This window comes from Camelus dromedarius, chromosome Y, assembly GCF_036321535.1.
Source record: "Camelus dromedarius isolate mCamDro1 chromosome Y, mCamDro1.pat, whole genome shotgun sequence".
Classification (NCBI taxonomy): domain Eukaryota; kingdom Metazoa; phylum Chordata; class Mammalia; order Artiodactyla; family Camelidae; genus Camelus; species Camelus dromedarius.
In genome coordinates, this window is record NC_087473.1 from 9,904,778 (window position 1) to 10,030,051 (window position 125,274).

Genomic DNA, 125,274 nt, shown 5'->3' on the forward strand with positions numbered 1-125,274 from the left:
CTACGATAATATATATGAAGTGCTGAAAGAGAAAAATTGCCAAGCAAGAATATTTTTCCCCAGCAAAGTTGTCTCAACTCGTAGAGAGAAGGAACAGATTGGTAGCTGTCAGGGTCTAGTATAAGGAGGAAATTTGATATTGGACAAAGGATAGAAGTGTCCAGTTATAAGATGTAAGAGTAAGTTCTTAGAATCTAATGTACAGCATGATGACTATAATTAACAAAACTATATTGGATACTTGAAAACTGTTAAGAGAGTAAGCCTTAAATGCTCTCACCATAACAACAACTATTATGTGAAGTGATGGATGTATTAATTGATCTTATTCTGCTAATAATTTCAAAATATATATACATTCATGAAATCATCACATTGTACTCTTTACACAATGTTAAATGTCAGTCATATCTCAATAAAGCTGAAAATTTAAAAAATACTGCCAACTTAGACTACTTTACATGTCAAAGTTGTTCTTCATACATAAAGGAGAATTTAGGTCCTTCTTGAGTTTGTTTTTCTACATGGTGTAAGAAAATGCTGTAATTCAAAAAGATACATGTACCCCAATGTTGACAATAGCCAATATACAGAAGCAACCAAATTATCCATCAACAGAGGAATGAAAAAAGAAGCTGTAGTAAGATATACAAATATACATACATATACATATATATGTACACAGACATGTGAGTCTTACTGTCATTAAAAATAATGAAAAGATTCTATTTGCAACAACATGGATGGTGTTCAAGGGTATTATGCTAATTGAAGTAAGTCAAATAGAGTAAGTAATATATGATAACAGTTACATGTGGTATCTAAAAAATAAGACAAATGAATACAACAAAATAGATACAGAGTTAGAGAAAAAACCAGTAGTTACCGGCAAGGAGAGGGAAGGGGAGGGGCAATATAGGCATAAGGGATTAAGAGGTACTAACTACTATGTTTAAAGTGTACTAGTCACAACACATATTGTACACCACAGGAATATAGTCAATACTTGATAATAACTTTAAATGATGTATAACCTATTAAAATATAGAATCATGAACAGTCGAGCGCTGCGTAACTTTATTTAAATTTTAAATAATGCAGAAAAAAGGGAAATCAGAATTTTTTGAGATAACTAAAAATAAAAATACAACACAAACTTATGATGTGAAACAAAAATGCTACTTAAGCAGAAAATAGAGATGTGACATTACCAACATGTCAGACAGTAGGTCTCAGACTCCCCTGACAGACATCAACAATTAGACACCTCTCTATAAACAGAAACAGCTCTGGGAGATCTCTGGGTTCCACTTATGATACTTTAGCAAAACAGTGGAACAAAACCTCTGAGAATAATGGCAAAAAAAGAGAAGACAGAACAGTCTTATTTTATCTGCACTATCCCATCCCCCAGACAGCACCACATGAGAACCACCCAGCTAGAAAGATATCCCCTTGCCAGGCAAGGGAGACTGGGGTGACCAACCAGTTTCCCAGCTTTTGAGACTACTGCTTGAAGGGCCCACTTTGACTTTACCCAACTCGGGATAGGCAAGGCCGAGGTATATCTGTTCATATAGACACAGCTAGGAACAAGGGAGAAGGGCAGAGGTTAACAGAACCAGCCATGAAGTAGGAGCAACTGAGGATCTCAGTGACCTAATCTGCAGAGGACATCAGCAGCTTCCATCATGAAGAAAAAACAATGCCCAGCACAGCAACTGAACACTTTCTTCATATTTCATTATTTTTTGTTCAGCATACCTGCACGTGTACAGGTGCTAGTCAACTGAGTTCCTCACAAAGCCGTCCCCACATATTCATTCTAGGATCCGCACCTGGAGCCAACACTGGCCTTGTGGCTGCAGAAGTACAAAACACAAGTCTAGACTCCTGTGTCTGCTCTTCATTATGCTAGCCAGGTGAGCTTCTTCATAATGCTGGTCTCACACATACCACCTGCCTCATGCTAGGTGTGCACTTATGGCAAGACATTGCAACCATGAAAACAAGGCCTACATGGCTGCTTGTGGGCCTGGATATGGCCTGGCATCCTGCCAGTGGGGACATCGCTGTGCTCAGTTGCACCTAGTACCTCCAGCTACACACCTGCAACCACCAACCCAAGTCCTGACACTGGCCTCCATTCCTGTGGACCCCAGTAGCTTACACAATGAAAAATATACCTTCCAAATCCAGAGATACTAGAAATCTCCACACCAAGCACCCTCATCAGTAGAACTCAGGTCACAGGAAGTTCCAGCACGCTCCCAACCAAAGGTGAAGGTCTTTCCCTAAATAAAAGTTCGTAACATCTGGAAGAAGTTACTGTTTCTTCACATGTGCAGATACCAAAGGAAGGCTACAGGGATCAACAAGAATCAGGAAAATGTAACACCACCAAAATAATATAATAAACTCCCCGTAACCATTTCGAAAAACAGAAATTCACCAATTGCCTGAGAAATAATTCAAAATCCTAAGATACTCAGAGAGCTACAAGTGATTTTAATAAAAATCAGGAAAAACAATGTGCAAAAAAAGTGAGAAGTTCAACAAACACATAAAAAAACATTAAAAATAGAGGTCACATCAGCAAGAAGGACTCCCTGGATGTATCAGTGCTTTTTTCCCCCACAAAAATAAGAAAATAGTAAATCATTACAAACAACAAAAATCTCTATGGGAAAGCTCTGGGCTATAAAGAAGAAATAGTGGATATAATGAGGAGCTCAAAAACAAAGGATGGTCATATAGAGAAGTGTAGGGAACATTTACCCACATTATTTCATTCTCTAGTAGGGAAAGTTCAGTGTCAGTAGGGATCCACTTGGAGGGATTTCACCTCCTAGATAAGAGGAGAGGAAGAAAACCCCAACAAATTTGTGATGAAATGTGTCCACAGGTGCTCCAGTTGCTGCTATGCCTCACATTCCAGGATTCAGGTTCCAGAGCACTTTACCATCTATAGAAACAGAGCTGTTGCTGCACTGCACTGTATCCTCAAGGTCCAGGCCCCAACCCTAAACCTTCATTGCTGGGGCTGTGCTGCCACCTATCTGAGTCTCACCATTCATTCCCAGGTGCATCACTGGCACAGCATTTCTGGGTCTGAACTCCCATTGTTATAAGCCTCCACGCTAGTCCTAGATCATAGCCTGTCTCTATCATTGCCATGGCTGAGCTGCTGCTCTTCTGCCCCCATGTCCTAAGTTACAGCTTTGACCCCCTCATTGCTGCAGCCACACTGCTGCTGCTCTCTAGACTGCACTTCCTAAGCGATGACACAGCTTTAATGGCCTAACCCTCATGACATGCTGCTGCTGTTCTGCAACTGATTCTTGGAGCTAGAGTTGGGGCTTTTACCTCTCATCCCTGGGCCAAGCTGCAATAGCAAGCTTCCCCCCAGGATCTGAGCAACTGTTGCACCCTGTCATCCTAGGGCTTATGTCACTGCTCTGTAACCCCTAATCAGACCCAAATCATTGAAGCTATCCTAAGAAACCCAGAACCCACTTCACAGATTCCTGAACATACCTGTACCACAGTGATTAGTGCCAGAGCAACAGCAGGTGCACATATGCCCCAGTACCTATGCTGTGTGATAGTTCCAAGTGCTTCTGTTCTCAGAACTCCAACTCTGTTGCTTCTCTGAATGCCAGTATGCCAGATCTGTCACCAGAAGAAATCCTCTTGGTTAGAACTTTTCCCCACAGGCAAAAAGTAGGCTGTCATCAATATGTACCTCCATGGGTCTTAAGAGCTAGGACCTCCACAGTTCAGCAGCAAAAGTCCACACAAGTCTTTGTCAATGTTCACCTCAGATGACAGAGATTCATGTAGATTGTACCACCGTGTCCCTCCAGGAATCAGAGATACTGTGCCTTATCCAACAAGTGAGCCTGCAGCCACATTCAGGTGAAAGTTGTCCAGTGAAGCCAAAGAAGATTTTAAAGGTGACTGCTCCCTTAATGTGCAGACATACCACAAAGGCAAAGGCAAGAAGAAGAAGAAAAATAGAAGATTAGAAATCAAAGCAACACAACACCTCTAAAAGAACACAACAGCTTTCCAGTAGCTGGTCTCAAAGAAACAGAGATCTGAAAGTTACCAAACAACAACAAAAAATCAGAATAATTATTTTAAGGAAGCTCAGCAAGCAGCAAGATTCAAAAGACCACAGAGAGAAAATTTAATGAACTTAGGCAATATGTGAATAAAATTAGTGTTCAACACAAAGCCATAAATCATTTTTAAAAATCAAACAAGTTCTGTACCTGAAGAAAATGTCAAATAAAAATAAATTTAAAGGCAACAGAACTTCAACAACAGGGTCAATCAAGTACAAGAAAGAACCTGCAAACTTAAAGACAGATCTCTCGAGATAATTTACCCAGAGGAGAAAAAAGAAATAAAAATGAAAAAGAGTAAAGACAGCCAACATGACTTACATGATATTCCCAAGTAAAACAATATATACACTATAGGAATGTCAGGAGGAGAATAGCAAGAAAAGAAAACAAAAGCTTATTTAAGAAATAATGTTTGTAAAATTCCCCAAACTGGGGAGAGATGTGGCCATCAGGTATATGAAACTCAAATATGCCCAACCAGAATCAACCCTAATACTTCTTTGCCATGACACAATATAATCAGCTCTCAAAATTAAAGGCAAAGAGAGAATTTTGATACCTTAAAAAGAAGACTCATCAAATACAAGAGAACCCTTACAAAGCTATCAAATTTCTCAGTAGAGGCCTTGCTGGCCAGCACACAGTAGAATTATATATTCTAAGTGCTAGTGTCCTTCAGAAATGGAGAAATAAAGAATTTCCTAGAGAAACAAAATCTGGAGTTTTATCACCATGAAAGTTTCCTGACAAGAATATTAAAGAAAGTTATTAAATCTCAAATAAAAGAATACTAATTATCATGAAAACACACAAAAGTACAGTATTAACTGGTAAAGGTAAATGTAAAGAAATATTTTAAATAATACTAGTGGTGGTGTGTGTAAATCATTTTGAACTCAATCATACTGATTAAAAAACAAAAGAGATTAATACAATTATAGGTACAATATTTTGTTAGTGAAACAATATAAAAGACATAAATTAAGATACCAACAATAAGTAAATGTGGGACAAGAAAATATGCAGAAAAATTTTGTACAATGGAGGTTTAAATACAGTACTTTAACTACAAGATGTATTATGAAAGGGTCAAGGTAATCACAGAGAAAAAACCTAATATTGGAGAGAAAAAGAATCAAAGAAATCTATCACTAAAATAATTCACAAAGAAAGAAACAGCTAGGAAGGAAGAAACAAAGGGACTACAAAAAAATCAGAAATCAATTAACAAAGTAACCATAATAAGTCCTAAAAATCAGTAATTATTCTAAATGTAAATGAATTTATTCAATTAAAAGACATAGACTGCCTGAATGGATTAAAAAAATATATATGCTACCCACAAAATTTTTGTTAGAGCTTCAAGGACAATCATAACTTCAGAGAGAAGGGATATAAGTTATATTCCATGCAAATGGAAAATGAAAATAGACTTGGCTTTATTTTTCTCAGCCAAAGTAGACTTTAAAGCCATAACATGGTACAAAGAAGGTCTATATTTAATGATGAGGGAGATATTAAAATGTAAATATATGTGCACCTGATATTGGAGTAAATATATAGTATATTAAACCATCATTTTTAAATGATCTGTGATAAGACAAGTAAACCTGCCAAGAGTGACAAAAAGAGATGAGGTGAAATGGGACTGAAATCCTACCTGCCTGGCTCCAACTAAAGTAAATACTAACAAACATTTAAGGACAAAGTAGCAATAATACAGTAACTAGTAGGGAACTTTAACACCCACTGACATCAATGAACAGATCGTTTAGAAAGAAATTCAACAGGCAAGGGTGGTCTTAGATGATACATTGCTACATTTGGACTTAACAGATATCCACAGAACATTACATCCAAAAACATCAGAATACACATTCTTTCCAAGTGCACTTGGAAAACTATCCATGAGAAATAATACACTAGCCCACAAAATAAGAGAAAATGTATTTTAAAATATAGTGATTTTTATCAAGCATTTTTTCTGAATAAACAGTAGAAAATTAGACATCAGTTACAGAAAGTGGGAGAAGAACATGTGAATGCTAAGTGATATGCTACTAAGAAGGCTACTGTATCAATAAATAAATCAAAAGACGAAATCAAAACATACCTCAAGACAAATGTCAATGGAAACACCACACTTCAAAATCTATGGGGTATAGTATAAGCGTTCTAAGAGGACAGTTGTTTAGTAATGCAGACCTTCCTCAAGAAAAAAGAAAAACCTCAAATAAACAATCTAATCAACCACCTAAAGGAATTAGAAAAAGAAGAACAGAATGAAGAAATTAATAAAGATCAGAGGGAAGTTAATAAAATAGAAATGAATGAACAATAGACAAGATCAATGAAACCAAGAGGTTGTTTTTGAAAAGATAAACAAAATTGATAAGCCTTTCCCACACTCACCAAGAAGAAAGGAGAGAGGACCCAAATTAACAAGATAAGAAAAGAAAGAGGAGAAGTAACAATCTATACGAGACACTAAAAAAAATTCGTAAGAGAATGCTACAAAAAGCTGTATACCAACCAACTGATCAACCTGGAAGAAATAAACAAATCTCTAGGAACATACAACCTGCCAGTTAAGAACAAACAATTCTAACAGACTGATAATTGCAGTGAAATTGAACTTGTAATTACAAACTTCCAGGAAACCAAAACCCAGCTTCAAGAAGAATTCTACCAAACATATAAAGATGAACAAATACCTGTCATCCTCAAACTATTCAAAAAAGTGAAGAGGAAAGAACATTCCCAAATTTATTCTAGAAGGCCATCATAATCCTGATGTCAAACCAGACAGACACTAAAAAAAAAAAAAAAAATTCAAACTACATGAATACAGATGCAAAAATCCTTCACAGATGAGAATCCAACAAAGATCACATTATGATTAAGCTGATTATTCTAAGAATTCAAAGACGATTCAGTATTTAGAGATCAATCAATATGGTACACTGCATTAAAAAAAAAAGGAACGATAAAAACCACATGATGATCTCAATGGAGATAGATAAAGCATTTCACAAAATTCAGGATCCATTATGACTGAAGATTCTTAGCCCAGTGGGTACAATGGGAAAATATCTCAACGTAATAAATGCCATTTATGACAAATACACAGCTAGCACTATACTAAATGCTGAAAAACTGAAAGGCTTTTCTATAAATTCAAGAACAAAGACAGATGCCCACTATAGACACTTTTCTTTAAAATATATGAGAAGTCCTAACCATATAAATAACACACACACACACACAAAAAGACATCCAAATTGGAAGGAAAGAACTAAAACTGTCCTTAACTGCAGATGACATATTTTACATAAATAACCCAAAAGTCTCCACCCAGAAAGATTAGAATTAACAAATGAATTTAGCAGGGGTGCAGTAAACAAGATTAATTTACAGAAATATACGGCTTTTGTAAATAACAATTAACTATCAGAAAGAAAAAGTTTTTAAAAATTCCATTCAAAATCACATCAAAAATAATAAAATATCACGGCAAAAACTTAACCAAGGAAGTGAAAAACCCATATTCTGAAATGTATAACATATTGATAAAGAAATTAAAGATAACAAAAAGAAATGAAAATGTATCTTGTGCTCTTGGATTAGAAAAAAAATTGTTAACATGGCCATACTACCCAGATAATCTACAGATTTAGTGCAACCCCTTCAAAATACCCACTGCATTTTTCACAGAACCAGAACAAATAATACTAAAAGCCAAATGGAATTACAAAAGACCCAAAATTTCCATAGAAATCGTTAGAAAAAAGAACAAAGCTTGAGGCATAACCCTCAAAACTTCAGACTATACTACAATGTATGGAATCAAAGTGACATGATGCTTGCACAAAAACAGTCCCATGGTAAGCCCTCCATATTCTCAACCAACCCTAGATCATGGGATACTGAAAATGTTGAGAAAAATCCTCATAAAAGTGGACTCATGTAGTTCAAACATGTGTTGTTCAAGGGTCAACTGTATTTGGAGAATTAGCTAAAATTTCCCAAATTAGAGAAATTAAGATAGAAGTTTTAAAATATCATAGAATTCCAACTAGGGTAAATCTAAGACACCAACAGAGATAGATATTAATCAAACTTTAGATGAAAAGACAGGATCTTAAAGCTGCAAGAGAAAAGCAGCTCTTCACCTACAAGGGAACTACATACATCACATACAAGGAATTACCTGAGGATTTCTCACCAGAAACCTTGCAGTCTAGGGGAAGTGGAATGATAGAAGCGCTGATAGAAAAATGTTGACAACCAAGAACAGTATATCTATCAAAATGTTCTTCAAAATGAAGGAGAAATTAAGATCTTCCCAGATAAACAAAAGCTGGGAGAATCTGTAGTATTTCACATGACTTACAAAATGCTGATGAAAGTCCTTCAAAATGAAATGAGAGAACAATAAAGGGTGAACAAAACTATTCAAATATATATAACTCTCAGGTAAAGATAAACATATGGATAAGTATAGAACCATGTAGTATTTTAATGTATGTGTAACAAATTTTAGTCTCTATAAATTTTAAAAACGAAAGCATGAATTACTAATTGAGATAATAGATCCATAAATAAAAAGAATAATTTGTGTCACCATTAATATAAAGTATAGCAGTCAGAAATATGAAGAGTTCTTATATGCATTTGAAGTTAAATTATTAACAGTTAAAACAGATTATGTTGTAAATTTAAATGTTTCACTTAATTGCTAAAGACTACAGTGAAAAGAAAACGAGAAGCCAAACAAAACATCTCACTCCAAAAGCCAGTGAAACATAAAGCAGAAAGGGAGAATGGAAGGGACAAGAAAGTTTCAAGACAGAAACTAATTAAGAAAATGGCAATAGTAATTCTTCCTATGTGGTATTAGCTTGAATATATATGGATTAATTGCCCTAAGTGAGAGATACACACTGGATAAACAGTTCTTTTTTTAACTATCCAACTATATACTTTTGACAAGAGACACTTTTTTGACCTAAGCAGAAACATAGGCTCCAAGTAAAAGAAAAGATATTCCAAGCACATGGAAGTATAAGGAGAAGGGGAAGCCATATCTTTAGATAAAATATACTATAAGCCAAAATCCATTATTGTGAAAAAACGTTTAAAGTGATAAATTTCATATTATATTTTACCACAATAAATATACAGTGCAGAATGTATTGCTAAAATAAACTGTCCTTAAGATGTCTGAAGTGATTTTTATCCTATTACAGGTAAATCTGATGACTTGTGTACTATGATATTAAATAGTTGGTATAATTACATGATTAATTTCAGACAAAAATTATGAACAAATAAATTCCTTTAATTTGTAAATTAGAATAGTTTAAACCATTCAGATGTATAAATCAGTTTTCCATTTTAACTTTATAAATATGTTTTGAAATATTATTGCCCTTAGTGAAACTTGTTCTTTATGAAAATAATGTGTACTACATGTAATCCACAGGAACCATACTGGAATGAAAACTGATAGAAAAGAGTATAAAATATTCTAGCAGATTTAGAAAATTAAGTATAGTGTAAATAAGTAACATTAAAAGAGATTTCAATCAGTAAATTGTATTCTTTAAAGTGAAAATGTTGATAGAATTTTAATTTTGCATTAATATTTTTAATACATTGTTTCACTCAAACATCAGTAAAATATTTTAATCAATTGAAAGGACCATGAGGCTTCTGCTAAAAGCGGGAAGAGTAGTGCTCAAATTAAGGCCACAGTTTTATGCAATATACTTGTACTGGTTTGGGTTTTCTTTATCTCTTTCCATGTAGTCTCTGTCAATTAAGGATTCTATTCTCTTCTTCAGATCACTAGGCTAAAAAACAAAGTAAATTATTAGGATTAATAAGAATATGTTACAGTATTGATCCACTTATTCTCCCCATAAATACACAAATTATCATATTTTACCTAGATAGTTTTCAGGGAACAATAAATTTCTTCAGTAAAATAATTACTATCATTTAAAACTAGAACTACACAGGACAATAGGTAAATATGAATAAAATTTAATTAACACATAAACAAAAGAAAAACATATCTGAGCTGTATTTTAGGGAAAAAGTCATATTGGTTATTTAGGATAAATCAAACTATAATTTTTTTAATTAATTTTACAGACAATGTGCTGACAAGTCAACTTGAAGTATCTAACAATTATTACGGAAAAAATCTCTTTTTAAAAGATCTATTTTTCTAAAGTACAATTTTGCCAAAAATATGTTAAATAGTGTGTTATATTCTATTTTAGAGTATTTGGAATATTTTAGATTATTTTAAATATGTCTTTTTTTTCTTCTTACCTTTTAAAATTATATTTATGATTTCTGCTTACAAAATTGATGCAATTTAAAAATTTAAAACACAGCACGGTATATAACACAAAAAAAGGTACAGAAATCATGTATTCAGTCATACTGATATCCACATAAGATATACACATATTTTGATCCATGTAATAGATACTTTATATACTTACTCTTTGATTTTAAAGTACTCAAAGCTACTGGATTTTTGGTAGGTTTGCTTACCTTTACTGTAAATTTTAGCTGGTTGTATAATTCTGACAGAAGTACACTGTGGCTAAGTGTTTTCCTTATTTTCATAATTTGAACAATTGCGGCATCAATCTGATATTGTCGGTCCTGGAAAACTCTCTCTGTGGTGATGGTTTGTTCCTCTATCTAATGAAAATAATTAAGGTAAAATGAAAATACATAAAATTTCAAAAATACATAAGCTATATGCAATTTGGAGTTTTAAAGGATCAAATTCTTGTAGAAATAAAAAGTAGCGCAAGAAATAAAAAGTAACCCACTTCTGCTGTAAGGAAATCTTTTATATATTATCCATTTTGGTAATCAAAGTTTGTATTACATGTTCCTCCATTTTCAGTCACTCTATTTTCAATTGGAAGAACTAACAGGAAAATACGTAGCCATGATTTGAATTTTCCAGTTCTGTTTAGTTAATTATGTACTTTCTTTGGCCCTGACTAGTTTCATGATAGCATCTTTAAATGTGATATCAAAGGTACAAAATAAATCTTGAACACACTACAAGTATTCCATTGCTAATCTATTCTATTTATTCAAACTAAAGCTGTATGATTTTTACTGTACTTCACATACAAGCATTTATTTTCAGAAACTTCTCTCATTTTAACTCTGGTTGTTATAAGAGAATTTGTAGGATAGCTCATTTAAAATTGCATGCCTACATTTTAAAAACCATTCTAAATTCTAACTTTAAACATTTTTCATCCTTTCTTCTATCCTAAACAGTCAAGAGTAAATCTTCCAAGTCACCTGATTTTCCAGTTAGGAAACTATCTTCCTCACTGCCTCCTAGGTTCCAAATTCCAAATAAAGCCCCAACATATTTAGAGTGGCTTAGTTTGGATTTCTCAGTTTATCTGTATTTCTCACTACTTCATGTTTTGTGTGAGCTTTCATCAGTATTATTCCTTAAATGCTCATTACACCCCCTATTTTTCCAGATTATCTCAACCTTTATGTTTCCAGTAAAGCTTTAAATATATTTCTACCCCTAATAATAAAAAAAAAAAACCCTTCACTTAACCTCATCTTAGTCAGGTAAATGTTTTTAATTGAGATGAAAGTCACAAAACAATTAATGTACAAGATGATGGCATCTGACATATTTACAGTGTTGTGCAACCACCATTAATCCCCAGTTTCAAAACATATTCACCATCCCAGAAAACATCCTGTACCTGTTAAGTAGTCACTCTCATTCCCCATTCCCCCACACCAGTAACTTGCTTTATCTATGGATTTGCCTACTGCTCGCATATCGTATGAAAGAAATCATACAATTTGTGATCTTTTATGTCTGGTTTCTTTCATTTATGTGTAATATTTTCATATGAATAATGTTGTCAAGATTCATTTGCACTGAAACATGTATTAGCACTTTATTACTTTTTATAAATGAATAATATTCCTTTATATGTATGTACTACATTTCTTTATACATGAATTGAATAACCTAGAAGAAACAGATACACTTCAGGATATACACAATCTACAAATTACATCATGAATAGAAAATACAAACAAAAAATATGTAAGTAGTATGAATCAGTAATCAAAATCCTCAAAGAAAAGCCCAGGACAAATTGATTTTACTGGCAAATTCCACCAAATAAAGAAAAGTTAACACCAGTCCTTTTCAAAGTCTTTTAAAAACTAAAGAAAACGGAACATGCCCAAATTCACTTTCTGAGTCTACATTATATTGACACTGTAGTCTGATAAGAACACTACAAGAAAAGAAAACTAGAGGACAATATTTTTGATGAATACCTATGCAGAAATTCAAAATAAAATACTAGCAAACCCAATTCAGCAACATGTGAAAAAGGATATTCACTATGGTCCAGTGGGACTCAGCCCTGGGATCAAGGACAGTTAGAGAGACAAATCAATAAATGTGATACATTACATTAATATAATGAAAAAAAAACCTATATCATCATTACAGTAAGATGCAGACAAAAGCTTGTGACAAAATTAAATATCCGTTCATGATAAAAACTCTTAACAAATTAGTTATAAAAGATACTATAACATGACAATGCCATGTATGACAAGCACGCCACTTACATTATACTCAATAGTGAGTCTGATAGCTTTTCCTCTGAGATAAGGAAAATCAAATGCCAGCTCTCACCACCCTTAGTTAACCCAGGAGTGGAAGTTGTAGCTACAGCAATCACACAAGTAAAATAAAATGCATCCGAAGAAAGAAATAAAATTATCTTTACTTGCAGATGATATTATGTAATAGTGACAAAATCCTAAAGACAATCAAAATACTGCTGGAACTAATAAATAAATTAAGCAAAATTTAAGAATATAAAATTAGTGCAGGCATATTTCATTTTATTGGACTTCACTTTACTGCATCTCACAGACATTGCATTTTTTACAATCTCAAGATTCATGTGTGGAGCAAGTCACCTGGTGCCATTTTTTTCCAACAACATTTTCTCACTTCATGTCTGTGTCACATTTTGGTAATTCTCACAATATTTCTAACTTTTTCAGTATAATTTTACTTGTTATGGAGAAAGTGGTCAGTGATTTTTTTAAGAAAATTCCTTATTTTTGCACATTTTAAAGCTTACTTTCCATTTACAACTATTACAAAATATTGGCTATATTCCCTGTGTTATACAGTACATCCTTGAGCCTATTTTACACCCAGTAGTTTTGTACTTCCCTATCCACCTACCCTATAGTGCCCCTTCTGTCTTCCCTCTTCCCACTGGTAATCACTAGTAGTTTGTTCTCTGTGAGTCTTACTTTTGGGTTATATTCATTAGTTTGTTATATTTCTTAGATTCCACATACAAGTGATAAATTTAGTAGTTGTCTTTCCCAGCCTGGTGTATTTCTCTAAGCATAGTGCTTTGCAAATCCAACCATGTCACTGCAAATAGCAAAATTTCATTTTTTACGGGTGGGTAGTACTCTATTGTGTGTGTGTGTGTGTGTGTGTGTGCACGCGCGCACGCATGCACGTGCACCTCTGTGTGTCACAACTTCTTTATACAGCCATCTGTTAATGCACACTCAGGTTGACTCCATGTCTTGCATATTGTAAACAGTGCTGCTATGAACACTGGGGTGTATGTATCTTTTTGAATTAGTGTTTTTGTGGTTTTTTAATATATACCCAGAAGTGAAATTGCTAGGTCATATGGTAGTTCTATTTTTAGTTTATTGAAAAACTTCCATACTGTTTTCCACAGTGGCTGCACCAATCCACATTCCCACCAACACTGTACAAGTGTTCCCTTTTCTCCACATTCTCACCAACATTAGTTGTTTGTGTTCTTTTTGATGATAGCTCTTCGGACAGGAATGAGGTGGTATCTTATTGTAGTTCTGATTTGCATTTCTCTGATGATTAGCGATGTTGAACATCTTTTTCATGCGTTTGCTTGACCCTCTGCATTTCCTCTTTGGAAAAATGTCTACTCAGTTCTTACTCCTTTTTCAAACTGGGTTACTTGTATGTTAAGAATGTGAGTTGTTTATATACATTGAATAGTAACACCTTATCGGTCATGTAATTTGCAAATATTTTCTCCCATTCATTAGGCTGTCTTTTCATTTTTTTCAGTGGTTTCCATTGCTCTGCAAAAGTTTTAAAATTTAACAGGTCCCATTTGCTGATTTTTGCTTTTGATACTTTTACTTTAGATGGACACAAAAACATATTGCCTACTATTGTCTCCAGCTTTATTGTATCCAATCTTACATCTAAGTCATTAATCCATTTTGAGTTCATTTTTGCATACAGTGTTAGAAAATGTTCTAATTTCAGTCTTTTAAAGGTAGCTCTCCGGTTTCTCAAGCACTACTTATTGAAGAGACTGTCTTTCCTGCATTGTATATTGTTGCCTCCTCTGTCGTAGATTAATTGATCATAATTGTCTGGGTTGGCTTCCATGCTTTCTATTCTATTCCATTGCTTTTTGTGTCTGTTTCTGTGCCACTACCACACTGTTTTGGTTACTGTAGCTTTGTAGTATGGTCTGAAGTCTGGGAGCGTGATTCCTCCAGCATTGTTCTTTCTCAGTATTGTTTTGGTTATGGAGGGTCTTTTGTGCATCTATATAAATTTTACCATTTCTTGTTCTAGTTCTTTGAAAAATTCCATTGGTACTTTGATAGAGATTCATTAAATCTGTAGATTGCTTTGGGCAGTATGGTCATTTTAACACTACAGATTCTCCATAAATCAGATACAGTGTATCTCTTTTGCATCATCTTCAATTTCTTTCGGTCTTTTGCCTCCTTAGGCAGGTTTATTCCTAGGTATTTTACTCTTTTTAATGTGATGGTAAATGGGATTTTTTTCTGTAGTTTTTATTTCTGATACTTCTTTATTAGTGTATAGAAATGCAACTAATTTCTGTATATTAATGTTGTGTCCTCCAACTTCACTGAATTCATTATGATGAATCCTAGCAGTTTTCTAGTAGTGTCTTTAGGATTTCCTATGTACAGTATTATGTCATCTACAGTGACAGTCTGACTTCTTCCTTTCCAATTTAGATTTTTTTTTAATTTTTCTTTCTGATCACTGTGGCAAGGACTTCCAAAAATATGTTGAACAAAAGTGGTGAGAGTGTCCAATTTTGTCTTATTCCTGATCTTAGAGAAAATGTTCTTTACCATTGAGTATGATGTTAGCTGTGGTTTTATCATATGTGGCCTTTATTATTTTGAGATATATTCCCTCTATGCCCATGTTCTTTAGAATTTTTACCATAAATGGATGGTAAATTTTATCAAAAGCATTTTCTGCATCCATTGAGACAATCATATGGTATTTATTTCTCAATATGTTAATGTGGTGTATCACACTGATTGATTTGTGGATACTGAAATATCTTCTCATTCCTTAAATAAATCACACTTGATCCTTTTAATATATTGTTGGATTTGCTATATTTGCTAGTATTTTGCTGAGGGTTTTTTGCATGTGAATTCATCAGTGATGTTAGCCTGCAAATTTCTTTGATTTGTGATAACTCTGCCTAGTTTTGATATGTCTATGATCTTTGATGTTACTATTGCAAAAAGATTACTACTCACTGAAGGGTCAGATGATGGTTAGCATTTTTTAGCAATAAAGTATTTTTGAATTAGGGTACATACATTTGATTTTTTTAGACAATCCTATTCCAAACTAAACTACAGTATAATGTAAATATAGCTTTCACACGCACTGGGAAACCAAAAAACATAGTGTGATTTGCTTTATTCTGATATTCACTTTATGATGATGGTCTGGAATTAAAACATCAGTGTCTCTGAGGCACGCCTGTATATAAAAAATAATTTTATCGTTCTACACTAACATTTCATACCTAAAATGAAATATAGGAAACAATCTCCTTTAGTGTTGGCATCAAAGATGAACTATTGGGAGGAACACCAAGATGGAGGAGTAGAAGGATGACCTTAGCTCACCCTCTCCCATAAATATACCAAGAGAGACATCCACAGACCCACTCAGAACACTCACTGAAGTTTGACAGAACACTGCCTATTTCAAAAAAACAAAATTCCTCACAAAATCTGGTAGGAGAAAAAAAAAAGAAAAAGAAATAGGAAATTAGTGCAGGACATTTACCATTGGGAGGGAGTGGCAAAGGAGGAATAGCACTGTTACACTGGGATGCAGCCTTCTCCAACAGAGACATCAGTGGGGAAGGAGAGGGAACCTCTGAGGTTCCAAGGAGTGTATAACATCCTCTTAACTGAGAAACTGGCACAAAAGTTCCCTGCGATCCTCAGCCCTAGACGCTAGCTAATGGGGAGGGGGTCCCCATGAAAAAAAGAGCCACACTGCTGGTGTGCACTGGTGGGATAGGTGCAACATAACTAGGCAATAGCCACTGTCTCCAGAGGCCTGTGACATCACTGGTCCCTTCTCCTGAGAAGAGAAGCATGGCTCAGCCACTAAATTTGGTGGTGCCTGGCTCCCAGGCAGTTGGGGCTGAACCCTGAATCGGTACCCAGGGGCTCTGCAACTTCATAGGTGATACTGAGATTTGTTTACAGCCCCAGGCAGAGGGGAACAATTTGCAACCCAGATGCCTTTGTTGACTCAAGCCTCTAAGACAAATGAGCAAGGAGCAGATTCCTGGAACACAGCAGGGGCCATTGCAGGTGCAGTTTTCAGTGGACCTGCCAACCATATGTAGATATGGTACTGGGGATGGTGCTAATCCAACAGCATGCCACTATCCAGGTGACTAATCCAGATGTCACTGGATCTGTACTGGTAGCTCTTAGGGCAGAGAACCTGGGGGACATGAGAGCAGAGCACTGACAGTCCCATGGCTGAGGTGGGAATGAGGCACTGTCAACAAAGAGTACTTGTACCACTCCCACCCTGTCTACCATGCACCACAGCTCAGAAACCGATCTGGAAGCCTCCATTACAACAAAAGGGAAATAGAACTAGCCCTGGTCAGGGCTGTGACAACCACAGGAAAAAAAAGGAGGCCCTTCTCAACAACCAGCACAGACTCTGATCACAACACTGCAACACTGACAGTCAAAGGGATAACAGCCAACACAGACAGAAGAAAGACGTGGCAACCATCCATACTAAAAACAGACCTTGTGACAAAGTTATTAGGGGTGCAGGGTCTACACAGGAACATATTCTCTTAAAAAAAAAAAACCCTTTCAAAAACACAAGTTGATAACTGATACTCCTAGATAAATTAACCCAGAGAGATATAAGTAAAATGAAGCAACAGAGGAACAACTCTCACTTAAAAGAACAGGAGAAATCACCTGAAAGAATAATCACTGAAATAGACCTCAAGAGCCTACTAGATCATGATTTCAAAAAGGGGATGATAAAAGCACTGAAGGAAATATGAGACACAATGAACAGACAGAGATTACTTTAAAAAGGAAATTAAAAATATAAAGAGGAGCCTATTAAAAACAGAAGACTCAACGGTTGAGATAAAAGTGGAGCTAAAGACAGTCTAAAGCAGACTACATAATACAGAGGAACAAATAAGTGACTTAAACACAGGATAGCAGAAGTCACCCATTTAGTACAGCAGACATAAAAGCAAGTAAAACACAAATGAAAGCAATATAAGGGAACTATGAGATAATATACAACATGCCAAACTATGCATAATAAGGGTCCCAGAGGAGAAGAAAGAGCAAAGGGGATTGAAAATGTACTTGAAGAAATCATGCCTGAAAACTTCCCAAACCTAAAGAAGGTAACAGATATTCAAGTACAGGGAAGTACAGAGGGTCCCAAGCAAGAAGCCAAACAGAACTACTCCCGAGATACATTATAATCAAGATGGCCAAAATTAAAGATAAAGAAATGATTCTAAAGGCAGCAGCAAGAGAAAAACAACGAGTTAGTTATAAGGGAACCCCATAAGGCTTTTGGCTGATTTCTCTAGAAGAACACTTCTGCAGGGCAGGAGGGAATGGCAAGATATATGTACAGTCCTGAAAGAAAAAGCTGCAACCTAGGATACTTTATCTGGCAAGATTACCCTTTAGAGTAGAAGGGTAGATAAAGAATTTCACACACAAGCAAAAACTAAAAGAATTCAGCAATTCTAAACCTATGCTAAAAGAAACATTAAAAGGTCTACTTTAAATAAAAAACTAGGAGGATGCTACAGAAATTGCATAACTGGAAATGCAATAACTACAATGAGTTGCAAGAAAATAAACATGATGATGTTAAAAATAAAGGGGGGGCATCAAAATAATAAAAGGTGGGATAGGAAAGAGAAAGAAAATATAGATTTTTTTCTCTATTGCTTTCTTTTTATGATTCTTCTTTTTTCCTCATTCTTTTTAGAATGTGTGTGAGCCTTTATGACTACCAGTCTACAGCAAACATATGTAGCAAGGGGTTAACATACTTGAAAAACAGGGTAACTACAAATCAAAAGCATACGACAGAGTCACAAAAACCAAAAAAAAAAAAAAAAAAAAGAAACCAAACTAAAAGAAAAGAAAATTATCAAACCAAAAAGGAAAAACAAAAAGGAAAAGGAACAAAGAAGAAATACCAAATCAACTGGAAAGCAAATTTCAAAATGGCAATAAACATATATCTATCAATAATTTCTATAAATGTCAATGGGCTAAAAGCTCCAATCAAAAGACACAGAGTGGCAGTTTGCTTAATAAAACAAAAGGCTACAATATGCTGCATACAAGAGACCCACCTTAGAGTGAAGGACACACAGAGATTGAAAGTGAGTGGATATAAAAAGATATTTCATGCAAATGGAAATGACAAGAAAGTAGGAGTAGCAATACTCGTATTAGACAAAACAAGATTTTAAAACCAAGGCCATAAAGAAAGATAAAAAAGACAGTACATTAATGATCAAAGAAACAATACAAGATTAGGATATTACACTCGTTAACATATATGCACCCAATATAGGACCACCTAAATATATAAAACAAATACTAACAGACATAAAGGGAGACATTGATGGGATACAAAATTAGGAGACTTTAACATCTAATTAACATCACTGCACAGATCTTCCAGACAGAAAATCAATAAGGCAACAGAGACACTAAATGACACAACAGAACAATTGGACTTGGACATTATATTTTTAGGACATTATATCCCCTCAAAACAGAATACACATGCTTTTCAAGTGCACATGGAACATTCTCTAGGCTAGATCATGTACTCAGGCACAAAAGAAGCCTCAACTAATTTAAGAGGATAGAAATTATCATTTCAAGTATCTTCTCTGATCACAATGGCATAAAACTAGAAATCAACCACTGAAAAACAAATGAGAAAAAAAAAAGAACAAAACAGCATGGAGATGAACCAACATGCTACTTAAAATCCAATGGGTCAATGATGAAATCAAGTAAGAAATTAAAAAAGAGCTGGAGACAAATGACAATGAAAAGCACAAGCACACAAAATCTATGAGATGCAGCAAAAGCAGTCCTAAGAGGGAAGATCATAGCTGCACAGGCCTTACTAAAAAAAGGGCAACAATCTCAAATAAACAACTGAACCTACCAGCTAAAAGAGTTAGAAAAAGAAGAGCAAACAGAACAACGTCAGCAGAAAGGAACGAAATAATAAAGATCACGGAGGAAAGAAAACAGAGATTCAAAAAAAAAATGGAAAAAATGAATCAAACCAAGAGCTGGTGTTTTGAAAGTGTAAACAAAATCGACAAATCTTTGGCCAGGCTCACTAAGAAGAGAGAAAACACAAATAAATAAAATAAGAAAGGAAAATGGGAGAAATTACAACCAGTACCACAGAAATAAAAATTAATTACAAGAGAATATAGGAACAACTATTTGGAAGCAAACTGGGCAACCTAGGAGAAATGGACAAGCTTCTGGAAACAGAGAGTCCAGCAAGACGGAATCAAGAAGAAACAGACCACGTAAACAGATAACCTGAAATGAAACAGAATCAGGAATAAAAAGTCTCCCTGCAGACAAAAGTGCAGGACCAGATGGCTTCACTGGGGAAGAATACACCAAACATACAAAGAACTCACACCATTTCTTCTCAAACTCTTCCAAAACACTGAAAAGGAGGGAGCACTCCCAAACTCATTCTGTGAGGCCACCGTCACCCTGATACCACAACCAGGCAAAGACACTACCAAAAAGACCATTGCAGGCCAATATCACTGATGAATACAGAAGCAGAAATCCTCAACAAAATATCAGCAAACAGAATGCAACAGCACATAAAAAAAGATCATATAATATCATCAAATTGGATTCAACCCAGGGACACAGGGTGGTTCAAAATATGCAAATCAATCAGCGTGATACACCACATCAACAACAGAAAGAGCAAAGAGCACATGATCATCTCAATAGATGCAGAAAAAGCATTTGATAAAATTAAACACCCATTTTTGAGAAAAACTCTCACCAAAGTGAGAGTAGAGCATATGAGGGAGCATATCTCAACATAATAGAAGCTATTTATGAGAAACCTACAGCCAGCATAGTACTCAATGGTGAAAAACTGAAAGCCTTCCCACTAAAATCTGGAATAAGACAAGGCTGCCACTCTCCACTTCTATTCAGCACTGTCTTGGAAGTCCTAGCCACAGAAGTTAGGCAAGAAAAAAGAATAAAATTTATCTAGATTGGAAACAAAGAGGTAAAATTTGTCAATATATGCAGATGACATGAGACCATACATAGAAAACCCTAAGAGCTCCACACAAAAACTGCTAGAGCTGATAAAAGAATTCTGCAAGGTAGGAGGACACAATATTAACATACATAAAAATAAGTTGCATTTCTTTGTACCAATGATGAAATATCAGGAAAAGAAAGTAAACAAATAACCCCTTTTAAAATTGCATCCAAAACAATAAAATACTTAGGAACAAATCTGACCAAAGAGGTGAAAGACTTACACATGGAGAACTACAAAACACTGATTAAGGCAATTAAAGAAGAGTTAAAGAAATGGAAAGATATCCCATGTTTTTGATCGGCAAAATCAATATTTTTTAAATGGAAATACCATCCAAGACAGTCTACAGATTTAATATGTTCCCTACCAAATTAATCAGGACATTTCACACAGAACTAAATAAAGAATCTTAAAATTTATATGGAATCACCAAAGACCCAGAATTGCCAAAACAAAACTGAAGAAAATGAACAAAGCTGGAAGAATAACCCTCCCAAACTTCAGACAACACTAATCAAAACAGGATGGTATTGGCATGATCCAATGACATATGCAACAATATGGAAAAGAACAGACAGCCCAAAAATAAACCCACAGGCCAATGGTGAATTAGTATTAGACAAAGTAGGCAAGAATATACAATGGAGAAAAGACAGTCTCTTCAGCATGTAGTGTTGGGAAAACTGGACAGCAGCAAGTAAATCAGTGAAATTAGAACACTTCATCACTTCACGCACAAATATAAACTCAAAATGACTTAAAGAGTTAAATATAAGACAAGACACTGTAAACCTCCTAGAAGAAAATGCAAGCAAAACATTCTCTGACATAAATGTTCTCCTAGGGCAGTCTACCCAAGCAAAAGAAATAAAAGCAAAAATAAAAAAATGAGACCTAATTAAAATTCTAAGCTTTTGAACAGTAAAGGAAACCATAAATGAAACAAAAAGACAGCCTAAAGAATGGGAGAAAATATTTGAAAATGATGAAACTGACAAAGGATTGATCTCCAGAATACATAAATAGCTCATGAAACATAATAACAAAAAAGCAAACAACCCAATCCAAAAATGGTCAGATTTAAACAAGCATTTCTCCAATAATGACACATGAATAATTAATTGACACATGAATAATTAATTGGCACATGAAAAGATGCTCAATATCACTAATTATTGGAGAAGTGCAAATCAAACTACAATGAGATTATCAACTCATGTCAGAGTGGCCATCACTTAAAAGTCCATGAACGATACGGCAGCATTATTTACAACAGCCAAGATGTGGAAACAACCCAAATGTCCATCAATAGATGAATGGCTAAAGAAGATGTGGTACATATGTATGATGGAATACTACTCAGCCATAAAAACGAATAAAATATCACCATTTGTAGCAATATGGATGTACCTGAAGATTGTCATTCTAAGTGAAGTGTGCTGGAAGAGAGAGAAAAATGCCATATGACATCATATATATGAGGAATCTAAAAAATAGTAACAATAATAATAAGGACACAAATGAACTAATTATTTATAACTAAGATGACTGATTTCTTGAATATGTGCAAGCATATTTGACTGTCCTTTATGATTGGATTACTGCATTCTGTTGATTCTTATTTTGTAGCTGGCTTTATTTCTTTGATAACCATGTAAGTTTAAAAAGCTTAAGCTCTAAACTGTTTTTGAAACAATGATCAGAACACATATGTAAACAAAAAAAACATGTGCAGTGTACAGTATATATGTATTTACATGCAATATAATACGTATGTACAGTTGAACCTAAAAATTCTACCTAATAAAAGAGAAAAAGAAAAAAAAAAGAAAAAAATTTTTAAAAAGTCCATGAATGATAAATGCTGGAGAGGGTGTGGAGAAAAGGGAACCCTCTTACACTGCTGGTGGGAATGTAGTTTGGTGTAGACACTACAGAAAACAGTATGGAGATGCCTTCAAAAAACTAAAACTAGACTTACAATATGATCCAGCAATCCCATCTGTATATCCAGAGAAAACCCTAATGTGAAAAGATACATGCACCCCAATGTTCATAGCAGCAGTATTTACAATAGCCAAGATATGGAAGCAACCAAAATGTCCATCAATAGATGACTGGATAAAGAATGTGGTTTATTTATACAATGGAATACCACTCTGCTGTAAAAATTAATAAAATAATGCCATTTGCAGCAACATGGATGGACCTAGAGATCATTATTCTAAGTGAAGTGAGCCAGAAGGAGAGAGAAAAATACCATATGATATCACTCATATGTGGAATAAAAAAGAGGACACTAATGAACTCATCTACAAAACAGAAACAGACTCACAGACAGAGTAAACAATGTGATGGTTACTAGGGGAAAGGGAGTGGGAAGCAATAAATTTGGGAGTTTCAGATGTGCAAATGTTAGCCATTGTATATAAAAATAGATTTTAAAAAGCAAATTTCCTCTGTATAGCATAGGGAAGTATATTTAATATCTTGTAATAATCTTTAGTAAAAAAGAATGTGAAAGTGAATATTTGTATGTATATCCATGACTGGGACACTGTGCTATATACCAGAAACTGATGCATTATAACTCACTATACTTCAAAAAAAAGACAAAGTATTACAAATAGATTTAATCAAGTAAAACATGTGTACAAAAGTATAAGATTTTAAACAAATAAACTGAAAAGGAGACAAATGGAAAATGTCTCATGTTCACGAATCAGAAAAATTGCTAAAATGTCCACCACAACCAAACCATCTACATAGTCAAAGCAGCCCTACCAAAATTCTAGTGGAGTACTTCAGAGAAATAGAAAAAACAATCCATAAAACTGCATAGATCCTGAAAAGACCCCAAATAACCAAAGAAAATAAAGAGAATAAAGAACAAAGCAACAGCCATCACACATCCTATTTCAAAGAATACCACAAAACTATGGTAATAAAAGCACTGTGGTACTGGCCTAAAAAGAGAAGCAGACAGAGAAAGCAGAATTAAGAACCTAGATAAACACTGACATGTATGGCCAACTAATATTTCACAAGGGATCCAACAACACACAATGGGGAAAAAAAGTGTCTTTCATAAATAATGTAGGGAAAATTAAATAATCACATAAGCTAAATGAAACAGGACCTCTATCTCACAACACTCAAAAAAATTAGCTTGAAATGGATTAAAGACTTAAATTTAAGATCTAAAACTGTAAGATTCCTAGATAAAAATACTGGGAAGACACTCCTTGGTATTGGTCTTGGTGATATTTTTTTTGGATATGAAGGCAAAAGATCAAGAAACAGAAAGTATGGCCAAGATGGCAGAGCAGAAAACCCTGAGCTCACCTGCTCCCACAGGAGCCCCCAAATTACAACTATTTCAAAGAAAATATCTCTGAAAATGACCTGAAGACCAGGTCATTGATGATCTTCTGCCCTAAAAGTTATAAAGAAGAAATCACAATGGGAGAGCAGGAGGGAAGGAAATACAGTATGGTCAAGACCCATATCCCCAGGTAGGCAACCCATAAAGTGGAGGATAAAAACAATTGTAAAGGTTCTCTCCAAAAAGCAGGGGGTCAGAGCCACACATTGTGCTCCCCAACGCAGCAGTCCTGTACCAGGATGGTGAGTGTCCCAGAATGTCTGGCATTGAAGGCCAGCAGGGCTTGCCTGTGGGTGCTGGAAGGCCATAGGAAACAGAAACTCTGTTCTTAAAAGGCATGTGCAAAAGTACACATGCTCAAAGTCCCAGAATAAAGGCAGTAATCTGAAAGAAGCCTGATTCAGACCCATTTGCTGACCTTGGAGAAACTCCTGAAGAGGTAGAAGGCAACTGGGGCACCCCCTAAGCACACAGGGATGAGAATATTGGTGTTGGCAAACACAACTTTGGAGTCCTCCCTTTAGCCTATTAGCACTGTGGGTTAGCACCAGCCTCAAACTACCCCAGATACTGCATCAAGCCAGATGAACTCCAAAAGGTCCAAAACAAGGCACATTTATAATTAAAATGGCAAAAATTAAAGACAAAGAGAAAACATTAACAATAGTGAAAATAAAAGGGCACCCTTGTAAACTATCAGCTGACTTTTAGGAGTAACTTTACAGGCCAGAAGGGTGTGCCATGATATTCAAAGCATTGAAAGAAAAAAGCCTACAACCAAGAATACTCTATATGGTAAGGCTATCATTCAGATTTGAGGAACAAAGATGAAAAAACACAAACCAAAGCAGGTAGGAGAGGCTGCATCATTCTCTCCAAAAATCTCACCCCCAGGATAGCTGACCCAACAACTGGAAGAGAACTCAAAATCCAGAGTTTTTCCCTTAAAAGTGAAGGGCTTGAATCCCACATTACATACAATAAGGCCTGCATCTGACATGAGCCCTCAAAAATCTAGCTTTGAAAACCAACAGGGCTTCAATCTAGGAGACCTTATGAAAGCTATTCAGAGTTCAGAAAACAGGTCTTTAAAGGCTCTATGTTCAATTCATTTGCCCCAGAAGCCAGCACAGAGGCAACCAATTACAAGGCACCCAGACTTTATGTGAAATAGGCTTATCTATTATCTTAAAGGGGCAACCTGAGGGCAGGCATCTAATTTAACACATATCTAGGGAACAGAGGTAAGTAGGCACCACCTCTACTCTCCTTCTGCTTCACTCCACTTTGCTGGTTATCTCCCAGGAAATTGTACCCTCCTCTGATGGCCTAGTTTTTGAAGCTGCTAGCAGATTATACATCTAGATCACTTGGGCTGCCGGCCAGCAAAGTTACACTTGTGGGTTCCACAGGCCTATAACCCAAGGAGAAAGAGTTCTTAAATGACTATTACCCCAGACCACAATAGACAACAGACTCAGGAGTCTAATCTTTTATGACAGCATCAGCTTATCATAAAAGCTACAGCCTAAGGGGCAATGTTTTAGTTAGAAACACATCTAAGGGCTGAGAATAACACCTAGACCTCAGAGGGTGGGCACTACCTTTTATACACTCTCCCTCTGCTGTGCTCCTGTGATCAAGTATCTCTGATAGGATAGCTTACACACACACATACTTGGTACCACATTTTCTTCACTTCCTGTGCCCAGTTGTTATGGTTACCCCTTGATTATCTGACTCTGGTAGCCAAGGGGCTTGTGTTCCTGGGTCCCACTGACTGTAATGATCAGAGAGATAATTTAGGGCGAGCTACCACTCACAGAGCACTGCACAAATAGCAGACTAAAACAAACTCCCTTCTTCTATTAAGGAGAACTATGTCTGGAGTTTTGATTAAAGAAAAGGCATTTAGCAGACTACAGATATGAACTCTGGGAACAGAAGCTAGTGGACACCATTTCTGCACTCTCCCTCTGCCTTGTTTCAAATCACCAGTATCTCATGCAACGATTTGTTCACTTGTCTGGAAACTGGATTTTTGCACCTGCTGACCACAGTACACCTCTAGATTGCCTAGCTCTACTGGCTGGGGGGATTTAAATTTATAGTCTTAGAGAACTTTTTACATGCATTAAAAACTGCTGCCTGAAAGTCTGCTTCCTATCCACCTGCACCCTTTTGGAAACTGAGAGGTCTTGGTTCCCTCTCAACTACTGGAAGCCATTAAAAATTAAAACAGGCTTCTGGAACAACTGCAAATATGTGACAGACAACCAAGATCTGAGGCAGGACTGAAAGATAAGTTTCATTTCCTATGAGAGAACTGAAATATAGGCCTAAACTAAGAAATAGAGAGTGATACAATAATAGTGGGGAACTTTTAATACTCCGATTTCATCAATTTTCCTGACAGAAAATCAATAAAGGAACATCTACCTGACATATTATGCTAAACCAGATGGCCTTAACAGACATATACAAAACATTCTATCCAAAACCATTAGAATATATACCCTTCTTAAGTACATGTGGGACATTCCACAAGGTATGTCATATATTAGGCCACAGAACAAATTCTCAATGAAGTTAAGAGTCTGAAGTTAATCAATCATCTTCTCCAGGCAAAATGGTTTGAAATAACGTATCAATTCCAGTAGAAAGCTACAAAAATCATAAATATGTGGATATTTATTAAAAACATGCTAGGAACAACTAATAGGTCAACTAATAAAACAAAACAAATAAAAAATACATTATGACAAATAATAATAGAAATAGAACATGCCAAAACTAGAGCATACAGTAAAAGAAGTAATAAGAATAAAGATATAGCAATAAATGACTACATGAAGAAACAAAAATTCTCAAATAAACAACCTAATAATAGCAACGGAACTACAAATAGTAGAACAATAGAAGCCTAAAGTTTATAGAGAAAATGGCAAAAATCAGGGCTCCACTTAATGAAACAGAATAATAGGACAACACAAAGATCAATGAAAATAAGAGCTGGTACTTAGGAAAAAAACAAATAATTAGTCAAAATTTTACTAAACGCAACAAACAATACAGAAATAAAATAAAATCAAATGAAAGAGGGAAGCATCTGTTACATCTGGTAACACAAACACACAAAAATTAAGTTTCACAAGAGACTATAATAAACACAGAAATACCAACAAATTTGACAGCCTAGAAGAAATGGATAAATAGAAACATACAAGTTACAAACACTGAATCAGGAAGAAAGAGAAAACAAAAACAGACTGATTACTATGGACATTGTTAAAAAAAACAAAACACAACAAAACCCAAAACTCCCCCAAATCAAAAGTCCAGGACAGGAAGACTTCACGGGTGAATTCTAACCAAATACTTAAAGAAGATTTAATAGCAATTCTCAAACTCACCCAAACAGAAAGGGAAGTAGTACTTCAGTCTCATTTTATGAGGCCAGTATTAGCTGTATGCTTAAACCAAATGACATCACAAGAAATAAAAATTACAGGCTTATATTCCTGATGAACGTAGGTGCAAAATCTTGAATACTAGCAAACCAAATCTAATACATTAAAACGCTCATATGCCATGATCAAGTGGGATTTATACCAGGGAGGCAAGCCAAGACTGGTTCAATAACAAGCTATCAATTACCGTGGTACAACATGTTAACAGTAATGAAGAATGAAACAGTATGATCATCTCATAGATGTCACAGATGCAGAAAAAACACTGGACAAAATCCAAAATACATTTATGATAACAACTCTCAACCAAGGGAGTATAAAGGAAATGTACCTCACCATAGTAAAGGCAGTATATGAGTAGCCCACACTTAATTTAACATCATATTCAATGGTGAAAACCTCAAAGCTTTTCTTCTAAAATCAGGAATGAGACAGGGATGCCCACTGGCAGAATTTTATTCAACGCAGTATTAAAAATCCTAGTGAAAGAGTTATTTCACAAGTAATGGAAATAAATAGCATTCAAATCAAAAAGGAAGAAGCAAATCTGTCACTATTGGCAACTGACAAAATATCATATAGATAAAAAACCTAAGGATTCCATAAGAAATTATCAGTACTATAAAATAAATTCATTAAAAAATCTAAAAGACACAAAATCAATGCATCAAATCTTCTGCAGTTCTATACTCTATAAACACTCAGAAAAAGAAATTAAGAAAATCTCATTTACAATTTCATCAAAAAGAGTAAAATGTCCATGAGTACATATAACGGAGATAAAAGACATTTACACTGAAAACATTAATTAAAGAAATCACAGATACAAAACAAATGGAACGATATTCCATGTTCACGGCTTACAAGAATATTACTAAAGTGTCCATGCTACCTAAAACAGTCTATAGATTCAATGGCATCACTATATATTCCAATGGCATTTTTCACAAAAATAGAGAATCCTAAAATTTGTATGGAATCACAAAGATCCCAAATAGCCAAAACAATATTAAGAAAGAACAAAGTGAGATGAACCATGCTTCCTAATTTCAAATTTTATTACAAGCTATAATAATACAAGCAGTACAGCACTGACATAAAAACAAACACATAGATCAATGGAACAGAATATCAAGGCCAGGAAAAAAAAAACCCATGCATACATGTTTAACTAACGTAGGATAAAGAACTCAAAAATATACAGTTGGGGAAAGAAACTCTTTTCAATAAATGGTGCTTGGAAAATCTTTTCAATAAATAGTGCTTGGAAGACTGGAATGTCAACTGCACAAAATAAAACTGAACCACTATTTCACACTCTACAAAAATATAAATTCCAAATGGATAAAAGTCTACATATAAGATCTGATAACTTAATACTCTTAGGATAAATGCATAGGTGATCAACACCAAGACACAGACCTTGGTGATGATTTTTTGGATTTCATAGCAAAAGTAACAGTAACAAAAGAAAAATGAATACATCAAACTAAAAATTCTGCCCTGCAGAGGAAACCATCAACAAAAAGAAAAGGCAGCCTACAAAATGGTAGAACACATATGCATATCATACATCTTATAAGAGATTAATGTTTAAAATAGAAAGAACTCATACAACTCAAATTTTTAAAATCTTATCTAACAATGGACAGAGGATCAGAATAGACATTTTTCCAAAGAGGACATATGACCACCAGGTTCATTAAAAGATGCTAAACATCACTAATTATCAGGAAAATGCAAATCAAAACTGTAAGATATACCCTCACACCAGTTAGAACAATATTATCAAAAAGAAAAAATACAATTATTTTGGTGAGGATGTGGAGAAAAGTGAACCCTTCTGCACCACTGGTGGGAATATAAATTCACGCAGTCACCGAGGAAAACAATATGAAAAGTTCTCAAAACCATATAATACAGCAATTCTACTTCCAAGTATTTATCCACAGATACACGCACCCTATGTTCATTCCAGAACTATCTGCAATAGCCAAAACATGGAAACAACCTGTCAATGAATAATAAATAAAGAAGATGTGGAACTACCTACAATGAAATATTCAGACAAAAAAACAAAAGAATGAAATCTTGCCATTTGCAACAGCATGGATAAAAGTTGAGGGCATTTTGCTAAATGAAGTAAGTCAGGCAGAGAGAAAGAAGTATCACATGATTTCACCAGTGAATTTTTTAATTAAAAAAAAAAAGAAAGAAACTGAGTTCATGAGTTTTGAAAATAAAATGGTGGTTGCCAGAGGGGGAAGATGGATAGTGGGCAAAATGGCTAAAGAGGATTAAAAAGTACACACTTCCAGTTACAGATTCAGTAAGTCATGGGGACGGAATGTATAGCACAGTGACTATAATTAATATATAGTGTATTGCATATTTGAAAGCTTCTAAGAGAGTAAATCTTTAAAGTTCTTATCCAAAGAAACAAATTTGCAATTATGTGTAATGGCAAATGTTCACTAGACTTAGACAATGGTGATTTCACAACAAATACAACTATCAAATCATATACAGTATACGTGAAACTAATATAATGTTTATATGTTATTATGTCTCAAAAATTAGTCTTTTAAAATGTAATGAAGAATACAAAATTGAAGGCTTTAAAAAGAAAAACAGAGCTAAATTTATATGAAAAGAGACTTTTAAATCAAACACCGTAAGAGACATAAATGCCATTATATAATGAAAAAGAAATCAGTATATCAAGAGGATATAACAAATGTAAATATATGTGTACCCAACCTTGGGGAAGCTAAGTATATTAAACAAACACTAACAAATCTAAAGGCAGAAACACACAACACAGTAACAGCAAGTAGGAGACTTCATTCAATAGCCTACTTTTAGCAATAGATCACTTGGGAAGAAAACAAAGTAAAAATGAACTTAAACCATTCTTTAACAAATGGACCTAACAGACATATAGAACATTGCAACAAAATGTCCACTGAACAGCAGCAGAATACACCTTCTTCACAATTCTACATGGAATATTCAATAGGATACATCATACATTTGTTCATAGTAAAAATGTAATTAAAATAATGAAATGATGCCAAATAGTTTTTTCAAACACATTGCTTCCTGATTTCAAATTATATTACAAATCTGTAACAATCAAAACACTATGAAAATAAAGTCAATAACAGGATATAAAGCTGCAAAATTCACATATGTAGAGAAATTAATAAACAATACAGTCATGAAAAATCAAGGAGCCAAATCAGAAAAAAGGAAAATAAAAATAGCATGAAACAAAAATAGAAACATAAAGTGCCAAAATGTCAAGATGCAGCAAAAGCAGTATTAAGATAGTTTAGCGACAGATGCTTATACCGAAAAAAGGGAAATATCTCAAATAAGCAATCTAACTTGGCACTCCAATGAACTAGAAAAGCAAGAACATATTAAGACCAAAGTTAACAGAGTACGGAGATAAAGATTTTAGAAGAAATAAATAAAACAGAAAATAATACAAACAAAGAGAAGATCAAGAATCTAAGGGCTCAATTTTTTAAAACATAAAATGAACAACCCTTTAAAGCTAAACATACCAAGAAAAAAACAGAGGGTTCAAATAAATAATACTATATATTAAATAAGATATTACAATGGACACCAAAAAACACAAATGACTGTAAGAGACTACGATGAACAATTATGCACCAACAAATTGGAAAACTAGAAGATACTAAACATTCCTAGAAACATACAATCAACCTCAATGAACCAGAAAACCTGAACAAATTAGTAGTAAGGATACCAAGTTAGCAACAGAAAACCTCTCAACACAGAAAGACCAAGATCACAGGGCTTCACTGGTGAAAATTACTGATCATTGAAAGAACTAAGGTCAATTTTCTCACTCTTCCAAAAACTGAAGTGGAGGGAATACGCCCCTATTTTATTTTTAAAAGCCTGTGTTACCATTATATTAAAGGCAGAAGAGGCACCACAAGAAAAGAAAACTACAGGAAAATATCCTTGATGAATGTGCAAAAATTCTCAACCAAATGTTAGCAAAATGTCATACAGTATGCTCTGGCTGTATTAGTCTTGGAACACAAGAATAGGTCAAAATACAGAAATCAATAATTGCCATAGAAAACATTAATAGAATAAAAAATAAAAATTATATAATAATTGCAATAGATTCTGAAAAAGCATCTGATAATATTCAATATCCTTTCATATTTAAAACTCTCAATACTGTGTATACCTGAATGTATAAGGAACAGTTATAACAATCCCACAACATCACAGCTTTCAAGTTTGAAATCTTTTACTCTATGATCAGAACAAGACAAGGATGCCCACGTTTACCATCCTTGTCAACATAATGTTGGAAGTCACAGAGAAATCAGGTAAGAAAAAACTAACAAATGTAATCCAAAGCAGAAATAGGAATAAAACTGTCTTCTTTGCCAATGACCTTCCTTACATGTAGAAAATCCTGAAATCTCCATGAAAACAATTACTAGAACTAGTCAACAAATTCAGTAAAGTTGCAGGATGTAAAATCAAAAACAAAAATTATTACACTCCCATTCACTAAAAAGAATTATTAGAAAAAGAAATAAAAGAAATCACACACTATCAGACCAACCAGAAAAATTAAATGCAAAAATAACTGAAATAGCTGAAGGAAAAGAGAGAAATAGTCTATTTTAAGAAACAATAGTTGAGAACATCCCAAATCTTGGGTAGGGAATGAATGTACAAGTTCATGAAATTAACAGAACATCCTTTTATCTCAATGCACAGAAACTACAGACCAAGAGATAATGGAATAATACACTCAAAGTTTTAAAAGATGAAAATTGCCAGCCAAGAATATTTAATTGGGCAGAGTTATCCTCCAGATAGGAAGGAGAAATAAAGACATCCTCAGAGAAACAAAGCTGAGGGGAGGAGGGCTCAACACCCTCAAGGATGCTGAAAGGAATTCTTTAGGCTGACATGAAAATGCTAGTTACACAAAAACATATGAAAGTTCTTAAAACTCAAGTAAGGTGAAATTAGAATAAAAAAAAACTGTAGTTCTATACTAGAATACTGTGTTAACCACTTAATGACAGCCTAAATGTCAAAGGAAACAGCATTAAAAATACCATAGCTACTATAATTTATTAATGAATTCACAGCATAAAAGAAGTAAATCGTGACATTAATAATATAAAAGCATAAGTGAAAAGGGTAGAACCTTCACAGGCAAATAAAGATAAGCTGCTACAAGCATAAAAAGAACTAGTTTAACTGTAAGATATTTTACATAAGACATGATAACCACAAAAGCAAATATCCGTAATATAGTCATGTAACATAAAAGAGGCAAATGGAACATATCACCAGAAAAAAAAAAAAAAAAAACTCCAATTATAAAGTTAGAGACAGAGGGAAAAGAAATAATCAATTAACAACAACCAAAAGACAAACAATAATACGGCAGAAATAAGTATTTACATATCAATAATAACTCTATAAGTAAATGGATTGAATTCACCAACCAGATGGCTCAGAATGGCTAGGTATTAAAAAAAAAACAAACAACCCAGCTATACGTTGCCTACAGGAGACAAATTTCAGCTCTAAAAACACACATGGACCCAAAGTGAAGGGATGGAAGAAAATATTCCATGCAAGTGGAAACTTAAAGCTATATATTTATATTAGACAAAAGAAATTTCAAGCAAAAAACTGTAACAAAAGACAAAGTTCATTATATAATGAAAAAGGTCAGTGCATAAAGAAAATACAACAATCATAAAAATATATGCACTCAACACTGGAGCACTGAAATACATTGAGGACAATAAAACGAGCATAGGAGACTTCAACCTCCTACTTACAGCAATGAACAGGAAATCTAGACAGAACACCAATAAGAAAACATTGGAATTTAACTATAGTTTAGAAGAAATGGATTTAACAGACACACATAGGGTATTCATCCCACAGCAGCGGAATATATGTTCTTTTACAGTGAACAGGAGAGATCCCCAGGAAAGACTGTATGACAGAAAACAAAACAAATGTTTGCAAATTAAGAAAAATTTAAATAATATCAGCTATCTTTTATAATCATCATTGTATAAAATTAGGAATCAAAAATGAGAGAAAAGCTGGAAAACCTACAGATGCGCAGAAAGTAAAAATAAGCTTCTCAACAACCAATGTGTCAAAAGAAATCAAAAGGGAAATTTAAAAATTTTCTCAAAACAAATGTCGTAATTTCTAGGATGCAGCAAAAGCAGTTCTGAGGGGAAAGTTTATAGTGATAGATGCATATATTAAGAAATTAGAAAGATACACAGGCTCATAAAAGAGTACCATGGACAATGACATGCCAACAAATGAAATACTACGGAAGAAAGAAATAAGTCGCTAGAAATACACAGCCTACCCAGACTGAATCAGGAAAGAATAAGGAATCTGAGGAGAACAGTAATGAGTAAAGACACTGAATCAGTAATCAAAAGCTTCTCAACACAGAAAATCCCTGGACCAGACAGCCTGTCCAATACAGTCAAAGAAAATTTAACACCAAACCTTCTCAACACTTGCAGAAAAACTGAGGATGAAGAAACTCTTCGAAACACAGTGTATGAGGCCAGCATTGCACTTACTTTAAAAAAAGCCAGGTAAGAAAACAACAAGACAAACTATAGAGTGATAACCGTGATGAGTACAGATGCAAACGTTCTCAAGAAAATATTAGGAAGCCATGTTCAAAACCACACTAAAGGGATTTTACACCTTGACCAAGTTGGATTTAACTCGAATATGCAAAGACGGTTGACCAGATGATACTCAATGAATGTATTAATAAAATGAAACATAAGAGAGAGATAAAGATGGCGGAGTAAGAGGACATTAACTCCCCTACAACATACCAAATACATATCACATGTGGAACAATTCTGCATGAAAACTGGAAACTGGCAGAAGGACTCCTGCATAACTCAGATTGTAAGAAAAGATATACATGTATTAGTGTATGACAAGAAAAAAATCAGTTTAATCATATGCCCCTAGAGGCAGACTAAGAGAACAAGAGAGTTTGCATGCGTGGACACCTGCCTTGGTGAGTGAGCACGCCAAGCCAATCAATGACTGGAAACATCAGTCCTGGAGCCCTACATGTAAGACACAAGTACCCCTGGCTAGTTGGAAGACCACTGAAACAGACAAAAAGGGAACAGAAGCCTGAACTCTGTGAGGATCATGTGGGTACTAACTTACCTATAGACGGGTAGACAGAGGTCTGACCTGGTGGCTGCCAGATTCCCATAACCACTTTACCTCGCTTATCAGCTCAAGTCAAGTGAATGTCCAAGGCCTGTTTAATCCATGCCACAGTTTGGCAGCAGATCTAGCAGTGTTAGGTCCTGGGAATAGATTTTACCTGGGGATGTTGAGGCAACCCACCTACAGGTGGAGCCTAGACGTGATGGTGGAAGCCATTGTTGGCACTTACTCAAGCAGGACCCCAGAAGCAGCCCAGATCTCTGATGGCAGTGTGGCAACAGGGTTTCCTGTGGCCACCTCACTGTGCACCCACTCACAAGCCTAGTAAACACTTAGCCAAGTTCACTCCATGGTGGAGCACAGCACTAGATCTAGGGCAGACAAGACAAAAGAAATGATGCATTCCATGGTCTTTATCTGAACAGAGCCACAGACACCTACACTGGCAGAACATCATACTCTGCAAGTTCACAAGCTCCATTTGTTTCAGCACTTCCCTTCTTTGGGGCAAAGATCCTGGTGTGAGAGGAAGGAAAAATACACACTTAAAGGAAACAGAGCCAGATCAAGCCTGATCATCAGGGCTTCTGGTCTAGCAACTCGGGGTCAGACCCCAACACTGACAGGGTGGTGATGGCCACTGAACAGGGAGGAAGCCCTGCCCTTACACCCTACACAGGCTTTATGTCTTCCGTCTCCAGCTCCAGCCCCTACAAAGGTGCTAGATGCTAGCATACTTTGAGGAAAGAAGTGACTGGCATTGACATGAAGCCAGCCTTCCCAACAAAGGTATTGGTCACACACAGTCTACATGGTTGCTCCCATATAAGAACACCCCTTTCAAGACCATAACATATAAATGTTTTACCTAAATTCATTAACATGGAGAAAATTAAGTAAACTGAGAAGGCAGAGTAACTAACTGAAAGAGCAAGGAAAAAACCTTGAAAAAATAAACAGAAATTAAAAAAATATGACAATGAATACATGTATCTTCATGTATAACTGAAAAATTGTGCTCTACACTAGAATTTGACACAACATTGCAGATTATTTCTCAAACACTTAAAGAATGCATCAACATTAAATCCACCATACAAGAAATGTTGAAGAGTCTTCTCTAAATGTGAAGGAAGTAAGAATCTCTAGGAAAAGGAAAACCCCAATAGCAAAGGCAGACATACAGTAGGAATTGAAGATCACTAAAATATGCCATTATGTAAATTAAAAGACAAAATATTGTAAAAGCAACTATAACTACAATAAATTAAGGTATAAGCCTGAAGATGTAAAATAGTACATCAAAAACAAAATATTGGGGAGGGAACTAAATACTGTAAATCATTTTAGACTATATCTGAACTTAAATGACTACAGTTATTTAGATATAATTATAGGTAAATGTATACAAACTCCAAGGTAATCACAAATCAAAAATGTACGGTATACAGGAAAGAAAAGTGATAGCCTAAATAGCTATCAACAAAAAGAATACAAATAACACATGTTGGTGAGGATGCGAAGAACTGAGAACTCTTGTACACTATTGATGGGAATGTCAACTGGTGCAGCCTCTATGGAATATAATACAGAGAGTTACCCCCAAAACTAAAAATAGAACTACCATATGATCTATCAATTACACTCCTGGGTATATATCTGGAACAAACAAAAACACTACTTTGAAAAGATACATGCACCTCAATGTTCATACCATAGCTGAGAAAATAGAAGCAACCCAAGTGCCCATTTACAGATAAATGGATAAAGAAAATGTGGAGCTAAGACAGATGAAATGTGGATGAATAGACAAAAAGATGAACAGATGAAGAGACAGATGGACAGACAGACAGGTAGATCTTAGATCTAAATCTGGATGTTTAATGGATTATTACTCAGTCACAAAAAAGAATGAAATTTGAAGCACTGCGGATGGGCCTAGAGAATTTTATGGTAAGGTAAACAAGTCAAAGACCAATATTTTTTATCACTTATTTATGGTTTCTAAAAACAGCAAAAGTGAATGTATACACAAAACTGAAACAGATTTACAGATATAGAAAACAAACTTATGGTTACCAGAGTGTCTGGAGAAAGAAGGAGGTAGGGACAAAGTAGGGTTATGGGATTAAGAGATATAAACCACTATGTATAAAACAGATAAGCAACAAGGATATATTATATAACAGGGGATTAGAGCCATTACATTGTAATAATACATAATGGAGTGTATTCTGCAAAATAATTAAATAGTACCTCTACTCCTCAAATATATTGTACATACACCACCTCAATAAAAAATAAAATTAAATAAAATTAAACTTTACTTGTTTTCTTAGAGGAAAGTAAAACAAAATAAAAATCTCATGATCATCTGAATATATACATGAATATATAGAAATATATTTAGAATATATAGAATATATAGGAAAAGCATTTGACAAAACACAACGTTCATTCATGATAAAAACTCTCAATGGAATAGATGTGGAAGGGACACAACTCAAGTTAATTAGGGCAGTATCCAACAAAACCACAGGTAACATAACCCACAATGGAGAAAAACTGAAAACTTTTTCTACGATATCAGAGATAAAACATTGTACATGTACATGAAAACATGCTCCACATCACTAATCATCAGGGGAATATAAATCAAAACCACAATGAGATATCACCTCTTATTGTTAGAAAGGCTATCAACAAAACGCTAACAAATAACAAGTGGTGGTGAAGATGTGCAGAAAAGAACCCTGTGCACTATTTGTGCGTTGCAAACTGGTTCAACCACTATTGAAAACAGTAGAAAGGTTCCCCAAATAATTAAAACTAGAACTACCATATGACCTAGCAATTCTACCTCTGTGTATCTGAAGATGATGAAATCAATAACTTAAAGAGATAACTATACTGCATATTTATTATGACATTATTCTCAATCACCAAGTATTAGACAACCTAGTTGGCCACTGACAGATAAACATATAAAGAAAATGAAAAGTATATAAATAAAATGGAATCGTATTCAGCCAAAAAATAAGAGAGGAAATTCTACAATACACAACACGAACCTTGAAGGTGTTATGCTAAGCCATAAGCATAAGTCAGACAGAGAAGGGCAAATAGCATATCATCTCTCTGATATTTAAAATCTGCAAACATCAAACTGATAGAGAAACATGGTGGCCAACAGGGGGTAAAGTAGGCAGGAATGGGTCAATTGTACAAATTTTGTTACTAGATGAGTATAAGATGAAGTATATAGCATAGTGATTATAGTTAGCAGTATTGTACTGTGTACTTGCACACTGCTATGGGAGTGGAGATATATGTTCTAACCACAGCAACAATAATACAATGAATTATGAGGCACTAGTTGTGTTAACTAACCTCACTGTCCTACTGTGGTAAATATTTTACAATATATACACGTATCCAGTTATCACATTGTACCCCTTAAACTGGCAAACTTACATGCCAATTATATCTCAAGCTGGAAAAAATATTTTTAAGTGAAGTATAAAACCCACCTGATCATTTCAACGGTAGAAGAAAAAGCATCTGATGTGAATCAACACACTTTTTTGATTAAAACACACACACACACAAAACAAACTAAGGGGTAGGAGCATACTACTTCAACATAATGGGAGGTCTCATTTTAAAAGCCTAGTAATATTATACTCAATGGCAAAAGACTCAGAAGGTTTTGCTGTAAGATCAGAGAAAGCTACAATTGCACCCCTCACACCACTTCTATTAACACAGTACTGGAAGTCCTAGCCAAAGCAATTAGGGAGAAAATAAATAAAAGGCACCCAAATAAGAAAGGAATAAGGAAAAAGATCTCTGTTCACAATGACATTATATTTCACATAGGAAATCCTGAAAAATACATACAAGAAAACCTGTTAACATTCATCAACTGAATGAAGAAAAATTTCTGCATACAATCAACACACAAAAATCAGCTGCACTGATACATACTAACAATGAACAATTAAGAAGGAAATTAAGAAAATAATCATACCTTCAAAAATACTAGAAAAACAAATTCAACAACACATTAAAAGAAACAAATACCATGACCGGGTAGAATTTATTCATGGGATGAAGGACTTTTCACCACAAACAATCAATGTGATATGCCACATTAACATAATGAAGGATTTAAAAAACATGATTATCCCATGAAATGCACAAAAAAAGCACTGAAAAAAATTAATAACTTTTTGTAGTAAAAACAAAATACTCTAAAAAGATGAAGTCTACGAAGAATATAACCCCACACAATAAAATCCTACAGCTAGCATCTGAAACTTTGCGAGCTTTTCCTCTAATATCTGGATGAAGGCAAGTATGTTCATTCTTACCTCTCCTTTGCAACAAACTAGAAGTCCTAGTTAGAACAATTAGAGGGAGAAAAAATAATAATTAAACATATCTGAATCAGGTAAGAAGAAGCCTATGTCTGTTTGGAGATGGTATCCTATACAAAGAAAATACTAAAAATTTCACACAGAAAAAAATTATTAATGTGAATTCTGTAAAGTTGCAGGTACAAAATCCACCTACAAAGAGTAGTTTCATTTCTAAACATTGTAACAGTAACCTAAACAAGAAGGAAATGAAGAAAACAATTCTATTAAGACATCAAAAAGAATAAAATAGTGACGACTGAACAACTCCCATTTAAAAAAGACTTGTGTACTGAAAACTACAAAATATTGACAAATATATCTGAAAAAAAAAAAAAACCTAAAAACACCCACAAATGGAAAGACATGCCCTGCCCATGGACTGTAAGGTATAATATTAAGAAGTCCATATTATCCAAAATGATCTTCAGATTCAGATTTTAAAATCTCTAGCAAAATCAAAATGGAATTTTTAAAAGAAACATTTAAAAATTCTTTTAAAAATTTTGGAACCTGGAAAAACACTGAATAGTCAAAACAATAAAGAATAAGATACAAGTATGACTCTCCGTGTCTTCAGAATATATGACAAAATTGTAGTAATCAAAATTGCATGCTACTAGAGTGAAAAAGACATACAGACCAGCAAAACAAGAAGAGACCCCAGATAAGCCAAAGCACCTATGGTCAACTAACCTACAGCAAAGATGTCAAGAATACACAATAAGGAAGAGATAACCTTTTCAATATATGGGTATTGGGCGAGTTAAGTATTCACATACAAAAGAATGAAACTAGACCCTTATCTCATACCATATATAAAATCAACACAAAATAGATTAAAGATTTAAAACCATAAACACTTAAACACTGAAATAAAAATGGGGGATATTCCTCTAGACTTTGATTCTTTGGATATGACAATAAAAGCACAGACAAAAATGGAAAACATAGACACACTGTAAAGGTTATATCAAAGTAAAAAGCTTTTGCACAGAAAAGAAACAGTAAGACAAAAAGGCAGTCTATGAAGTAAGATATCTGCAGATAATATATCTAATTGGAGATTAATATCTTAAATATATAAGGAACTTCCACAACTCACACTAAACAAAAATTAAGCCAATTAAATCACAGGCAGAGAATCTATATGGACATTTCCCAAAGAAGACATTCAAATATCCAAAAGATTTATACAGTTGTTCAACATCACTAATTACCAGGAAAATGCAAACAAAAACATACCTATTAGGATGGCTATTATCAAAAGACAAAAAACAAACCAGAAAACCTACAAAGAACAGTTATGCTTGGGATGTGGATCAAAGGCAATCCTTATACCCTGTTCTTGGGAATGTAAATTGGTGCAGCCACCATGGAAAACTGAAATTTGGATCAAAGAGATGTCTGGATTCTGATGTTTATTACAGCACTATTCATGATAGCTAATACACAGAAAAACCTAAATGTCCACTGGTGAGTGAATGGAAAACAAAATGTGGTATATACACAGTGATATATCGTGTAGGCTTAATAAAAAGGAAGAAATCCTGTCACTTGTGGAAACATGGATGGGCCTGAAGGACAGCAGGCTAAGTAATATAAGCCAGACACAAAAAGAATTTATACTGAATGAGCTTAATTATATTTGGAATCAAACACACAGAAGCTAGGAATGGAATGGTGGTTGTCAAGGGGCGGGGGAGGAGGATGGAAGGGGTTGGCCAACGGATGAAAAGTTTCAAACATGCAAGATGAATAAACTCCAGATACTGAATATAGAGCAAGGTGAATACATTTAACAGTATGGTGCTGTAAGTTTGAAATCTACTAAGAGTGTAATCTTAAGTGTTCTCAGTAACACCTTCAAAAATGCTAACTATATAAGATGGGATATATCAACTTGCTTTATTATAGCAATTATTTCACAATGCATATTTATAGCAAATCATCAAGCTGTACCTCTTAAATTATAGAATTTTAATTGACAATTATACCTAAGAAAAATGGAGGAAGAAAGAAAAAACTAAACCTTCTCACAGTAGCATCAAGTTTAAAAAACATACTTTGAAGTTAAACTAATAAAGCAGATGAAGGATCTACACTAAAAAAAAAATACTGAAAAACATTTAAAAGACATGAATAAATGGGAAGCCATCCATGCACTAGAAAACATAATATTGTTAAGACACTAATAATACCCAAAGTGATCTACAGATATTATAAAACCCCCAACAAAATCCTAAAATAATTTTTTTACAGAAATACAAAACCATTTTCAAACTAATATGAACCTCAAAATACTTTGAAAACTCATTTTAATATTATATTTAAAAAGGACAGTTAGATGACTCATACTGTAACTTCAAAACATATCATAAAGCTATGGTAAAACAGTGTGGTACTAGTATAAATGCAGAGAAATACAGACCATACATAGAAACAGAGGGTCAGGAAAACACCTTGCATATGAGGTCAAATGATTTTCAATAAGGGCTCAAGGACTGCTCAATCTAAAAAAACAGTTGCTTCAAAAGTGGCTGGGAAAGTAGACATTACTTGCAAGATAATAAAGGTGGACTTTATCTTAACCTATATATAAAAATTAACTCAACTGGATTAAAAACAAAACTCCAAAACTATGAAACTCTTAGAAGAAAACATAAGGTAAAAGCTTCATGACACTGCATTTAGCAATAAATATTTCTTGACAATGATATCAAAAGCACACGTAAAACAAAATAGACACAAGAGACTACATTAAACTTAAACCTTTTGTGCAACAAAGGATACATAAACAGAGTGAAAAGAAACCCTACTGAGTGGGAAAACATATTTGCAAATCATGTACAAATAAGAGGTTAATGTCCCAGAATTTATAAAAATTCCTAGAATCCAACAAACTATAAGCCAAATAACCCAGATTTTAAATGAGTAAAATACCTGAATAAAAGTTTTTGCAAAGATGATATGCAAATGGTCAGTAGCTTTTAAGAGATGCTCAGCATCACTAATCATCACAGAAATGCCTATCAAAATGCCAGTGAGAGAACACTTCACACTAGTTAAATGGCTACTATCCAAAAAAAAAAAAAAAAAAAGCAGGAAAGAACAAATCTTGCCAAGAGTATATAGAACAATAGGAATATTTGTGCAATAGTGAAGAAACTATAAAGAAGTAAAACTGCTGTGGAAAAAAGTACGGTACCTTCTTCAAAAAAATAAAAGTTTCCATATGATGTGGCACACCCACTCTAGGCCAAAAGAGCTAAAGCCAGGGTCTCAAAGAAGTACTTGCATACTCAATAATCAAAAGGTGGAAGCAACCCAAATGCTCATTGATGGATGAACTGGTAAACAAAATACATTTTCATATAATGAAATACTTATTCAGCTACAAATGGAAGGGAATCCTGTTACATGCTAAATCCCATATATGAAATTTGAGTTAAGCTAATTTGGAAATAGATCAGTCACAAAAAGACAAACCCATTACAGGTCCGCATATATGAGGTATCTAAATTAATCAAATTTATAGAAACAGAAAGTAGAAATTCTGTTTACCAAGGGTGGGACCAAGAGGAAAAAGAGAAGCTGTTGTTAAAGAAAATAGATATGCTCTTTTTTAAGATGAAAAAGTTCTGATCATCTGTTGCACTACAATGTGGATATATTTAACAGAACTGAACTATACACTTCAAAATAGGATGATAAATTTTACGTCTTCTTACTACAACAACAACAAAAAACACCATTCCAATTACTGCCAATTTCCCCCCAAATAACTTGGTAACAGATGTCAGAAAAGTATAATAGAAATAATAGGATGAAGAAAAAACAAATACCGTTTCTTTCATTTGTATCTGATTGATCTTTATCTTGAAGCATTTGTGTTTGAATTCCTCATTACACAAAAATTTGTCACCATCTTCCACATCTCTGCCCTTTGGATTTTTGATGAGAACTTTAGCTCTGCCACAAGCTAATGACTGTAAGGTTCTTCTCAGTTCTCTATCCTCTGAATGAGAAAAAATATTTAGCATGTTGTTCTATAGCAGATATAAACAATTACAAACAATACTCACCTAGTGCAGTAGTCATCTTAATTTCTTCTAAGCTGAAATGATCTCCTTCATTAAACATCAACAGCACCAACGTTTGGAGAAGAGATACCTGAAGTTCTTTTCTGCCCTGCTAAAAACAATATTGCATTAATTTCTTATAGAAAAAATAATAATCTACTGATGACTCAAGTATGATTTTAGCTACATATAAATACACTTTGTATTTAAGAAATTATTATAATTTGAAACATTAAGTTCAATGGGGATCAAAACGGAGCTAAAAGTGTCAGCTTATCAACATAAAATAGAATTTACTGTTTGCATAGATAAAGAAGTGCACTTTCTACTTTAAACCTGACAACACATTAGATACAAAAGCAAATACAACTTAAGTTTTGTGTAACCATCTACTTATCATCAAGATACTCCCAATAGCAGCTCAAGGTAAACAACTCTCCCAACTGCTTTTCCAGCTACCATTCACAGATAGTAACTTTGAAGAAATAAATACTCCAAACGTTAACCCTACTTTACAATACAGTGGCAGAAATTTACTTGAATTGACTAGACACATTTAAATGTTAGACTTGAGAGAGTAAAGCATGGTCTTGTTGGTCTTGGCAGAACATTTTTGGATATGACATCAAAAAGACAAGAGCAAAAACAAGCAAGTGAGACTATAGCAAACTAAAAAATTCTGCACAACAAAAGAAATTCAACAAAATGAACGGTAATCTTACAAAATGAAAATATTTACAAATTACCTAAATAATAAGGGGTTAATACTCAAAATATATAAAGAACTTAACATCAAACCCCCCCAAAATTCAATTAAAATATCAGCAAAAGACCTGAATATAATATTTTTGCAAAGAAGTTACATAATGGCCAACATTGCCTAAAAAGTTTCTCAATATCACTAATCATTAGGGAAATGGAAATCAGAACCATGACGGAGGCTCATAAAATTAGAACTATAACCATGTGATTGCGTAATTCCACTTTCGGGTATACATCCAAAAGAAACAGACTTATTATGTTGAAGAAATATCCGTATCTCATGTTCACTACAGCATTCACTTAAAGCAAGCAAGACATGGAAACAACTAAGTGTCTATCAGTAGATAAATTGATAAGTAAAATATGATATTAGAAAGATATACACACAATGCTATATATATATATATAAAATATAAATATATACACATATAAAGATGAAAACACAAATGTATACAATGGAATACTCATTAAAAAGAAAGAAATTCTTTCATTTCTGACAACACTGATGGATACTGAGGGTATTATGCTATGTGAAATAAATTAGACAGAGAAAGACAAATGCTGTATGATCTCATAGTGTTTTCCATAGTACTATAAAACAATTTATATTCCCATCAATCTCAGAGCACAATCAGTGATCTTGTACAAATGCACACACCAAGACCAATTTTACCTGCCTATAGATGCTAACAGCATATACAATCAGTAGCCTAAGCTGAGATGACTGGTGAAGGTCTTGCCCTGCCAATCAAATCCCTAAAGTCTGAGAGAATAAACTCCTTAATCAAATGTACAGATGACTCAAGGAATGAAGGAAAGTAAAGAATTAGGTAAACATTACACCACCCACAGACACTAATAAAGCTCCCCCAAAGAAATAAAGACCTATGAACTATCTAACAAAGAATTTATAATAATTATGCTAAGGAAATCCAGTGAATTACAAGAACATACCGAAGGACAGCTAAAGGAAATTAGGAAAAAAATTGTATAAACAAAGTGAATTCAGGAAAATCAATACATAGAAAAAGATTCTAGAGCTTAAGAATACAGTGACAGAACTGAATAATTCAATAGGGAGCTTCAGGAGCCATCTCAATCAAAGAGGATAAAGAATACATAAATTATAAGATGGGTGTTATGAAATTATCAAGTTAGAAAAACAAAAAGAAAAAAAAAGAATGAGAAGGAGCGAAAGAAGGATGTAGGGGTCTACAAGATAACCATAATCCATAATAACCCAATATAAGATATATAGATATTTACAACTGAATCATTATGCTGCACACCAGAAACTAACACCATCTTGTAAATCAATCATACTTCAATTAAAAAAAAGTCAAAGATGAAAATTTTTTAAGCAGAAAGAGAAAAGTGACTCATCATATACACATGAGCTACCACAACAAGAGAAGTCAAATTCTCACTAAAACTTTAAAAACTTTACAAAGGAAAGAGTGGAATAATATATTTAAAATAAAGAAAGAAATAAACTGTCAACCAAGAATGCTACCTCCAACAAAATTATTCTTTAGAGATAAAAATAACATAGAGAATTTCCCAAACTAAAAAAGCAGATGAATTTCAACAACAGTAGATCTTCCTCAGAAGAAATGCTAATGGGTATTCTTCAACCTGAAACAAAAGAATGCTAATTAACATTGTAAAAACATACATATTTGTAAAACACACTGGTAATTGAAAGTCCTTAGCCAAAAAGAATTTTCTAACATTGTAATGATGGTGAATAACTGAAAACACTAAATTAAATGTCTAAAACGTAAATATTAAAAATAACATAAGTACATTAATTTGTTATTCGATACATCATTTCAAAACAGTAAATTATACCAATAATCTAAAAGTGAGAAGCACTGAAAGTATAAACTTTCTATATGCTACTGAATTTAAGAGTTAACAACTTAAAATTAGGATGTTATAAATATATTTTATCTACGCTTTATGGTAATAAGCAAAGAAAAAACTGTAGTAGATACACAAAAGATTATGATAAGGGAATCAAAGAATATTGCCAAAAGAATTCATTAAATCAGCAAGGACAAAAAAAAAAAAACAGCAAGGACAGTAAGAAGGGAAATAAGGATCAAAACAATCTTAAAAATTGTCAGAAAACAGCAAAATGGCAATAATAACTCCTGTCTATCAATAATTAAAAGGATTAAATTTTCCAATCAAGATGCCTATAATGCCTAGGTAAAAAAATTAGATCCAACCACACACTTCCTACCAAATACTCATTTTAGCTTTTAAGGGCACATTTGGAATGAAAATAAAATGATGGAAAATATGTTTCAAGCTAATGGTAACCAAAAGAAAGTAAGGGGAGCTGTATTTCTACTCAGACAAAATAAACTTTAGGCTAAAATGATAAAGAACACAAGGTAAGATTATATAACAATAAAGGGGTTAGCCAACTCATCAAGAATGTAACAATTCCACATATATATGCAGCCAGTGTCAAAGCACTTGACTACATAGAGCAAGAGCTAACAGAACTAAAAGAAATAAACTGCAACATAATAATAGGAACTTTCAGACATCACTCTCAAAAATGGAGACATAATCTAGACAGAAAATCAATACGGAAACAGCGGATTTAAAAAATGCTATAGACTAAATAGACTTATAAACATATCCATATTTTTCCATTCAACAGTGTAATAAGACTGTACATTCTACTCAAGCACACACAATCTTTTGTTGCACAGATCATATATTATGCCACAAAAAAGAACTTTAAAATCTAATGAGAAAGAAATTATATCAAGTCTCTTCTCTGAACACAATGATATAAAACTTGAAATCAGTAACAGAAAGAAAGCTGGATAATTTGCAAATACTTGGAAATTAAACAACACAATCCCTAAAACTAATGAAGCTAATAAGACAGCAATGGATAATTCACAAATTACTTGAGCCTAACAATAATGTAAACAAACACAACAAAACAAAACAGATGGGTTGTAGCAAAGGCAATGGTTAAAAGGAACTTAACAGCAATAAGTGTATAGGTTAAGAGAAAAGAATTATCTCAAATATATGCAACCTTTAACAACACAAGGAACTAGAGAAAAAAAACCAAGCCAAGTTAGCACAAGATGGTGATAACCAAGAACACAGCTGAAATAATTGAAATGAAGTATAGAAAAATAGGTAACAATGACAAAAGAGAAAACAGAAGAAAGACAAGCAAACTAAACCCAAACTTAGAAAAGATGGATTAAATATTAGAGCAAAAATAATTGAAATAGAACACAGAAAGGCAGAAAATGAACAAAATTAAGAGTTGGAAATCTTTGGAAAGATAAACAAGAATGACAGAAATTTATATAGACTAATCAAGGAACAAGGAGAGAGAACACTAAAATCACAGATGAAAGACATTTCATTACAACAAATACCACAGAAACACAAAGTATCATATGAGACTACTATGAATGATTACACAAAAATTGGACAACCTGAAAGAAATGAATGAATTCTCAGAAATATGTAAGGTACCATCACTGAATCATAAAGAAAGTCTGAACATACCACTAGTAATAAGGAAATTTAATAACCAAAAGTAAAGACTGGGATCTGATGGCTTCAGAGGAGAGAAACTGCTACCTTATACCATGATTTTCTCTAATTTTTTACTCATCAATTTTGTTTTCTTCCTACTTCAGACAGGTGTCCATATCCCTCCAACATTAAACCCTCTACTTCTTATCAATGTTCTCAGTATTCTAGACGTCAATTAATCTGTTCTCTCTTATATATATATTCATATATATATGAATTTATATATATTATATATATTTAGGTTTGGACTTTGGACTGTTAGCAGGCATGGGTCCTGTTTTTGTGGTATCTGAATTTTATGCAACCTAGAGAACCCTCTCCAACCAGAGACAAAATTACAAATACAAAATTATACAGGTCAGTGGATATTTTCTGAGAGTGAGAGAATCAGTTATATTTATAGCTAAAAACATAAACCACTGTTATCATGATTATGACTATGATAATTTATACTCACATGAATTAAATTTCTGTTCTTGTATGTTTGTTTTGTACTGTTACTGGTTTTCTCCAGGAACATGTCCACTATCAGGCTTTCAGGTAATGTTATTTTCTTTCAATGCATTTTAACAGATCACAATAAAGGTGCTAACTTTTTAATAACTATAATTATTCATATTATCCTGAATGAAGATAAATTGCTAGAAACAGGAATATCTTATTGCTTCCTATCACTTCTAGCAATAACTGCACCAGTTCCCCTCTGACCAATCCTTGTTCATTCTGGAATGAAGATTTGACAATGTACTGGGGTTCCTGAATAAATATGAAACTTGGAGAAAACAATGAACCTGTGAAGTTACGTACACTCTGTCCTCTTGGTCTACTAATTACGAGAGGGACAAAAACATATACCTTCCAGGGAAAAGAATTTTTCCTAGACAAATGTCTCTAGAAGGACAATTAAGAATCTGAAATCTTGAACTCTGGAATGTCTGTGTTCTCAGGCTAAACTCCCACTTCTGAAATGTTAAGATCACACTTCTAATTAATGCTTTAATGTTTATTCAGGCAATCTTCAGGTTTCGAGGCGTGCTCTTTGACCAGTTGTCAGTAAAATCTGTTTCAAAAGTTCTAACTATGCAAACTCATCTATATTTTCTCCACAGCATTATAACTGAATTTCACCTTCTAGAAAGTAACTCATCTAACACCCTTTAAGTAACTGCTTCTTGGGCATTCCTTTAAGTCTTTCCCAAATTGATTCCAATTCCTACAATATGACATCTCTTTCATGGCTCACTCACTCATTTTGATAGTGAGAGAGGTGAGTAGGCAAGCTTACTGACCTTGGCTGACTATCAATAACGGAAAAGAAAGTGTCAGGCTGTTGAAAAACACTTTTCTCTTATCCTGCAGCTAACTCTTTCATTCTAAAAACACAGCCCTACAACAGGACATTTTATGTCCCACAACTGCTGCATTGATCCCAACGCATACCCCAGTTTCCCAGTGAAGTTTCTGTTTTAGGGCTAAGCTCCATGGGATGAAAGAGCACATAATAGAAGGTGACTGGCAACATCAGAATGAAGATAATGATGGCAGAGCCTTCAATAAAAGACCCTGCTTCCTGACTAGGGGGGCTGGAGCTGTCTCCACCAGTTACCTGGCTGATGGCTTCCTGTTCGTGTTTTAATTTTTTTTCCCTTTCCCCCTTCTCTTTCTTTCTGAGCAATAAAGCACCCTTTTACCTTGACCCTCTGCCTCTATTGAGAATTCTTTCTCAATCATCAGGCAAGGACTCATACATTTGCTGGGCTTTCCAAATTAGGGTCTCTATCTGTTAACAATAAGATGTATTTCCTAAAGTTCCTAGAGAAAGAGCAAACGGGAATTAGATTTGTACGACTTTTTGTGTCTAGCATGTTATAGTTCTACATTTATATTTGAACAATTCTTTTCTTAAGCACAGATATTGTGGCTGAAAATCACTTTCTTTCAGACAATGGAACACATTGTTTCACCACTTTAAAGCTTGTAGTGTTGCTACTGAGAAATCGGACATCTTAACAGCCTCTTGCTGAGACAGGAAGATAAGAGAACAGCCATTTTGGAAAAGGAATGAGAAGATGGTCTTCAACAGTAGGCTTGATAGGCTCCATAAAACAAAGCACCTGAAGACTTGGACTTCTGAGACAATAACCAGAGACCCACAGGAGTAAAAGATTAGCTGTATCTCTGGTTCCACTGACGTATGTACACGGTTTCTAAAGGACAAAAGTGGGACAGTAAGTCCACCACACAGCAGACTCCTCGAAACTCCAGTTCCCTGAAAGATAAAGTTAAAGGCATGACACATATTCCTAAGTTGTTTTTGAGGGAAGTGGATTTCCACAGATGAAAACCACTGACTGAAAGAACAGAGACACCACAGCAGTTGAAACTGGAAGGTTGATGATACTCAAAACTACCTTAATGCTAACCAATCTGGGAATTGAACACATGCGAATCAGGCACCCTGAGTATCCATCCCCACACTCACTGCCTTTAAAACTCTCCCCTGAAAGGGAAGATGGAACTCCTCAGGGAGATGGGACTCCTTTCTGCCTTTTCCCTTGTGCACAAATTTTCCTTTTAATAAAAAGCTTTTCCTTGAAAAAATGCTCATGAGAGTGAAGGATATTCACTTCTATGGTATTCCTGTTCAAGATTCTAAAAAGCCCATTAACACAGCCACGTATCTATCAGTTTCAGGTTCCCTCTCTCTTAAATCTTTAAGAATATTCTCTTTCTCTTCCACAGTCTAAAATTTCATGATGATATACTTCTCCAGGGTCTAGTTCATCTTTTCAACCAGGTTACTGGAGGAAGAGTTTTTCAATGCATAAATTCACAATTTGTGGATATTTTTCTAAACTATTTTTGTAATTATTGAAAACCCTTTATTTTTTCTATTCTTATCAAAGTTGTTTCCATAGTCAGAGCTTATGATTTATCATCTCTTTTTCAAAAAGAAAAAGATATTCAATGATATGGAAAATCTGGTTTCCTTTAATAAAGAAAAATGAAAATGTGAAAGGGCATCCTGGAAAATGAAAAAAGAGCTTTTGGAAGTTAACGATAACAGTGAAATGAAAATTTCTATAGGAAATAATAGAAAAAACAAAGCTGATAAAACTGTCTAGAAATAAAAAGAATACTGTTTACTATATTCTAAGGGGGCACTATCTAAATCATGCTAATGAAAAACAGACCTAGAAGTTCTATTTCTAATATTTCTTTTACAATTCTGCTGTTTATCACTAATATTCTTTCTTTGAGATTTACTCAGGAGAGTGTTAAAGGCCTGCTTACCTTCTAAAGGGCTTTTGTAATTCGATTAACATTACATGAATTTACAAATAAGGAGAGTTAATATTTTCCCATTATTGGAATATGATGTAAAATGCTCTTCAATAAAGAAAAATGTTTCCCTAGTAAAGAGTCCCTTGTATATAACTTGCTAGGACAAAGAAAGTGCATGTTATTTAAATTAATGACAAAAAGTAACTTCAGGAAATATAATGCTTTCAGAAAATTTAAAAGTAAAAATACACATGTCAGAACACAGATGATCTGCAGGGCAGTGAAAATACCCTATATGATATTATAATACTGGATTCATGTTATTATACTCTGTCTAATCCCTCAAAATTTACAACACCAAGAGTCAACCCAAATATAGACTGCGGACTTTGGAATGCAATAATTTGTCTAAGCACATTCATTAACTGTAATACACGTCCCACTCTAATGGGAGATGTTTATAATGGGAGAGACTATGCATGTGTGGAGAGCGAGATATATGGGAAATTTCTACACCTTCAATTCAATTTTGCTGTGACTCTCAAAATGCTGATCAAGGAAAATGCACGTTATATAAATTAGAATTTCTTAATGGAAAAAGTATTTATTTTGAAAATATAACGCATTCTCAAGACTTAAAAACAAAAATATACATGTCCAATGAACAAGAAAACAGTTCTTACACACACCAGTCTAGGATGAGCATATTTCAATTGTATTACAAAAAACACTATTCTCTAACATTCAGGCTTCTTTTTTTAATGAAGAAAATTTGGAATATAAGGGAATAATCAAAATAGGGAAGAATTTAAAATGGTATCTCCATATCCTAATTTTTATGGCTGTTCAGGGTGAATACATAAGAAGATTTTTTTTTTAAAGAGGATCATATGTATACTGCTTAACCTCCAGTTAAATGCACTGCAGTGGCACTGTCACAAAAACACTGCGATTGGATATAAACTTGTTTACTCATTGTGAGTTAACAAGTACCACTCCACACATTTGGTGTCTTGAAACAACATAAATATGTGTATTCTCTTACAGTTCTGGAGGCCAGACATTCAGATCAGTATCACTGGGCAAAAATCAATGTTGGCAGGACTGTATTCTCCCTGAAGGTTCTAGGGGAGAATCCACTTCATGTCTCCTCCAACTTCTAGTGGTTGCTACCACCCTAGGCTTCACTGTATACTCTAACCTTAGATTCCATCTTCATATCAGTTTGTCTTGTGTGTGTGAATGTGAGTGTGTGTGTCTATGTGAAAGAGAGAGAGAGAGAGAGAGAGAGAAAGAGAGAGAGAGAGAGAGAGAGAAAGAACTTCCTGGGCCTTTCACTCATTAGGAAAGTTGTTACGATATTTAGAGCCCACAAATGGAATCCATGATGGTCTCCTCATTTCAGTCTTTCATCACATCTACAAAGACTATTTTCCAAATAAAGAAATATTTAAAGCTCTAGAGATTAGGAAGTTGACTTATCTTCAGGGCCCATTTTTCAACCTACCATAAAATTAACATATTACTCTATTCCACACAATCCAAAGAGCTTTTGTGCTGGCATTTTTTTATATTGAGAGAGAGTGTCAATAAGACACTTCATGCAAACATGGCATTACTCAGCTTCAAAGAGTGATAAGTAAGCTCAGTGTATGCTTCCACCAGCCTTGTTGCAGCAGGGTGATAAATGTTCCAGACTCTGATGATGACTGACAATGATTCTGAGACATCATAGAGCAAAGGCAAGCTCTGGTAACGAAGGGATCCAAATGGAAAAAACTATGCAAGTAATATGCTTTTAAATGTTGACTTATACAAAAATGATTCATCTGTCAGTGAAATCAATATTTCCAAACACAGTCCAGACGTTGAAAAAATGAGCTTTCTACATATATCAAAAATAGCATTCTTCAGAGTAAAATAATTTAAAAGTAAAAGTAAAATGCTAGCTTAAAAATTACTTCCTTGCCTTCTTAAATTCAGCTCTAAGGACACAGTGTCCAAGAGTTGACTGCCATTGAAGTTTCTGGCCTCTGTGCTTGCTTAAGTAGAAATTTTTGAAATTTTCCTTAAGTCTTTCCATCTGAAGTAAAGAAATGACAGAAATGTATTACTGATAAACAATCTATCAACAAAAGTTACTATTGCAACCCTAAAGTAGTATTTTAAGAAATAAATGTCATGACCAAGCATGGTTTTCTCCAAGGATATGTAAGGGAGTTCTGCAGAGAAAGGGTTAGGAGAGGGATACGGAGTTCTGAGACAATAAAACTGACCACTGTCAAAGCTTCTGGTTTAATATGATAAATTCAATAATGTACATAAAGTCCCCCTAAAATCTCACTAACACGATGACATAATTATAAAAATTAAATAAATCCACAGAGAATGGAAGTGGAGGTAATAGCTAATGAGTTGCCAAGAGATATTTGTAAAAGACAACCAATTGATGATGAAGGCTTGATTTACCATATAAGAGAAAGTTAAAGCCAAAGAAGCATTCTAACAATGAGTAGAACTTGGAGAGGGTATTCCATGCATAGCAAGCAAGGATGACTAGAGATTGAACGATGTGTTAGTTAATTTTATCATGTGTTTACCTTATATATGAATAATACACTTTATATTGAGACCTAACAATGAAAATATAAGCTAATATAAAACTCACAGTCTAAAAGCAAAAGGAAACCAAAGCAGGTCAACTTTAAATCTATGTTTGACTACATAGTCAAAACAGACTACTCACACCATTGGAATTATTCAAATAAGGAATCATTTAGTCTTGCTGTTTTCCTTTCTAAAACTTGGATTACTACATTTCAAAATGGTAAGCATTAGGATGATATTTAAATGAACATAAAGCATAGCATAAAGAGTTATTAAAGATTAAAATAGCATATTAAAACCAAAGTGCTGTGTCACACGTTACAGTTTTAAACAATGACTTTCTTACCTCTGGAGGTAACTGTATCTCCTTAGGGACATATGTTGGCCAAAAACTTGTTGTCAGAATGTTCACAGTTAATTCAATGTTTCCTGGTACATTCTGGTTCTGCATGTACTACAAAAAGACAAGTGCACACTGAAATATAATAATTTTATAACTACATGGATACAACCCTGTAATAAAAATTTCTAGAAGTAACTAATTAGAGTGATAAACTGCTCACTGCAAATATTACCTGCCTTGAAAAATGATAGAGACATTTTTACCCCAATAAAATGCTAAAAAATAAAAGAACCAAAAACAGGAGGCATAAGGTGCCTCAACTAATTAAACTCAAAACCAATTTTCTACTATATTTTGTAAAATCCATCTTACCTCATAAAGGATCTGAGGCAACTTATGAACAGCTACACTCACAAAAAAAAAAATTTTTTTAACAACACTAAATATTGTAGGAAATCAATGGAAAGGCTCTGAATGTCAGGAAATTAAATTGAAAATCGTTGTTCAAAATACATGTCAAGAGTTCTTTAAATTTGGAATAGTAAGTGTCACTGCATTTCTTTTCAAAACATAAAGGAGGAGTTATAATTTAAATATTACTTAATATGTCTCTAACTACAAATCTTCTTGTGATGAATACTATTCCTGGAAAGTCAAAGCATTTATGGTTCTACTCATATTTTAAACCAAAAATCTCTTATACTAGAAATACCTGTTTTAACTGAATCATGATATCTTTGGAAAGTTCCATGTCTTTAAACATTCCTTGAAGTTTACTAGTGAAAGCCATTCCACAGTCTGTAAAATATTTTAAAATAACCAGTTACAGGTTACATCAGTGGAAACCACAGAGCAGGGCATACTTGGAGTCCATTTTAGTGAAATAAACCCTGAGAAACCTTGCAAAAACTGTCAGAATCTACCTTAACAGAATTCTGGAATAGAGTGATACATTCTCGACAACCAAGTGAACACTTAAAACCAGGACAAAGGCAAATTAAGGATAGTAAATCTTTGTGATTTTTTACCTTATTCAAATCTTACACCCTTACCTACTATAGGAGCCGTCTTGTAGAAGACAGGATGTGTTTGAGTGTATTTGACTATCAGTTTATAGCAAACAGACATAGTAATGGGTTAAAATACTTGAAAAACAGGGTAACCACAAGTCAAAAGCATACAATAGACTACAAAAACCAAAAGAAACCAAGATAATACAAAATATAGTTATCAGACCACAAAGAGATAAAGAAGAAGAAAGGAACAAAAAGGAAATACCAAGTCAACTAGAAAAATAAGTTCAAAATGGCATTAAATTAAACATACATCTATCCATAATGACTGTAAAAGTCAATGGACCAAATGCTGTGATCAAAAGACATACAGTGGCAGACTGGGTAATGAAACAAGAACCTACAGTATGCAGCCTACGGGAGACTCACTTTAGAAAGAAGGACACACATAGACTGAAAGTGAGAGAAAGTAAAAAGATACTTTATACAAACAACATGAAAGCAGGAGTAGCAATAATGATTTCACAAATAAATACACTTTAAAACAAAGGCTATATAGAAAGTAAAGTAGGACACTATATAATGATTAAAGGAGCAATACAAGATGAGGATATTATACTTATTAACATATATGCACCTAGGAGCACCTAAATACATAAAGCATATACTAACAGATACAAAGGGAGAAATTGATGTGAACGCAATCATACTAAGAGACCTTAACACCTCATTAGTATCACTGAACAGATCTTCCAGTCAGAAAATCAGCAAGGTAACAGAGAAACTAAAAGACACGACAGAACAGTTGGAATGTTGCTGTCTTTACAACGTTATATCTTCAAAAAACAGAATGTACATTCTTTTTAAGTGCACATTGAACATTCTCTAGGATAGATCGCAAAAGAAGCCTCAACAAATTTAAAGGATAGAAATTATTTCAAGCGTCTTTTCTGACCACAATGCCAGGAAACTAGAAATCAACTACACAAAAACAAAGGAGAAAAAGTGACAGCATGGAGATTAAACAACATGCCATAAAAAAAAACCAATGGTCAATGATGAAATCAAAGAAGGAATTAAAAAAAAATATGTTGAGGCAAACGACAATGAAAACACAACCACACAAAATCTATGGGATGCAGCAAAAGCAGTCCTATGAGGAAAATTCAGAGCAATATAAGCCTTTCTCAAAAAACAAGAGCAATCTCAAATGAACAACCTAATCTATCACCTAAAAGAATTAGAAAAAGAAGAGCAAACAAAATCAGAAGTCAGCAGAAGGAAAGAAAGAATAAAGATCAGGGAGGAAATAATTAAAATAGAAATAAACAAATAGAAAAATCAATCAAACCAAGAGTTAGTTTTTTGAAAGAGTAAACAAAATTGACAAACCTCTGGCCAGGCTCACCAAGAAGAAAAGAAAGAGAACATAAATAAACAAAGGGACAAAGAAAGGAAAATGGAGAAATTACAACCAGTACCACAGAAATAAAAATTAATTACAAGAGAATATAGGAACAACTATTTGGAAGCAAACTGGGCAACCCAGGAGAAATGGACAAGCTTCTGGAAACAGAGAGTCCACCAAGACGGAATCAAGAAGAAACAGACCACGTAAACAGATAACCTGAAATGAAACAGAATCAGGAATAAAAAGTCTCCCTGCAGACAAAAGTGCAGGACCAGATGGCTTCACTGGGGAAGAATACACCAAACATACAAAGAACTCACACCATTTCTTCTCAAACTCTTCCAAAACACTGAAAAGGAGGGAGCACTCCCAAACTCATTCTGTGAGGCCACCGTCACCCTGATACCACAACCAGGCAAAGACACTACCAAAAAGACCATTGCAGGCCAATATCACTGATGAATACAGAAGCAGAAATCCTCAACAAAATAGCAAACAGAATGCAACAGCACATAAAAAAAGATCATATAACATCATCAAATTGGATTCAACCCAGGGACACAGGGTGGTTCAACAAATGCAAATCAATCAGTGTGATACATCACATCAACAAGACAGAGGACAAAAACCACATGATCGTCTCAATAGATGCAGAAAAAGCATCTGATAAAATTCAACACCGGTTTATGATAAAAATCCTTACCAAAGTGGGTATTGAGGGAGCATATCTCACATAATAAAAGCTATTTATGACAAACCTATAGCCAGCAAAATATTCAATGGTGAAAAACTGAAAATCTTCCCACTAAAATCTGGGAAAAGGCAAGGTTGCCAACTCTCATCACTTCTATTCAACAGTCTTGGAAGTCCTAGACACAGCAATCAGGCAAGAGAGAGAAATAAGAGGGATCCAAGTTGGAAAAGAAGAGGTAATACTGTCACTATACGCAGATGACATGATACTACACGTAGAAAACCCTAAAAGGTCCACAAAGAATCTACCAGAGTGAATGAAAGAATTTGGCAAAGTATCAGGATACATTATTATACAAAAATGTCAGTTGCATATCCTTACACTAAACAATGAAATAGCAGGAAAAGAAAGTAAAGAAACAATCCTTTTTAAAACTGCCTCCCTAATAATAAAATACTTAGGAATAAATCTGACAAAGGAGATGAAAAACTTATACATGGAGAATTACAAAACACTGATTAAGGAAATTAAAGACGAGTTAAAGAAATGGAAGGATACCCCATGCTCTTGGATTGGAAGAATCAATAGCATTAAAATGGTCATACTGTCCAAGGTAATTTACAGATTTATATGATCCCTATTAAATTACCCAGGACACCTTTTCCAGAACTAGAAAAAAACAATCCTAGAATTTACATGGAATCACAAAACACCCAGAATAAAGCAATATTGAAGAAAAAGAACAAAGGTGGAGGATTAACACTCCCAGACTTCAGATAATACTACAGAGCTACAGTAAATCAAAACAGTGTTGTACTGGCATAAAAACAGACATGTGGATCAATGGACCAGAATAGAGAGCCCAGAAATAAATCCACAGATTGATGGTCAATTAATCTTCAGCAAAGGAGGCAAGAACATACAGTGGAGAAAAGACAGTCTATTCCGCAAGTCGTGTTAGGAAAACTGGACAGCAGTGTGTAAATCAATGAAGTTATAGCACTCCCTCCCTCCATACAAAAATAAACTAAAAATGGCTTAAAGACTTAAATATAAGACAAGACAAGATCAATCTCCTAGAAGAAAGCATAGGCAAAAACATTCTCTAACATAAATCTTAGTAACATTCCCCTAGGGAAGTCCACCCAGGCAATGGAAATAAGAACAAAAATAAACAAATGGAATCTAATGAAAAACATAAGTTTTTGAACAGCAAATAAAACCACAAGCAAAACAAAACGACAACCTACAGAATGGGAGAAAATATTTGCATATGATGTGACTGACTTAATTTCCAGAATATATAAACAGCTCATACAACTTAATAACAACAACAACAACAAAAGAATCCCAGCCCAATACAAAAATGGGCAGAAGACCTAAACAAGCAATTCTCCAGTGAAGTCATATAAATGGCCAATAGGCATATGAAAAAAATGCTCAATATCACTAATTATCAGAGAAATACAGATTAAAACTACAGTGAGGTGTCACCTCATACCAGTGAGAATGGCCATCATTCAAAAGTCTGCAAATGATAAATGCTAGAGAGGGTGTGGAGAAAAGGGAACCCTCCTACACTGCTGGTGGGAATGCAGTTTGGTGCAGCCACTGTAGAAAACAGTATGGAGATTCCTCAAAAAAATAAAAATAGAGTTACCAGATGCTCTCAGATGCTCTCACCCAAAGAGCCAAAGAAATCTTGAGAAAGGACAAGGCTAAAGATATTGAGCTTCCTTACTTAACACTATAATACAAAGTTACAGTATTCAAACCAGTATGGTACTGGCACAGAAGCAGTAGATCAATGGAACAGCAGACAGTTTGGAAAGAAACCTATGCACTTATGGTCAGTTAATCTATGACAAAGGAGGCAGGAATATTCAATGGTGAAGAAACAGTCTCTTCAGCAAATGGTGCTGAAAAGCTGGACAGCCTCATGTGAATCAACAATATTAGAGAACTCCCTCACACCACATGCAAAAATAAACCCCAAATGGTCTAAAGACCTAGTATTAGTGCATGATGCCATAGCACTGCTATAAGAAGACATGTGCAAAACATTCTCTAATATAAGCCATAGCAATATTTTCTTGGATAAGTCTCCTGAGACAAATAAATAAAAACATAAAAGGGGATAGGGCTAATTAAATTGAAAGCTTTTGCATAACAAAGAAAACTATAATAAAACAAAAAGACAATCTACAGAATCAGAGAAGATATTTGGAAACAATCTGACAAGAGGTTAATTTCCAAAATATACAAACAGCTCATTCAACTCAGTATCAAAAAAAAAAAAAAAACCATCAAAAAATAAGAAGACCTCAATAAACATTTCTCCAAAGAGGAGATACAGATGGCTAACAGGCACATGAAAAGATGCTCAACATTGCTAATCTTCAGCAATGGAAATGCAAATCAAAATCAAAATTATCCCTGTCAGAATGGCTATCATCAAAAAAAATAAAAAGTAACAACTACTGGCAAGAAAAATGTGGAGAAACAGGGAACTTTAGTACACTGTTGTTGGGACAGTAAATTGGTAAAGCCACTATTGAAAACAATATGGAGACTCCAGAAAAACTAAAAATACCATCTGATCTAGCAATTTCACTTCTGGGTATATGTATGACAAAAAACAAAAACACTATTTCAAAGAGATACATGCACCCCAATGTTCTTCAAAGCAATAGTTAGAACAGCCAAGACATGGGAGCAATCGAAGATGAATGGATAAAGAAGATGTGGTAATTATACACAATGGAAAACTACTCAGCCATAAAAAAGAACAAATTTTGCTATTTGCAACTACACAGATGTTCTTGGAGTGTATTATGCTTAGTGAAATAAGCCAGAAGAGAAAAACAAACACTGTATGATATCACTTAAAATAAAAATCTAAAAAAATAAAACAAATGAATGAATAAAACAAAACAGAAACAGATTCATACACAGAACAAACTAGTGGTTACCAGTGGGGAGTGGAATGTGGAGGGGCAAGACAAGGGTAAGAGACTAAGAGTTAGAAACTACTAGGTATAAAATAAATGACATACAAGGATGTAACATGTACAACACAGGGAATATAACCAATATTTTATAATTACTTTTAATGGAGTATACCTATAAAAATATTGAATCACTATGTTTTAAATCTGAAACTAACATAATATGGCAAATCAACTACACTTCAATAAAAAGAAAAAGTAATCTAAGCATACTACTAAAGAAAGCCTTCAAATCACAAAGGAAGAGAGCAGGAGAAAAATTTAAAAAGAGGAAAAATAAAATAGAAAACAATGAACAAAATGGCAGTAAATACATACATACCAATAATATCTTACATGCAAGAGGACATAATTAACAGTCAAAATACACAGAAGGAAAACAAGATCCACTTACATGCTGCCTACAAGAAACTCACCTATAATATAAGGACACACACAAACTGAGTGAAGGGATGGAACAAGCTAATCCATGCAAATGAAAACCAAAAGAAATCTGAGATAAATATATTCATATCAGACAAATAAATTTTAAAAAAAAGACTGCCACAAAAGACAAAAAATGCATTGCACACTGGCAAATGGGTCAATTCAACAAGAGTATATAACATCTGGAAACATTTCATTCACCAAACATAGGAGTATCTAAATACATAAAACAAGTGTTACAAGAATAGAAGAAATAGGGAGGAGGGTATAGAGTCATACAGCACTTGCCTGGCATGCATGAGGTCCTAGGTTTAATCCCCAGTACCTCCATATGGATTAATAGATAAATAAACCTAATTACCTGCCCCCACCAAAAGAAAAAAAAAAGAATAGAAGAAATAAATTAACAGTGACACACAAAAAAATGAGAATACCTCACTTACATGAATGGACAGATCATTCAACCAGAAAATCAAAAGGAAACAGAGGCCTTAAATGACACATTAAACCAGATGAATGTAACAGATATACACAGACACTGTCCATAAGCAAGAGAATACAAATTCCTCTCAAGAGCACAAAAAACATTTTCCAGGAGAGATCCTGTTAGGCCACAAAACAAGTCAGAGCAAATTTCATAAAATTAAAGTCTCATCAAGATTCTTTTCTGACCATAATGGTATGAAAAGAGAAAACAATTACAAGAAGAAAAAACAAAAATTTATAAACATGTGGAGATTAAACCCAGTGCTAATAAGCAACAATGCATTAACAAAGATATCAAAAGCAAAATCAAAACAACCTTGAGACAAATGAAAATGGAAACACAACATATTAAAACTACGGGCTGAAGCAAAAGCAGTTCTGAGAGGGATGCTGACAGAGATAAACAACTACACCTCAAGAAACAAGAAAAATCTCAGAAAAACAACCTAAGTTGACACCTCAAGAAACTAGAAAAATAAGAAAAAAGAGACTAAAAAGACAAAAGAAAGATCAATGAAACCAAGATCAGTTTCTTTTAAAATCAGTAAAACTAACAAATTTTTGCTATACTCACTTAAAAAAGAAATGGAGGAAATAAATATAACTTAGAAACCAAAAAGGACAAATGAAAGAGCTGGTTCCATAGAAACAATTATAACAGATTATTATGAAAATGTATGATAGAACACTGGACAAGTTAAAAGAAATGGATAAATTCCTACAAATTTATAATCTACCAAGACTGAATCATGAAGTAATAGAAAATATCAAGAGACTAATACTATAGGTTAAATCAGTATTATTGAAATTCCCAGAAAATAAATGTCTGGAACCAACCAGCTTCACCTGAATTCTACCAAATATTCAAAGAACAACAATCCTTCCCAAACTTCACCAAAAAATGGAAGAGCGGTGATACTTCCAAATCCATTTTTGGAGGCCAGCATTTTGGAGGCCTGAGATACCAAAAGCAGACAGTGACAACAGGAAGGAAAATTATAGGCTGATATTCTCGATGAATATGAATTTTAAATCCTCAACAGAATATCAGCAAACCAAATTCAACAACACATTTAAAGGATCAGACGCCACTGAATGGTATTTATTCAGAAATACAAAGATGGTTCAATATTCATAGATCAAGGTGACTTCTCACATTAAGAAAATGAAGTCTAAAAATCTATGATTAAGTGAAGAGTAGAAAAGGCAGAGTAGAAAGACTCTGAGCTCACCTCCTCTCAGGAGCACACGAAAATCGCAACTATCAACGTAAAAACTGAAAACTCCCAGAAAAGATCTCCCATAAATTAAGACAACACAGGAACCCAATGAGACAGGTAGAAGAGGTGAATTTAACAACACAGCCAAATCCCATATTCCCCACAAACTAACAAGTAATTATAATGCAGAGGATCTCCCACAGGAGTGAGAGTTCTGACCTCATGTCAGGTTCCCCAGCCCAGGGTCCTACACCAGGAAGATGAACCCCTAGAGCATTTAAAATGCAGAAGGGATTAATTTCAGCAGCTCCACAGGACTGGGGGAAATAGACACACCACTGTTAAATGGGGGTACAGAAAATCTCACATGAACTGGGACCCAGGGCAAAAGCAGCGATTTCAAAGAGGCCAAGTCCAGACCAAGTTGCTAGTCTTGGACAGTCTCTAAGAGAGAATCAGAGGAGTGGCTACGGCTCACTCTTGGGAAGTCAATATTGATAGCACCATATTTTGAAACATTCTACCTAAGGAACACTGCTGCTGGCAGCTGCCATCTTGGGATCACCCTCTAGCTCATTAGCACCATGACCTGGCCCCTTCCAACAGCCTATGGGCACTTGTTCTAAGAAGTTTTAGGCCCCATGACTAACTAGGCAGGGACACAGGGCCTCTAGACATGGCCCTGCCCAGCAGAGGGCCAAGACCCACTGGGCAGGCAATGGCTTGGCCTTCCAAGAAGTCTGTACTAGACTCTAGACAAGCCTTTACTACCAGGAGGTAGGCACCAGACACAAGAACTATGAGCCCACAGTCTTCTGACCCAGCCCACCCACAGCAGGCCAGAATATACCCCAAGACCAGGTGGCCCTGTTCACTAGCAGACCAATGTGAGCTTCCGGACACCCCAGACTGCATACTCAGCCAAGTCAGGAACAAGCTACCCGCAACCACAATCCGAAATGAGTTCTGAGATTCCCTGGGCCTTGCAGCTAGACTCCAGAAACACTTTGACCTGTCAGCAGTCCAGCACTATCCCGAGGGCCTGGCTTCACTTGCAAGTGGGAGGACAACAGCCCCAGGTCTTCAAGACTCTTACTCCATCCAACAGGGAGTCAGCACTAGTCCCAGGGCTCCTTAAGGATCTTCAGTCAGCCACCTCAGGACCAGCCTTGCTAAGCATCAGACAACAGCATCCACAGAAGGCAAGGCCTGGCAACCAACCAGGATAGGGGCCAACCAAGCCTAACAGACTAACCACAAACAACTTACCAGTACGGAAGGACCCACACAACTACTCAAGGGGCACTAACAGAGCAGACAGCTTGTGTGACGAGATAGGAGTGCACTGCCGCAACACCTAAGACATCTACAGAAAAGCATTTCTCCAAGTTCAGGAAATGTAACTAATCTACCACACATATAAACAGTAACTTAGACAAAATGACACAGCAGAGGAACATGTTCCAGATGAAGGAATAAGATAAAACTCTAGAATAAGAACTAAGTGATGCAGAAATAGTCAGTTTACCAAAGAAAGAGTTCAGAATAAGGATTGTAAAGATGCTCAGAGAACTTAGAGAATGGATGCATAGTGCAAGAATTTAGAAGTTAACAAAGAGGTAGGAGAATGTCATTCTAAGTGAAGTAAGCCAGAAAGAGAAAGAAAAATACCATATGAGATCGCTCATATGTGGAATGTAAAACAAACAAACAAACAAAAACAAAGCATAAATACAAAACAGAAACAGACTCATAGACTTAGAATACAAACTTGTGGTTGCCAAGGGGGTTGGGGGTGGAAAGGGATAGACTGGGATTTCAAAATGCAGAATAGATAAACAAGATTATACTGTACAGCACAGGGAAATATACACAAGATCTTGTGGTAGCTGACAGAAAAAAAAAAGTGACAATGAATATATGTCTGTTCATGCATAACTGAAAAATTGTGCTCTACACTGGAATTTGACACAACATTCAAAATGATTATAAATCAATAAACAATGTTAAAAACAAAAAACAAACAAACAAAAACCAAAAGAGGTAGAAAACATAAAGAGCAACCAAGGAGAGATAAGGAATAAGTAAAGTGAAAAATGCTACAAGGAATCATAGTAGACTAAATGATGTGGAAGAACAGATCAGCAACTTGGAAGACAGAGTAGTGGAAGTCACTGCTGCCAAACAGAAAAAAGAAAATAAAAACTAATTAGTACAGTTAAGAGACTTCTAGGACAACATCAAGTGCACTAATATTCAAATTATAGGGGTCCCAGAAGCAGAAGAGAGAAAGGGCCTGAGAAAATATTTGAAGACATAATAGTGGAACACTTCCCTACCCTGGGAACGAAACAATCACCCATGTCCAGAAAGCAGAGAAAGACCCATACAAGATTAACCCAAAGAAAAGCACAGTAAGACATACTATCATTAAAATGACAAAAAAGGTAAATAGAGAATGAGAAGCAGCAAGGGAGAAACAACCAATAACTTACAAGGGAATTCCCATAAGACTATCAGCTCAGTTTTCAGTAGAAGCTATGCAGATAAGAAGGGAGTGTCACATTACATACAGTGATGAAAGGAAAAAAACTAAAACCAAGAATAATCTACACAGCAACGTCCTAGTTTAGATTTGATGGAGAAGTTAAAAGCTTTATAGACAAGCAAGAACTAAGAGAGTTCAGGACCAAACCAGTTTTACAACAAAAGCTAAGAGAACTTCTCACTCTTGAGATAGAAGAAAGAAGCTGGAGGAATCATGTTCTATGACTTTACAACATATTAGAAAGCTACAGTAAACACAATAGCCCCGAAATAGACAAATATATCAATAATAAAAATAGAAACACACATTAATAAAACAGGAAAAAGAGCCCAGAAACACACACATTTATGGTCAATTAATCTATGACAAAGAAGGCAAGAATATACAGTGGAGAAAAGACAGTCTCTTCAATCAGTGGTGATGGGAAAAATGGACAGCTACATGTGAAAAAAAATGAAATTAGAACATTCTCTAACACCATATACAAAAATAAACTCAAAAAGGATTAAATACCTAAGCGTAAGTTTAGACTATAACCCCCCCCCCGGAAAACGGAGGCAGAACACTCTTTGACATAAGTTGCAGCAATTTGTTTTTCGTATGTCTCTTACAGCAAAATAAACAAAAGTAAAAATAAATAAATGAAACCTAATTAAACACTTTTCTCACAGCAAAGGAAACCATTAAAGAAAAAAAAAAAAACCCTACAGGATGGGAGAAAATATTTGCATGTGATATTACCTAAGATAGACATTTCTGCAAAGAAGACATACAGATGGCCAACAGGCACGTGAAAACATGCTCAATATCACTAATTCTTAGAAAAATGCAAATCAGAACTATAACGAGGTATCACCTCATACTGGTCAGACTGGCCATCATCAAAAATCTTACAAATAATAAGTGCTGGACAGGGTATGGAGAAAAGGGAAGAACCCTTCTACATTGTTGGTGGGACTGTAATCTGGTGCAGCAATTATGGAGAACAGCACGGAGATTCCTCAAAAAACAAACAAACAAACAAACAAACAAAAATAGACTTGCCATATGATCCAGTAACCCCATTCCTGTATCTGGCATATATCTGGAGAAAATTATAATTTGAAAAAACATATGCACCCCTGATGTTCATAGCAGCACAACTTATAATAGTCAAGACAAAGAAGCAACCTAAATGTCCAGTAACAGATGACTGGATAAAGAAGATGCAGTACACACACACACACACACACACACACACACACACACACACACATACATGAAGTCATAAAAAAAATGAAATAGCCATTTGTAACAACATGGATGGACTTGGTGGGCATTATGTTAAGTGAAGTAAGTCAGACAGAGAAAGACAAATACTGTATGATACTACTTTTATGTGGAATCTAAAATATACAACAAACTGGTAAAAATCACAAGAAAGAAGCAAACTTGCAGATACAGAGAACAAACTAGTGGTTACTAATGGAGTGGGGAGGCAAAGCGGGGTGGGGGGAAGTGGGAGGTATAAACCACCAGATGTTAAGCAGGTTAGGGATATACTGTACCACATGGGGAATTTAGCCAATATTTTTTAGTATCTTTAAATGGATTGTTACCTTAGGAAACAATTTTTTTTAATTAAAAATATGTTAATTAAAAATCTCTGATCATTCAGTACATGAATAAAAAAAATCTGATAAAATTAAATTTCCATATTTGATTCAGAGTTCCCAACAAAGTGACTACAGAGGGAGCAAACCTCAACATAATAAAGGTTACATATGACAAAGCCGAGAGCTAACATTACTAGCAATGACAATAATCTGAAATACTTTCCCCTAAGATCAGGAACAGTGCAAGGATACCCACTCTAGCCACTTTTATTCAACATAGTATTGGAGGCCCTAGATACAGTAAATAGACAAGAAAAGAAATAAAAGGCATCCAATTGAAAGGAAGAAGTAAAACTCATTATTTCTAGGTGATGTGATATTAAATATAGAAAAGCCTCAAGGCTCCACAAAAAACACTGTTAGGAATAAAAAACAGAACTCACAAAAGTTACAGGATACAAAATCAACAGATAGAAATATGCTGTGTGTGTACACATCACTGACAAACCATCAGAAAGAGAAATTAAGAAAAATTCCATTTACAACTGCACCAAAAAGAATAAACACTTAGGAGTAAATTTAACCAATTTGGTGAAAGGCCTGACACCTACAACTATAAGACACTGATGAAAGAAACTGAAGAAGACATAGCAAATAAAAGGGAATCCAAGCTCATAAACTGGAAGAATCAATACCGTTTAAATGTCCATACTACCCCAAATATCTAAAGAGTCAGTACAATCCTTGGAAAAATTCCAATGGCATTTTCCTCAGAAATAGAACAAACAATCCTAAAATTTGTATGCAACCACAAGAGATCCTAAACAGCCAAAGCAGTCTTCAGAAAGAACCACAAACCTGGAGAAATCCCACCCCGAGACTTGAAAGTATACCATGGAGCTACAGTAATCTAAGCAGTATGTTATTAGCATAAAAAAAGACACACAGCTCAATGAAACATTACAGAGTCCAGAAGTAAACTCATGTATGTCTGGTCAATTAACTTCCAACAAAGAAGCCAAAACTGTGCAGTAAAAAAAGAACAATCTCCTCAGTAAATGGTTTTGGGAAAACTGGATTTCCACATGCAGATAAAACTGGATCACTGCTTTACACCACATACAAAACTTAATTCAGAGTGGTCCGACTTGAATGTAACACTTGAAACTACAAGACTCCTTAGAAGAAACACAGGCTATAAGCTCTTCAACATCAGTCTTTGAAGGATTTTCTGAATTTCACATCAAAACCAGAGGCAACAAAAGAAAAATATTCACATGTGAGACTGCATCAAATCAGTAAGCTTCTGTACAGAAAAAAGAGAGAGAGAGAGAGAAAAAAAAAAAACCATCAACAAAATAACAATCAACCTAATGAATGGGAGGAAATACCTAAAACCATATACCTGATAAGGGGTAATATCCAAAATACAGAAAGAATTCGTACAACTCAAATAGGAAAAACAACCCCACCCCAAACCAAACCAAACAAACAAAACAAACAGACAAAAAACAAGCAGTCTCATGAAAAATGAGAAAAGAATCTGAATAAACATTTTTCTGAAGACATACAGAAGGCCAACAGGTACATGAAAAGATGTTCAACATCATTAATGATCAGTCAAATGCAGTCGAAACCACAATGACATACCACCTCACTCCTTTAGAATGGCTATATAAATACTAGAAACAACAAGCACTGGAGAGGATGCAAAGAAAAGGGAAACCTAATGCACTATTGGTGGCAATGAAAAATAGTGCAGCCACCTTCAGAAACACCAGGGAGGTTTCTCAAAAAATTAAAAGTAGAACTACTATATGATACAGTGATTTCACTTCTGGGTGTTTAACTGAAGAAAAAAAGTAACTAATTAAATTAAATACGTATCTCCATATTTATTACAGCACTATTTACAACAGTCAAGGTATGGATGCAAAACTGACAATGAATGGATAAGGAATCCTTGGTGCGTATCCACAACGGAATACTATTCAGCCATAAAAAAGAACGAAATCTAGCCATTTTCATCAACATGAATAGACCTTGTGGGCATTATCCTTAGTGAATTAAGTCAGAAAATAAAAGACAAATATTGTAATGGCCTCACTTACATAATCATATGCTCACAGACACGGAGAACAGACTGATCTTTGCCATAAGTGAGATTTGGGGGTGGGCAAAATGGGTGAATCAACTTAAAAGTTATAAATTTCCAGTTATACAGTAAGTCATGGGGATGTAATGTACAACATGGCAACTAGTTAATAATACTCTACTGAATATTTGAAACTGCATAAAATATTCACACAATTAAATTTCAGTGAAAAAGAATTAAAACAACTCATCAACAAAATAACATCCCAATTTAAAAATAGGTAAAAACATGAGTAAACAATTACCCAAAGAAAATATACAAATGTCAAATGGCACATGAAAATATTATCAGCAAGATTAGCCATTATGGAAATGGAAATCAAGCCATAAGTAGTGAATAAACAAACATTAAAAGAGAATATAACATGCCAGTATAATATAATACAAATAATATAAAAGGTATTGGCAAGGATGTGCTGAAACTGACATTCTTATACATTGCTGGTGGGAATTTAAAAAGCTACACTGTGATGAATAGGTTTGGTGGCTGTTGACAGAGCTAAACACATGCCTTAGGAGTTATGCTCACATTTACACACACTAAAGAATTAAAACCAAGTATGCAAACAATACTCTACCTGAACGTTCACAGCAGCATTCTTAAAAAGCCAAACGTTAGAAACAACCCAAATGTTTAAAAACAGACAAATGGATAAATAAAATGTATATGTACATTTGTAGCAGTATATATAGGCATAAAAAGGAATGAAATACATGGATGAATACTGAAAATATTATGGTGAAAGAATTCAGATACAAAAGGCCACATACTGTCTGATTCCATTTCTATAACATCTATAGTAGGTAATTCTATAAAAGTAAAAAGAAAAGTAGAGGTTGTCAGGGCCTGAGGAACAGGAGTGACGTCTTCAAGGGAAAAGGGTCCCGCCTTTCATGGTGATGAACTAAACAGCAGTGATAGTTTCACAATATTATAAGTGTGCTAAATACCACTGAACTGAACAGTTTAACAGGGTGATTAATTTTGCTGTGTAAACTTTCCCTCAAAAATGTAGCAATACATTTCTCTGAAATATCTTCTATGTAATATTGGTTTAATTGAAACTTTTTGGAACTGCACATTATTTATCTTGACATGATGATTCATATTCTAATATAAAAATACTTAACATTCTTTCAATATTCTTGTATAATATATTCTCTTAAAAACGTAAAGATAATCTTGAAAACTTAAAAAATTCAAGATTTCTAGGATTAATATTTGCACCTGCTTCCATGATATCTAACATATTGGTTTTATCTTAGAAAAGCTGTAAAAGACTTATTATGAATCAGAATTCATTTAAGGTCGAGTATTTAACCTCGCTATAACCATATGAGTAAAAGTACACCAGCTCTGTAGGTTTCATCTTCTCGTCTCAGAAGTTGAGGCAACTTCTTATGTCACTTCCATATCACCAGCTTTCTTAATTTGCCAATGTTAGTAACCCTCTTCCTACTCACATCCTCCTCATACCTCAAAAACTTCAGTAGGACTCTGTACCCATGAATTTATTGAAAAAGTATGGTTAACCATGCCCCTGAATTAAGAAATTGTGACATATGTATGACTAGATATATCAAAAGGTTGAAGCATTGACACTGTTCTTATAAATTCATTCTTGTGTACCTTATCTAACCTCTCTCTGTCTATTCTCAGTCTCTCGGCTGGCTCTTCACTTATCTGGCCATTAATTACAGGGACGTTTTAAGGCTATATTCTAGCCTTCTTGCACTTACATCTGATTTGTTTATTCTAGGTATTCTTATTCAGACCCACAGCTCCAATCATAACTGTAGGTAGATAATTTGCAGATTTCCATCACCAAGTCTATCACTTCTGATGACTACATTCAACTACCAATTTCTGTCTTCACTTGGATGTCTCAAATCTACGTCAAACTGAAAACATTCAAAATTTCATTTGTATCCTCTACTTCAAGCAAGGTTTAGTGTTCCACATCTACAAAAAATAGCTTTTAAGATAGCCCCTGTAATCCACTTCTGGTGTTCACACTTTTGTATTATTCACAACCCTCGGGTGAAGTAAGGAAGTGGTGATTTGCTTTGATCATCCAGAACACACACACAAAAATGATGGAATAGTAATTATAAGAGTCTGGGAATTTGTCTTGTTCATCCTCTCTAATTATCCCAGATAATATGAGTTCTCTCTATGGAAAAATCCATGAGGCAAAGAACTGAGACTACCCTCTGGAAAATAACCATTGAGAAACTGAAGCTCTCCATCTGAAAGCCTGTCGACAACAAAGTGAGCAATCCTGGAAGCAAATGCTCCAGCACTCAAGTCTTGCGATTACTTTAGTTACCACTGACACTTGACTGCAGCCTTTTGTGAGATCCTCACCTGAAAATCCATTTATTCCATCCTCAGATTTCTGATGCATAAGAAATGGTAAGTTTAAATACAGATTTGTTATTTTTAAGCTGTTAACACATCAGTAAAATCCTATCTATATAATGAAAGCTGACAGACCCTTTGGCGATTTCTCTCCTTCCGTGTCCACTTTCACAATTCCCAGAGCATGCTAGATCGTACCTTCCAGGCATCTGAATGAATCACTGTCATTCTCCTGAACGAATGATGAACACTATTTTTCTTACCATCTAGGGAGTCTGCATGCAAACTACAATCCATTCTAGAGCCATGATGTGTACCTCTGATCTTGTTTAAAATCCTCTTATACTATTGCTTTTAGATAATAGAAGAGTATTGCAAGAAAAGTATCCAAGGTCAAGTAAAATCTGATTCCTACTACCTTCACTCATCTTTTAGCACCGACTGCTTTTTCCTCCCCGTGTACTCTGACTTCTCAACTTTTCAAATTCCTTCTTGCCTGGCATATACTTCTGCTATCATCACCAGAATTTCTATGTACCATCATATGTCATTTCAATCATGGCTTCTTAGAGAAATCTTCCTTGATTTCCTGACTAGGATTAATTGACTTTTTATAAGCCTTGAGGCTTCTCCTTCATAGAACTAATCAGAGAGGCAAATTTTTGTATTTTTGGCATTACTATTATGTTGTAACCTATAATAATAGCCAGAGAGTTACTTATACCTGCTAATGATCCTGCCTTATGCATAGGGAGTAATACTAAATTTAACCAATATTCTAAATTTATAAATGCAAAAATTAAAATAACTTGCCTACAGGAACACATGAAGATGGTAGTACTGTAAGACGTGTGCACATATTTTTGGACGACCATATTAGATAAGTAAGTCTCCAAGAACTAAGTAAACTGAATATATAAGATAAATTGATAAGAAAATGAGAGGATAACATTAAAATCAAGTCATGAAGTCACTGTTCTTCACCAAGATTCATAAAAAACAGATACTACAAAATGACTGAACCAACTAATATACGGGGCCAGGCACATACCTTGTTTAAGTTTAAATAGCATAGACTTTTCTGCATCAATTGAAGCACTCTTACCAAGTAAGAGACGTTTTGCTAAATCTTTTTTGTAGAAGGCTTCAAAAATATCTTTCCCTGCATTATTTAAAAAAAAAAAAACAACTAAATGTCAGTTTAAACATTTAAAAAAATCACTAATACCATATGTCAACTAGAGGATATTTACATCCAATAATACTTGAAAATCATGTAAATAGCAACATTATTTACAAAAGCAAAAGAAGAAAACAACCAAAGTACCCCACTGACAGATGAATAGATACACAAAACATAATACTGTTGTCATAAAAAGAAATTATGTTCTGATACATGGATGATCCTTGAAAACATTTTGCTAAGTAAAATAAGGCATACACAAAAGGTCACATATTTTCTCACTCTCTATATATAAGATGCCCAGAATAGGCAAATCCATAGGGAGAAAAACCAGATAACTGGTTGTCAGAAGCTGAAGGCAAGAAGGGAACAGGGAATGACTGGGTAATGTGTATGGAGTTCATATTTGGGGTGATGAAAACGTTCTGTAATTAGATAATGATTATGGCTGCCCAATAATGTGAATGTAATTAATGCCAATGAACGTCAAACTTCAAAACAGTAAATATTAAGTTATCAGTATTTTACTACAATAAGAAATTATTTGGATTCAATTTATAACAGGATATGCCCATAAATTCTTTAGATTGTCCTATATACTTTATTTTTAAACTTTTAAATAGACATTAAAGCAAATACCCACCATAAATGAATCTAAATAAAATCATGATTTTATCTAGCAACTCTTCTAGTTCTTCATCTGTAGCTTCTTTGTTACCTGCCCGAAGTTTTGAATCCACATACTTTGCTAAAATGTAAAAAAATAATTTATTAAGTAATATTTTCAAATACATATCACAGGCAAAACTTCTTTCCTCAAACATGTACTTTCCAAAAATATAGGTACTGACTTTCATAAAACAGAAAATTAATGAAAGAGTTGATGAACAGATGAATGAAAGGGCAAATAAAAGATAAAATATTTATATTAAGTGGTTTTAATATTTCCATAACACTACAATGGAATCATTTCCTCACTACCAATGTCCCAAATCTATTTAAAAAAAGAAAAACTGACGGTATTATTCAAAATTTAAATTTATTATGTAAACAGCAAAATCTTAAGGACTTATTAAAGGTATATACTGATTGCATTCACTTTAAATAACAAAAGAATGTCAATTTGATAGATTTTTTAATTTAAATTTTATAATACTATATCAAAAGAGAAATTCTTTAAAACCTAAAATCATTAAGTTTTGTGGCAAAAAGAAAAGCTTTCACTTTATAAAAAGAACTAGAAAAGGAAGTGAGACTAAAAATTTCTGAGCCTTGTCTACTCATTAAAGACTCTGCTTACTTTATAATAGTCTAAAAGCACAGAACTTTCCAACGTCCCATGTTACCACTACTTAAACAACGGGATGTTTTGTGAAAAAAGATTTTAAGAGAAATACTTCCTTATGGTCCTTGATTATCAATCTTGCAATATGATGATAAATTATGATTTTGAGTCAAATCATTGTCCCATAACTTAAAAACGAATTAGAAACAAAATTTTTAATAAAGAGTAAATATTCCATAAAACTGGGAGCCATACCTAGAAGCTCAGCTGGCTTGTTAGGTCTTTTGTTAATAAACGTTTCAAAAGCTTCATTCATAGCAACAATAAATTTTTCATTCTTCAGAAAAGAGGTCTCAATGATAAAATCAATCTTATCTTTAAAATCCAGAAGTTCTTGCACCATTGTCTTATCCTTTATAGGATTAGTAACTATGCTGCTACCAAATTCCTGAAAATAAAATTGTCTGAGATTATTATTATTATAATACAAATAAAATCTCCACAAATTTAACAGAGATCTTATTTTCAGATCGCACAATATCAATTACACACTGAGCCTCAAAAGAAAAACATATTGCTGTATTGCTGGATAAAGTCAAAGTACTGTGGAACTGAAGCAAGAAAGAGAAATGTAAGCCAACTGATTATCCTAGTGGTGATTTAGAAATGAACAACTGAGACAATCACACCTGGCAGAAATATTAGGGATAAGTAAAGAAACCTACAAGTAGAAAGATAAGTTAATTTTTAATATGAGAAGAAATTCAAGAGGAAAAATTCAAAAAGTTATCCCATGGTACTGCAATGACTATTATTTACATATTCATAACAAAATAAAGAATTGTCCTTCATTCAAGAATTAAGATGAGAAAATTATGACAAAAGGAAGCCAGACAATCAAATCTATGATATCCAAAAAATAAATAAAAAAAGGAACATAAGCATATTACATTCATAGAGATAAGTAAGAGAAGAAAATACCTGAGAAAGAGAAAGCTGAAGAGTCTTACCAAAAATGGCAAGAAGGGAAGCCTAAAATTCCATTCCTTTAAATCACTGCATTAAAGCAATGATTAAGCTGTCAAAAATTGTCAATCAATTTTTTTGAATTCTAGAATCCAATCAGAAACTTGCAAAGACCGGATTAATAATTAGAGACACTATAAAATTAAAATAAAACATCATGAGATTTTAACTTTGTTTACACGTTCTCACCATCAATAGCTCAAATAGTATTTAAAGCAGTAAGTCACAATCATTCTCACTAACATTAAAAGCTGTTAGAAAGCATGAGAGTCAAAGGTAATAGGATAACATTTAAAATTTTGCAGGAAAAATTATACTCAAAATTCTATATCCATCAAAATCATGTTCCTAAAGTAAAGGAAAATAAAGAAATTACCAGATAAACAAACACCGAGGGAGTTCTTCACTAGGATACCTGCCCTAGAAGATATACTAAAGGGATTCCTGGGGTTTAAATGAAAGGACAAAGGCAATATGAAATCTGAAGCTGTACGGAAAAAGGCAAAGGACTGGTAAAGATCAGTTTATTTTCTTTGCAGTTTATAACTCCTTTTATCATATATGACTTAAGAAATGATGCATTAAAGCAACAAACATAAATCTATGTGAAAGGACACATTTATAAAGGTGTAATGTATGACAAAAATACAAAAGAAGAGAAATGGAACTGCAAAGCAGCAGAGCTTTTGTACACTATCAAACCTAGCTTGCTATTAATTCATACTACATTTTTACAAATTGAGAAATTAATTGCCATCTCAAATTTAACCACTAAGAAAATAATTCTAAAATGTACAGAAAATGAAATGATATGGGAACCTAAGGAATAGAGAAGAAAATGAATCACAAAAGAAGACAGTAATGAAGAAGACACTGAGGAACAATAAACATATGAGACATACAAAAAATAAACAGTAAAATGACAGATCTTGTCAATAATTACTCTAAGTTTACATGGAATAAACTATCCAATTATAAGCCAGAGATTGGCAGAATAAATGTGAAAAGCACAATTCACCTCTTTGGATTCACTTTTGATTCAGTGACACAAATAGTAACCTAAAGAGAACTGCAGTGGCTACAACTACTATCAGACAAACTACCCTTTGTTATAATAGAAAAAGAAAAGCATTACATATTGAAAAGGGTCAATTCATCGTGAAGATTTAACAATTATAAACAAGAGTGCCTAAGCATAGAACCTTAAAATATATGAAGCAAAAATTAACAAAAATGAGAAGAGAATGAAACAGTCCTCTAATAATTATTTGGATATTTCAATAGTCTAGTTTAAATAATCAATATAACAAGACCTAAATAAGAAAATATGGGACTTGAAAAACACTGTAAACTAACTAGACCTAATACACATTTATAAACACTTCACTTAGCAGTATTAGAATATATATTTCCTTAAATGTCCTTGGAACAGTCTCAGGATGGAGTATATTTTAGGCCACAAAATTAGTCTTAATAAAATTTAAAAGACTGAAATGACACAATGTACATTATCTGAGCAAAACGGAATGAACCAGAAAGATTTTCTGAAAAATACCTGGAAAATCACAAATGTGCAAAAATTAAACACAATCTCAAACAAGCAATGCGTCAAAGAAAAGAAAAAAAAAACACATAAGAGATTTAAAAATACATTGACAAAAATGAACGTGAAAATACAATATACCAAAACTTACAAGATAACAAGAAAAAGGCCCAATGGGGAATTTTTAGTTCTACAGCAAGTCTCAAATCAAAAATCTACCTTTACAACTTTAAAAGAAAAGAAGAAATAGTAAAGATTAGAGAAGAAACACACAAAAAACAGAGAACGGAAAAATCAAATGAATCAACGAAACCAAATGTGTCACAGATCAACAAAACTGACAGATAATAGTGATACTAGCAAGACTATGGAATAAGTGGTTCAAGCCCCTAGTATCCACAATCAAAAATACGGATTAGTGACTATCCATAGATAAGAATGCCTTTGTGAAAACCCTAGAACCCATGAGGTGATGTTGAAGCATCCCCTTCTCGTGAAAAACTGAGAAAAGTCCCATTAGAATGCTAAAACAAGAAATTTCACACTCACTGCATCACCTGTCCCCCAGGACTACAGGGCACCAACTGAAAGGGTCACATGGGCCTACAGCTTTCTACAGTGGAAGAAAAGAGAGCCTAAAGACAGACACCTCGCTTTTCCAATGTTTCAGTGTGTCCTCAGGAAGGTAACTTCTCTCTGTCACTTCACAAGGAACACTGGGGGAACTGGCAGGGCTGGACCACCTGCGCTAAGGTAAACACAAAGAAGGGAGTAGGGCTCACAGCGAACAACAGACAGATCATGTCAGCAACACTGCATCCCTGTCAACAACTCTGCTCAATCAGGGACCCAGCCAGCACTTTCTCCCAATCCTAGAAACAAGCTAGTGGCTCCAGCTGAGGATGTACAGAACAGGGAATCCTTGTGCACTTTTGGTAGAAGTAAACTAACAGAGCTACATAAATGAAAAATAGTATGGTGGTACCTTAAAAATTAAAAACAGAGCTACTATGTAATCCAGCATTCTCACAACCACCTATATACATCCAAAGGAAATAAAATCACTATCAAAGAGATATATGCACACCCACATTAATTACATCTTTCACAGTAACTGAAATACGGAAAACAACTTAACTGTCAACCAGTGTGTAGATTTTAAGAAACCTGTTATATACTGAGACAACGGGACATTACGCCACCTTAGAAAAGAATGAAATCCTGCCATTTGCAACAGCATGGATAAACCTGAAGGGCAATATGCTAAGTGAAATAATAAGGCAGACACATAAAGACAAACACTTTTTGGTATCACATACATACGGAATCTAAAAATAGTTGAACTCATAGAAACAGATTAGAATGGTAGTCTCTGTAGGTTGAGGAAATGGGAAGATGCTGGTCAAAACAATGAGCAACTATACACCAGCAATTAGATAACTTAGATAATAAGAATCCATTTCAAGAAATACAGAATCTATCAATCTATAACATGTAAAAGAGACTGAATCAGTTATGCAAGACCTCCAAGCAAAGAAAAGCACAGAACCAGATGGCTTCACCAATATAACCCACTGAAAATCTAAAGAAAAGTTAACACGATTTCTTTTCAAACTATTACAATAAATAGAAAAAGGGGAACATAGTGCTGGTGGAAATAAAATATGGTACAGTTATTTGGAAAACAGTGAGACGGATGCTCAATTACAATATGACACAGCTCGGTCCACTAATCTTTGACAAAGGAGACAAGAACATGCAATGGAATAAAGACAGTCTCTTCAGCAAATGGTGCTGAGAAAACTGGACAGAAGCATGTAAATCAATGAAGCTACAACACTCCCTTACACCATACACAGAAATAAACTCAAAATGGATCGAAGACTTAAACATAAGACAAGACACTATAAACCTCCTAGAAGAAAATACAGGCAAAACATTATCTGACATACATCTCAGAAATGTTCTCCTAGGACAGTCTACCCAAGCAACAGAAATAAAAGCAAGAATAAACAAATGGAAATCTATTGAAACTTACAAGCTTCTGCACAGCAAAGTAAGCCAGAAGTAAAACAAAAAGACAACCTACAGAATGGGAGAAAATATTTGCAAATGAAACTGACAAAGGCTTGATCTCCAGAATATATAAGCAGCTTGTATGACTTAATAACAAAAAAAACCAAAAGACCCAATTCAAAAATGGGCAGAAGACCTAAACAAGCAATTCTCCAGTAAAGACATAGAAATGGCCAATAGGCACATGAAAAAATGCTCAAGACCACTAATTATCAGAGAAATGCAAATCAAAACTACAATGAGGTATCACCTCACACCAGTCAGAATGGCCATCATTCTAAAGTCCACAAACAATAAATGCTGCAGAGGGTGTGGAGAAAAGGGAACCCTCCTACACTGCTGGTGGGAATGCAGTGTGGTGCAGCCACTGTGGAAAACAGTATGGAGATTCCTCAAAAAATAAGACTTACCCTATGATCCAGCAATCCCACTCCTGGGCATACATCTGGAGGGAACCCTAATTTGAAAACATACATGCACCCCAATATTCATAGCAGCACTATTTTCAATAGTCAAGACATGACATGGAAACAACTTAAATGTCCATCAACAGATGACTGGATAAAGAAGTCATGGAACACATATACAATGGAATACTACTGAGCCATAAAAAGAATAAAATGTCATTTGGAGCAACATGGATGGACCTGGAGATCATCATTCTAAACAAAGTAAGCCAGAAAGAGAAAGAAAAATACCATATAATGTCACTTATATGTGGAATCTTTTAAAAAAGACACAAATGAACCTATTTACAAAACAGACACAGACTCATAAAGAACAAACGTGTGGTTACAGAGGGGAAAAGGAGTGGCAAGAGATAAACTGGGAGTTAGAGATCTGCAAATACTAACTACTATATATAAAATAGATAAACAAGAAATTTCTTCTGTCTAGCACAGGAAACTATATTCAACATCTTGTAATAACCTATAATGAAAAGGAATATGAGAATGAATATATGTATGTATATGACTGAAACATGATGCTGTACACTAGAAATTGAAACACTGTAAACTGACTATACAGCGATAAATAAATAATTTTTAAAGTGATAATTAATAAAGTGAAAAAATGATGGTTAAACACACACACACATATGAAACCATACCTAACTATTCAAATCAGGGGTACTTAGGAAGTACTTAGCTGGGGCTACTATTGTAAAAATTTTTATATTTTAAAGTACAGTTTTAGAAAACCATTGGCTATTTTTCTGTTTTTTTGGTTTTTTAATAAAGTGTCTAATGAGCATCTATTTCTTGAGCACTTTTTACTTGTCCAATACCAGAGAGGGCTTGTGAAGGAATGTAAAGGATGCAGGAAATATGAAACATTAACTCTGGCTGTGAAGAAAAAATCAGGAACCACTATGAGACAATTAAAGCACATTAAGGGCAAAACAGCTTTTAACTGCAAAAGTTTCAGCAGGAGAAAAATAGAAGTAGAGAAGAGAAGGAAAAACAGATTCACAAAACCATTGGTGAAACTAAAAAAAAAAAAACATCTTTTATCGTGGAAGCTTTAGGCAGACACAAAAATAGAACTCTTTTGTTTCATCCCCGTCCACTTTTTTTTTTTCTGAAGCATTTCAAAGCACATCCAGGACAGACCGACTGAGCTATTATCTTGATGGCTGAGAGGAAGTGGGGGTGACCTTTCATCAGTGCTTCAACGTGAGCGAAGGCATGTTCTTTGTGGGGAAGTTGAACGCGTCAGGATTAAGAAGTAGAGTCTTGTGGATCAGTCCAGAAGTCCCCCAGTCTCGTTCATTTTGAATCTGAGTCTCCACTCCCAGCTCCCAGGGGCTGTGTGTATCCTGGAGGCTGGAGTCCGTCCAGAACAACTCCTGGGTTCCTGGCGGAAGTAACTTGACTTGATAAATGGAATTTGGGGCTGAAGAACAGGTGAAGGCAGGCAATAATGAGTTTTATTTGGGCAGGGTGAATTTGAGTTGCCTTTGGGGGATATGTTCATTTCCTAGGGCTATTGTAACAAAGTATGAGCAACTACTTAAAACAAGAGAACCCTTTCCCTTTGGGAGGCCTGAAGTCTGGTATGAAGGTGTCCGCAGGGTCTGGAGGCTCTAGGGGAGAATCTGTTCCTTGTCCCTTCCAGCTTCTGGGGTCTACTGGCATTCCTGGTCTGTGGCAGCAGGACTCCGGTCTCTGCCTCTGTGGTCAACAGCATCCTCTTCCACCTGGGTCCCACCTCCCTCTGTCGCTTTCCCATAAGGACACTTGTGATGCCCTAAAGGCCCTCATAGAGAATCAAGGGTCATCTCTTCACCCTTAATTTAATCACATCTGCAAAGACCCTTTTACCAACTATAGTAACGATTACAGGTTGCGGAGATTAGGACCCGTCATCTTTGGGGAACACCAGTCAGCTTACTGCAGACATGGAAATCACTCTAAGGTGTTCAAGACAATGAATGGGACTTCTCCTGTGAGTGTGGGGAACCCTGGCAGCCCCACAGCTCACACTGGTGGTTCTAAGTGCTCTCACAAGGAGCAGCAGAACAGACTAGTTATTTGCCGACCCCAGGTGGTGCCTGGGGAAGCCTGGTCCCACCTCAAGCCTGGTGAGGACTGCTCCAAGGGCAGCTGTCAGGAAAATTTGGGATGCTATGGGCAGAGGACCTAAATAGACGATTTTCCAAGGAAGACAGACAGATGGCCAAAAGGCATGTGAAAATATGCTCACCATAGCTAATTGTCAGAGAAATGCAAATCAAAACCACAATGAGATATCACCTCACACCAGTCACAGTGGCCATCATCAAAAAGTCTACAAATAAGAAATGCTGGAGAGGGTATGGAGAAAAGAGAACCCTCCTACACTGTTGGTGGGAACGTAGTTTGGTGCAGTTATGGAAAACAGGATGGAGATGCCTCAGAAAACTAAAAATAGAGCTACCATATGGTCCAGCAATCCCACTCCTAGATATATATCCAGAAAAATACAAAAAGTCTAAAGCAGAAAGATATGTGCACCCTAGTGTTCAAAGCAGGATTATTTACAATAGCCAAGACATGAAAACAACCCAGTGTCCATCAACAGGCATTCAACTTAAGAAGATGTGGCATATATACATAATGGAATATTACTCAGCCATTAAAAAGAAGGAAATACTGCCATTTGCAGCAACATGGATGGACCCAGAGATTATCATACTAAGTGAAGTAAGTCAGACAAAGACAGACAGTATCACATGATATTACTTATATGTGGAATCTTAAAAAAATGACACAAATTAACTTATTTCCAAAACAGAAACAGATTCACAGACATAGAAAACAAACTTATAGTTACTAAGGGGAAAAGAGGAGGGTGGAGGGGTACATTTGGAATTTGGGATTAGCAGATAATAACTACTGTATATAAAACAGATAAACAACAAAGTCCTACTGTATAGCGCAGGGAACTATATTCAATACCTTGTAGTAACTTAATGGTGAAAAAGAATGTATGTATTTTCATGTATGACTAAAGCATTGTGCTGTACACCAGAAATTGATACATTGTAAACTGACTATATTTCAATAAAAAAATTGTAATAAACTATGATGGAAAATAACTATATATATATATAGTTATATATATAACTATACATAATAACTATATATATATATACACACACACACATATATATATAGTTCACTGTGCTATACAGAATAAATTCTTATATATAGATAAATTTTACATATATATAAATTTATATATATAATAACATTAAAGAACCTTTTATATATATATATACACATACCTGAATGACTTGGTTGTACATCTGAAGCTAACACAGTACTGTAAATCAAGTACACTTCAATTTAAAAAGATTTGGGATGCCTACAAAAGAGAGATCTGTATCTTGTTTTCAGGTTGCGTTTCAGGGAATAGGCTGTCTGTGCCAACAGGCGCAGAAGGCAGAAACAGCTCGCCCGACAGCAACAGGGCTGAGCAGTGGGCTGACTCTCCAGGACACTTGAAAATGTCACTTCATATAAAACTATCCTGAAATTTTTTGGCTTAAAACCACAAATGCAGGCCTGACCCAGGCTTCCTGCTCAGGTTAAGGGAGCCCCATTCCCTGTCATCCCAGCAAGGATTTGGAATGGCGGTGACTTCTTTGCCAGAGAGAAAACACTTTTACCTGGGGAATGAGTTGTAGAGGAGAAAAATCATCTGTTGTCACTGCGGTCCTTCAGATCTAACCTGGGACTCAGGATCTCAGGGGCGGCTTTAGGATTTGTTCTCTCTCCCTGGAGTCTCTGGTACTAGGTGGGCTCCTCTGCTTGAAGAAGAAAGAAGCCCAGAGCTCTCAGAGGCACCAGAAGCTTAACCTCTGCTTCAAAATTCAAAATTAGGGAGACTTGATGGAGGGAAGGAGGAAGGAAAGGCAGGATTAAAAAGCAGCCCCCTGCCAGGGCCAAGTCCACTCCCTGCCCCCGCTGCGGTGACCCTCAGCTGAGGTCAAGGGCCAGAGATCAGAGCTCTTCCCAGAGCAGGGCTTGGGGCTTCTGACAGAACAGGAGTGGTGAGGCCAGCCTGGCAGCCATACCTTCATTTGTAGCACTGTATTTGGGGAATATCTTTTTCCAATCTTGAACACCTTCTAGGACCCAGCTAGCTTGTAAGTTGGGGATAGATTGGCCAACTAAATCATGGCATAAAAACGGGTCCCACATATCATCCAGGTTGTTCTAGTGAAAACCAGCACAAACAATTTCCAAGCAGCAAAAAATGACCTTGCACTGGAGATTTCGGTGACACATCCTTGAACATATTGGTCTTCCCAAATGCAAGATGAACTTTCTGCTCCTTCACTACGGTATCATTTGCGTGGTTATGCAATGAATGCCTTTCTAGCTTCAAACACCACATTTTGAGGGGAAAAAAAACAATAAAGACATTTATACAAGGCTTCCATGGACTTGACCTTCTAACGAGCTCCCCTGATGATGCTGAGTTTGTGCTTTCGTTTGAGATCACACTTTAAGAACCACGGAATAAAACGACAGCCAGGAGGGTCTGGACACTGTGGGGGCTCAATAAAATTTGAGATTTGCAAAAATTAACTATTATATCTGAAAACAGATTTTAAAAATTTCTTCTGTATAGCACAGGGAACTATATTCAATATCTGAATATAATGAAAAAGAATATGAAAATGAATCTATGCATATATATGCATGACTGGGACATTATGCTGTACACCAGAAACTGACACATTGTAACTGTACTTCATTTAAGGAAAAAAAAAAGGTTATTCCGTCCCCTCCCTCTCACCCACAACACAATCACAAGCGCACACACAAGGAGAAAGGGACCAGCCGTCTGTACATCCTTAGAGCTGAAATAACTCAGGTGCTGCGTGGGAAGGAGGGGCCCTGGAAACGGAAGCGACTCACTTCTTTCCTGTTGGAGGGCTGCTGATTCGGGTGCTGGAAATGCCTTCATTGGCCGCTGGCCAAAATATGTTTCAATTCAATCTATTTGAACTTCAAGGAATGTAGAAGTATTTGACTAGCAGTAGAAATAACAGGAAGTAACCGAGGACGGCTGTCTGAAAGGTGGCAGAATTTTTACGACAACCGAGAGATTTCTCCCAGGCACAGACAGCAGCTTTCTAAAAATTTAATTAAGTATGATACGTCTTTACTTTTGCTAATTACATTTGTAGAAGGCCTGCAGGAACTATTGTGTTAGTGTATTTTAAAAGCTACATTTTATTTTATGTTGGAATAATTTTAGATTTACAAAAGAGTTGCAAAGATAATACAGAAAGAGCTTGCATACCCATTACCTGATTTCCCTGAACACATCTTTCATAACTATGCTTTTTTTTGTCAAAACTCCGAAAGGAACATCAGTACGTTACTAGTAACTAAGCTCCCGACTTCACTGACTCTATTTGGATTTCCCGTCTGTGCACGAATGTCCCAGGACCACTCATTGCATTTAGTTGTCACATCTCCTTAGCCTCCTCTGGTCTGTGATCTTTCTTTGTTTTTCATGGCGTGGACAGCCTTGAGGAGCACTGGTCATGTATTTCCCAGAAAGCTCCCCAATGTGGGCTTGTCTGACTTTTTTCTCATGACTAGACTGGGTTATGGATTTGGGGAGGAACACGCCGAGGTGAAGTAGCCGCCTCAGCACACCACATCGGGGGTACTTGACATCCACATGGCTTGTCAGGGGCAACAGTCGCCTTGACCTCAAGGGTAAGGTAGTGGCTGCCAGGTTTCTCACCGTTACCCAGAAAAATTTCATTTTCCTGAATGACTCTGTTTTTTTTGGAAGGAGGCGGTAGTAATTAGGTTTATTTATTTATTATTTTATTTTTTTAATGGAGGCACTGAGGACTGAACCCAGGACATCATGCATGCTAAGCACGCACTCTGCCACTGAGCTTTGCCCTCCCCCTACCGACTCTTCTAACATGGCCAGTTTTACAATTCAGAGGTGTTCTGTGGGAAGTCACTTTGATTCAGTGGTGGCCACCAAGTTCATAACTGGCCAGGCTGTCCCTGAGACCGGATGGAGATGCTCGAGTCACGACATTAAGTGATTTAAAGCACTAAGAGAAAGGGGGGAAGGTGGGTACCTGGATGCATGTAGGGTGGGATGCAGCAGAGGGGAAGGGCCACATTACCTTAATCTTGAGTTCCCGGGTGAGCACGTGCCTCTCTCTGCCTCGGCAGCCTGCCCTGCTGCCCCTGCGGTCAGGAGCACCACAACTGCCGGTGAGCGAGGGGCTCGGCAGCAGAAGGTGCCTGCAGTCCAGGCCGCCTGATGGCTGGGCGACCTCGGGCAAGCTCGCCAGCCGCAGGTGTAGCTTGCTGGCCAACAGGCCCAGCAACGTGGGCGCTTGCTGTGTTTGTCAGGCAGAGGTGAGTGCCAGGCTGTGTGTCCCCAGTGATGGCCAACTTACGACCTCACCAATGTTGAGGTCCTGATCCTGCAGTCCCTTTGTGTCTCTGCGCAGTGCCTGTATGCTCTGCTTACTTAGACGTCTCATGAGCTGCTTGCTTCTTCAGAGCTTCTCATGTTTTCTAAAGTAGAATCAAATAATCTAGCAAATCTAGCAAATACACATGACAGAAGCCCATACATATTTCTTACTTTATTATTATTTTGGTGTGCTTAGTTTGACACAAAAGACCAATTACAGCCCAGGGGCCAGCTGTCTGGTTTTGTAAATAAAGGTTTATTGGTACAACACCACACCCATCTGTTTACCTTCTGCCTGTGGCTGCTCTGGGGCCCCCACAGCAGTGCTGGGTGATCGCAATAGACTGTGAGGCTTGCAAAGGCTAAAATATGGAGCCTCTTAATAAGTTGCCTGATCCGTGTTATAGACTAAAGGACTGTCACAGGTTTGAGAGATTGGGGCTGTGGACCGTGTTTACTTGAGATGTTCAACCATGAGCAATGCAGACTCAAAGACTTGGGGGGAAGAGCTATCATGTTTAAACCATCAGGTCCCCCCTCCCCAGGAATGAAGGACCCACACTTTCTCCGTGAGTGCCTTTCAGTCCCTCTGATACTGAGCTGTCGTCTGGTGCGTGTACCAGACAAACATTTCTGTGGTGCGCACGGCCAGCTGCACGCCAGCTTGTGTTACGCACCGCCACGTGGTAGTTCTCACCGCAAGCCAAGCCCTTGAGGTTACTGTGGATTTCTTGTTCCCTGCTCAGGGCCCCTGAAGTACCCGTGAAGCAGTCACTTCAAAATCAACCAAAGCCTGTGGTTAACGAGTGTATTTAGTCCTTTTTGTGAGGTATCTGAGACTGGACAGCCTGGTATGCATGGGGACTCCAGAGGATACAGCCTGCCCAGAAATAATCATTGTATTTCACTGTATTAGTATAGTGTGCACAAAAAGAATCATAATATGTAAACAAAGCTTGAAACACGTAACATGTATACATGCCTGTCCATCTGTTCGCCTCACCCCGCCCCCCACATACACACTCACTCACTTCCTTGAAAGTGCAAGGATGGCATCAAATTCAACTTGCTGCCTCCAGCTTCTCAAAAGTGTTGCTTCCAGGTGGTGTGTGGCGAAAGTGCTTTCCTCGGTCTGACCAGGTTGTAGACACGTTGACAGGGAAATGAGCCCCCAGTTCCCCTCCGGAGCTTACAGTGTAATCCTCCTGGGTTTGATTCTCAGCTCTGCCACCTCCGTGACCCTGGACAAGTTTCCTCGCCTCTTCTGGTCCCTTATGCATAACTAGAGATAAAAAGATGGGTGGACGGGAGTGTTAAGCATGACTTTGAGTATCTAATGCTGCCAACGCATGGAAGGCAGTGGGGTAATAATATTCAGATTAATTTAGTTTCCTCCTTCTTCTCAGAACACAAACCCCGCCCTCTCCTTCCCTCTTCTGGTCTCACCTCTTCCCAGGCTGAGACCACGTAGCTGACAGACTCACTCTCTGACCACTGCAGAGATGAAGTCATACTTTTCCGCATTATTTTTCAACCCATCAGTTTCTGTTGCTTTTTCAGAGGAGAGGACGAGATTCCTTCAGAAACCAAGACTCCCGTGTTTTGTTCGGGGAGGTCGATCCCCGACAAAAGCCACAAATCAGACTCTCAGAGTTCTAAGCCCCGGTTCAAAGACCATTCATCATGTGAAATATTTGCAGAGCTGCTGAATTCTCCAGGGGACAGAAACAGGGCTCAATGCCAAGATACAAGCCACAGCAAAATGTTTTATCCTCTTAAAGCCCTGTAACTAACCTGGAGCAGTTCTGTCCACTCCACAAGGTAAAACACAGCAAATTTAATTCTGAAAAGAGAGGACAGCCGATGTTTTCTGTACTCCAGCCGTGTCAGCCTTGCACCCCATTAACATACTCACTCACCCCCAACAGGCAGCCTGGGACCACCTCAGGTGGCAGGAACTCACTACGCCAGTGATCTCAGGAAGCCTGGGGGGCCAGACGTGCCTGGGAGTTTAAGTGCCCACCCCAGAGGCAGCCCTTCCTGGCTGACAGACAGGGGTGGACACTGCAGCTCCCTCGCCCCAGCACACAACCTTGAGAGCAGCTGTGGTGGACAGACCCTAAGATACGTCCTCCATGAGCCCCACCTGCTGGAGTTCTCTCTCTGTGTATCCCCTTCCACTGCTTGTGGGCAGGACCTGTGACTCGCCTCTAACCAAAAGGATGCGGCAAAGGTGATGAGTTACCAGTCCAGTGATTAGGTTACAAAGATTGGGACATCTGTCTTAGCGGCAGAATCCTTCCTGCTGGCTTTCACAAGCTGACCCGCATGTTGTAAGCTGCCCCGTGGGGAGGACCAGGTGGCAAGGAATGCAAGGTGGCCTCTGGCCAACAGCCTGTGAAGAACGGAAACTCGCCAATAAATGTCTAAGCTTAGAAGTGAATCCTTCCCCACTCACACCCTCAGATGACACCCAGCCTTGGTCAACATCTTAATTGCAGCCATTGAGAGACCCTGTGATGGGAGACTCAGCCAAAGGGTGCCTGGACTCCCGAGCCACTGTAACTGTGAGAAAATAAAGTGTGATTTCTAGTCTGGAATGTCAGGAGTTAGCAGTCGCCACTTCATCCTAACAAGTAAAAAGTGGAAGAAGCTGAAAAGTCAACAATTCTTCTTAGATCCGTCAGGGAAGTGAGGTCACAGCACAAGCCATTGTCCCCCAAATTGAAGAGACAGTCAGGCAGATGCAGAGAACCACAACTTACAAAATATGTGTGTGTATATTTTTCGAGCCACTACAAGACAGCAGATGTATGTAAAAGAGTCTGCTTTTAATTGACTTTGAATGTTTTTCCATTGACCTCAAATACATGGCTGAGCATTGGGTTTCAAAATCACTACATTCCTTTTTTGGGGGGTGGAAATTTTCATTCAGCACAAAACCTTTTTCTCCTTTTTTGCTGCAGGGACTAAATGTCACCATACAGGATAAGGTGAACTGAAATGAAGTGCTGGCATTCTCATCACAAAGAATGATAGAGAAATGTCTTTAGACATGTAACTGTGGTGCAATTGTTTCTTACCATGAAGGAATGCAAAATTACTCAAGCTTTCATGCACATCCAAAAAAGCACAAAATGTGGATTTACATGTAGAATACCTTCCTTGATGTTAACTCACCACTGATCTATTCCTCGTAGCTTATGCTTGTCCGTTTATTTGGGGCTCCATTCTCTTTGCTGTCAAACATTTGTTTAGAAAAAATAGCATTAGCTACTCATATCACAACCAGCTTTCTTTCTTTTTTTTTGGTGGGAGGGAGGTAATTAGGTTTATTTATTTATTTATTTTTGAATGGAGGTACTGGGGATTGTAGCCAGGAACTTGTGTATGCTAAGCCTGCACTCTACCACTGAGCTGTACCCTTCCTCCACCCTACTTGTCTTTTAAAACAGTGTATAATCAGTTGGGACTGTCTGCGATTCCATAGGTTAGTTGGAGGGTACCAACGTGTTCACCAGTGCAAAAAGAGCTTCGGTAGGAGTTTGTCACAGCACTGGCCTCTTTTTTTGTCTAGGCCAGGGTGAACTCTCTCTAATTTTCAACCTGAGAAGATTGCCAGAACATTCTCTCTCTCTCAACACAATGTCACTTTTGTTGTCTCTCCCTGAGTCCTTATCTGGCCTCTTCCTCTTCCATTTGCTTCCTTTTCCTCCCAGCATCCTGACTTCTGTCCTAAGTAAGTCCCTGGTGGGGGAGGGTACAGCTCAGTGGTAGAGCTTATGCTTAGCATGCACAAGGTCCTGGTTCAATCCCCAGCACCTTCATTAAAAAAAAACAAAAAACAAAACACAAAAGCAAAAAACAACCAAGTTAGTCCCTGGGGGGTGGGGCACAAAAAAACCAACCAACCAAGTGAGTCCCAAACATCTGTCACTCACCAGGGCCTCCAGACCTAGAGAGAGACATTGCTCACCCCTCCTCACCCCTCCTCCATCCCTGCATCTTATCATTTGCTCTTAGAGTGGCTCTTGGGATGCTGATCATCTTCTCTGCATTTCTTTTGAACTGAGCCCTCCCCAAGTTTCAACATGGCCTGGATGTCCCTTTCTTTTTCAGGTTGAGATACAAGTTCTACTGCCTTTGCTGTTCAAAGTAGGAACCAAGGAATAGAAATAAAAGCAAATGTACATAAATGGGACCTAAGTAAACTCACAAGCTTTTGCACAGCAATGGGAACTACAAACAAAACAAAGAGACACCCTACGGACTGGGAGAAAATATTTGCAAATGATGCGACTGACAAGGGCTTAATTTCCAGAATATAAAAACAGCTCATACAACTTAATAACCAAAAAAACAAACAACTCAATCCAAATATGGGGAGAAGACCTCAACAAGTATTTCTCTAATGAAGACATGCAAATGGCCAATAGGCACATGAAAAAATGCTCAGTATTGCTAATTATCAGAGAAATGGAAATTGTATCTACAATGAGGTATCACCTCACACCAGTCAGAATGACCATCACTCAAAAGTTCACAAAAGATAAATCCTGGAGAGGGTGTGGAGAAAAGGGAACCCTCTTGCATTGCTGGTGGGAATGTAGTTTGGTGCAGCCACTACGGAAAACAGTGTGGAGATTCCTTAAAAAACTAAAAATAGACTTACCCTATGATCCAGTAATCCCACTCCTGGGCATATATCTGGAGGAAACTCTAATTTAAAAAGATACATGCTCCCCAATGGTTATAGTAGCACTACTTACAATAGCCAAGAGATGGAAGCAACCTAAATATCCATCAACAAATGACTGGATAAAGAAGTTGTGATATGTAGATATACAATGGAATACTACTCAGCCATAAAAAATAATGAAATAATGCCATTTGCAGCAACATGGATGGACATAGAGATTGTCATTCTAAGTGAAGTAAGCCAGACAGAGAAAGAAAAATGCTATATGATATCACTCATATGTGGAATCTAAAAAACGACACTAATGAACTTATTTACAAAACAGAAACAAACTCACAGACATAGAAAACAAACTCACGGTTATGGGGGGGAAGGGGTGAGAAGGGATAAATTGGGAGTTCGAGATTTGCAGATACACACTACTGTATAAGAAATAGATAAACAGCAGGTTTCTTCTGTATAGCACAGGGAACTATATTCAGTATCTTATAGTAACCCTATAATGAAAAGAATATGAACAGGAATATACGTATGTACATGCATGACTGAAACATTACGCTGTACACCAGAAATTGACACATTGTAAACTGACCAAACTGCAATTTTTTTAATTAAAAAAAAAAAAAGCATTGACCAGCATAATCTGCATCTCCTGGGAGCTTGCTAGAAATGCAGTCTCAGGCCCCACCCCAAACTTCCTGAATCTGAATCTGAATCTGAATCTGAATCTTCTCAGGGAGAGCTGCTCAGGTGGGACTGGCAGGCTAATTGTGATTTGTGGGCGATGGGGCATTTCCAGGGCACTGAAGTCCTGGTGGCCCAGACTGCGAAAACACAACATGGAATCTAGGCGCTAGACTGGGAGCAAGGAGGGCCGAGGGTGGATGCAAAGCTGAACTTCATAAACTTAAAGGCCCCGAGCGTTACTGCACACATACCTCAATGCCCGTGCTCCCCTGACCCTGGCTCGGCAGTCACTGTGTATTTTTCTCATCCACAGTCCTTCCAAATGTTCCCACATCCAAGTGTGCATGTGAGTGTGTGTGTGTGTGTGTGTGTGCACTTTACCTGTTTACTTTTTTGCATACTGTAATTGCACTGTCACAAAAAATTCTGTCATCTCAGTGTTATTTCTCATACTGGTTTCAAGCTGTTTTCCTTTAATGACAGTTAATAAATGGAATCTTTTATGTCCTTCTGCAAGTTTGCTCTGAGACCCATCTGTAGCATAACATCTGAACTGATGGCCCAGGAATCATCATTTGTAACAATTTCCTCCCCAAGCTAATGCTGACCACTGATCCTTCTGGAGCCTGTCTCTTGAACACTGGCACCTGAGTCCTTCAGAGCCTGCAGGCTGGCCTGTGGAAAAGCAGAGAGCTGGGGTATGTGTAGCTTGGGCATGAAACAGATATTTAAATGCAGTGACATTCCTACGCAGACTGGCCACCCGAACCCTTGGCATTACAGTAAACGAACAGATGCTCCTTTTCATTTTTATCTTTTAAAGTACATCCCACACATTGACTTCCAGAAGCCACTTCTGCTTTCCAAGAGCCAATGAAGGAGAAGATGAACTATTTCAAAGCAGATTGCAAGATACATGCTTTCGAAAGGACAGACAAATTAGCATTTGGGGAGCAGTTCCACGATGTTTTCTACTGTCTTTACAAGCAAGTGTGTAATACCGAGGGCGGTTAAGGTTTTGACAATGCCGGTGTGACGTCTATCCAAGCAGCTGCCCCTGATTACAGACATGCCTGCTGGATCTTTTTGCTGCGGCAGTGTCTGCAGCTCTTTGTTCAAGGTACTGCTTCCATCATGGCTGCCTTCCATGCATGGGTCCCAACAGGAAGCCCAGTCCTGTGGTTTTCGAGGAAGAAGGCTTAGGAGCTGAGCTCAAACTCTGCCTTACTTAAAACTGCAAAGCTGGAGGGATGGTGTATATATAGCTCATGAGGTCCTGGGTTCAATCCCCAGTACCTCCATTAAAAAAATTAGAAATTTTAAAAATTGCAAAGCTGGTGGTGGAAATGCAGATGAGCTAGAAGTGTCTGCATGCTTACTATGAGAAGGGGAGGGAAAGAGTAGGGATGCCTTACCTTTGGTTGGTTGGGAAAAACCTAGAGAGGGGCGCATTTACTGAGGGGAGAGGCCAAAGGGTGGGCTGCAAAGGCGCCTCTTTGGTTTATTGATGATAAATATGATGAAGCCGGGATTTTTCTTTTTTAAAAATAAAGCTTTGGTTAGTAAAGCCATAAGAGGGGGCTCTTTGATTTTCAACCTTGAAGAGCTTTTTTCAGAAAAACTTTACTCAGTGTATTATCTTTAGTACTGATACCATTTTGAAATTTGCATGCATATAGAATAAAGTGTGGTTTTCAACGTATAATGAAATTCATAGAAAAACTGAAGCAGTTAAGAAAATCTGAATAAACTTGAACTTTTTTTCTAAACAGAATTACTCTTGAAAGCTAATTTACAATGCCCAAAACAACTCTACACCTGGGTATAAAATGTGTGTGTGTGTGTGTGTGTGCGCGCGCGCGCGCGCGCCGGGTTAGGTAAAGCAGTTCCTCTTTTCTTTAAGATTTACGTGTTGGTTTTAAAAGGAAAATCCTAGCGCTGTGGGATTGTTTCCGTGGGGAAGAGGGACCGTAAAGAAAAGCACTGCCTTAATGCCAGTCACAGCAGCCACGGTTTATGAGTCTGTAACGAATCAAAATTAGGCATGTAGGAATCCCAAACGGGGAAGATCTGGCCCGAGGCGCGCTATCTGGTAAAATCCGTTAAGACGAGGTGGTAGGACTGGGCGCTCTGGATTCCGGAGACTTAAGCCCCGGTTAGGCTGCGTGCAAGGGCAGAGAGCGAGCGGACTTCTCCCACCTGGCGCCCTCCTCCCCCTCGGCCCTCCGCCTCCTCTCGCCACGTCCCCCCCTCCTGACCAAGCATCACCCTCGTGAGGCCTCGCGGCGTTCGCGGAGGCGCACAGCCCCCACCCCGCCCGACGCCTTTTCTGCCAGCGCGGAGGGCTGGGGCGGGGATGGGGAGGCCCAGGGCACATGACGCCCCCATCCCCCGGCGCGCCCAGCAAGCACATGACCCAGGCAGGCCGGCGGGGTCCCGGCAGACCCGAGCCGCGTCCCAGAGCCCGGGCCATGGCCTCCCCGCGCCTGGGGACCTTCTGCTGCCCCACGCGGGACGCCGCCACGCAGCTCGTGCTGAGCTTCCAGCCGCGGGCCTTCCACGCGCTGTGCCTGGGCAGCGGCGCGCTCGGCCTGGCGCTCGGCCTCCTGCAGCTGCTGCCCGGGCGCCGGCCCGCGGGCCCCGGGGTCCTCTCGGCCTCCCCGCCGGCCGCGGCCCGCGCCCCCGCCTCCGTCCGCATCCTGCGCGCGGCCATCGCCTGCGACGTGCTCGGCTGCCTGGGTAAGAGCGCGCGGCCGGCGGGTGGGCACCCGCCCCGAGCCCGGGCGAGGGCGCGCGGCCCGGGGCTGCTACCTGCCGGGGGCGCGGAGGAGCGCGCGGCTGGGACCCGGCCCCGGCGCGGGGGGACGCGCGGCCCGCGGGGCGGGACGACTGAACCAGAGGCGGCTCCCCAGGGACCGGACGGGGCGGCCAGGGGATTCAGGGGACTCTGCAAGCTGGATGGTCGGTAAAAGGTGGCTCAGGGGACCCCCTTTTTTTTCTTCCTTTTCTAAACCAACTTAATGTGTTAACTGCAAGCTTACCAGGGAAACTAGACAGCGCTGTTAAGGAAAACCCAGAAAATAGAATGCATCCTTAATTGTTACACCAGTGAGAGACTAGCAGTTCTTATTCTGTGTACACACACACACACACACACACACACACACATATTTCCAATGTGATTTAGCAGAATCAGGAAGAAAACGATATACGTTTATATCTGTATCTCCTTTATATATATATATAAAATAAATCTATATTATATATATGTAAATAAATATATAAATATATATAATATATATAAATATATTTAATAAAATTTTATCTATCCATCATCTACCATCTGTGTATCCATCCATCCATCCAACCATCCATGCAAGTTTGAGTTTTATTCCACAGGCAGGCAAACTGCAGTTTAGGTCAAATCCTCCCTGCTGCCTCTTTTCTATGGCGCATGAACTAAGACTGTTCTTACGTTTTAAAGTGTTTCTTAAAAATCTAAAGAAAAAGACTGTTTCCTGACATGGAGATATTCCATGACATTTAAATGCCAGCGTCCGTAAGTGCAGTTTCATGGGAACACAGCCAGGTCCTGCGCTTGTGTGTCGTCTCGGCCAACTCTGCCCTACGAGGGCAGGGGGGTGTGTTGAACAGGGAAAGTATGGCTCATAAAGCCTGAAATATTTTCTCTCTGGCCCTTGACAGAAGCTTGGCTGACCCCTGCTTTCACCTCTAGCGTGGCATGTTTTTATAGGCCTCTAAGCTCCATATTGCTGAGCATGATAACTTTTTATTTTGGAAAATTTCCAACATCTATAAATGTAGAGAGACCATATGATGTGTCCCTTGTACCCAGTTTCGTCTACATCCCATCCCCTCATCCCGCTCTCCACTGGATTAGTTTGAAGCAAATCCCAGAATTTATATCATTTCATACATACAAATACATATGAGTGTAGAAGATAAGAATTTTAAAAATATACATATCACTGAAATGTCATTAGCATCTTAAAATAATGAAAACCAGCTCCTTAATATCATTGGCATATGTTCAGTTGTCTTACAAATGCTAATTTACAGTTGGTTTGTTCCACTGCTGGTGGCATTTGCAGTGCCCTCCACCTCCACGCCCTGAGGGGTGGCGGCAGCTTTTACCCCTACCGGGGGCAGATGTCTGGGCACAGGTGGCTGTGTGTCCCAGGGCCTGGTTCTCCCGCTCCAGCTCGTGCGATTGGAGGCACTGAGGACTCATGACTTAAGGTAAATGCTGTGGAAACTCTGCTCACTGTCTCAGACTTGAGTGAGACAGGACACAATAGTTCCTTCCTATTAGGGCTAAAATCAACTTGGGGCATGACAATTCCATAGATAACTGGTTTCTTCCTGATTCTGCTAAAAAGCAGTTTGGAAACACACCTTCACAGTAATTTAATTTCTGTCACTTGAATATCTGGAAGTAGAGATGTACCCAAAGATCTTTTGAGGGCCAGTGAAATAATACCTGGATGTCCTCCAGCCTTTAGAAGGGAGGACAGGGCATTGTGGTCAAAGGAGCAGAAGCCAGAGTCAAGGGAGGCCTGGTGACCAGACTCCTCACTGGAAAATAAGAAATACAGATGCCTACCTCTTAGGGCGTGGGTCTTGTTGTTGTTTTTTTTTTTTTTGGTTTTTTTCGGTTTCACTGAGCTGTAACTGACTCACAGCACTGTGTAAGTTGAAGGCAGACAGCATCATGACTTGCCTTACGTTTATCCTGAAATGATGACCACAATAAATTTAGTTAACATCCATCACCTCACTTAGAAATAAAAAAAAAATTCGGTATTTCTTGAGCTCACATCAGTGCTGTATTCTGAAAACGACCAAGCACTCACTGTGCCGAAGAAAAGCAGCACGCCACGCAGTGTGCGCTTAAACAGCGGGTATCATGTTACCCAGCAGAGACCCCTCATATGGACCGAAAGTGTGTGTACTGTTTAGAGGAGAATTCGATATTTGGGTCACATAGCCAGGAAAACTCACAATTCATAAAGGTCAAAATCAAATTATCCAGAGCTAATTTGTGAAAATCTTAAATGTGTTTTTTTAAAGAATGAAAGAACTTTTCAAACTTCAGAATTGTGCTTTTTCAGTTCTTTTTTATGTGAGGAATATTTCACTTGGACGAGAAAATACAGATTGTTATTGACATAATAATTTCTTAGTGCCAAGTAAACGAACAAAAAAACTTAGGGCTAATGCTGGTTTCAGTTGAAATCAGAGTGCCTGGGATTGCTCCATTACCATAATACTTATTTTCTGAGTCTTGTTTTTTCTGTCTATCTGCACACACCAATGTGTGTATTTATTTCCTTGCTCCCTACCTCACTTCTGTCTCTCTCCTTCCTATCCACCCATCCATCCATCCATCCTTTTTACAGAGCAGCAAGTCAGCTTTAGATTTGAAATGGAACCACATTCAAAGAATTACCTGATTCTCCCTTAGGTATCATAGTCCGGTCCACGGTGTGGTTAGGATTCCCGAGCTTCGTGGACATCTCAGCTGTGAATGGGACTGACGTGTGGCCCACCGCCTTCTGTGTGGGGAGTGCAGTAAGTGTGCTTCCCCTCATCTCTCCACTCCCCTTTGCTCCTGCCAGGCTGTGTCCTCAAAGTGTGGTCCCCACCCTGCCACCAACCCACTGCAGTTTAGAAACACAGATGCTCCGAGCTCCCCATCCCCACCCCCTGACCAGGAATCGGAGGGGGGTGGGCACCTGTGATTTAACAAACCCTCCAGGGGCTCTGATGCACACTCAGGTTTGAGAACTGCTGTGTTAGTGTGCCCTCCTCCTTAAACACACATGCAATCCTTACCTTAGATCCAGCCACAATCAAAACCAGCTGGCCAAGAAAGAAAAAGAAAAAAGAATGTTATTGATTTATTGGATGTATTTTACTTTAACAAAGGATATATTTAAATACATCTGTTTGATGGACATATTGCTCTGTCTGCAAAGTCAGTGCTTCAGTGAGTGACCTCAGAGGGCACTGAATGCTGCACTGACCCCACTGTCTGTGGCAGCATTGTCAGCGTCTCTCCCTCCCTCTCATTGCTTCCCAGCTGAATCCCGGTGGAACATCCGTCCCAGTATAAGTCTTGTTCCATCTCTAACATCCGGAGCCCCTGCCTTCCCCTTCTCCTGGGAAGGTCCTTCCTGCCCAGCCTCCTTTGTTCTCGGCAAAAGAGCTTCTCATTCAAAGACCCCGTGAGCCTTGAGGTCATGCCACACATCTGAGTCCTTACCTTCCTGCCTACAAGGGTACCACAGGGAGAGTGCGATGGACCAGTCCAGCTGAGCAGGCCTGGGACAAAGGCACACGCCCGTCCCTGGCCACACCCCACCCTGGTTTCCAAGACAGTCCACGTGTCTCTGGAGGGCTATCATGTGCTGCCTCTTGACGTCAGAGGAAGTAGGCGTCTGCCAGCTCATTTCATGGTGGGGGTAGTCTGGAGCCTGACTCCAGGAGCTTTGATGCCCCCTCCCCCCCCGGTTACAAATGTGGATGCAGCTGCTGTACAGTGCCTGCTTCTGGTGGCTGTTTTGCTATGCGGTTGACGCCTATCTGGTGATCCGGAGATCCGCTGGACTGAGGTATTCAGAGGAAGCAAGCCTGGCTTCAGACCCGGTTTGTTGCCTGAGGGAAGGTTGGAGAGAGAGACCTCTGAGTGCTCCAGAATGTCTTAGTTTCTGTATGACAGGCATAGCCCGTCAGAACCTTTCAGCCAGCCCCTCTGCTGAGGAACATCTGTCACAGCTCATTTTTATAAAAGGCAGGAGGCAGAACTGAAATATCAAGGATGTTAAAACCCTGAAAACAAGTAACTCAATAGTTTAAATATTTAGAATTGGAAAAATCTTGAAAAAGGATTGACATGAATGTAAACATTTGTGATGGCATCTAAAGATTTGGGGATAAAAATTCTTGGGAATATGTATTAATACTTTATGCCCAAGAATGCAGGAGGTGCGGTGGCTGCCAGGGAGGAACTCCACAGCGGTTGGTGCCTTGGTCTTGGTGGGTTCGAATCCCTGCCCTGTCACTCACTAGCTGTGTGACTGCTGGCAAGTTATTGAACTTCTCTGGACTGTGAAATAGTACCCACCTCTTGAGATTCCTGGAAGCAGTAAACATGCTAGTCATTGTAGGTGGTTAAGGATGGAGCCTGGCATACAGCAGGTGCTCAGTAACTGTGAGCTGGGGTTGCGGCTGGGATGTGCATGTGTGCGGAGGAAACAGAGACCCGAAGTACCAAAGAGAAGCAGGGGGGCAGGGCAAGTGTCTGGGTCTCCCAGCTCCAGGCCCAGCAGGGGTTTATCCCCACCAGGTTTGCAGTCCACTTCAATCAGGTCCCCTTTGTATGGAGCCCTTGCTTCCTTTTTTTTTAAAGAAGCTTTGGAGGTGGGAGTATAGCTCAGTGGTAGAACCTGTGCTCAGCATGCACGACGTCTTGGGTTTAATCCCCAGTGCCTCTGTTGGGGAGTTAAAAAAAGCTTTATAAAGTTCACCTGTTTAAATGTATAAAATCCATCAGTTTTTTTTTTAGCGTGTTCACAGAATCGTGCAACCATCGGCATTATTCGTTTTATGACATTTTATTCATCCCCGTAGAATCTCTGTACTAGTTATTAGTCATTCCCTGTTCTCTCCTCCCCCACGGCCCCTGGCAACTTCATGTCTACATCTGTCTCTAGATTTACCCGTTCTGGATAGTTCCTATAAGTGATCTCATACAGTATGTGGCCTTTTATATCTGGCTGCTTAAACTTAGCCTGGTATTTTCAAGCTTGTCCATATTGTAGCATCTATCACTCCTTCCTGTTCACTGCTGAATAATATTCTCTTGTTTCACTATCTACATTTTACCCATTTATCAGTCAGTGGCCTCTTAGGCTGTTTTCCATCATTGTTTTGACTGTTAGGAACAGTGCTGCAGTGAACATCTGTATACAGGTGTCAGTGTGAACGTGTGTTTTCACCGTATACCTACGGGTGTGCACCTCAGAGTGGAATCCCTAGGTCATATAGTAACTCTGTTTAACCTTGTGAGACGTTGCTGGACTGCTTTCCAAAGAGCCTGGACCATTTCACACTTGCACCAGCAACATATGATTGTTCTAAGTCCTCCATATCCTTGCCAACACCACTTGTTAGCTTCTGTGTATTTGTCTGGCTCTTAAGATTTGCCAATCTGCAGTGTATGAAGTGGTGCCTCATTGTGGCTTCGATTTCCCTCATGGCTCACAATGCTTAGCATCTTCTCATGGGCTTGTTGGCCATTTGTACACCTTCTTTGGAGAAATATCTCTTCAGTTCCTTTGCCCAGTCTTCCGTGGGCTGTTTGTCTTTTTGCTATTGAGTTGTAGGAGTTCTTTGTATGTTCTGGGTACAAGTACCTTATTAGATCCATGATTTAAAAATATTTTCTCCCAGTCAGTGGCTTGCTTTTCACTCACTTGATGATATCATTGGAAGCATAAAAGTTTTTAATTTTGATGAAATCCAGTTTTTCTCTCTTTTCCTTATTTCTTGTCCTTTTCTATCATCTAAGGAACCACTGCTTAACCCAAGGTCACAAAGATTTATACCTTTGCTTTATTTTAAGAGTTTTGATAGTTTGAACAATTTTATTTAGAGTTTTGAATTAATTTTTGTGGGAAGGTGAGAATACAGTCCACCTTTATTCTTTTGTATGTGGATGTTCAGTTGTCCCAGCATCTTTTGTGGAAGCTATTCACTTTTAAAACCAACATCAGTAACCAAATAAAGACCACATTCGGGCTCTAGAATACACTGGGCAATCTTAGTGAGTCACTACTTTAAAATCTTTGACATTCTTTATGTAAATCACATCATTGTTCACTTTGGTGTCTCTAGCCTGACATTTAGTGCTTACTTCATTTTTGTGTTTGTTCCTTCTACCTTTTCCTGTAGTTCCCAAGCTCTTACACATCTGTACAAAACCCAGGTACATCTGGTTGTGAAAATTTTCTAGGGAAGATAGTCAAGGTCAAAGGCAGCCAAACAGGTGTACCAGTGAGAATTAATTTCGCCTATATAAAACACATAAAATAATAGTGACTTAAGATAGGAGTTTCTCTTTCATGCTAAAGGAGGCCAGAGGTAGGCAACCTAGGGCTCTTCTGATGGACATCAGGGACCCAAGCTCCATCTCTCTTTCTGCTGCACCATCCTATTATGTGTCTTCCATCCTCAAGGTGTCATGAACCATTATAGCTGCTGGAGCTCCAGTCATCAAATCTGCATTCCAGACAGCAGGAAGGAGGAATGGGGCAATACAAAAGGGGCCTGTTTTCCCTTGAGCCAGCTCTCTTTTAAGCAGCCTTCCTGGGAGTTTCACACAGCAATTACATTTTTGTATTATTGGCCAGAACTTAGTTTCATGGCCACACTTCGCTGTAGGGGGAGGCAGGAAGTAGAGTTGATTCGCCAAGCATGCTGCTGTTGTGCATGGCATCCAGGTTATGTCACTTAGGAAAAAAGGGAGAATGACTTTGGGTAGGCAGCGAGCAGCATGAGAAGACCTTGTCCCTGAAGCCGAGTGCAAGTATGATGGTTCCCTTACTCAGTTTGGGGGGATCGGAGCTATGGCACAGAGGTGTCATGGACCACCATTTAGTTGCAAAGATGAGGAACCCTGCAGCACTGAAAGGAAGCAGAAGAGTATGCTTCCTGCTGTCATAGGAGGATGTATGATTTACTTCCATCCAGGGGACACTGGGGTTGGACAGGACAGTCTGACAGCTGTCTGGACGCGGAGGACAGACAGAGCTCTGAGAAGCCAGGACAGGCAATCAGGAAGCCCTGCTCACACCCAGGGGAGTGTCTGGATTCATCTTGGAGCTCAGTGTTAGGGTAGGCAGATGTTGGGGATGTGCCAACACTACAGGATGCCAGGCTTCCAAGGACCCACCCATCAAACAGGATGCAAATGTCCAAGGATGCAAAACATCCAGGCGCCTCCCAAGGACAAGCGCCACGGCAAGTTTCCAGCGCTGGGAAGACTGAGGCCCAGGCTTTGTGGAGCCGGACGCTGGGCTGGCCTGGCCATGACCTTGGCCGTGCTCTCCCACCTCAGGAGACGAGGCCACGGGCTCTATCCAGCCCAGGCTTGCAGTCTGGAATGCAGGGATTCTGCACCCTTCCACACCCTCCCACACCCTTTCAGCCTCTGCAGGAAGCTGCTCCTGGGTTTTCTGAGTGTCCTGCAAAGCCTCTGCCTTCTGGGCAAGACAGCCCTGTGTGCTCTCATACCTGGAGGGGCAGGGAGGGCTGCTCGGACCCAGAGATGATGGGGGAGGCAGAACACAGAGCTGCTCCTTGGGGCTGCCCACAGAGCCAGCTGTAAAGCTTTCTCCTCCCTGGAGCTCCCTCCTCATGAGCTGCCTCTCTTTACTCTCTTGTCTCCTTGGAGAGGGGTCCTTCGCCCAGAGCTCTGACTACTCCCTCGGTCCATGCAGCTGATCTTCAGGGGTAAAATCCTGCTGAGTTGGGGTTGCACCCAGGTGTCCAGCAGAGCTTTGAGTGACCACAGGCACCTCTGAAGGAGCCTGATCCCCATCTTGTACAGAAGAGGCAGACTGACCGCTGTGTCTGAAGGGCCAGAGCCCTGCACGTGGTCCCAGCATCTGTCTTCCTGGCCCCACCTGCCAGGCTGACTGCTCCTAATCCTTGCGGGGTGGGGCGTGTGGGAGTGCAGACATCCATGATGGAGATGTTAACTCTGCAGGGAGTAGAGGGGTAGGTGGGGAGAGGGGAGGCCCCATAGGAAACCCCCCTGCTTTCCTGGAACATGGAGTAACCACCCAGTTCTTAGAGACCTTCTTCCTGGTTTGGACTGAGCACTGAGACACTTGCATACTGGGTACAGAGGTGACTTCGGGAAGGATTGGAGCCAGGAGCTCCTTGCTTACCAGGGGAGCTGGGCACTGAGGAGGAATCATGAGGTACCTGTGCCTCGCTCCTCCCCATCGGGAAAGCCTTAGGTTCAGTGAAAGAAGCCAGATGCAAAAGGCCACCAAGAGCAGGACTCCATTCGGAGGAAATGTGCAGAATAGGCGAAGCCATAGAGACGGACTGCAGATTAGTGGTTCCCAGAGGCTGAGAGAGGAGTAACGGGAAAGACTGCTTGATGGGTGCCCAGTCTCCTTTTGGGGGTGATGACAATGTTCTGGAACTGGAGAGAGGTGCTGGATGCCTAACACTGTGGATGTCCTAAATGCCACTGAGCGGTTCACTTTAAAATGCCTAGTTTTATTGTTTATATGTAGAATCTTAAAAAAGAGAAAAGGGGACACAAATGAACTACTTTTTATAACATGATTGATTTCTTGAACACGTGTGAGCACATTTGACTGTCCTTTATGACTGGGGGAAAAATGGCTAGTTTTATGATCCACGAATTTCACCTCGATTAAAAGCAAACAAACTCAAGAGGCAAAACAAGGCAGCGGTTTGCCGAGGGTTTGCAGTGTGCGGTTCCCGGCTCCCGCGCGGCGCGGGGTGGGCCCGCACTTCGGCGGCTGGAGCTGCGGCCCTCTCCCGACAGCACCGTCCTGCTGTACCACCTGATGGCCTGGGGCCTGGCCGCGCTGCTGTGCGTGGAGGGGGCGCTGATGCTCTACCACCCTTCCGTCGCCAGGTAAGCCGCCCCCGCGAGCCCGCCCACCCGACTCCCGCCCGCGCGTCCTCCCGCAGGAAAGGCCCGGGCGCCGACCCCGAGCGGGCGCCTTGTGGCCGTTGTGCGGGGCCGCGCGAGGCTGTGCGCAGGGATCCGCGCAGGCGAGACCCGCGCTGACTGCGCTGCTGCGCGTGTCCCGTGCGTGCGGGTCGGTGTCGGTGCCGGTGCCACAGGGCGCCCGCAGCGCCCGGGGCGCGGGGCCTCTACTCTGCGCGCGCGCGCGCGCCAGGCTCCAGGCGAGACCCCCTCCGGAGTGACGCCGCTTCCTGGCACCCACTCGTAATCTTTCATTCTTCCAGCCAGCTTCCTCTGCAGCAGCAGGTGACTCGAACAGCCTAAGGACGAGTTCGAGATGTTGGAAGAATCCAAAGGTGGCTCTGAGAGAGCTCATCTTAAGCCTCTGCTGGCTGTGCGTTCTCACTTTCCCATCCTGTGCTCTTCTGAACACGGTTGCTGGGAGACGTGGCCTTTGAAATTGTCTCAGGCATTTCTTCAGGTTGAAAATCCCATCCATGAACTGTTATTGGTAAAGCCTCTGGGCCACTCCAAGGTTATATGCTCCAGTTTTCACTGGAAAACTGAAAAACAGGTTGTACACTGTCTCTAGTCTGTGATTTTAGGGCACTGCAGACCAAAGATCAGCATAGCACGGCCCTCAGGCAGATCCGGCCCCCTGCCTGCTTTTGTAAATAAAGTTTTATTGGCACACAGCCGTGCCCATTTGTGTGTGTGCTGGGTATGGCTGCCCTCACACATTGAGTCGTTCTGACAGAGGCAATGAGGACTCTAAAGCCTAAACTATCTACCATCTGTTCCTTTACAGAAAAAGTTTGCTGACCTGTGGTGTAGACCGTGTCACTCCCTTACGTTTTGATTTCTTGTAGCTGCTCCCTGGGACGTCTCCACACTGGTGTTGCCTTGTCGACAGTGACTCCTCACAGGTCCAAACAGCCTGCTGTCTCCAGGAACCTTAAAAGGACAGGTGTAGAGTTAGCAGATGTAACAGAGGAATGCACTTAATCAGAAAGGGGATTGTTACCACTCACCCCCCCCCCATGGGACACTGCACCTGGGCACAAGGGAGCCATGGCTGCAGGTTCCCAGGAGCGCAAGGGCCCCCCATGGCCTTGGCGATGCTGCCCCCGGGAAACACCTTAATCCTCATCCTCTCAGCCCACCACCCGGAGCCCTCGCTTGCCCTAGGCTCCCGCCCTCACTGACGTGTCCTTTGCTTCCCTGCCTCTGAATGTCATCTTTTCTTCCTTTGTTCCCCTGTCTCCCCTTGAGTCCTTCCAGACCACATTGCACTTCCACAGCTGCAGATGAGAACGCCTGGTGGAAAGCCCGCTGCATCACAGGTGGTGGTGTAACCCTCAGGCCATAAGAGATGGGCACTGCGTTTTCCTTACCCTCTCTTCTGCATTCTCCGCCAGGTTTCCCCTACTGGTTTGAGCAGTCCAGGTGTATTCAAACAGGAGTGCTTGAATTTTTATCATCTTCCGTGGCCACGGGGGCTGTTCCTGCCTCTGCTTTTCCCCTTCAGTCTTGGTTTGGGCCCGAGCATCCTCTTTCCCCTTTGCTTTGGATTCTCTCTTCATTTTCCTGTAGATGATGCATTTGTGCGCTGACAGTTAACACCCCTGGGTGTGGCTCTCTACCACGTCCTACAGTGACAAAGTCCCATGGCCCATTCACAGAAACCTCTCTGAACAGAACCACCCAAGTGATTACCCATCACCATGAGCACAATGTCCTTTGAAATAGGAAGCGTGCGTATTTTCCGTAGGTCAAGGACAGACGTTGGGTCTTCTCCATGACATCGGCCAGGCTTAGCCCATAAGCGCTCCAAACCTAACTAGTTCACTGAGTGCCTTCGTCTTCCTTGAATTGTGTTTTTTCTTTGAAGAGACCCAGTATGCAAAAGCCACCCTCTCAGAGTCTTTTCCTCTCTCTAGCTTTTCCCAGCAGGGACCTTTAAAATCTCCCCTGTTTATGAGACAGACAGAACTGTGATTGATTCCCCCTATTCTTCTCCAATTTATTGCTGGTCCACAGACATGAGAGATGAGTCAGATTTCCGCTGGGCAGAGTCAGTGTCCATCTGAGCATCTCCCTCTTCTCTCTGCTTCCCGGTAAGTCGGAGTAGTTCAGGCTGAGCTTTGTTTTTGAGAATGACTTGGCTTCCCTTGCTCAGGTGTGAGAGGGGCCTGGAGCATGCCATCCCCCACTACGTCACCACGTACCTGCTGCTGCTGCTCGTCCTCGTGGCCAACCCCATCCTGTTCCGGAAGACAGTGACTGCAGGTAAATGACAGGCCAGCCCCATCCTGTTCCAGGAGACAGTGACTGCAGGGCAATAACGGGAAAGCCCTCGGGTCGCGATGCCACGGGAAAGGCCCCAGCCCTTGGGCTCAGACAGTTATCTGGGACCGTTGACCTCATTCGTCATCCTCCAGAGACATCCGCAGAGTACAGCTGGGGCAAGTGAGTAGGTTCAGTAAGTGAAAGCGAGCAACGCTACTGAGTCGTGGGCGGTACAGATTCTTTGTCAGCATCTGATAGTGCGAAGCCAGGACCACCGTACTTTCCACTTCCATCTGGGCTCATCCTGGCTGTGCCGTGGCCTGCCCGGAGGCCCCAGAGGTGCCTTGGGAAACTGCAGAGGTGAGGGGAGCAGAAGAAAGGGCAGCCCAGGGGGAGGTCTGGCCGTGGGCCAAGGTGTCGTGGGAGCCTGGTTTCTCCTGTGACGTGTGGGCCAGTGTCTTTCCCTGGTGGGGCAGTGAACAGGAAGGAGCACACAGGAAGTGAGTCAGACGAAGCTGTAAGAACTACAGAAGAGGGAGGCTGTGAGTCTGCGAAGGCCCCTGACAGACCTGGCTGAGGCAGGGGGCTGCACTGCACCCCCGACCCCATCCTCAGGGAAGTGTGGCCTGGAGCAGGTCTCCACCCCCCTCAAGCTGTGTGGCTCCCCCACGTGCAGAAGGATGGAGGGAAACATACCCTAACAGAACGGTCGCTTGAGGGTCAGCTGTTGACTGTAGGACTTTAGAACATGTCAAGTACTGGACCACAGCGTCAAGGGGTGGGAGATCCCTGTGGGTCTCTGGGTCACTCTTTTCATATCACATTAAACACTAGTGTATTGAAGGTAGCTTTTTTTAGAATGAAATCATACAATTTGCAGCAACATGGATGGACCTTGAGATTATCATACTATGTGAAGTCAGAGAAAGACAAATATCATATGATATCATGCACATGTGGAATCTAAATTATTGGCACAAACTTACTTACAAAACAGAAACAGTCACAGACATAGACAACAAATTTAGCTTACCAAAGGGGAAACCTATAAACTAGAAGTTTGGGATTAGCAGACACACACCACTATATATAAAATGGATAAACAATAAGAACTTACCATATAGCACAGGAAACTAACTTCAGTATCTTGTAATAACCTATAATGAAAAAGAATATGAAAAAGAATAAACATATGTATAAGTGAATCACTATTCTGTATGCCAGAAACGAACACAACATTGTAAATAATCTATACTTCAATTAAAAAACATAGCTTTTTTAAAAAAACAAAGTTGCTGATTTGATTGCATCAAACAAATAAAAACGACTTACAGAAAAAAGACTGGAAAGAAATACACTAAGATGCTGACGCTGGTTGTCTCTGGGTAGACCATAGATCATTCATTCTTTTCTAAACTGTTTTATATTTTCCAACTTCTTTACAAGGAGAAATGTTAAATCTTTTCAACATTTAGAAAAAGCAAGCTTGCGTTATTTTTATAAGGAAAAATCTAAAGCATTAAAAATATGATTCCCAGAGGGAGGGTATATCTCAGTGGGAGAGTGTGTGCTTAGCATGCATGAGGCCCTGGTTCAATCCCTAGTACCTCCATTAAAAAAATACATAAATAAATAAACAGACCTAATTATCTCCCTCTCCCACCAAAAAAAAAAATATATATATATATATATATATACACACCACACACACAAAATATACATATGCATTTATATGTGTATGTATATATATGTATATGTATATGGGTACATATACATGCACACATATTTATACAGTCCCTGTACTAGTACCATCCTGGTAAAATCTGGAGTTTAATTGCTAGTATGGTAGCAGTGCCAATTTCTTCATGGCGATCAGGCTGACTGTGGTTGTGTAAGATGCTACCTTTGGGGTGAAGCTGGGTGTAGGTAGACAGGAACTCTCTGTACTATCTTTGCAAATCTTATGTAAATCTAAAGTGATTTCAAAGTAAACATTTAAAAAATGTCTATCCCCTCGAGGCTCTGAGAACTCCCAGGCAGAAGCTGTGAGGAGGGCATGGCGTGTCCGGCGGGGCTTCAGGCTCTCCTGGCTCTGCCTGTGGGGGGGTAGGTAAGGAGCCTCACGTGTAGTCCCCCTCTTTTCACAGTGGCCTCCTTGCTGAAAGGAAGACAAGGCACCTACACAGAGAGCGAGAGACGGATGGGAGCGGTGATCAAGACCCGGTTTTTCAAAATCATGCTGGTTTTCATTATTTGGTAATCTTTTTTCTTCTTCTTCTTCTTCTTCTTCTTTTTTTTTTTTTTAAACTGTCCCTGGGAAGGGATATGCAAACCACTTGTCATTTGCTTTCCTGAGTGTGACCTGAAAGTTCCAAAGGGAAGAGTCTTTGGAAAGGAAATCTTTGAAACTGCTAGGTGCCCTTGGAGGAAGTGCATGCCAGACAGGAAGGCGAGTCTACAATTGTGCACTCCTGGAGAGATATTCAGATCGACTCAAATTGGAGAAAAAGCCCTTAGAACAAGAAGTCCTGGGTTTAGTTTTGATACATCCCAGCCATATGCATGTGGTGTTTTGTCCCTTGCTGGGTGCACTTTGAGATCTGTGCTCCATCGTGCTCCATCGTGCCTTGTAAATCCACCCATTTGCATCAGTCTTGACACCAACTCCTGTGTCTGACAAGCTAGGAGGGCAGGGGCACAGCTTTGGTGTGATGACTCACTGCTCGGTCAAGAAGGGCAGGGAGCAACCTTCCTCTCCTACGCTCTCCTCCCCCACTGCTGTTCTGACCCAGTGTTTCAGGTGGATGCATTGGGCAGAGACTTGTAACCAGTGCAAAATACACTGGAATCAGAAATCACTTTGCTGCGGTGAAGCGATGCTTTGCCGGACAGGGCGCGCCTTTGTAGTGTTACTAATTAACCTGATGTGAGGAGGTCGGTTTGAATATCCTCCCAGAAGAGACATAAGTTACCTCCCTCTAAAAATACACCAAGCTTGCCATTTCAAACTTCCCTGGCCTCCCGGCAATAACCTCAAAACATTCGAACTTAGAATGTCAAGGTAAGATTTGTTTTGGCCTTCATCAAAACGTGAGGTTGCTCTTCAAACAAATAGTGAATTCTGGGTTATTGGGTATGCGCTGGAACCTTACCCCGGATGTCACGTTGTGCGTTACCATCGGAAGGATTTGTCCGTCTCTGCTTTAGATGGACAGGAATGGCATCTCTTACACTAAATTCTTGGCATGCTGGTTCCCCCTTCCTGCTGAAGCAGTCACCCTTCCAGGACTTTTAGATCTTGGTAGACATGTTCCTGACCCCTAGCATTAGAAATGAATTCTGTGGGGGAGGGTGTAGCTCAGTGGTAGACTAGCATGCAGGAGGTCCTGGGTTCAATCCCCAGTCCCTCCATTAAAGAAGTAAACAAACAAATAAATAAACAAACCTAATTATGATAGCCCCCCCCCAAATTCTGATGCAAGTTCTTTTCACCTCTCGGCCATTTTCTTTCTAACAGTTGGTTGTCAAATATCATCAATGAAAGCCTTTTATTCTATCTTGAAATGCAACCAGATATCAATGGAGGCTCTTTGAAACAGGTCAGGAATGCAGCCAAGACCACGTGGTTCATTATGGTAGGTCAATCTTGATTTAAAATTTTCTTCTTGGAAAAAAAAAACAACCAGAAGGAATAAAAGCCACTCAGAAGTATGATGTATCTGTTACTTAAATATATAGTAAGTTGAACAGGTTGCTGGGCTGCCTACCTCTGGCCTTGGTCCCCAAGCTAGCTTGATTCATTCAGTGTGGGGTTGCTATAAAGTGGGTATGACTCTGGTCGATCGATTTGGCAAGTGTATCACACCTTGGACTCAAAATATCAGTGAATTTATCTTGAAAAAAATATTTCAGACTGAAGAAACCATAGGAATGAAGATAATCCTTACTATCCATAATCATAAAACATTATAGACAACCCAAGTCTTTAAAAAACAAGAATGGCTAAGTAAATTATGGTCTTTGATACTGATAGAATGTTATGCAGATGTGAAAAATGACAATAATGAAATCTCTAGCATTAAGTGAAAAATTCAGGATTGAAAACCTATACTAATGGCAACTACCTAGTAACACATATGTGAAAAAATGTTGGGTAGAAATACACAAAATGCTAATGAAGTGGAAAGACCACGGGTAGATGACGCCGTCTTTTCACTGTCCTGCGTTTCCAATAGGAAAGTCCCTATGTCAGCTGCCACTGGGGAGGCCACCCTTCCCCACACAGAATTCGTGTTTACACTGCATCAGGGTCTGGGAAATCTGATTCACGGGGACTCTGCGATCAGACAGCGTTAACTGCCCCCATCCTTGTCCTGTGGTTCCTTTGGTTCACTTCCTGTGCACGACCACATGGAGCGGGAGGAAGGTTCCCTCAACTCACTGTTGGCCTCTGGAGCCTTTGTGACATGACGGTCCGCCCTGGGAGCACGAGGTGGCCGGCCCGGGTCTCTGCAGCACAGCGCAGCCTCCCTGGCAGAGGCGCAGAGGGCGCTGGTTCGGTGGCCCCGTGCAACTCTCCCTTCCCTCCCTGGTGGGCCTGCTGCCAACTCCAGTCCCTCTCCCCGCCCCCCCCCCCCCCCCCATTTTCAGGCGCCTTTGGAGGCCCAGCATCTCCAGGCGATCTTTGTCTCGCCGCACTCCAGCCAGTGGGCCCCAACCCTGCGCGGAGCCCCACGGATCTCAGGCACCTCCCTGCGCGCACCCGATGCCCTGCCTCCCACCTCCCTGCGCTGACCCTCCCCGTCTCTTTGTCCCCCTCGCAGGGGATCCTGAATCCAGCCCAAGGGTTCCTCTTGTCCCTGGCCTTCTACGGCTGGAAAGGGTGCAGCCTGGATTTCCAGGCTCCCAGGAAGGAGATCAAGTGGGAGTCGGTGACCACCTCGGCCGCCGAGCGGCCCCATCCGTCCCCGGGGGGCTCCCGCGAGCCCCGGGGGGGCCCCCGTGCGCACGAAAGTGGTGCGAGCGGGCGGCGGGCACACCTCCGACGAGGCCCTGAGCATGCTGTCTGAAGGTAAGAGCCCTCGCCCGGGCGGGCGGGCGGCGGAGCCCCCGGGCCCCCTGCAAATGCGCCGGCGGACAACCGGGCGGCGCTGCTGGTGCGCAGGAGCTCCGACCGCGTGGGTCCCGTGAGTGCGCGCGTCCCCGCGAAGGCGCAGCTCCGCGCCCACAGGCGCCGAGCCCGCACGCGTCCCATCGCCGCTGCTCGTGCGCGTCCCAGCCCTCCCGGCCTTCCCCGCGGAGGCACCCGAGCCTCGCGTTCATCATGGCTGGCTCCTCCGGGGCTGCCTGGCATTTTGCCTGCGAGATAACCTGTCCCTACAAACCCGGCAGTAACACTGGCTGTTAGAGTGGACCTGGCCTCTGTAGCTGGTCCGTGCGCTTTGGTGGTCTGGCTCCCTCGGGGGCATTTAAGACGAAACGCCGGTCACTCAGTGCTGGTTCTCCCAATCTGTCCTTTCCCGCCAACACTAGCACTGCGGTCTTCAAGCTGCGCTCTTTTTAAACTCCTGTCCATCGTATGTGGGGTTGTGTCCGTTAACCCAGCTGATACAGAGGAAGAACGTATCAGTTCAAGGTCCAAATAATGTTTCTCTGAAGACTGCCATTTACTAAGCCTATTACATATATTTCATACCTGTATATTCATGTAGGTCTGTGTGTGTGTATGTGTACACACATATATATACACACACAAATAAATCTGAGGGAAGGTATAGGTCAGCGGTAGAGTGTGATTAGCATGCAGGAGGTCCTGGGTTCAATCCCCAGCACCTCCATTAAAATAAATAAGTAAATAAACCTAGTTACCTCTACACCACCACCACCACTACCACCAAAAACCCCTGTAAAAATAAGTAAGTCTATTAGATGTAGTTTCCATGAAACATGTTATAACCTATGATTTGTCACTTGCTCTATATTCTGCGTTTCCTATTACAGAAAGCTCATTTATATTCTCATCAAGTACGTAGTGAGAGAATAATAACCAGACCTATGGTCCTTATTCCTAATGAAAGATCAGTGACTGTCATGGTTATGATAGCTGATTAATCAGATTTTATCCCCTTGAAAGATTCTTCCTGAGTAAACCTTTTGCCGTTAGCTCTGAGTAACAAGACGTAAAGTTCTTTAGAGGAAGAGAGTGCATGTTTGCAGGGCCCTCCTCTGGGCATCAGGGGTGGATCCCCACAAATGCCGCTTGGGGAGGAGGCCACCTGGCCCCGCCTTCTGTCCCCACTGAGGCCCCGAAGCCCCTCCCTCTTCCCACTTATTACACTCGGGCTGGTCGAAAACACCTTTAAGCAGAAGGCAGGTCCACCGCCACTGTCACTGTTCAGCGGATATACGTCCTGCACGTGTAGCTCATGCTTCACCATTGCAAATGGTGCCCAACAGCTGTTTGTAATACTGGTGTTAAATTACACAATTTTGATGGAAAATTCTAGCAGCTCATGGTTCCAAAAGGCCTGAGAGTAATTAATGATAAGATTTAAAGAATTCTTAGTCACATAGGAGTTAGGGTAGCATGCCTAATACATCTCAAAAGAGCTGAGATTGTCTTAAACATTTTCTTACTAAGATTTCATTGGTAAGCACCTTCTCTGAATAACAGCAGTGTTTGTGAAGCTTATGAGAAGCGAGGTGATGTGCGATCTGAGGAAGAGACCAAGCTCTGCAGGAGCTCACGGTAACCTCAAGGGAGGGCGTGTGCCTCTGGGCACCGGACCACTCATCTCTGCCTCCTCCAAGAGAGCTGGGGACAAGCTCTTCTGGCAAATCTCCCTTAGTATTTCTTGACCTCTAGTCGGGTGCTAGCGACGTGATTCCTGTGAGATTAAATAGATCCGTGTGCTGTTTATCTAAATGGTGCTGTCACACAATGGGCATTTAATAAATGCTAACTCTAGTAAGGATGAGTAAATAATAGTACATATCATCATTTGAGGGGGACAAGGGAGCACATGTCAGCGAGGAACAGAATTAAAAGGCCATGAAAATTTCCAGTTTGCATCTAAAACACCAAGGCAAAGCCATCTGGGCTAACGGAAGTCAGCCCAGGGCAGGACAACCCCTGCACAGCAGACGCCTGCTATTTAGCCGCAGGCAGTGCACTGCTGCCAGGACCCAGAGGAACGGACAGCCTTGTCTCCTAAAGTGACAGTCTTGGAAATGAGACATGGCTGGCTACATCTTGGGTTGCCTCCTTTCTCCTCCTTTCCAGCCACTCTAATTTTCATCTCTTTAGTGAAGGTACAGGGCTGTTCATAACACGGAAAATACTGTTCCATGTGGGAGAAAAGTCCAGAGATACAAACTCAAAGCATAAAACACAGTTAGGCTTCTTCCCATTGGCATTGCTAAGATGAAGCCTGACATGTTTATCAGATCCTAAAGCTCCTGCTACTTTTGGGATTCACTCCAAGGCCAGCAGACTTACACTGAGCTCCCATTATTAAGTATCTGATGCGATGTCTGGCACTTACTAGGCACTTAACATAAATTAACTGAATTTGAACTTCAACAAATATTCATTGAGCATCTGCAATGTGGTCAACACCATTTTAGCCGGGGGGCAGGGCGGGGAGGGGGGTTGTTAGTGTCCCTGAGAAGTATCATGTATGAAACTTACAAATAAGTAATGACCTTACTATCTATCTTTTATTCTAAAAAGTCTGAAGTGTTAAAGGGACACAGCAAAGGCAGAGATGGCATTGTTTTTTGGTGCATGGTTGAGTCTGTGGAGGAGGTGATTTTCAAACTGGGTCTTGGACCACAGACTGGAACAGAAGAGGAGGAAGCCCAGGGAGGACCCTGTGTGGAGGCACAGAGCAGAATGTTTGTGCATTTGTTTGAAGGTGGCCACTCGTGGGGTTTGTGGGAAGCTGGGGAGGCAGGCTGGGAGCAGATTATGAAGGGTTCTCATGAATCTGTATACTGAGGAGTTTGCGGTTTACCTCGCGGCCAGTGAGAGTCCGGTTAAGGTTTTTAAGAGGAGAGATCCACTCAGATGTGCTTGTAGGACTAGCCCAGTGAGTAAGTGTGGGAGAACTGATGTGGTGATGCTTCATGACCATGGCAACAGTTAACGTTGAGGAGATCTGTGTATAACCCCTTATGACAACTTTGTTCAAAATACCACCTTTGTAGGGAATTAGAATGTCCCTTGCGACTAAAAGTCAACAAAAAAGACACTTCTCACAAATGAACAAATACCTGCTTGATTTTCATCTTATGAACAGCAGAAAACCTGAAACTATTATTTCCTCACCCAGGAGCATTCGGAAGCTTAGTGTCAGGTCTCCCGCCCTCCCTTAACCAGGACACTTTACTCTACTCACGCGGGTAAAGATCAGGATCTGATGATACGTCAGTCTTACCATTAGCTTCAAAGTGGGGAGGGTGGGGGTTGTATCTCTCAGGGGATCGGCTCCCCTGCTCCTCCAAGGTCGCCCAGGATCCCGTTACCCCACCCCCACCCCGTGGGAAGGGGCGTGGCTCCGGCGGGGGGCGGGGCCACGATGGGGCTTGGGTTGTGCCCTGGGGAGGGGTGCCCAGAGGAGCACAGAAGCCTGCCTCAGTGTGGACGGGTGGAGGGGCCACAAAGGGGGCATGTCGTAGGCAGGGGCCTGGGTGGGAGGGTGTGGACGTGTGGGCCTTTCCTGGCCGTGGGCAAGGGGAGGGGCATGGCCACAGGGTCCGTGGACAAGATGCATGTGGGACGTAAGGGCTGCGGCCAGTGGGCAGGGCTGAGACGTGCGGAGTGCGGGGGACCGAGCAGGTTGTGCTGGGAACGGAGCACAGGTAGCGTGCTCCCAGGCAGGAGGCCTGCGGCCTATTCAGAACCTAGTGGATGGGCTGAGTGGGGGCACCGCGTCTCTCCCTCGTGCCTGTGCTCTCCCACGACTGTCCTTCCCGCAGTACTCCTGTTCCCTCTGGGTTCTGCCTCACCCGCAATTCTCCGCCTCTCCCACAGTTCCCCTTCCTCTACCCTCACCCCGTTCTTCCCACAGCGCGCCTGTCTGTCCGAAAGTCCCTGTGTCTCCCACCATACATTACTTCTCCCGCAATACCCTGCTTCTCCCGTAACGCCTTGTTGTTTGCACAATTCCATGTTTCTTCTGGATTCCTCTCTCCCTTGAGCCCTTGTCTTGCCTGCAATTCCTGTTCTCTCCCACAACACCCATTTCTCTCAAATCCCCAGGATTCCCCATTCCTCCCACAACTGTATTCTTCCTCGTCTCTCATAGACCTCTCTTCGGCAATTCTGTTTTCAACCAAACCCATCTTTCCTATAATACTGTTTCTGCAGGTTCTCTGTCCGCACCCCCGACCCCATGCCTTCTATTTCGCAAGTATTCCCCTGCCACTTCTGCATTCTCCCCCATAATCCCTCCCTTCTGCTACACTCTCTGCTGTACTCTCTTTCTCCCACAGTTCCGCAGTTGCCTCAAGTTACCCCCATGTCCCGCAATTCCCCATCTTTCTCACAGTTCCCTCTCTGTCCCGTAATTCTACATTTTCTCCCACAACCCCTTGCCTTTTCCACAATTCTCCACTTCTACATTCTCCACTTCTACATTCTCCATATACACTCTACATTACCCCACAATACACTCTGGGTACCATAATTTTCCATCCTATCCCACACTTCCCTTCTCTTTCCCACAGTGCTCTATTTCTCCCAATACCCACCACTTCTACTGCAGTTACACACGTGCCACACAAGTCCACGCCTCCCACAATTCCATATTCTCTACAATAAGCCACCACACATCCCAAAATTCCTCATTTTCTCACACAATTTCATGTCACCCACTGTTCCATATTCTCTCCCACATTCCCTTGTCTTCCCACAATTCCTTGTTTCTCCCTGAAGTCTCTATTTGCTCACACAATTCTGCTTTCCCACTGTTCTCAGTTCTTTGTTGTGAGCTCAATCACCATTTTATTTTCCAGGATTGTTTTCTGAAACTATTTATCCTACAGTCCTCTGTTCTTCCAGTAATTTCTTTTCCAGAAATGCCTCTTCATATCAAAATTCCACACTTCTCCCAAAAGCTGCGACAACTCCCATAGTTCCTCATTCTCTGCCACAAGTGCCACTCCTCCCACTATTCTTCATTCTGTGCCTCAAATTGCCACACCTCCCACAATTCCTCATTCTCTGCCACTAGCTGCCACACCTCCCACAATTCTTCATTCTGTATGACAAGTGCCACACCTCCCACAATTCCTCATCTCTGCCACAAGTTGCCACACCTCCCACCATTCCTCATTCTGTGACACAAGTTGCCACACCTCCCACCATTCCTCATTCTGTGCCACAAGTGTCACACCTTCCACAATTCCTCAGTCTTTGCCACAAGTTGCCTCACCTCCCACCATTCCTCATTCTCTGCTACAAGTTGCCATACCTCCCACCATTCCTCATGTTTCCACACCTTCCACAATTCCTCGTTGTCTACCACTAGCTGTCACAACTCCAACAATTCTTCATTCTGTGCCACAAGCTGCGACACCCTCTACAATTCCTTTCTCTGCCGCAATTGCCTCACTTCCCACCATTCCTCATTCTGTGCCACAAGCTTCCACACCTCCCACCATTCATCATTCTGTGCCACTAGCTGTCACAACTCCCACCATTCCTCATTCTGTGCCACAAGGTCCCACTCCTCCCACAAATCCTCATTGTCTGCCAGGCTGCCACACCTCCCTGAATCCCTCATTCTCTGCCACAACCTGCCACGACTCACAATTCTTTATGTCTCCCACTATTCCTCATTCTGTGCCACAAGTTGCCATGTCTCCTGCAATTCCTCATTCTCTGCCACTAGCTGTCACACCTCCCAGAATTTCTCGTCTCCCACAATTCCTCATTCTGTGCCACTAGCTGCCACACCTCCCACTATTCCATACACTCTGACACATGCCACCACACCTTCCACAATTCCTCATTCTGTGCTGCAAGTTGCCACACTTCCCTCAATTCCTCATTCTTTGCCACAAGTTGCCACACACCCCCACATTTCCTCATTCTGTGCCGTAAGTTGCCACAGCTTCCACAATTCCTCATTCTCTGCCCCCAGCTGTCACACCTCCCACAATTCCTATTTACCACCATTCCTCATTCTCTGCATGAAGATATCACACCTCCCCTTTCTCTTACAGCCCCATATCTTCCCTACAAATCCCTACTTCTCCCAGAGTTTCATACCCTCCCATAATTCCGTCTCTCCCACAATTCTCTGTTGCATAATTCTCCATTCTCTCCCAGAATTCCTCAGTCTGTCCCATCCCTTTTCTTTCCCAGTGTTCCATTTTCTCCCACAATTCTGGATTCTTCATCTCTAACTAATCTGTTTTCTTCTATGATTCTGTTTATCACATTCCATCTTTCCCCACATTTTCTCTCCTACACGTATTTGTCTTCCACCATAACTCCTTCTCTCTCACAGTTCCTTATTCTCTCCAGAATCCCCATTCTTTCTCACAATTTTGTTTTCCCCCATCATCCTTTGCCTCCCCACAATTTTCTCTTCTCTCCCAATTTCTACTCTCCCTTGACTCCCTGCCTCTCATTATTCTGCCCTCCCCACACGCCATTCTGCCTTTTCCCACAATTCTTGTTTCTTAACCCAAATCCTCTGTTCTGTCCCATGCTTCCCTATTATCTTCCACATTCCTCTGTTCTTTCATCCATCTTGCTCTTGGTCTTCTATGGTTCTCTGTGCTGTCACTTGCCCTCCTCGTAACACCAGGTGGCCCCGGGGTTGTACTTGCTAGGAGAGTGCGGGAGAGAACACAGCCTGGGCCTCCGACTCGGGGGGGGGGCTAGATCAAATTCAACACCTTGAAGGGCAGCCAGGCCCAGGTGGCATATGTTCTCTGTGGCTCATGCTCCGAGTCCCCTGGTTGGGGTTCCCGATTTAAGAGATCCAAGAACAATAGCTGAGGCACAGGAGACAGCCAACATGCCTTCCCACCTGTTAGATCTCCATGGGGCCAGGAATTTCCCAAGAACCTCCCTAGCTTGCAAAGCTCCTTCTAGGGAGTTGTTAGGAAGGGGCTTGGCCCTTGGCGCCGTGAGGTCGCCAGCATCTGCCTCTCCTGCAAGGACACTTGTCGGGCACTCACACTGCACCAGTAGAGGATTAGCCCACACACCCCACCAGCAGCCTCGCCAAGTCAGCTTCTGGGAGACTTGCTCTGCCTGCACATTCTCTCTTTGAGGAGACCCATGAGACCAGAACAGAAAACTCCTGAAAAGGCATGCCTGCCAGAAAGCCCAGGGTGGCAAGCAGCCAGCCAACTTGGCGTGGGTGGGGCTGGCAGTTGCTCAGGCACAAAGGGAATCTCCGTGGAGCCCCAGGGGGAGGGTGAAGGAGGCAGGAACTCTGGGAAAGCCACAGGGTACAGAGCGTGTCCCCAAGTGTGAGGTCATGGGCTGGGCGGGCTCCTCAGCCCAGACCTTGATCCCAACCCCCTCCGCCCTACTGTGACATACCAGCACAGAGTCTTTCTACAACGACTACAGAAATCGCACACAAGTTCCCATGAGCCCAGGACATCTTCATAAACAGGGGGTGACCCTGTGAGAACCAAGCCACCAGCACCCCCAGCAGGAACCTGGTTCCAGAACTGGAAGTGTTTTCTCGAAGCTGTCCCAGCTGGGGCCTGGGCTCCAGGCAGAGCAGGGTCACTGCTCAGCAAAGGGTCTGCGCCTGCCACCCTGCTCGGCGACCCAAACGCTCTTCAGGGTCTGGCTGCAGGGTCCGTGGCCACAAGGTCTGTCCTTCCCCAACTTCTAAATTCCTTTACCCTCTCTTCATGGGTGCATCACACCTGGTCTGAGTTACTCGGACCTCCGTTCTCCCAGACTCATCTTAATCCTGCCCTGGGAGAAAACCTGGAGCGCCTCTCCCCTACACAGGCCACTGAGGGGGGGGGCAGTGGTGGTGGGACACTGCAGCCCCAGACTTGCTTTTTCTTGGTAACATCGTCACCTCCTCCTGCAACTCAGGCTGCCCCAGGCATTTCAAGCACAATTCATCACCCCCTCTGGCCCATACAATGCTGGCATTCTCTTTCCTTCCCTAAGTGTCCTCCAAAACTCTGCCTGCATCTCTTTCTAAGTTGTGCTTGTTCTTGCCATTCTTTAAACATTAGACTCAATTAATGCTCTGAGGTACCTGTGCTGCATCCAGCTGGTATCAAGGCAGTGACCCCACTGCACTTTTCCAGTCAACATCTGTTGATCGGGCCTATTGGTGGAGGGAGTTTGGTATTTGGAGATTTTCATGAGGGACGGTCACTGGCCCCATGTGCTTCGTTGAAAAGGCCACCACCTTTCTCTGCGTCTTCCAGCTCTGTTTCCGACACACTTGCTGGGCGGCTGCACAGCAAGTTCTTCATCCACCACTAGGGGGCAGAGGAGGGCAGGCTTGGATCAGTGATTTAGCCCCGGTCCACGTTGTGCTGAGCAGTGATACAGACTAAGGAATCCCTGGAACTGACTTGGACTCATAACCTGGCATATGGCAGACATGCCTGAATATCAGCTGAATAAAAGAACAATTCTGACCTCTGTCCCAAAGGATTCCCACAGGTTCTGAAGGACGGTGTGTCACTGGGATGGTTAAACAGACCTTGCACAATTACTCTTCCCGCAGGAGTGGTGTTTGCTTTCATTCTACTGGTTGTTACCGACTTCCCCCTTCCCAAACCGTGTGGCATCATCCACGAAAGGGCAATTCTTAGTTATACTAAGAGATGCCCTTTGGACTCCGGCGCTTCCCCGGGTGAACGGGGGCGGTTTCCATGTGATCCGCAGCACTCACGTGGTGTGGCTGAGACCCAGCGGGGTGGTTCGGAGGAGGGGAGGTGGAAGAATGCAGGATCGTTCAGTCACCCTAGATGGCTCTGTAGGATTTGTTTTATCCTTTGGTGAAATGAAAGTATCACGTAATACGAACTATATGTGAAAGTATCATGTAACTTAAGAAAATACACGTTTGTGATGCTTGTGAAAGACCTGCCAGGACGTGGAAACCATCCCACGGCGGGTCTCTCCTTCCCTTTCCAGGTTCCGACGCCAGCACAGCTGAAATCCATGTTACAAGTGCGTCCCGCAGCGGAAACGAGGTTGGACCTATTGCAAAGCCCCGGGGAGACCTGTGAGAGGACGCGACGGGGCCCACACCTCGCATTCCTCAGGCTCCACGCTCCTCGCGCCTCAGAGCCGTGTTCTCGCCTTGCGGTCACCGCGGCCCCGGGGTGTAGTCCCCCCAGATCTCACTCTCGTCGTCCCGTTAGGGCGGATTCCCGCGGATCCCCTGTGTGAGGAGAGGTGACCCGTGAGTGCGCGCTGGGGGTGGGAGGAGGAAGAGTCCTGGACCAGGCTCTCCGCAGCTCCTGTCGTCTCCGTGGACGCGGGTTTTTCTGGTCCGCCTGTAACGTGAACGCCAGATCCAAGTCCTTGGGAAAGTGAATAAAGTAGTTGTGCCTGAGCGCCCAGCCTGACGTGGCTTCTGTCTGAACAACGCCTCTAGCGAATGGTGCTGAGGACGACGGGGAAGACGCCAAAGGGCCCCGCGGGCGGAGGGCCCCGCGGGGCGGCTGCGCGGCACGTCCTGCACCCGCCACCAGGGGGCAGAGGAGGGCGGGCTGGGGTCCGCGATTTGGCCCTCGGGCCCCCCGTGGCGCTGAGCAGTGGTGCGGTCAGAGGAATCCTTCGAACCTGACTTATGCTCAGACCACTGCCCACGTCTCCATCTTCCCATCAGATGAAATATATATATATATATAGCCCATATATAATTATATATAGAGTTGCCCTTCGGTATCTGTGGGAGTTTTGTACCAGGATCCCAACGGATACCAAAATACGCAGACACCCTCTGCATCTGAATGGTCCGCATCCGCGGGGGGAGGGTGGGGGGGGGCGGCGCAGTGCAGAGGGCCGACTGTACATAAAACTTATACATTATAAATATATACGTGTGCATATACATATTTGGGGGCAAAAATACTGTATGTAACATGCACTGGAGAACAGCCACCTACGTAAGTGTAGAAAAGCAAGACACCGTTTCCTCCTCAAGACGCTGCAGTCAGCTCTGCCGCCCGACGCCCCTCTTCGTATCAAGATGAGGACTCCGTTTCGCTCTAGGAAAGCTGTCCAGGATGCTTCTGGACTTGTGCTTTCGGAGTCATACGGCAGCAGATAGACTCAGGGCATCTCATGACTGTGACCGGGGTGCCCAGGTCTGCGCAGCTCACATGGACCTGAGCTTCCTCACGGCCACCATGACCCAAAGTGTCCAGGAGTTATGAAGGAGTTAGCTCTCCCGGGTGGCATCTGCCTTCATCTCTGTACGGATTTTGTGCCTGTCCCCAGCCTCAGAGTCCCCCTCCTCTGAGGACTCCCACTACTGACCGGGGCACAGCCCCACTCCCACTCTAGCGCAAAGATGCGGGCCGCTCGCTTTCCCAAGCTCCCTTGCAACTAAAGCAGGGAACAGCCCTCACAGAGCCAGTCAGACACGTGTCCCGGGTCTAAGTTGGATGCTAGCGCCCAAGGGAACAGGCCGTGCAGGAGGAGCACTTCTGCACAGGGGTTGGCAGCACGCACATCCCCTTTGGAGGGCAGCCTGGGTGTGCTTTCCGGGGCCAGCCCAGTGTCCAGTACTGACCTGCGGGCAGCTCCCAGTGCTGTGTTTGTGCCCGGGGGCATCTGCATGGATGCCATCCTGCACCCTGATTTTGGCTGCTCCTGTCTGCACAGCCTCCAAGCCTGGTTCTCCGGAGATTCCCCAGAGCTGCCCAGTACCCTCCTCACTCATTCTTTCTGGCTTACATTAGCCAGAGGCAGATTTGGAAGCTTGCAAGTTAGAACCCATGCTGATCTGACTGTCTCCTTAAAGCGACTCCTCGTAGTGGACGGGGTATCAGCACAACTGACAGGGCGGTTTTGACTGGGGCGGACGGACCCATGGCTATGCACCAGGTCACAGAAGCGAGCGTCAGAGACAGAGGTGGTATCAGGTCACTCCTGGGCATAGCAGACACACGGATAAACGGGATGACAGCAGACAACACTTGGTTTGAAGCAATTGCCCTCTAAGGCTGGTGCTGCAGGGGATGTTTTCTTGTTTTGCAGATGCTAGAGGGTATTAATCCCCAAGATGCTAAGGGGAGTGATCTGGTGGAGGGAAAGCGATGGTGGCGGGAGGGACGGAAGTGCTCGGAAAGGTGAGGGGTGTGGGACACACAGCCAGGAGTCTGGGTGGCTGGATGTGACATGTAGCTGGGAGTGTAGAAAAGAGGAGACTGGTCCTACCAGGTGGCTTCTGTTTCGATTTTAATTTACCACCTAGCTTACTTATCATGCCTTAAAAAGCGTTTCAGCACGTCTACCCAGTTCCCCTGTTCCAAAGATACCCTCCTCCTCCTCGTTTGCAACTGGGGCATTTCTGGTGGAGTTTCTCTCAGTAACTTCTGTGTGAGTAACTGTAGTCCTAATAGGAGCCCCTATTCTCCAGAGTACCAGCTTCACGTTTTAGGGGGAGGTAATACTGCAACAGTCCCGGCCTCCGGCACCCCCGCAGAGCCCTGCCCTCCCAGCCCCCGAGGCTTCCTGTGCTGTCCTCCAGGTGGAGCTGTGTCTTACCTTCAAAGTGGATGGAGACTCTGGAGAAAAAGGAGCCAGACTGGAAAAACAAAACAAAACAACAACAACCCAGTTCTGAGTCTCGTGTAAGGAGACATACCCGTTTCCCTCCCCCTCCCACCCCTTCCATGCGCCTGGCAGTGATTCCCGGGCGTCCCCCAGAAGTGACCAGCACCCACAGGTGCGCAGAAACCTTCCCATGAAATAAAACACCACCTCAGAGAGCCTCTAGGAGCAGCAACCTGATGCGGGCAGTTACAAGAAGAAAGTTCTCTGCTCGCGAGTGGAAACTCAGATCCCCCCAGTAAGTGGGAGCCTCAAGGGACCAAACTGCTTTTGACTCCCTGCAGCAAAGGGTTCCATGTACGTGAAGACGAAACTTACGTAAACCTTGGACGGTCTGTGTGGTCTCAAGCCGGTTTTCTTCGCAGGACAGAGAAGGCCCTTCGAAGCTATTGACGTGCCACAGCATTGTGGCTGACGCCACCAAAGCCCACGTCCCGGGCACGTTTCTCCTGGGGACTCTGTCACGAGCTTTGCTGCTGGTCAGGTTCTCCGCAGCGCCTTCCCTTGGCTTTGGTGGCAGGGTTCAGGACGCTCAGGGCTTCAGCGCAAACCCACCACGGGGGAACACACCCGGTCAGCTGTGCAGGGCTTCAGGAAAAGCCCAAGCAGGCAGGGCTGGACCCCAGACAACACTGGGCGGGAAGGATGCAGGGCGGCCCGGCCCGCACGGGGTCGGGAAGATGGCGCCTGACCGCGTGGTGCGCGACTTGGTGCGCAGCCTCCGTGTGCCTCCGGGCCCGCCAGCCGGTTAACCGGGCCACACCCACCAGTTGACTTAAGGGGCGAATGCAAACACCTGGCAGAGCCCACGGCTCCAGGAGCCTGTCCGCGCCCTGCACAGGAAGAACGGCCGGTCCCCCGCGCCCTGACTCTATAGGTTCTTCTACTTGCTCGGAGCTCAGCAGTGAACTAAACTCCCGGTAAACCAACCTGCCCGACAAAATTCACTTGCTTTCACCTTCTAAAAGAGCCAGCCTGAAAGAAGGAAACGTACTGAAAAAACACTCCCTTTGTGAGGTAACAGGGGGCGGTTGGTCCTCCTGCATCACGACCTTCTGTCCCTGTTGACTGCTGGGACCGTGCAGGCCGCCCTCCGGGATTCCCCCCCTCAGGAAACGCAGGGTCCCCCTTCCCTGAGTGCTGTCAGCACAGGGCCCAGTGTTGCTGACCACATGAGAAAAGCACACCACCAAGTTCTCTAATATCAAAATAGAGCAATTTATTCAAGACACTGAGTACGATCTGTTGATTCTCTCTTGGAACAAATGAGCTACGACACACAAGGTGATTTTTCTCCAGAGCGTGAGGCGGAAGGGGTGGAGCGAGAACGAAACGGGGTTGGTGTGGATGGAGCAGAATCTGGAACACGCGGAGGGAAGGCTGTCTGGCTGTACGTCTGACACAGACCATAAACACTGCAGAAGCCAGAATTCACAACCTCAGTAAGCGGCGGGAGGAACAACTCTGCATTTGACCAGAAACACGATTTGGAAAAAAAAAAAGTGGAACAGAAGGTTAAAAAGGGGGGAAATAACAAGGAACAAAGCAGAAAAGCAGACCCTAACGTTTGACAGTGCACTTCACTTGGCGCCAAGATCTGTTTTTAGAAAGACAATGACTGTCAAGCCCTGGGTGCCGCGGGTGGCCTGGTGTGCCCGGTCGGGTAGCCCCCTTTTCCCCGGTGTGTGCGGGACGAGTTCTTGGTCACTTCAAACCTAACCAGACATTCCGGGAAGGACTGTTACGTCTGCCGTCAGCATCTCGGTTCCGTTCGGTCACCGAGACTTAAGCATTTACTTCCAATTTTTCAGAGCTGTAAACGACGTCCCGTGGTAACACGGCCCAAGGGGCAGCCCTGATGACAGAGGTGACTCCATTGACTGCTTGTGGGGTGCACGCTGGTGCCGAGTCGGACGTGGCTGTTGTCGTGCTGAGATGGGGCTGGATTCGAGGGGCGCTGGCTGCGTTCGCATCTTGGTCCCCCTTGTGGCCCTCAGGAGGTTCCTTTGTGATGGCCTGTTGGGGAAGCCAGACAGGCGAACGATCTGCCTTCATCAGCGTCAGGCTCACCATGGTGTGCGGGACTGAGCCCCTGTCCTTGGCCTCAAAGCCCTCGGCTCCAAGCCAGCAATTCCCAAGTGTTCAGATGCATCCAGAGTCGAATGCCAACACTTCGAGACCCTGGCTACCGCCCTTCCCTGAGGACTGATTGGGGAACCCCTGCCTGTGTGTCCCACCACTACCCCCCAACAGCAGGCTCTGGCTTGTCAAACACAAACCGTGTCCTGACCCTGGACAACGGATGCTCTGTAGACATGACATTCTTATGTGGGGAGGGGTCCAGATGGTGTGCGTCCAGAGCTCCCCAAACTGCACCCCAAGCCTAATAATTTCTTGGGGCAAGAAATTAGCCATGTATCCAGGGGTGTCTGCTATCTTCAAAGGTGGGAATGGAGGAGACTCGGTAAAACTCTGACCTTCTTAGCTAAGCGTGTAGGTAACAGAGGCCCGAATAAAACACCCAACTCTCAATAGAGCACTTTCGGGCCTTCCACAGATGGGGCCTGAATAATTCGCAGATCCAGGGAGGTGCGTTACTGATCCAACGCTGATGGACGCGCTCTGGCTTCTGGAGCTGTTCCTGGCCGGCTCCTATTTCTGCAGGGGCCCTGGTCCCGCCCTGACGGCTTGTTTTTGGCTCCAGGGATGGAGTCCACCCTCTGAATGACATCCTGGCTCCTTGTTGGAACAGACACATGGCTGCAGCCCACCAGCCCCCTGGCCCAGCACGCCTCCCCATGCCTGGCTCCGCCCACGGACACGGACCAGCCCAGAGGCCCCAGGTTCCACGCTCCCCACCCCTCTCCTGTAAGCCGGGGTCAGCGTCGGGTTAACAACGATACCAGGTCACCCGATGCAACGAAGGAAACTCCGCGAGGAACACAAAGCCATATTTAATTTTTAAAAAAAACAGTAAAAAGATTCATTATTTAAAAAAAAGAAAGTCTTCCTTCTAGTCTCTTGAGAGAGAAAGAAATGAAGACGACGGCAGAAGTGATCAGTGATGTCCTACCTACGTGATCCCCCCTCAGGGCCGAACACCCTCCCCGCTGGTTGCGGTCGTCAGATCCAGTGGGATCCTGGAGCCGGGCCGGCGGCGAGGCCGGGGCTGGCGGGCTGACCCCGGGGGCCGCGGCTGGAGTGACCTTCCTCACAGCCAGGAAGCTGGGCGCACATTCCGACGGCTTCTTTGGCGCCCACGGTGGGTTCTGGGACTCCCTCTCAGGTCCGGCCCCTTCTCCATTCCTGTCCTGCCGGCCACCGCCGTCAACACTCCCCGAAGGACGCCCAGGTCTGCTTCCAGCTGGGGGGGCCGGGACTGTCTGCCCACCCGGCGTCCTCACCGCCCTGCCGGAAGCTGACAGTGAAGGGAAGGCTACCTCACACCCTGCCTGTGTCTTCCTAAGATTCCTTTTAAAATACGAATCACACAAAGCTCTCTATGTCTGATGGCCAGTTTCGGATTTTAAAATTGCTTTAACATAAAAATATTTTTTTTTCCAAAAATACTCGGGGCTTTCTCTTATAAGTCACTTTTTTTTTTCTCCTGTAAAAAGTCCCCCTGCCCTGCCTTCTTCCATAAAGCACTTAGGATGTGCCTGAAAGTGCCTTTGAGACCTAAGCTGGGAAGAAACTCAGAAAGGGGCGGGGAGAGCTGGGGGGAAGAAACTCAGAAAGGGGCGGGGAGAGCTGGGGGGGGAAGAAACTCAGAAAGGGGCGGGAAGAGCTGGGGGGAAGAAACTCAGAAAGGGGCGGGGAGAGCTGGGGGGAAGAAACTCAGAAAGGGGCGGGGAGAACTGGGGGGAAGAAACTCAGAAAGGGGCGGGGAGAGCTGGGGGGAAGAAACTCAGAAAGGGGCGGG

The 125,274-nt window shown here is 39.8% G+C and overlaps 1 protein-coding gene, 1 long non-coding RNA gene and 1 pseudogene across 3 annotated transcripts; 1 reads left to right on the forward strand and 2 right to left on the reverse strand.

The window, feature by feature from the left end:
• Window positions 1-9,892: 9,892 nt before the first annotated feature.
• On the reverse strand, window positions 9,893-85,191 carry LOC135320346 (cullin-4B-like). The gene is made up of 12 exons (XM_064483435.1): window positions 85,105-85,191; window positions 84,826-85,044; window positions 73,781-73,973; window positions 72,884-72,988; window positions 72,109-72,219; window positions 54,853-54,938; window positions 54,144-54,251; window positions 53,160-53,273; window positions 43,562-43,667; window positions 43,322-43,494; window positions 10,704-10,856; window positions 9,893-9,988 (listed from the first exon to the last, which is right to left on the reverse strand). Exons 1-12 carry the CDS (start codon window positions 85,189-85,191, stop codon window positions 9,893-9,895), a joined length of 1,551 nt encoding a protein of 516 aa, XP_064339505.1.
• Window positions 85,192-85,321: 130 nt separating this feature from the next.
• Window positions 85,322-96,990, reverse strand: LOC135320427 (uncharacterized). Of its 2 annotated transcripts, XR_010379580.1 has the most exons (5): window positions 96,797-96,990; window positions 96,367-96,393; window positions 95,981-96,052; window positions 86,156-86,406; window positions 85,322-86,004 (listed from the first exon to the last, which is right to left on the reverse strand). It is a non-coding gene; the product is annotated as an uncharacterized LOC135320427 (long non-coding RNA). The 2 variants fall into 2 exon arrangements; XR_010379579.1 differs by lacking the exon at window positions 85,322-86,004 and having other exon boundaries at window positions 86,041-86,406.
• LOC135320426 (G-protein coupled receptor 143-like) lies at window positions 92,899-119,125 on the forward strand (annotated as a pseudogene).
• Window positions 119,126-125,274: the final 6,149 nt, after the last annotated feature.

Bases quoted from the DNA above. Each gene is read 5' to 3' on its own strand.
- LOC135320346 (XM_064483435.1), bottom strand. From the start codon at position 85,191: ATGAGACGTCTAAGTAAGCAGAGCATACAGGCACTGCGCAGAGACACA. The intron at 85,045-85,104 runs GTAAGTTGGCCA...TGACAAACACAG, and splicing joins ACCTCAACATTGGTGAGGTC to CAAGCGCCCACGTTGCTGGG. The intron at 43,668-53,159 runs GCAAGGAAGTAA...TGTTTTTAGCAG, and splicing joins TTAGAGCTGAATTTAAGAAG to GGCAGAAAAGAACTTCAGGT.